At 36.7% G+C, this 144,179-nt stretch overlaps 4 protein-coding genes across 5 annotated transcripts; 2 read left to right on the plus strand and 2 right to left on the minus strand.

The window, feature by feature from the left end:
- The first annotated feature begins 12,442 nt into the window (after positions 1 to 12,442).
- ace (angiotensin I converting enzyme (peptidyl-dipeptidase A) 1) lies at positions 12,443 to 43,955 on the plus strand. The gene is made up of 25 exons (XM_065242744.2): positions 12,443 to 12,798; positions 21,216 to 21,383; positions 21,460 to 21,547; positions 23,956 to 24,099; positions 24,188 to 24,379; positions 24,812 to 24,909; positions 24,994 to 25,166; positions 26,503 to 26,726; positions 26,806 to 26,950; positions 27,038 to 27,136; positions 27,353 to 27,475; positions 27,592 to 27,797; positions 28,346 to 28,482; positions 28,556 to 28,714; positions 29,321 to 29,408; positions 30,425 to 30,568; positions 30,711 to 30,902; positions 33,675 to 33,772; positions 34,275 to 34,447; positions 35,340 to 35,563; positions 35,755 to 35,899; positions 38,596 to 38,694; positions 39,431 to 39,553; positions 39,647 to 39,834; positions 43,371 to 43,955. Exons 1-25 carry the CDS (start codon positions 12,589 to 12,591, stop codon positions 43,568 to 43,570), a joined length of 3,840 nt encoding a protein of 1,279 aa, XP_065098816.1. The 5' UTR covers positions 12,443 to 12,588; the 3' UTR covers positions 43,571 to 43,955.
- A 3,192-nt stretch (positions 43,956 to 47,147) lies between these two features.
- itga3b (integrin, alpha 3b) lies at positions 47,148 to 92,568 on the minus strand. 2 transcript variants are annotated; one of them, XM_065242765.2, is made up of 26 exons: positions 92,247 to 92,566; positions 71,838 to 71,974; positions 68,382 to 68,458; positions 65,641 to 65,887; positions 65,341 to 65,445; positions 65,052 to 65,253; positions 64,357 to 64,550; positions 64,063 to 64,151; positions 63,392 to 63,528; positions 63,036 to 63,116; positions 62,877 to 62,944; positions 62,647 to 62,783; positions 62,072 to 62,218; positions 61,730 to 61,827; positions 61,184 to 61,340; positions 60,961 to 61,038; positions 60,723 to 60,802; positions 60,565 to 60,642; positions 52,250 to 52,352; positions 51,917 to 52,093; positions 51,730 to 51,837; positions 51,350 to 51,463; positions 51,166 to 51,264; positions 50,950 to 51,075; positions 49,400 to 49,544; positions 48,324 to 48,464 (listed from the first exon to the last, which is right to left on the minus strand). In XM_065242765.2, exons 1-25 carry the CDS (start codon positions 92,417 to 92,419, stop codon positions 49,434 to 49,436), a joined length of 3,123 nt encoding a protein of 1,040 aa, XP_065098837.1. In that variant the 5' UTR covers positions 92,420 to 92,566; the 3' UTR covers positions 48,324 to 48,464; positions 49,400 to 49,433. The 2 variants fall into 2 exon arrangements, with proteins under 2 accessions (XP_065098836.1, XP_065098837.1); XM_065242764.2 differs by lacking the exon at positions 49,400 to 49,544 and having other exon boundaries at positions 47,148 to 48,464; positions 92,247 to 92,568.
- Positions 92,569 to 117,854: 25,286 nt separating this feature from the next.
- Positions 117,855 to 120,668, plus strand: dlx3b (distal-less homeobox 3b). The gene is made up of 3 exons (XM_065242846.1): positions 117,855 to 118,350; positions 119,140 to 119,324; positions 119,774 to 120,668. Exons 1-3 carry the CDS (start codon positions 118,029 to 118,031, stop codon positions 120,077 to 120,079), a joined length of 813 nt encoding a protein of 270 aa, XP_065098918.1. The 5' UTR covers positions 117,855 to 118,028; the 3' UTR covers positions 120,080 to 120,668.
- A 6,637-nt stretch (positions 120,669 to 127,305) lies between these two features.
- On the minus strand, positions 127,306 to 133,529 carry dlx4b (distal-less homeobox 4b). The gene is made up of 3 exons (XM_065242847.1): positions 132,937 to 133,529; positions 131,584 to 131,777; positions 127,306 to 128,162 (listed from the first exon to the last, which is right to left on the minus strand). Exons 1-3 carry the CDS (start codon positions 133,253 to 133,255, stop codon positions 127,923 to 127,925), a joined length of 753 nt encoding a protein of 250 aa, XP_065098919.1. The 5' UTR covers positions 133,256 to 133,529; the 3' UTR covers positions 127,306 to 127,922.
- Between the last annotated feature and the right edge of the window lie 10,650 nt (positions 133,530 to 144,179).

The following is a 144,179-nucleotide window of genomic DNA, read 5'->3' on the forward strand; positions in this document are numbered from 1 at the left end:
AGTTTCATTACAGCTGGAGAATTGAATTACCCAGACTGAGACTGAAAGTCATTCTGTTCAAATGTCCATCTATTCTTCACTTCAGCTTTAATACCAAGTCACATAGATGGATGCATCAGTTTAGCACAATGCTAACAAGAACATAGACTCAAACAAACTCTATTCATAACTGACATATTTCAAAGTCTTGTCTTTGCCTGTTCACTGGTGGATTTATTTGGCACTGTTAACAGCATGTCAAAGTTCTATACAAATCAATTGGAAAATTACAGTTTTGTGATCATTTTATTACCAAATTGGCATTACTGTACATACAGTATCAGAATAACATGAACTTATTAAGTCGAGATATGTCACTGGTGATCAGTGTTGTATAAAGTACTAGAAAGCAATACTTGAGTAAAAGTAGAAGTATTGTACTAGAAAAAGACATTGGTAGAAGTGAAAGTTGTCTTTTAAAATATTACTTAAGTAAAAGTCTTAAAGTATCTGATATATACTGTACTTAAGTATCAAAAGTAGTTTTCTGATATTTAATGTACTTAAGTATTTGAAGTAAAAGTAAAAAGTTTTTTTTTTAAAGCAAGCGGTTAGAACTGTGATTGTGAACTTTATTGTGGCTTTCTTATAGTAAAGCATATTCAGGGTTCCCATTATCTTCTTAATCTCAATCATCAAATAAAAATCTGTTTTTTCCAGGACTTTTCAGGCACAATTCTCTTAAGTTCAAAGAGCAAACAGCATATTTTTAGAGCTGACATCAAATAAAAGAGCAGAAATGTCACTTTTGTATGAACTTCAGGTAAAAATGAAAAATAAATAATAACTTATTTCTTTCAAAACATGAGCATATTTTTGAAAAAAGTGGAGTGTCCCTTTAAGTTAGCTGCTCTACTAAGAAAAAATGCCAACTCGTTGTGTGGCAATGAAAGCACTGACTTTGATCAACAATGCAAGCGTACATTCACAATGTATAACATTAGCACAACATTATCCTATAATCACTGAGTTTTGAGTTAATTAACATAAAAGGAAATCTCAAGTTTGACAAAACGTAGGATGCTTTTGAAGACGTGAATACAGTCCTTAACAATTTCTTTCTAACCTGCCACTGATAGCAGTTTTTAAAAAATATTTCTCAATCTAAGATTAGCCTACCGGAGGGAATATTCGTCTGGCAGTTATGCTATAATGTAAACAGTTAAGTGTGTTTCAGTTGAGAGTTCTCTGTGAATTAAATAAATCCATGGGAAAATCAGCGGTGTAACGTTAACGTTGACGTTTATTAAACATGTGCGCCTTGCCATCACATTAGACAGATAATTATCTGATACGGCTTATGATAACTAATGTTGAATCACATTGACATTGTGGGTTTACTTAATAACTATTATTTTAATGTACCTTGATGTGATTCTTCAGGTTGGACGGGGAGTTTTTAAATGACAAAATGTAAGTGATTTTCGGTAGGCATAAGAGGCACTTTTCCAATGTACAAAAACATTTCTTACAAATACAGCCACGGGTGTATAACGTTAGCTTTCTCACCCTGTTCATCGTCGGGGGGGTCGATTACGATAACGGGAGGTCCTCCAGTAGGTGCTTTCATTGCAGTTACAGTTGTGCTTCCTCATCCTTTGGCAACACTACGCTATAATAGAGTGTGCATGAAATAGAGTGTGCGGAGCGTGCGTAATGCAATCTAGAAGCACTGATTCCCCAAAACCTCCCTTATTGAGGTCGCACACATTTCTTTTGAGTTATTTTGTAGTAACGAGTAACGAATATGCTTAGTGAAAATGTTTCGGAGTAAAAGTATACATTTTATCTAGAAAATGTAGTTGAGTAAAAGTGAAAGTTGACATAAATTTAAATAGCGAAGTAAAGTACAGATACGTGAAATTTCTACTTAAGTACAGTAACGAAGTATTTTTACTTTGTTACATTGCAACACTGCTGGTGATTTTGCAGTATATGCACAGAAAACCATGTATTTTTTAAGTTGTTAACCTCTTGAAAAGCACCCCCACTCTAGCCCAAACCATGAAAAGACCTACTTTCACTAAAAGTTGTTATTACTAAACCATTTAGAGTATACGCATAACTATGGTATCATTAGAAATGATTTTTCAGGTTTCAAAATTATTTTAAGTTAAAAATTTAAAAAGTTAGAGAGACTGAAATACATTGGAATACATTTTTTTTTGCATAACATCTTTTAACTAAGTCACAAGTCTAAAGAAGTTATGTTTCACGTTTGAGGTCAATAGGCCCAAAAATGACTAGTGCCTTTTCTAAGTGCCAGTCAGCCCCAAAATAAAAGTCTTTGTTTACAGCATACACATTCTTTCTTATTATTTATCCTCATGTTAGCATATAAAATGCAGTTTCCATACCAGAAAATACAACGTCACACAAAGATCATTGGTTTCGTAATCTAATTGGCTACACGTTCTGTCTATCATTATTTTCCATGAAGTCATTGGAGGAACGAGCGAGTCAGACGATGTAACGATATTTGACAGCACTGTTTGGATATTATGTATTATACTCCCGCCTACTTTTAGAAACAAAGTTTGAACGCGGGTTTATATGTTTACTAGAACCTAAAGTCTAATCTCATATACAGTGTTACGAAGTAAATAGTCCTTAGATTGTATATTATATTCTATTACAAGACCTTCATGCAAAATCTTATGTAAACAATAAACTATTTATCTATATTTCATGGATTATACACATTTGTGGACAAAAATGATCATTGGATGTATTCTATTAGATGGTTTAATGGTTTATTCACACATCTGAAACAGACTGGATTTGATTCGCGATTGTTATATCAACAAAAAGGTAAGAAGTCCCATTTATGTTTTGCATGTTGTCATCTAGACTTCTGTCACAAAATACTACATTTATGATGCTAAAGCATTTGTATCTCAAAACAGAGACCATACACTGATGCTAAACCCATAGACCTTTTAAACGATGTATTGTAAGGTTGATATTATAAATTTTTGTAGACAGTAGGCTATATAGATATTGTTAGCAGCGTTAAAAAAAGCTGACGTCATCCCGCCCATGAATTAGTGCTCGTCGAGAGGTTAAGTAAAGTAATGTAGAGTCATCAGGTTGTTATCGCAAAAATAAGCCCGACAATGTGATTTTGTATCAAACTGAAGGGGCTGACTATACATTATTCCACTTATTGCACAGCTATTTACCTCATAAGTATGAAAAGAAACATTAAATAAAAAAATATTTTTATATTTTATTTGCAAATTTTTAATGAATGCAGACTTTAAGATAAGACAGGACATTGAAATGTCATGAACACACTATTTGGTTTAATCATTTGTAAATATAATGTCATATACATTATTAAAAGACATATTTATATTTAATTTGCAGCATCTGGTTAGTTTCATCTTGAGATTAACATACATGGGAATGTTGCAACTATATGCCAGCACAGTTTATGCTGTTGGTAATGTTTTCTCGACAAAAGAAAGCAATGAGACCTGTTTTCCGATATGTTTATATGACGTGTGGCAAAATGCCTATTGAATCCCACTAATGCATTTCGAGGTATAAGACAATGAAAGAATGGAATGCTCTCCTTCAACTAAACAAAACATTGTTTTTACTGTACAATGATAGGAAATCCGTGATTCCCTAATGAGAAATGTTGTGCTTCTATACATTTGAGAGAGAGAGAGAGAGAGAGAGAGAGAGAGAGAGAGAGAGAGAGAGAGAGAGAGAGAGAGAGAGAGAGAGAGAGAGAGAGAGCACTTTGTTTTGGAGAGTTTGTAAGGATGTAATCTCTAATACTTTCCTGTAGGATAAAATTTATCCTTGTGATTTATTGCTCATAAACACTTGTCAGATTAATGTGTGAGATGTTATTTCAGACGTCATGAGCTCAACAGTACTTCTGTCCTTCTACACTACTGATAAGATGCGATTAATGAGATTTTAAATTAATTTATGAGTTCATGAGAGCAAGAGCCACTGTTGTTTGACATGTTATCTATTTACCTATATCAGCTTCACCATTTATTTGTTTATGACAGGGGTGAACAAACTTTTTTGACTCAATGACCCCATCATGTTTTGAAACACAGGTGAAGGGCTGCATATGTAATGTAAAATTGAAGCCTTATTTATTTATTTACAACACTTAATTACTACTGAACATGGGTGGACATGCAGTTCCTTACCATCTTTACCCTGCTTTTATAAACACATTTTCATATACAGTGTATTTAACTGCATTTCAACTCTTATGCATATTACTGTATATATGTTAATATGTTCAGTTACAGTAATAAACAGTTCTGAAATAAACATTTTAATATTACATCTATTATAGTCAGCCATATTTACACGTATCACTATTCATCATTACTAGGAAAATAAACGATGGATTTATTAGTGAAGTAACCAATTAATTACCATTTTTATTACTGTAGTTTTACTACAAATATAATGGTTATTGTGGTGAGACGTAAAGAAGTGGTAACTACAAATAAATCCCAAAAATCTATGTTTAATATAGGTAAACCCTAAATCATTTTTAAAAAAGCAAATAATCTTCAAATCCTAACAAAAAAATACAACACTTTGTTCTTCTAAGTCCTGCCTCCATACGAGTACGTTGTTGTTGGCCTGAAAACATCTGACGTCAGACAGAAATGTGGCGCTCCTTACAATATTTGGAAGATAGATTTGGAAGACTGTTGCCTACAATTCGTGTGTTTTTGTAGTCCAAAAAAACATATTTACATTGGAAAGGTTAACTCGTGTCATCATTTCCTGTTGCATATAGAACTAATTGATGAATATCATTCATGTGACCTTGTACGTCATTCCAGTTGCCTGCCGCCATCTTGAGCACCTACGGAGTACCAGTATGCTCTACTGACAAGCATTGGCTAGCTTGCTACGATTTACGGATTTCTTTTCTACGGATTTCTGTTCTACGGATCTTTTACTGTCAATGATTCTTACAGATACGGGAAATACGCTATCCATCTTTACTCTCCTCCCTCCTTACTTCGCCGGCAAGATGGCGGCAAGCGGACACCAAAACAACCAAAGTCAGTTTTTCAAAAAAATTTTTTTAGTAAACTCTGTGTATACAAACAATGTTCTCAATGCTCAGTTCATGTGTAGAGACACAGGTGATAGTTCGAGCAAAGTATCATGTTGTGTCGAGCATTATTAGTGTTGTAAAAATAGCGATTTTGATGCTCACAACATATTGAAGGCATAGCTTCTAGTTCTTTTGTGACCACTTCAGGTACTAAAAATGTGGAAGACAAGTGAGTGACGTCAGCTGATATTCATGAATACACACGTACACACAAAAGGAAATGTAAAAGTGTGAATCAGATAATAGGTGCTCTTTTATGTTTATAAACGGCTTCATGGTTTGTTCACCTGTGGTTTAGCAATGCTTATATTTGACTTTTTACAACAGTGTGCTTGAGCTATGATTGGAAGAGACATGTTTCACAGGTATTATTATCACCTGGCCTGTCAAATGTCTTAAAATAACCACCAGAGGCAGAGCAATGTTTGTGGTAACCGTGGTATAAGCAAAATAATTGAATTATTTGAAAATAATGTACACTTGCAGTGTAACGGCCTTCCGCTTCATGTCATGCCGTATTACCCCCTGTGTGTGCGTTATTTTAAAATAATTCAAAGGCCTGCCGTCAATTAGCCTTTTTACATAAAATTCTTCTAAAACATTTTAATAAATGTTTATGCTTATTTAGAGAAATCAGATGTTTGGAAAGACCCACCGAGAGAATCTAAAGATATCAAACTACACTATCATTCAGATTAAGTGGTCGTGCTGACATAATGTATGTGGGATGCACACCGCAGTTTGTTGTGTTTTTATGTTAAGGTTTATTTGTGGAGGTTGATATTAACAAAAATATTTCTTTAAATGTTTTCACTGCAGTGTATAGCTGTGCACCAAGCTGTGCCATCAATTTAGAGTCTTGAATTTACCGGCATATCATATTGTAGTACATACACAAGTTAAAGGAAAGGATTGAATGTTTTCTAAACATCTGAGCTATCTGGATGTTTTTGTTCATGCTGTTCAAACTAAATGAGGAGTGTAAGCAGATGTGGACAGTCTGTCACCTCTGGACATGATTTTGACACCATAAACCTCCTTCTCTAAAAAAATCCCACAGCACAACCAGGGCACATTCCAGAAGAATGATATGGTTTGCTCAAGGATTGAAGCTTCTCAAATATGCTCAGCTGGACAATCGATTACAGCATGAAGTTAAAACAGTTTGGTTTTGCAAGCCAATTCAATCTACAATTTTAAGTGTTGACTTAAAAAAATTGACATAACAGGTTGAAATTGTTTAACTTAATTTGTTAAGTTACATAAAATTTGTTGATTTGACAAAAATGCTTCATTTTTTTATGCAGCGTATGATTGTATTGAAGGCCGAGCTAATGTCCTCAAACAGGATCCTGGCACAGAACCCTGGTCTTACAAGATGAATATAATGCAGCCCCATGTTAACGGCATCATCCACTGATGTGTTTGCCCAATAAGCAAACTATAAAGGGTTTAGCAAGGGACCAGTGATGTTCTTGAGGTGGGCCAGCACCAGTCTCTTAAACGACTTTTATGACCACAGATGTCAGGGCAACAGATATGTCATCATTTAGCCCTGTGATCTTGGGTTTCCCTAACACAGGCACAGGGATGTTGGTAGAGCATTTGAGGCAGGAGGGGACAATGCACTGCTTCAGTAATGAATTAAAGATCTATGTGAAGATGGGTTTGACTCAAGTTGTCTTAGCATGAAATGAACATGCAAGCTCTACTCAGTTACTTTATGTAGACATAAGATGATTTACAAATAACTGTAATCCAGCACATGACATCAGATACAGGCCCTGTTTACACGTACATGGCTATTTTGAAAAAACTGAGACATTTCCCTTCATTTGCACCCTTCGTTTACACGCAAATGCAGGGGCGTTGAACAAGACCCCGGGCCCTATGCATAGGCAGTTCTGCCCCCAGGCCACACCCCCATAATATATTTCAGACTTTTTAAGGGCCCTCTCTTCCTTTGGGGCCCTGGTAATCAGATCTGGTTTTACCCCAAGTCCGACGCCCCTGCGCAAACGGAGAACTTGCCTCTGAAACCGATTCTTTCTAAAAACTCCGTCCAGAGTGGAGATTTGAAAATCTTCTGTTGCACGGTTGAATGGAAACTGAGACAAATGGATGTTCAGGCAGCCAATGTCACAGTATGTGCCAGAGCTCGCACCTACGCCAAAAGTGCCACCTTGTTCAAAAGAGGAACAGGAAGTGATTAATTGCTGTTTTCAGGATTCAGATTGGCTTATGTGGGCATGAGCTTCTCGCTACTCCACCACCTAGAGGTATGGCATGCTCTTAACGGCATATATACACGGTACGTGTCAATGAACACTTTTCTGAAAACTGACATGTTTGCACAAAGTTCTTCTTGAAACCGGAGAGTTGTCAAAATGTCCGTTTATGAAAATAGCCGCCCACGTGTAAACGTAGTCACAAATGGCATTGAATAGGGGAGAACTAAAATAGGGAGCGAGGACACACAGGTGAAGGGTGTAAACTAATACTGAATAATTAACAAGGAAACAAGGGGGCGGGGTCAAGACTTAAGACAGGAGATCACGAGGTACACAAAACATGAACACAGGCCACGTGACTCTCCACACAAAACAAGACAACAGGGCTGCGTTCAGCCCCGACAAAACGTTGCACAACGTTTATTAAACAAAAACGGTGATGTGTTGAACGCCCTGTTGTGATGACGCAAGAGTTGCAACTACGGTAGCTGAGAGGCCATTCTTTGTGTTCTTTTTTTAAATGTTTCTGAAGCCTCATGAAATCGTTATAAATGTGTGTTTAATACTGTAAAATACCCTCGATGTTACAGTCACTGACCTTGCCGTCCAGCATGGATGAGAACATTCCAACTTGAACCCATTGTGCGAGCTGTCTCTTTAGTACCGCGTGGTTTATTTACATGTTGCTGCTGATTGTACTGCAGTTCTGACACACCCACCAAACAAGAACGTATCTCAAACCCTGTTGCACATCGTGTTTCCAACCCGGAAACCGGAGCAAAATGTTGTGCACCGTTTTGATCTTGAAAGTGCCCCAGTAAGAGCTGCCATGACCTTGTCACATGAAACACATAAAAAGTCACACAGGGCTGACAGGATCATGTCAGCCCTGCTGAAAAAAAACAGCATCAAACCAGCATGGACCAACATGGAAATTATGCTGGTCTATTCTGGTTTAGCTGGTGGTCACCAGCATACCAACACCAAAACACAACATATGCTGGTCTTGCTGGTTTTTCAGGAAGTTCACCACTAGAACAACAAACTTGACTATAAGCTTAAGTCTGTAAATGTCTTAAAATTAGATCTTCTTAACTGTAAGTAAAGGTGTATCAAATGATGCAATGTTAAAATGGAATTGTGAAGGTGTTTAGTGCAAGATGCTTTCACTTCCATCACATCTTCATCTATCTTTATCAGCACTTTGAGATTTACTCAGTGAACTAAAAGAAATAATCTCAGTCTCTCTCTCTTTGACTGAACAGTAATTGAAGAGTTTCAGGTAGAGAAATCAAGCGTGTCCTCTTTTTGTCACATATCTAACTCTTACTTAATACAATATACAACAATGATGACAGGTAAACAGGATTCTTTATATATACACTTCTTCTTCTTTAGTTTTAGTTTTTATTGGCGGTTGACATCCAGCATTTATATATACTCTGCAACTTTATTCATATTTATTCATACATGAGGGGAGAATATAAATGGTTGTGATCAATCAAACACAGGTGTAAGAACTTAACTATAATCAAACACAGGTGTAACTAATAATGATGAAATGAGATATCAAGGAAAACTAAACAAGATGATTAACAATGAACTGAAACAAATGCAACAACAAACACAAATCCTGACAGTTTTATTTTGCAGGTAAAATCATTTCACAGATGTTGCTTTTTTCAAAGCCTGGGGATTTTCATTTACTGTATCCTTTGTTTAAAAATAATGTTTGTAATTTCTGCACAATTGGGAATACAACACAAGCTGCAAACATATTTCATGTAGTGAAAGATTTTGAAAATAACAATATTGAGCAATGCTATTGCTATGAATGAGGGACAATGCAGTCTTCCAGTTTAAATATGTAAAAGATATGGAGATACACATATACAGTACTGTGCAAAAGTCTTAGGCCACCATACCAGAATTAGATTTGTTGTTTTTGCAATGTTACAGTCAGTGTTGGGGAAAATTACTTTTAAAAGTAATGCATTACAATATTAAGTTACTCCCCAAAAACTAACTAATTGCGTTACTTTTCATGAAAAGATGTTGCAGGTTTTTTATGACTCAGGTCTGCATTCAGAAATTGCATATTTCCATCGCAAAAATGTCAATCTCCGTTTCTGACCCAAACTGTTCCCAATCAGGCACGCACGCATAGAGTGCAAATTCTACATGACTATGCTCAGTTTAATTCAGCACATGTTTATTTTTAATCAAATTAATTAAACTGAAAAGTAACTTGCATTGCTTTTTAAAAAAAGGTAAGTCAAATATTAATGGGTACATATATAAAGTTCTGTGTTACGTTACTCGTTACTTTAAAAAAAAGTAATATTATTACGAAATGCACGTTACTGTAATGCGTTACCCCCAACACTGGTTATAGTGATCATATATAATTGTTTATTAGTCTCTTTAATAAAATACATCCAGAAAATACAGGAAATGTGTATATAGTATTAAAAACTGTATAAAAATGTAAACTGATGTCAAGATTTAGGGTAAACTCCCCTTCCATTTGAGCAATAGCAGGAAACTGCAGGATCTCTAAAACCTAAATAAAATTAAATCCTAATTTCTTGTTTTAAACAAATTAGTCTTTTTTCTTCATTCTACTCAACAATGCTCAAGATGTGTTAAGTGCCAAGCAGGGACGTGCAGAGACAATTGGAGGGGCAGGTGCTCAAAAAATAAAAAGGGCACTTTGCTCGCTGACACGCAAGCACACAACTAAAACAAATAATAAAGTAATACAGAATAGAAAGATGATTTTAAGTCTAACGTTTTCCTTTATTTTCCTTGCAAATAGAGTGAGAGAGAAAATTCTATATAGACTGAGTTTTATATCTATATATTTATGCATTTGGCAGCCACTTTTATCCAAAACGACTTACAGTGCATTTCATTTTGTGTTTGTGTGTGTCAACAGTATATGCAGTTTTGAAATTATATGATATTATTGCATTGTGACATTAAGATATTATTACGTTTACAGGCTTGTGTTTTTTTTTGTCATATTTCAAATATAATTCTATTCTATTCTAATCCTGTTCGAAATTTGTATACAAAGAGAGTAGCCTATAGTTTTGAATCGTGTTTGTGTTGTGTTTTTGCACACTTTGATGCCTTGATGACACGGCAATAAAATAATGACATTCATCTCTTCTTTCATTCATTTTATGAAGCCTCTAGTACTTTCTTTATTTTCAGGTAAACTAAAACTGGTTGCAAAGCTGGAGAGTTTTTGACTGAGTTAATAATTTAGCACGAGTATGGCTATATTACCCAACATCAGCTCACATTGTCTTTTATCAAAGGCGAGTCCAGGAATCGTAAATTCAATATGATACAAAAATTAAACGAGTTTTTTTTACCGTATTCATCGGATCTTGCTCCTCCAACAAACTCCGCGTGACAGGTGGATGACATTAGAACAGCGCGAGCGATTTGAAATCAAACTCCTCCGTATGATTTCCCGAATATTTCTCGCGGTACTTTGATGTCATGTGCGTTTCGGTTCTTGCATTGCTGCGTGAAGTTGAGCACACCTAAAAACTCGAGACAGCTACCTGTATGAACTCCTGGCAGAGAACGCCCCTGCCTTTGCCTCATCCATTGTTTTTATATGGAAGAATGTTTTATTTTCAGCGTGAGAAATGCAAGGTGTGGCGTCACTGGCGTGTAAACTGGCTGAAGTGCGTGTGTCTCCCGCCGAATGCGTGAGACTTGAGAGCACTGTTTGCATCTAACGTTGTAGAGATGTTAATACACACAGACAGCAATAAACAAAAGCTGTGCATGCTCTCCTCACGTTGTTCTTGTAAAATAATAATAATATAACAAGCATATCGCTTCGGTTCAATGCCGGCTCGAGGGGGATCCTCCCTGTCCTGCGCACCGTGTCGTGCACGTGTGGGCGCTGCCAGCGCTGTGAGCTAGCTAGTGATGATCGTCCCTGATTGTCCAATGAAAGGTCAATACGTCATCATGTGACTAATTTTATTTGCGTCTAAATTATTTTTTATTAATTTTACTAATAATTAGATTGGGCAGGCCTTCACAAAAGGGCATTAAATTACAAAAAAATGCCTTGACAAAAAGGGCACTTTGGTCATCCAGGGGTAAAGGGGCAGGTGCTTGGGCACCCGCCGCCCCCCCCTCTGCACGTGCCTGGTGCCAAGAGAGGTCACACTAAACACTGACAATGCTTAAAGAAGACATTTAGTCCTAATTTTTCCCTGTATTTTCTGTTTTAACTTAATGAATAGATTGAAAAACAAATATGGATGGACATTAAAACTTCTAAAACAACTAGTCTGGTGGTGATGGCCTAAGACTTTTCCACAGTACTGTATATACGGCAATTGTCATGAAATAGCATGCAGTGTGAAAAGTTGCAATACGTAATCCAAATTCCATTTTTGCGTGCATATGATAGGCCAGTCCAGTCCTTCCCATTCACTTAATCGTTTTATGTATTGGTTTCTCTTTTTTTCAGTTTTTTTTTACCATTGTCGCTTGGGTTTGGGCTTAGAGCGACTTTTTTTTACATAAAATGTAACCCCAATTCTTAACCAACTCCAAGCGACAATGGTTTAAAAAACAAAAAACAAACATAACCGTGAAGTTAAAACAGTACTATTTGGATTTTAATGCTTAAAACAGTTTAAGAAAAATCCATGACCAACTTTTAAGTTCAGGCAACCGGCCACAAATCATTTGGTCTTTGAAGAATTTGTTGAAAACATTTGAGGTCACAATACATTTTTGGGCACAGTTTGAGACATTGTGGGAGAAAACAGAAAACACATGTGAGATTGCCATGGTTTTTATCCCCAGCATGAGATTTCTTAGTTTCCATTCTATTGAATCTTAATGCTGTGTAGGAGAAACAAGATTAAACAGACTGCAAGAAACTGAGTTACTAAGTCAGAAGAAACTCACAGGTAGCCAGAGAAGCTTGGAGAGAAAGGAGGCAGAAAAAAGAGAAAAGTGGGAGGAGAAGCCAGAATATATGTGTGTGTGTGTGTGTGTGTGGTTCAGGAGAATATGAGGGTTGGGTTCACTGTCACTTTAAAAGAGTCGGCTGTGATTGTGTGTGTGATTTGAAGAGGGAGGAGGAAGACAAGAAACGTCTGTATAGGAGCATCCAGCACTGAGTGTGTCATTCATTCTTCTGTACAGCTGGACTCCATCATGCAGCGGGCAGCAGTCCTGCTGGCTCTCATCAGCACGAGCGCAGCTCTCAGACCCGAATGGGTGCCGGTAAACTATCCTATGACAGAAACAGGGGCTCTGAGTTTTGTAAACGACTACAACTCAACAGCTGAAGATGTCTTTTACTTCAGCACAGAAGCCAGCTGGAACTACAACACCAACCTGACGGAGTACAATTCCCAGCAGCAGGTAGAGATCCATGCTTTCTACACACACCTGAGTGTGCTGGCAAGACACATGTTGCCATAGTTCACACTGCTTTGATTTTCTACACTACTTTTTAGTCATGCACTGTGCAAAGCTTGTGTGTAATATAATTCATGCATTTCCATGTGGTCCGACTGAATGTATGTTGGGAAATGTGAGCTCTTTATGGCTTTCAATAAGTTTTTGGGTTTGGTTTTAGTTTGTAGTTATGGGACTTGAGGAAAGTTTCCCAGCAAGCAATTTTGGCTAAATCAAGGCAAAATTTTGTCTAATAAGTGAAGGTCTAATAAACGTCTAACCATAGCCCATGAATAGATGATATGCATATACACATTTAAAAGAAATGAAAGCAAACACCTTGAACACCTGTTGACTTTGCTTACATGATGAAATATCATACATCTCCCATTTTTTTTTTTGGCAACAATGGCATGTAACCAAATTCAAGGTTATTTAGTTACTCACAGCTGGACTATATCAAGTCTATAGTTAGCCGTCATTTCACTGTCTTGGTTTTTGCTTGCTGGGAAAGAGATGAATCACGAGTGATCGTCACAGAGGAAAAGTTCAAGACACAAAATGATAAGCTCCAGAGACATGTGGGCTTACACATCTTGTTTTTAATCTCATTGCTATCTTAAAAGCTCATAAACTCTTGTTATGCAACATTGTCAGTTGTTGGTGAAAAAAAACTAGAATCATCCCAGCGTGTAGACGAGATGCTCACCACATCTGCTGTAAGCTCAGTATCAGAGTAGCAGCTGTCTCAACACTTTCGCAGCTGTTTCAACACTCAAAAACGCTCCTCGGCACAACTCACTGCACAACATCTGAGCAAAATCTCATTGAAAAGCTGTTCAGAACCCGAGCGATGCCTGCAGTGAAGTCTATTATTTCAGACACATCAAACGAGTTGATCAAAGCTCCTCGGCTGTTTCGGGCGTCTCCTTTGGAGGTGATGGCCGGTGCAGGGCTGGGACTTAACCTGACTGCATGTGATGACAAAGCAACATTGTTTTATAGCGACACACCATGATCGGTTTGTGTTAGCAGACCATACGCTACCATCCATATACCTGTTCAACTCATTGATGAATGCAAATATATTGTAATATATCCAGTTGTTTTTTTATTTATTAACATGAAGTTCAGAAATGACAATGTGCAGTAATGCTGTTTGTTATTACATCAAAATGATTTACATTTAAGCATTTAGTGAACACTTTTGTCCAAAGCAACTTAAAAAAATGACGAAAGAATAAAGCGCTTTGTCATAGGGAGGCAATAATAGAGGAAGTGCTTATTCCAAGTTACTAGTCTTCACAATTCAAACAATATCTGTTAAGAGAGAAAGAGAACTTTTTTTAGATAGAAGAGCAGTCAACATCTGATGATCATCATATAGTTTGAGGCGTGTCACTTTAAACATTAATAGAAATTTCCGCAACACAAACAAATGGCTTTTTGGCAAACATTTTCTTTTTCATAAGGCATTTGTTCCAGATGTCAGTTTAGTTGCTAGCCAAAATGATACACAAGCACAGGCAACGCGCATGTGTCCCATGAAACCATTTCTATGCACGACAGAATATTTGTTTGTGTATTTGATAGATAATAATAATAATAACTTTATTTTGTATAACGCCTTTAAAAGGTATTTCTCAAAGTGCACATGTAGCACTCTCAGCCAAATGCTACCCTAAAATAATTTTCAGAGATGCTGCATTTCTAATATCTGAAAGCAGAGAATTTCATTACTTAGGAGAAAGCCCTATCACCTATTGTTCTTAAGTGTGTTACTGCTACCCATTCTCACCAAAAAGCGTACAAATGACACGCAGTGTGATTATCGTGCAATAGATACGGCAACTTCCGATTTTGCGTGCATATGATACGCCAGTCCTTCCCATTCACTTATATGGCGAATCGTTTCGTGACGTTTTATTTATTGTTTTCTCATTTGTTTTCTGTTTTTTTACCATTTTCGCTTGGGTTTAGGGTTAGAACAACTTTTTGTTATATAAAAATGACATCCTAACCCAAACCCCAACTCTAACCCCAACTCCAAGCGACCATGGCTTAAATATAGATAAAAACTTGGAGAAATCTGTATATTAAATAACCTGCTTAAACAAATATGAAATCTAACCCTAAACCCAAGCGAAAATGGTTTAAAAAACAGAAAACAAATGAGAAAACAATAAATAAAACGTCACGAAACGATTCGCCATATAAGTGAATGGGAAGGACTGGCGTATCATATGCACGCAAAATCGGAATTTGGCGTATCTATTGCACGATAATCACACTGCATGTCATTTGTACGCATCTACCAGGAACAATTAAAAGACCAACATTGGCCGAGCGAAGGTTATGTGCTGGAATGTAGGGTATTACAAGCTCTGACAGATATTGAGGATTTAATGTTTTGTAGGTCAACATAAGAATTTTAAAATTGACACGAAATTTGATAGGGAACCAGTGCAAGGTCTCTAAAATAAGTGTTATATGATCTCTTGGTCTTGTCCTAGTCAAAATTCGCGCAGCAGAGTTTTGTACCCACTGTAGTTTATTTAGAGTAGTTTTAGATGCTCTCGCTAACAGAATATTTGTTTATGTATATGACAGATGACAGAATATTTGTTTATGTATATGATAGATGACATAATAGGTAACACTTTACTTGAAGGGATGTGCATAAGACTGACATGACACCTTCGTAATCATGACATGAAACGTGTCAAGAACATGAAGAAGATTTAATGCACGTTTATGACAACTGTCTTTATGTGTCATTTGATCAATTATGCCATTTTTAATGCAAATATGACATTGTTTAAGATGTCTTTGTTGTCTTTAACAACTTGATATTAACCAATACATCATAACTTGGCATGACAACTTGACATTATCAAGACAACATAACTGACCACTTTTTTCCCAGTAATACAAATTGAATTTGTCATTAAAAAGTCATTAAGTGTTAATAATCTGTTAAATTGTTTTAGCGTCATGAATATTTTTCTTGACCTCAACTACAGTGGTACAAATATTATTTGTCATTAAAATGTCATTTAGTGTTAATACTTTGTCAAATAATTTTATAATAGCGTCATAAATATTCTTCAGTTCATAATGGTTTTTTTTACGTTATAATAATAATAATAATTAAAATTTATAAAATAATATTTTTATATTTAAAATAAAACAGTACAATAATAAGATTAATTATTGTAAAAAGCAGTTAATTACATTAATTAATTAATTAATTCATTCATTTGTTAGATTTTTTATGTTATGATTATGTTAGAAATTTCAGAACCCTCTGTGTGAGGAATAACAAGTTTACTGTTAGTTGTCACATACATAAAATTAAATGTAATATTTTGATTGGTTGTTGGTGTTGGTTGCAGTTTGTTAAGGTATCTAAAATTATTTGACTTGGTATTATTTGACTTAGTATTAACAATGATTGACATTTTAATGAAAAGTTCAATTTGTACCACTGTAGTTGAGGTCAAGAAAAATATTCATGTTGCTGTTATAAAACTATTTGACAGAATATTAACACTTAATGACATTTTAATGACAGTTTATGTAATGTTAACCCACAAAGCTAGGTAATTTCTTAAGTTTGATAGTTATTCTGCTATGTCATGTTTATGACAGATTTATGACACATGAAAAAGGTAGAATTTGAACTTTTGTTGACTTGCACTGTATGATGCCAATAAAACATCACTTCCATCAATTGAGGATATTTTGGGAAGCTGACAGTGCCGAGAGAATTACTTTAAACGTCCAGTTAAAATGTTTTACTGAAAGAGGGTTTTGGTAATATTTTAATCATTCTGATGCATACAAAAAGTCAAATTAAAGCTACAATAAAAATTTAAGTATATGGGACATTATGGCACCAGAGTGGAACCGCTTCCCCCAGTGTTATTAAAGATAAAGCAATATGACTAGATTTTTTTATAATTTCATGAAATGACTGTTTAAAAGGACACCACAGAAAGTTTGAGTCAATTATCTTTTAGGTCCAGCCTTGAACCTTGTGCCCTATTACGACTTAAACGGTAATCATTTTAACATTGTTGCATCACAGCAGAACGAACAGGACCTTGGAAGAAGAGGTGACAAAATGTCTTTATCTTTGCTGTGTGTGCATGAAATGAAGGCAGCAGATCAAGAGTTTGTTAATCAGTGATAGTGTGAAACTAAAAGATGAGTTTAAACTCTCAAGCGTTCTGATGGGAGTCCTATGGTTATCATAACAGAGGAGCGATGCTGGTGTCAAAAGGCCACGACATGCAGGTCCCGTTCAACACCAGGATACAACTTTAGTGTGTAACTTTACATTTATTTGTTTATCTAACAGACCCTTTTATCCAACGCGATTTACAAATGAGAGAGAGCATAGTAGACAAAGCTATGTTTACAAAATGTACATATTGAAACACATGGGAAATATTACAAATGGCAATGCTGAAGCTAGGAGTGAACAGGATAAAAGAGAACTGTCAGTAATATTAAACAGTGGAGAGTTGAGGTTTGTGGGTTAGTTAAGTTTATGCAAAAGTTTTTTCATTTGTTTTTGTTTTTTTAAGAACTCTATGTTCACAGCTGTTTGGGTGGCGACTCATTTAACCAGAAAGGAACAGAATGGGTAAATGTTTTCGATTTTGTGCCTCGTTGTGAGGGAACAATCAGACGTTGCTCAATTGCTGATCGTAGATAAAACCTGTAGGACTGAGATCTAAAGAGCTACATCAGACGAGACCAAGTAGTTGTAGTTGCAATATGGGGTTGTGAGGTTCAGCTGGTCATAAACACCATTTCCAGGTTCCTAACAGATTCATGTTGAAGATCCAGCTTGAAGAGTAAAGTTGTGTACAGCTGATGGGTTGGCAGGGATTACCATGATGTCTAAGGCTAACAGAAATCAAAGGTGAGAGGTGAGCAAGTATGGATCCCTTAACCCGCAGTAGTCAGTTGATGTTATGTGGAAATCTCTCCTCTCCTTCCAGATCTTGCCTTCGAACAACAGATAGGATGGTAATCTCTACCAAATCAATAATCCAGATTGTTGACTGTCTAGTATAGTGTTAAGTGAGAGATAAGCAGATAGTTGGTTAAATACAAGTCTTTCTCAAATCTTTGAAAGGAATGGTAGGAGCAAGACTGGTCCATTACTGTTGACCTCTCAGGGGTCGAGTAACTGAGCCTGCATGAACAAGGTGGGATCGCTTCCTGTGGTGCAGGATGTGTTTATTATGTGAGTTCAGGCAGAGGTGATGGAGAGATAGCTTGCAGGAGATGGGAAAGAATAGGGTCAATTATGGATAGGGTCAATTATTATGCGAGATGAAAAGATCTTCTTGTTTTTCTCTTCTGTGAGTGGATGTCATCCATTTGGAGGTTAAACGAGAGCAAAAGAAAGGCTGGAAACGCCGCTGCTTGAGGTTTGCCTTGGTGAATGTCACCTAGAATTACCAATGAGTGAATTTTTGATGGACTAATGATGGTAATTGCATGATATTCAAATAATGTGGTTTTGCAACAAGAGGATAGAGGAGTGAATTTCCTGTGAAAGTAAAGTTGGTCAGTCAGCGGCAAATTGCTGAGGTTTGAATGACTGGCTATGACTGGGATGAAGTCTGCTTTGATTATTGCCAACTGGTGTTTTTATAGTCTAATAACAAGAGAGGATAACTGTTAAGGTCCACTACTGTAGGAGTATAAGTGTTAAAGCAACACTATGTAGTTTTTTTACATTTAAATAATGTCTCTAAAATTATTTCAGTGATAGAACAACTTTTAACTGGACAAATTGTACTGTTGCTGCAACCTTAGCAGCCTCCTAGCTGCTACAAGCACACTCTGAAAGTGGCGGTGGAGGGTAGGAAACACAGCCCCGCCCCTCGGGGCCTGCAGAAGAGTGTCTGATACCAGGCACTGTTGCGCTTCTCAACCAAATGGAGGAGCTGTAAGTAATTTTTACATGGAAACTACATAGTGTTGCTTTAATAAGACATGAAAGAGGGATCCCAACAAAGCATATAACGTCCCAATTAGCATGTACGTACAACACAGTCTCACACCCATGGCGTCAATATTTGACGACACTTGACCATGCGTCAATATGTTGACGCGGAGGGTATACCTTTCGCGTCACTTTTTGACGAACTGGGGACTTCAATACTATTAGGTACGCGAAATTAAACAGTTGTCAACTGACATTGGGGTTAGGGATAGGTTTGGGTAGGGATGTCATTATGTAAATCTAACCCTAAACCGACGCGAAAATGGTAGAAAATGGTAAGAAAATAGGAAAGAGAATTTCGCGTACCTGATAGTATTGAAGTCCCCAGTTCGTCAAAAAGTGACGCGAAAGGTATACCCTCCGCGTCAACATATTGACGCATGGTCAAGTGTCGTCAAATATTGACGCCATGGAGTGAGACTGGGTTGGTACGTACTGCAAAATGCTGGGTTATTTTTAAGCCCAGCAGTTGGGTTAAACTAACCAAGAAAATTCTTATATTTAACCCAACAATGGGATAAACCAACCCATAGGTTAACCCTGCTGAAAAAACCAGCATACCAGCAAGACCAGCATATGTTGTGTTTTGGTGCTGGTTTGCTAGTGAACACCAGCTAAACCAGCATCAAACCAGCATCAGCACCAGCATTAGCACCAGCTAAAGCAGCACCAAACCAGCATTAGCACCAGCTAAACCAGTATTAGCACCAGCATCCCATGCTGGTCATACCAGCATATGTTGGGGTTTTTTGCTGGTATGCTGTGACCACCAGCTAAACCAGCATAGACCAGCATAATTCCCATGCTTGTCCATGCTGGTTTGATGCTGTTTTTTTCAACAGGGAATTACTATAAATTACTGTCTGGGCTCGTCCCTTTTTTCCCCAAAGCTGGGTTGAAAATAACTTAGCATTTTTAGCGTGTACAGCAAAAATGCTTCCTTCAAATTTCTCAGCAAATTCCGAGCTCTCCTCTTTAAAGCCTCAAAGTGTCTAAAGTATTGACAAAAGATAAGAGTTCAGCAAAACTACAGCAACCGAAAGCTTACCTGAAGAAGTGCACTTCAAATGTTCCACTAGTTGAACACCAAGTAAAGACAGCAAGCACACTACAGATACAGCTCGCTCAGACAGAAAAAAAAAATGTATTCCCTTTACATCAATGATGTGAAACTTTAGATGGGAAAATGGTCAGTTTTAAATCAATATGCTGTAAAAACACAACTGAAGGCTCTGTCAAAAAATTTAAATGCGCAACATATTTTGGGTTCCCATTGCATTCTAAATAAAAGCCAGCTGGCTATTTAAATATGCTTGAGAGCCCACTTTCCTGCAGAATTTATTTCTAGTCCATTTCAGTTTCAAGATACATTCACAAATCAACATGATCTCACGGAAATCGTGTTATAGTCACGCAAAATGTGATCAATTTATTTGTGTCCATTGCACGAAATTCAGCTTTTTCCGTGCATTGAGCACAAATTTCTTTAAAGAATTTTTTGTGTCCGTGGCATGACTTTCTTTATTTGTGTCATTTTATGTATTGTTTTGTTATTTTTTCCCTCTAAAATCATTGTCACTTGGGGTTGGGGTTAGATTCAGGGTTTGGGTTAGGATGTACTTTTATGTATTGGTTTCTACATGTTTTTCTTCCGCTTTTAAAACTATTCTCACCTGGAGTTGGGGTTATAGTTGGGGTTTGGGTTAGGATGTTTTTAATAAAATGTAAGAAAAGTAATTCCCCAACCCCAAGCAACAATGGTAAGAAAATAGGAAAAAACTACAAGAAAACAATACATAAAATGAAACGAAAAAGAAAGTCGAAAAACTATTCATAGAAATTTGTGCGACTGACACGAAAAAGACAATCATGCTCAAGGTACGAAAAAGCTGAATTTCGTGCCATTTACATAAATATAACATGGCTTTTCATAAGATCAGTCTGTCACAAATCCACTTTGCCATGTTCACCGTTAAATTTGTTGACAATCAAAAAGCTTTTGATAAAATTTTGTCAGGAATGTCTTTAGATACCAAACTTTGACTTATATAAGACAAAGCTGTAGGAGTTTGAAAATGTAGGCTTTTTTCACAAAATTCAGAATGGTGGGAACATTTTTAAGACGGAAAATCATGTCATAGGGTACATCTGTATGTCATTCAGAAAGGATTCCTTTAAGGCTTGACCCTTCATGAGGTCATTAATGAAATCAATGATCACTTATTATATGTAATAACACAAAACCACAGAAATGGGGCAACTGAAGACAATGCAGGCAACTGTTGTCTATGAACTAATTCAGTCAGATTGATGTTCTTACAGCAGTAAATAATAAAGTTTTTTTCCTTCTCAGATATCTGCATCCTTAGAAGAGCAGGAATTCACAGAAGCATGGGGCAAAAAAGCAAAGGACACATTTTCTGATTCTTTCATTGTAACCTTAAATCCTGAACTTCAGAAAATTCTCAAGAAGATCAAAGTGCTGGGACCTGCCAACCTCCCAGCCTCAGATAGAGAGAAAGTGAGTTTTCATATCCCGTACCATTAAAACTGAGGAGATAAGAACTTATAACAGGTTGTAATCTTTGTTTTCTCAGTATAACACCATTCTGAGCCAGATGGATAAAATATACTCAACTGCAAAGGTTTGCCCCAGTAAAGAGGAATGCTGGTCCTTGGAGCCCGGTAAGAAAGCTTCCTTCATATGTGTCAAAACAAAGGCAAAAAGTTCAGGAATTCATTTTACACGGAACACCAAGACTTTATCAAATTAAGATGATGTTTGTTTCCTGAGGAAATACCAGGTTTCTCTAGTGCGGCGTGAATCTTGTCTTTAGGGCTTACAGTACATGTACATGCAAATCTCATGCCTTTTGTTCCCCCTTTGCCGCTACATATGATTTATTTATATACACAAATGAAATAACAAATCAGTTTTAGTTTAGTATACAGATGAAAACCAGCTGAGATTCAGTACTGCAGACATAATTTATGTCATGTTTCTTGTATTAAGCCGAGACATCAACCTGTGAAATTTGGAACCTCTATTGGTCATATAACTTTTAATGTTTTAATTTGCAGATGCCCACATGTATATTGAAACATTTACACATAAGAACTGAGCAACAATTTTGTTACAGTCAAGTAACAACATAACAAAATGCATTGACAGCATTACTCACAGAGAAGATTAGACGCTCTGTTCAAATTGTCTTCTGTTTTCACCAAAAGTTATGTTAATAAATGTAAATAAAAAACTTTACACACACATATTTAAAAAGTGGCCTAGCTTAAGTAACCGTTAATGTGAAAATGTAAACTATTTAAAACTTAAGTCTATTTATCCTACTGAAAAGACTCCCAGCCTGGTTTTAGCTGGTTAAGTTAGTGTAGCAGGCAGGTTTTAGAGGGCTTTAGGACACTTTTTTAGCTGGCAAGCGGATCTTAGCTGGTCAGTCCTACCAGTTTAACCAGCTTTGCCAGGTTAGGAAGACCAGCTTAAACCAGCTACTCCCTTATGAAAATTAACCATGTTTTTAAAGTGGTAAACCTTAAACCTGCAAAGACCAGCCAACCAGCTTAGCCAAGCTGGCCAAGCTTCCAGTTTCGTCAGTATGGCGGGTCAGCTGGTCTCCCAGCCAGACCAGCTAAGCTAATCTAAAAAGTGTCCAAAACCCCTTTAAACCAGCCTGCTACACCAGCTTAAACCAGGCTTAGGCTGGCTTTAGCTATTTTCAGTAGGGACAGCTAAACCACACACACCTCAGTTTTGTTTACATTACCGTGTCAGGTTTACATGAGAATTGGTCATTGCATTTGTAATGTTCAGCAATAAGCTTGATATTTTAAGAGTTGCCCTAATCACAATTAAAAACATTTAAAATTGACATCACGAAAAACGTGCACGCTGCTTGTTTAGATGAAGGCATACAGTAAGGGGCGGTTTCCCGGACAGGGCTTATCCTAGTCCCAGACTAAAATGCATGTTTGAGCTGCTTTAATTTAAAAACACCTTGTTCTGTTTAATTTTAACATATTTCATTGACATTGTTTTGCGTTAAGATGCACACCTGTAGTGTTTTTTGTAAGGTATGTTTGTAAAAACTTCTTAAATGACCTAATATTAAAGGTATAGCGAAAGATTTTCCTGATTTTTAAAAAAGAAATGCCCCCCTCCACTAAAAAAAAAAATGCACATGTGCAACACTCCACCTGCTCTAGAGAGGGAATGGCTATTAAACTTGTGCACGAGAGAGAGCATGCAGGAGCCTAGTTCTTCTCTTCGCTCTGTTTACAAGTTGCTATCGGCATGTTTACCGTGTCTGCACGGTTCGTGACTTGTGCCAGGGCTAGCATCGCTAATCATAGCTTACATTAACTTTTACTAGCAGTGATTTTAATCAAAATAGCATGCCAAACTTTACCTGTCGAGTAGAAACTTAACGTGGGAAGCCCAATCTGTGCTTTTAGCGCACACCAGCGTGTGAAATATTCTCCCAAAAACACTCTGGTCTTGTTTCTTTCTTCAGAGGCCTTTCTCTTCTTGTTATACATTTCGTAGACACTTTTTCTCTTGCGACCCTCAGACATTTTGAAAAAACATGGTGAGAATGCGAGCTTCAATGAATGGTTGAAACCGTAGACCACCACACATATACACCTGAAAGTGCGTATGTGCAGAAAGCAAACCTAGGGACGAGCATGTACGACCGACCGCCTTACGTCAACATATCACCAGATGATTGACAACTGGGATGACCGATAGTCTTGATTATCCACCCAGAAAAAGAAAATCTTCCGCTATACCTTTAATAAGGCCTAGTTAATGTTTTGCATGGTGTTGTTGTTTGGACTTGTTTACATCAGAAACAGATGTGTGTTGTTCTGTATACACATACATACAGCAGAAAATCTCTTTCTGCGACTGCGCTGAACACAGTTGGAACAAAAGTTGTAAAAAACAAGGCATTTGATCATCTGGGGCTTTGGACTCATTTGCTAAATTTAAACCACATCTCAAAAATCTTAGGAATTACGGTAGAGTTAGCTTGAGTTGTTTACAGTTCATTGAAGTTGTTTATTTGTCATCTCAGAGCTCACAGACATCATGGCTACCTCAAGAAGCTATAAAAGACTTCTGTATGCCTGGGAGGGTTGGCACAATGCCTCTGGAGTTCCTCTCAGGGAACACTATCCTGGGTTTGTGGAGCTCAGTAACAATGCGTCCAGGAGCGATGGTGAGCAAGTCATTCTTTTGGATGAATGAAAAGAGGAAAGAGATAACAAAAGGTTAGTCATTATCTGATTCTCACCTGTTCTCCCCAGGCTATAAAGACACAGGTGATTACTGGCGTTCTTGGTATGACTCTCCAACCTTTGAGCAAGATCTTGAGAACCTGTTCAAACAGCTGGAACCTCTTTACCAGAACCTGCACGCCTTCGTCCGCCGCAAGCTTTACAATTTCTACGGTCCTAAATACATCAACCTCAAGGGTCCAATCCCGGCACATCTCCTGGGTAAAGCCCATAACATTGTGAAAAATATCATTTCTGACATAAAGGCACATTTGTTGTATTAGTAATACTACGCATACATCAGAGTTTAAAAATTTTAAGGGGAAACACCCACATTTCTAAGAATTTGGTAAAAATTTTGTCACTAGGAGCAACTCTTTGCTCTAAGATTTTTCATGAATATGGGCCCTTTTAAATGTGACACCATTTCTCTCCTTTCCTCCAACTTTCCATCAAGCCATTCAGTTCAGACTGCAACATTTGACTGGCATTTGGCAGGTGCTTTTATTCAAAGTGACTTACGGTGCATTACAAGCTCCCTGGAGATCAAACCCACAGCCTTTGGACTGCTAATGCACTGCAATACCAATTGAGCTACAAGAACACTCAGCCTCTGTGAAAACAGTTGTAAATATGCTGTGTATTTGGTTTCAGGGAACATGTGGTCACAGACTTGGAACAACATCTACAGTATGATGATTCCTTTCCCTGGCAAGCCCAATGTAGATGTGACCGACTCCATGGTTGCTAAGGTAAGCTAACAAACCTAAATCTGAATTTCATAATACTATTCCTTAATGAGACCAGAGAGGGTTAAACATGCATCTTTCCTATAGGGCTACAACGCTACTCACATGTTCCGGGTGGCCGAGGAGTTCTTCACCTCTCTGGGATTAATTTCAATGCCGCCTGAGTTCTGGAAAATGTCCATGCTGGAAAAACCCACTGATGGAAGAGAGGTGGTCTGTCATGCGTCTGCATGGGACTTCTCCAACCGCAAGGACTTCAGGTACTCAAGTCTCGTATGCTAATGTGAGTCTTAGTGGGGCACAGAGCTGACTTTAGTTGGAGCATCTGATGTCTTTTCATTGATTTAACAAACAGGCTGTCCAGCCTCAAACGTACGCATTGGAATGAGTCCATGTTATAATGTGTGTCCAAACAACTGAAGTACTGTTTGGAGCCACTAGTATCCTGTAACAGATAGTTGGAGTCCATACTTGCATCGCCGGTTGAGAAAAAATTATGGGGGGCACATGTCCCTGACATGTGCCCCCCATAACTTTCTCTTATACTTTCTCTTAAAAGCATGATGATTGCAGAATTGTGCAGCCCAATGCTTGCTTAAAGCCGCATTCACATTAGCAGTGACTATCAGTAGCAGAGTGACGCGTTCTCATTGATTTCAAAGGAAGCTCAGCGGCTTCCAACGACACAAGTGACGTGACTCTTGGCGACTGGATGGGCATGTCCAGCCACGCGACAAAGTTGAGAGAAGCTTAACTTTATGCAAATGATGAGGAACTTTCTGGGGCGACTACCAATGAGAAGGAAGCAATGGAGTTCATGTCATCCGTCTCTCGTCAGTTACTGCAGTGGATGGTACTCATTGTTTTATGACAACAAGATTTAGAAACCCCTCTTTTGAAAGAGACGAGCGACACACTGTTATGGTGTGTAATAGGGAACCCAAGCGCAGACAGAGGTTTGGATAAACACAAACACTTTATTTAAATAAACAGAAAACAAAGGCCCACGAGGGAGCAAAACAACATAAACAGAATAACTAATATGACAGAATAAACACTCAACTGGAAACAGGACTAGACTAAGACACTAAACTGGTATACACTTAACAATAAACTGACTGAACACTAAATCTTCAAGACACTGAATATGACAAGACTTAACTATGACAGAGCATTCACAGGCATGAAACAATGCACAAGCACAGAACAACAAACACAAGGACCTTAAATAGGGGAGAACTAATGAGGACAACAGGTGGCATGGGTTAAACAATAAAGAGGAGGATGACAAGGGAGCAAAAACATCGTAACAAAAACATCCCAAAGACAATTCACAGCATTTTTAACTCTGCCTAAAGGCCGTGGGTCAGGGTTAGGGTGAATTGGGTCACTACTATGTTGCAATGCATACAAATTCAAGATTTTTGCTGGGGCACAACAGATTTACACTTGTGCCCTAGTGAAAGGGGTCTAGCGACACCCCTAGGTTGAGCTGACATTGCTGTCTTTAAAGGACTCAACCTACAATTTGTTTGCCATTTCCAAAACAATGTGATTATGTGATAGTAAAGCAGTCTGTGCATTTTTCATTGGCAGAATCAAACAGTGCACTATAGTGACCATGGAACAGCTGTTCACCGTACATCATGAAATGGGCCATATTGAATATTATCTCCAGTACAAAGACCAACCGGTGAGCTTCAGGGGAGGAGCAAATCCTGGCTTTCATGAGGCCATAGGTGATGTCCTGTCTCTTTCTGTCTCCACACCTAAACATTTGCACGCTATTGGACTTCTGGACCAACTGACCGAAGATAATGGTAGGTGAAAGACATTCAGGAAAAAATCAATCAAACTCTGAAAAAAACCCCAAATACTAATGCGATTGAAATTGTGTAGAAAGCGACATCAATTACCTGTTTAAGATGGCTTTGGAGAAGATTGCCTTCCTGCCTTTCGGATACCTTATCGATCAGTGGCGCTGGGGAGTTTTTAGCGGACAAACGCCGCCTGAACGTTACAACGCAGACTGGTGGCATCTCAGGTAAACTGCCAGCAGTTACTTTAGCTGATTCTTGTGGAAACCAATATAGTTTTTTCAAGAGACCATATCTGTTGTCCATTGTATCAGGACAAAGTATCAAGGAATCTGTCCTCCAGTCAGACGTACAGAGGAGCATTTTGATGCTGGAGCAAAATATCACATTCCTGGAAACACTCCTTACATCAGGTGGGAATCTTATTACTGGCTGTAAAGATGTGAAGCATACATTTACATGTACAGTACTGTATGCATTTGTCAGACACACAAATGTACAGTGCATTCGGTGTATATGATTGGCTTTTGGTGTTCTCACTAAGAATAAAACGTATGGTTTTAGCTGTGCTACAGTTTTGCTACAGAAACACAGAGAAGATAATTTTGTCCCTATGGTTTCTTTCGCAGATACTTTGTAAGCTTCATTCTTCAGTTCCAGTTCCATGAGAAATTGTGTCAAGAAGCCGGACATACTGGACCTCTCTACAAGTGTGATATCTACAGATCCACACAGGCCGGAGCTGTTTTAGAGTATGTGTTGAGCATTAAGACTAATAATCCTCATTATAAGATAAGGTCCATTTCTTGTATGTTGACATGAGGAAGGCTGTGTTTTTGGAACTAAATGTTCTAACTTTGTTTGGAAGGAAACTCCTGAAGGCCGGATCTTCAGAGGAATGGACGAAGGTGCTACAAGAGGCTGTGGGCACTAACAAAATGGACGCCAGTGCCTTAATGAAATATTTTGAACCCGTTATAAACTGGCTGCAAGAACAGAATAAGAATGAGACGTTGGGCTGGCCTGATTTTAATTGGGTACCACCAGTACCAGAAGGCTATCCTGAAGACATCGGTAAGCTCATCAACACAATCTTATGGTTTCATCTCAAGATTATACAACAGAAAACTGTCGTGTTGAACTAACACAGTCTCACCCCATGTCGTCATTTTTTGACGAACTGGGGACTTCAATACTATTACGTCCGTTGCATTCTCTTTCCTATTTTCTTACCATTTTCGCGTCGGTTTAGGGTTAGATTACGCAAAATTAAACAGTCTACGCGAAATTAAACAGTTGTCACCTGGCGTTGGGGTTAGAGTTAGGTACGCGAAATGAAACGGTTGTCACCTGGCGTTGGGGTTAGAGTTAGGTTTGGGTAGGGATGTCATTATGTAAATCTAACCCTAAACCGACGCGGAAATGGTAAGAAAATAGGAAAGAGAATGCAACGGACGTAATAGTATTGAAGTCCCCAGTTCGTCAAAAAATGACGCAAAAGGTATACCCTTCGCGTCAACATATGACGAATGGTCAAGTGTCGTCAAATATTGACGACATGGGGTGAGACTGGGTTGGTTGAACATAAAGCCTTCTCATTCTTTGTCTTTAAAACCCTTCAGGTAAGATAACGGATGAAATTCTGGCAAAAAAGTTTTTAGATGACTACAACAGCACGGCCGAGAAGGTTTGGAATGCTTACACTGAGGCTTCGTGGACCTACAACACTGACATCAATGAAGCCAACAAGCAGATCATGGTGAGACCCCAGACGTTCTGTACGTACAGCAAAACTTTCTCTCTGTGTCTCATGCTGACATTTCTGGTTTCAGCTGACGAAGAACTTGGAGATGGCCAATCACACAAATATCTATGGGCTAGAGGCCCGCAAGTTTGACACCAGCGATTTCCAGGATGAAAATGTGAAGAGAATCTTGACTGAATTGAGTGATCTTGAAAGAGCTGCTCTTCCTGAAGAAGAACTTAAAGAGGTAAGAAAGATAAACCCAAGCATCTCCAACCAGCCTAACACAGGCTGTTTTTTTCAACCAATAGCATGAGTTTGGGTTGGACTATGTATTTTGTATGACCAGTAGCAGATGGGAGAAGTGTAACATGAGTAGTGTAGAAATTCCACGTACTGTATTAGTTTGAATTCAAATTCAAATACAAAAATACTTTAATCAGCTTTATTTATTTGAAGTGTAAATTAAAACATTTAAGTGCTAATCCATGTTATTCCATATTATGCTTAATTTTTTATTGAAAACTTAACCCAAAATTGAATGTTCTGTCATTATTTACTCACCCTTATGTTGTTTTAAACCTATTCCTGTATGAGTACTTAACTAACGGTACCCATTAACTTCCATAATAGAAAAAACATATACTATTGAAGGCAAAGGGTACAGTCAACTGTGTGCTTACCATCCAAATAATCTTTTGTTGTGATCAACAGAATATAGAAACTTATAAAGGCTTTAAACAACATGAGGGAGGAGAAATGTTGACAGAGTTAAATTTTTTGGGTGAACTAAAGCAGATTATGGGAATTTTTTCTTTATGATCAAATATGTTCTTATGTTTATTATTCCTAGTACAACAATTTGCTAGCCTCCATGGAGACCTTATACAGTGTGGCAACAGTTTGCAAAAGTAAATCAGATTGTCTGTCTTTGGATCCAGGTGAGTTCACGTTGAACTTTTAATACAGCATGCTTGGCAGACACTTTAGGCAAAGATATTTAATATAACAAGATGCATCACTAGTATTGATATAAATAGGGGAAATCGCGTTTAAATGGTATTAAACCTGTGCATCAGATTTAAGATGTTAATACATTGAGGTGAACACATACAGTAAGCATAACACACACATTATCTGTAATACTACTTTATACTGTTGAATTCTTTATTCTGATTGGTTGATTATTTTTTGATAAACGCACACCTGACCTTTCAAATGTCTTAAAATACCACCAGAGCAATGTCTGTGGTATTCATGGTATAGGTGGAATCATTGACAACGGTCCTTTGAATTATTTGAAAATAATAAAATTATTTGAATAATTCAACGCCCTGCTCAAAAAAAAAAAAAAAAAAATCCTTACAGAAAATTCTAATGGTTTCCATTAAAATACCAATAGAAACCATTAGCTTGTACCATTAAACCACTACACTGTACTGTGTTTTGGGCCATATTCCATTAGAACCAATACATAAAGACCAACAAAAAACAATATACTGTAGTGTGTTTTGGGCCATATTCCATTAGAACCAATAAAATTCCCAATAAAACCATTTTAATTCTCTTTAATGGTTTTATTGTTTTTTTTCAGCAGGGCGGCCCGTTGTTAATTATTTCTTACATATTCATTCCACCTGCAGTAGCCTCATAGCACCATAAAACAAAATCCATACTATTAACATCCCAAAACTATTTACATCGTAAAACTCACTTTGAATAACAACATATTAAAATCACATTTTACAGTGTAAATACTCTTACTGCTCAGCTTCAAAAACACATTGAAAATATTACAGTACAGTATGTGTGGAGGTTAAACTGCTGTATATGAAGTAGATTTTTTAAAAAGTACTATCAAACTAACTGTAACTGATGATCTTTCACATTGTCTGATGATCAGAGGAATTCTGCCTCTCTTATGCTTGGCTCTTCTTGCATGTGTCTTGTGTTTCAGATCTGAATAAGATCATGGCAGAGTCCAGGGACTATGATGAACTGCTGTTTGCCTGGCAGGGTTGGCGTAACGCCTCGGGCAGAGAACTCCGCGGCAGCTACAAAAGATATGTTGAGCTTGCCAACTTAGCTGCACGGAGCAATGGTAAATGCCTCCATATACAGTAAAAGCACTTTTTGTATAAAGCCTGATGCAATACTGGAGGTGTGATCAAATCATTTTCTGTCTACTGACATTTTGTACTGTAAGTGCGCTAAAAGCTTTGAATGTTTTTCCATTGTTATAGGTCACACAGATAATGGGGCGTTCTGGCGTTCTTTGTATGAGACCCCCACATTAGAGCAAGATCTAGAAGCCTTGTGGAAAGATCTGGAACCGCTCTACCTCAATGTTCATGCTTACGTGCGTAGAGCCCTGTACAAGAAATATGGAGCAGAGCGCATCAATCTTAAAGGACCCATTCCTGCTCATCTTCTTGGTAAGAGTTGCAACATATATGAATACAATTTCTTCTGTTTGCCTTCGAAATATTCTTGATATGTGAAGCTTCAGTCATCCAGCTAATGTCTATACTTTTCTGATACTGTATGTGAAAAACATTTACAATGGCCATTTAATTATTTGAAAATAAGGCACACCTAAGGAGGTAATGCAGTCAGAATAAAGCATTCCACAGGCCCGTAGTAAATGCATTAGCTAACATCAACTTTTAGAAAAACAAGTTTACAGCATTTATTCAGTTCATGTTAATTTCTGTTAGTTGTAACTGTTAACATTAGTTAATGCACCATGAACTAATATGAATAACTTTATTGACATTAACTAACATTAACAAGAATTAATAAATGGTACAAAACTACAGTATATTTTTCATTGCTTCTAATGTGGTAAAGGGGTGGGGGGGGTTAAAAGACTGGCATGACACCTTCATAATCATGACATAACACGTGTCATGAACATGAAGGGGATTTTATGTACATTTATGACAACTGTCATTAAGTGTCATTTAACTATGTATTTTGAATGCAAAGATGATATTGTTTGAATTGTCTTTGTTATGACAACTTGACATAAACCAATGCATCATAACTTATGTCTCATAAATCTGTCATAAACATGACATAGCAGAATAATTATCCAACTTACCTAGCTTTATGGGTTAACATAACATTACACTGTCAAATAAATGTCAATACTGTCAAATAATTTTAAATATCTTAACAAAATGTAATAGACACGTCAAAATATTATACTTAATTTTATGGATGTGCACAATGCATAAAAACTGACAAATAACAGAACTTGTTCTTTTCACACAGAGGGTTCTGAAGTTTTCTGACATAGAAGAAAAAATTAACAAAACATTTAATCAATTTAAATCAATTAATTAACTTTGCAGCGATATGGACCCAACACTGCATCGCTTAACCTATTATTGTACTGTTTTCATTTAATTTTATGTGAATCAATCTCCAAATGCAATAAAATATAATTGTATCCATTTCAGTTATTATTATTGAATTATTTATTTTATTTGTTAAACACGTGAAGGAAACTTAAAAACATTATGAACTGAAGAATATTTATGATGATGTTATAAAACTATTTGTACAAGTATTAACACTTAATGACATTTTATTGACAAATTATATTTGTACCACTGTAGTTGAGGTCAAGAAAAATATTTATGACACTGTTATAAAACTATATGACAGAGTATTAAAACTTCATGACATTTTAATGACAAATGCAATTTGTATCACTTGTAAAAAGTGGTCAGTTAGGTTCTCTTGGTAATGTCAAGTTGTCATGACAAGTTATGATGTATTGGTTAAAGTCAAGTTTTCATAACAAAGACATCTCAAACATTGTCATCTTTGCATTAAAAATTACATAATTGAATGAATGACACTTAATGACACTTCATGTTCATAGCACGTGTGATTATGAATGTGTCATGAAAATGTTATGAATAACCCTTCAAGTAAAGTGTTCCCACTAAGGTTTACTAAAGTGTTACCGATTTTTCATCATTTATTTATATTTCTTTAAATCAAGTTTATTGCCACCAACACGATGAAATTTTAAAATAGAAATCATTCATTTTATTAAAATAGTTTATGCAGTATGTTGCATGCAGTGTTGGGTGTAACTAGTGTAATTAGTTACTGTAATTTAATTACTTTTCTCAAAAAAAAGAAAAGTAAGGGATTACTCTTATTTTTCCAGTAATTTAATAGCAGTTAATTTTGATGGAATTAAACTAAATACTGTGTATGGACTGTAGATCAATTATATATAATAGTGGATTTAACATCAACATTTTAAGTGTAAGGTTAAAATGCATGTTTGTTATGTATCCTTTGTACTTTTAATACTTTATTGAGTTAAAAATAAAAATACTTTACTAAGTATTAATTAGCAGTAGTTTGAGTATATTGAGGCAAAAGTAGTTAATTGTTAGTTAATAGTGAGAATTTGACCTTTAAAAAGTGTGACCAGAATAATGGATATACTTTTATGATTTTATCAAACCCTTTCGAGACGATCTTTGTATCATAATTGGATTTAGAAAGTAATAAGCAATAAGTAATTAAAAACTATTTGGAGAGAGTAATTTGTACCCTAATCTAATAACATGATTCAATATGTAATTAGAAACTAGTAATTAATTACTTTTTTGAGTAACTTACCCAACACTGGTTGCATGAAATCATAATGTATAAAATAGTACAGTACACAGCTGTTACTGTATATGAATTTCTCTGAACTACCATTTTAATTCTGCTTTGTTAAAGTCAAATGATATACATCTAAATCTGAATTCAGCTGTCCACAAACAATCCTTAAAATAAAGCTTAAAGTCACTGCTCACTGGACTGTGGCAATGTAACATAAACTAAATACATGATACAGTAAGATCAAAGCAAACTCCTATCATAGTTGAGAGGATTTCGGCTAAACACCAAAGTGTGAACTTCTTTTCTGCAGCAACTCCAAAGGAATCAACAGTATTGAATGTGCTTTCAAAATCATTACGCATGACTGAATATGTGATTGTAGGTGTATTAGTGTTCGGGGAAGCGCGTGTGGGAAACAGGGTGCTCTTCTGTTTGTGTTATATGAGATGATTCCACATGACTGGAGATTCAATGGCTTGGAATTTCAAGGCCAGTGGTTTTCTTCAGTGGTCAGAGAAACTAAACCACCTCTCACATTAGATAAGGTTTCATCTCTTCTGCTTTCTCAGGAAACATGTGGGCACAGACGTGGTCCAGTATTATGGATCTTGCCATTCCATACCCTGATGCTACACAAGTGGACGCCACACCGGCCATGATCGCTCAGGTAAGAACAACATGGAAAACACAAACACACTTTCCATCTACTACCAGATCCCACAGCAAGTCTGTCAAGTCTAAACATTCAGAACATGCATTTAAAAGTTAATATACTGTGACCTCTGACAAGCAAAAGTGATTAAAAGAAGTTGGTAATGTGGCACAACATGAAACAGTGTACCGTTACACCACGGGTGTGCATTGAGGACCAGTGTCAATTATTCAGTTTATACCATGGTTACCACAAGACATTTGACAGGTTTGCTGTGAGTTTATCGAAAAATAATGCATGACCGTGAAACATTTCTCAACCAATCAGAATAAAGCATTTAACAGCCCTGGGTTTGGAAATTCATTGAAGAGTTCATTCCTTTTCCCATCATGACCTTAAAATTATGTTAATATTATGGTAACAAGGTTAAACCTGAAAACAAAAATTCTTCTTTCATGTAAAATAAGTGTAAAATAAGGATGCACTTTAGCTGTGATGTGATCTTTTGTTCTTCAAGGGTTGGAACGCCAGGCGAATGTTCAACGAATCAGACCGGTTCTTTACCTCACTGGGTCTTCTGCCCATGCCGCCTGAGTTTTGGGAGAAGTCCATGTTGGAGAAACCCACAGACGGCCGTGAAGTGGTGTGTCACGCCTCCGCCTGGGACTTCTACAATCGCAAAGATTTCAGGTGCCCATCTGATATCACGTGAACTTACTTCATACTGAACGACAAACTGTACTGTTTAAATAAGAAATGCTGTGAAATCACTTGCAGCAACAAATGAATGGTTTTGGTAAATTCAAGAACTAATGTTAGATATCAAAAAATCTGTGCGCATGTCTGCTATCTATGTAGAGAATTTAAAATCTCTCATTATCTCACATAAGGTTCCACTTCACTTAGAAGGCAGCTGCCTACGGGTACATACAGTAAGCACTAGACCAGGGGTTTTCAAACTTTTTGTGTGTGTGGACCACTATTTGTAATCAAGAATTTTCGCGGACCACCTCATAATACTCATAATAAAATGTGTCTACACAAAGTCCTGAATTAATCTGCACCTCTAAAAATGCTTACTAGCACTAAAACTATAACTGGTCATCACATCAATACAACAGATTCTTAAAACATATTCTTTAAAAAATATATATTATTCTTATATATTGTAAAAATATTTTATATTTTATTTTGCCTTTACACGGACCACCTGCAGAACCCTCACGGACCACTAGTGGTCCGCGGACCACAGTTTGGGAATGGCCGCACTAGACAACAAAACAGCTCACTTTGTTATGGGATCAAGTCTCTTTGGCTTTACGAGGGCCTGCAGTGTTTAGTTCTTCCAGCAGATACGTAAACTGTCCAGGATTGGCTGCAAATCACAGGCAGGATGATGTTTGTCCTTAAACTATCATGAAATTGTCTGCCAAGCTAAACAAACCACAATCTCACATACTAGTGTCTATAAGATAAACAAAGAATGTTAGCACTAAAACAACAACTCCTGCTAACCTTTTCTTCCCATGTGTTATCTTGCACACCTTACCGTGAACCTTTTCCATCTTCCTGTCATCTCTAGGATCAAACAGTGCACGGTGGTAACCATGGATGACCTCATCACTGTTCATCATGAGATGGGCCACGTTCAATACTTCCTACAGTATAAAGATCAACCCATCTCCTTCCGTGATGGTGCTAACCCTGGATTCCATGAGGCCATTGGTGATGTATTGGCCCTGTCGGTGTCCACACCTAAACATCTGCAGAGCATTGGTTTGCTGGACAAGGTGGAGGACAACAAAGGTAAAATAATCCCTAACATACACTTGCATGTCAAAATTAACTAGTTGTAATAAGATCATTGTATATTACCTATATAACATTGTTAATACAAACATAAAACCAAGTCAAATGCTGTTTTCAAGGCATTCAAGAAACATGATTCTCTTGTGGATGAACACTGTGTTTAGTCATTGGTCTTTACTGATCTGTAGAGAGCACCATTAACTTCCTGATGAGCATTGCTTTGGATAAGATCGCCTTCCTGCCGTTCGGTTATCTGATGGACCAGTGGAGGTGGAAGGTGTTTGATGGCCGGGTCTCAAGCTCAGAATACAACAAAGAGTGGTGGAACCTCAGGTGACAGAAGACTTAAAGGAATATTCAATTTTCTTAAAGCAACACCAAATAGTTTTTTTTACCTTAAAATAATGCTTCCAAAACAGTTTCAGTCGTTCATCCACTCTAAACAGGGTGAACAGCACTTTCACATTCGCTTTGCAGCCCTCTATCGGCCAAAACCGCACTAAAGAAGTTTCCAACCGTCGGGTAGCGGTTTTGTAGTCCGAGTGAATACTACAAAAACTTGCTTTACGGCAGACCTACAATCCAATCAGAGCCAGCTATGCCTCAGTATTTATGACAGTGGGTAATGGACAATTACGCTTCTAACCTGTGCAAAGAGCAAAAACTCTGTTGCTTTAAAAGAAAAATCCCGATAATTTACTCACCACCATGTCATCCAATATGTTGATGTCTTTCTTTGTTCAGTCGAGAAGAAATTATGTTTTTTGAGGAAAACATTGCAGGATTTTTCTCATTTTAATTGAGAAACATTTAATACTTAACTCAACACTTAACAGTTTTTTTCAACAGAGTTTCAAAGGTCTATAAACGATCTCAAACGAGGCATAAGGGTCTTATCTAGCGATACGATTGTCATTTTTGACAAGAAAAATAACAAATATGCTCTTTTAAACCACAACTTCTCATCTAGGTCCGGTCCGGTCCAGCATGACCTAACGTAAATGCGTAGTGACGTAGGGAGGTCACGTGTTACATATATAAAACGCACATTTGCAGACCATTTTAAACAATAAACTGACACAAAGACAATAATTAGTATCAACAACGTCGGAACGGTCCTCCTCAACACACTTGTAAACACTGGGGCGGAGTTTCGCGTTCGTCCTCTGTGACCTCTTGACGTCATGACGTATTGCGTGGGGTCACGCTGACGTATCACGACCGGATCTAGATGAAAGTTGTGGTTTAAAAGAGCATATTTTTTATTTTTCATGTCAAAAATGACAATCATTTCGCTAGATAACACCCTTATGCCTTGTTTGGAATTGTTTATAGTCCGTTGAAACTCCGTTGAAAAAAACTGTTAAGTGTTGAGTTAAGTATTAAATGTTGGGCTCTATTATTATTATTCTATTATTAATAACCTGTTAAAGTCCATTAAAATGAGAAAAATCCTGCAATGTTTTCCTCAAAAAACATAATTTCTTCTCGACTGAACAAAGAAAGACATCAACATTTTGGATGACATGGTGGTGAGTAAATTATCTGGATTTTTCTTTTAAGAAAATTGACTATTCCTTTAACATGTTTAAACATAGGCCCTGTTTACACCTGATACACACCTGATGGTCAATCTGATCACAAGGGGACAACTCTATAAACAGGTGTAAATAGGGTTATGAAATGTTTTGAGCTTGTTTACTTTCAGTGTTGGGGAAAGTTACTTTAAAAAGTAATGCATTACAATATTAAGTTACTCCCCAAAAAAGTAACTAATTGCGTTACTTAGTTACTTTTCATGGAAAGTAATGCTTGCGTTATTTTTAAGTTACTTTTGCGTTACTTTTTCTTACTTGGCTGAGGCTTGATCTCTTTCAGGCCTTGCAGATGTTTTTTATGATGGCAAAAATGTCAAACTCAGGCCTGCCATCATCGTTTCTGACTCAAACTGTTTCCGCTCAGTCGCACAGAGTGCGTAATTCTACGTTAAAATGTTCGTTTTAATTCAGTACATTATTTTATTTTTAAATTGAATGAATTAAACTGAAAAGTAACTTGCATTACTTTTTTTTAAAAGTAACTCAAATATTAATGTGTACATTTATAAAGTAATGCGTTGCTTTACTCGTTACTTCAGAAAAGTAATATTATTACGTAATGCACGTTACTTGTAATGCGTTACCCCCCACACTGTTTACTATAGACCAGTGTTTCTCAACCCTGGTCCTCAAGGACCCCCTTCCAGAATGTTTTAGGGGCTGTCCACACGGAGACGCGTATCACTGTATACGTATAAATTTGTTATCGTATTGGCGTTTCATCCACACGGATCCGACGTTTTGGGAGACTGAATCCGCTATTTTTTGAAACCGGGTCCTAAAGTGGATAAATCTGAAACCGACACCCTTGCGGTTTCGTCTGTACAGCCAATCTGTATATTTGTGAAGCGAAAACGCATCACGTGTCGGAAGCATCACACGTAACAGCAACAACAATAACGGCGGACTACGTGATTGTGTTCGTGCTACAGAAGCTACTAAAGCCTACTAGCTTTATTACAGCAAAATCTATTGCTTCTATGCAATTGTGGTGACCAACAAGCGATAATGGACAACACCATACGTTGGTTATGCGCATGCTCAAAGTCTTCTTCTCCGTGTAGAGTGTATATCTGTGGCAGAATTACAGCGCCCCATACTGGTCCGGCATATATACTACACGGACTGAAAGGATAGGGAATGCACCGGCTTCGTGTGGACATAGCCTTAGATGTCGCCTTAATTAACACACCTGATTCAAATTATTAGCTTGATAGGGAGACATTCTGGAAGGAGGCTGATGAGATGGTTCAGGTGTTTTAAATAAGGATACATCTAAAACTTTCTGGAAGGGGGGTCCTTGAGGACCAGGGTTGAGAAACACTGCTATAGACCATGTTCTTACTTGAACTCTCACCCGTTTTGTTCTGATAAACCATTGATAATCAGTTGTGTTATAATAAACTGTGATATCTCTATTCGCTCTTTCAGAATGAAGTACCAGGGGTTGTGTCCACCTGTTCCCCGTACTGAGGAAGACTTTGACCCCGGTGCAAAGTTTCACATCCCAGCTAACGTGCCTTATGTCAGGTAGAGTACTAATGAATCGAATGATATCAGCCAATCTGATTTTTAAATTTTTTTTAAAGCGGACGTTTTTCCTGTGTTTTTTAATCTTTGATTGTGTGTACGGTGCACGTTATGTATACATTTTTCATGTGTAAAAAACGCTGTATTTTTCACACAATTTACTTATCTCTATAGTGCTGTTTTCACTGTACTAAAAATGGGCTGATGTCTTCCTTGTTCTATGAAGTCCCCCCTTCAGAAATAAGCAACAAGTTCTGATTGTGTAGCTTGTTTAGTGTGTTGTGATTCGACAGCAGCTTAGCTTGGCAAGAGCCGTTTGAGCTTAGCGGGCGACTGGTGTATTCCTGTGGGTGGAGTTTAGTCAAAAACTCATATATTGTTCAGGGGGCCAGATGAAGTGGAATGGAAGTAGAGGGCTGTAGTCCAAACTGGCCGTTCTCTGTAATCCTTGAAAGCGAATTACGTTAAAGAAAATATATTACCTGGCATTGAATTTTGAGCTTTATAATTTTGCAGGCATTATTTATGCTCTAACAGCAACATTACACACCGACTAAAGTTTGAAAAATGGGATCATGAAAAACGTCCGCACTAAAACATGCACAGTAGAAAATATATTTTTTTAAACGATTGAAAGTTGATAATCGATAGTTAAATAGTTGAAAGGGTTTGCTCCTCTATTGTTCCTGAATGTGTTCAAGTCTTCTAAATGGCTGTTGATTTGGTTTGGCTCCAGGTACTTTGTGAGCTTTGTAGTCCAGTTTCAGTTCCATAAGGCCCTGTGTGAAGCCGCGGGTCAGCCAGCTCCGCTCCACAACTGTGACATCTATCAGTCGAAAGAGGCAGGAAAACTGCTGGGGTGAGTGAATCATTCAGAGACTCTTTCTGTTTTTCACATGGACACAGACGAATGAAAGAGCAACGTTTGATGTTGTCTGTCTTCTGCCCCCAGTGATGTGATGAAGATGGGCTTCAGTAAACCCTGGCCAGAAGCCATGACTCTTATCACCGGCCAGCCCAAGATGTCCGTCCAGCCTCTGATGGAGTATTTCCAACCTCTTATTGAATGGCTGAAGGAAGAGAACCAGAAGAACGGAGAAGTCCTGGGATGGCCTGAATATGACTGGACACCGTACAAATGTAAATGAGTTCATGCATGTTGGTTTGCCACACAATTCCTGCTTGTTTGAAAAATCAATGCCCTGTGTAGAAAATCAGTCTGATGAATTGTAATAAAACTAGTTTTGAATCAAATGTGAATAAGATAATTCTTACTACAACTTAATTCTTAATTCTTACTAAACTAATAATTTAATGTTCAGAGTTAAATATTTGAGGAATAAAACAATGTTTCTACTTGCTACGAAATAGATTTGAGGGAACTTGCGCTGAGTCGCCTTTTGCTTGTTTGCATGTATACAAAATCAGTCCAATGTTGAGACAATATGTCATAGAAGTGTGACATAGGAACCAGGAAGCTATAAAATCGCACCCAGAAAATCCAGCTTCAGCTTTTTGGGCATTGTTAGGCTCAGATGGAATGAGGGGCTTAGCCACCTGAGAAATCCCCAAGGTCAATTTTTTGATTTTCTTTTTTCCCTCACTTCTGCCTGTCATTTCCTCTGTTATTTTTCTTGTTGATCAACCCTTGCTTTGTGTCTGTTTTTTGCATTTCAATTTTTTTATTCTGACATTTCTCAGTTGCATTTTCTCTAGAATGTGTTGTCAGGTTGATTATTTCAACCTGGAAAATATTACCTTGTAAAAAATTTTTAAAGCACTGCTCTAAATAACATACAGTAAGTGCATTTTTAGGTTATATTTCTCATAGACAATTCTATTCTGTTGTGTTAGACTTTATTTTGACAGACAGGGTCGTAAAAATTCCATCATAATGAATTTTATTATCTGTCATTTCATATTTTAATGATAATAATTAATCGCTTTTGTTTTCGTTCACATTTTTAATCATAAACTTTCAAGATGACCATATAGGTTACAATGTGTAAAGAACATATGAACAGAGACCGTGCATCACTTTACATGTTCAACATCACATGAAGCTGATGAATAAATGTTAGTTTTTTCTGTGGTGACAGAGGAGGCGGTTTAACACAAGACCTTTGTGCCTGAACAGGCAAATATGAATATTTGGTGGAAAAGTTGTTTATTTCTACCTAATAAAAGCTGATATCAAATAACTTTGTGTTGTCAACAGTGCCACCTGCAGGCCGGAACACATACAACAAGCCTCAAGGATGCTTTTAACTAAATAAATCAAGTGTAAAATAAGCGCTGATCTACTGCAAATAGTCTGAATTTGTGTACTAAGAAAACATAAAAAATAGTAAGAAGAAAATCAGTTGAATTTGTGAACTAAAACCTTTTTTAATCATCAAAAGATCACATGCTTTTGGCAATATGTAAAGGGCTTAAATCGCTAAAGCCCCCTCACAACGCCACTGTGCACGGTGAGCTTTTGAGGGGACTGTCTGTGTGCATTGTGTGAGGCTCCACTCCCGCAGTTCGGCCGTTGGTTCCCCTTGGCTCTGGACCCGCTGCTGATGAGGCAGAGCATAGGCTGAGATAGTGGGGATCACAAATGGACCTTGTCGGTCTGCTAACTCCACCACATATGGTGTTAATATTGTTGTCAATATTGGCTGTCAAATTGTTCAGGGTGCCAGATGAGATTTTAGCTGTAGATCAGACGCACTATAGAGAGGGGCTATAAAATTCAGTTTTGCTACTGCCTCAATTTAAAAGGTTTATTTTCACCACCGTGGGCCTTGAGCAGGCTCTGATAATGGAAAAATAAGTAAAAACTCCCTTGTGCTAGGAGGCCATAGAATCTTTTCCTTCTCATAACAGGGAGTCCGGCTTTTACAGTCATTATTTCATCGTTTCAAAGAAGGTTTGGGGTTATGTCCCAATCTGGATTTATGTCAACTTAATTGGTCTGTATTAAAATTCAGGAGGTTAACATCAGAGCAGATCTTTGCACAAATTAGGTCCGAGGACCGGACGTATTTTCACATCTTCATGCTTCCCCAACACAGGAAGTTCCTTAGGTTTGTTTTTTGGCAGCGTACCAAAAATCGGGTGCTTCTGTTTGGTCTTGCCCTCTCAACGCGCACTTTTACACAATGCGTGGATGCAGCTCTGGCTCTGTTATGACTCTAGGGTATCTGTGTTTTGATTTACATCAACAACTGGCTAATATTAGCCCAGCTGGAACAGATGGTGGCACAGCATCGATTCTGGGTGTTGTATGGGATTCAACGACCATGCAGGCTCGATTGTCTCCTGCTCATATAGAATCCACTCTTTTACCATGGGTAAAATGAGGCTAGGCCCAATGTGAAACAGTTTCAGAGTCTGGCTGCAGCATCCAATGTTACACTGGTGGCTAAAAAGCCAAAGTCACATGTATTATGCTCGTGCCGTAGTGTTATGGAAGAAACCATGGTTCCTTTTTCCAGTGTTGGGGTCTCAGTTTTGTTGAGTCACGCTCACAATGGATGCATCCCTCATGAGCTGGGGAGTGGTTATGGAATGCCATGTGTACATGCCCGGGTGTCTGAATCAGGGAGTGGAGGCTTGACCTTGAGGTGGTGGAGCTCATCTCGACGTGGTTTTACCAGGTGAAAGTGGATCTGTACTGCACAATTGGTCAAAATTTTCTGCAAGTTTATCTCCGTCTACGCTGAAGGTTTGTGATCTTGGCTTTGCTCTGGACGGTTTGTCCATGGCCGCGTTTGAGACACTCTGTATTTCTTTTGGCAATCACATCTCTGAGGAGAGTGGGTTACCTTTAAGCTCTTTTGGTTTCCCCAACGTGCCTTTAATTTGCACATGGGATGGTTAAGGCTTTTTTGTACCCGGTTATGTGCCTAAAGTACTGGCCAATGTGCAACGGCCTATTGTCTTGCAGGCTTTCCCTCCCTTCCTCTGTTTATGGATCAGAAACAGGAGAAGCTTAATTTGGTGTGTCTAGAGCTCATTCTACTTAGGGTATGGCAGCCTCTAGGGCAGGGTTCCTCAATAGGTGGCCAGCGGGCCACATCCAGCCCACAAGTGAAAAATGTTGGGCCCGCTAAACTCAAATATCAAATATCACGCCTTGCTTCTGCAATATTTAAGCTGAAGCCTGCTTTGCCAGATGTGCTTTTATAGCTTCCTGGATCCCACGTCATCTGCCTGTGACGTATCGTCTGATCATTGGACTGATTTCTCATACGTGTTTTAGACACAATCACGCAAAAGGCATAGCTTCGGCAATGCAGCGTCTCCTTCCATTCCATTCTATGGGAATCATGGTAACATGCGTTACCCAAGGCCTATTGTGTATTGTACCTTATTGTGCCTATTCTCCCTTTTTAAGTGTTGAATTTGCAAGGCATTCTCTATTTTGAGTGTGTCCTCTAGACAGATTTTTTATCTTCCCCTCTCTCATAAATGTATTACTCTATGTGTCATTGCTTGTATTTTGTTAATCTTTTGATTTTGAAAAATTCAAATTGATCTATTAATAAATTTAGGACCTATTCAGATTGTCCCTCAGACATGTGGAGGACATGCTTTAATACAGATGAAATGTGTTTATGTTTACATTTTCTTACACATTGACATTAATGAAGCTCTAGCTCTAACATACATTTATTTGTCATCTGCAGTGACTGTAGTGGAGGACAAGAAGCCGACAACTGTAGATTTTCTTGGTTTAAATGTGAGTGACGCAGGGGCGGCCGCCGGTCAGTGGATTCTTCTGGTTCTGTCTCTTGTCTTCCTGATCGGCATCATATTTCTGACTTATAAATACAGCAGATCTAAACGTTTACAGGATAAATCCATGTCTCAGATGGAACTTAAGTAAAGTCGCTGAATAATAGAAAATATTCGGTTCTTACCTTACAGTCATTAAATTAGTTAATTTTTTTGAAGGAAACAAATCTGACTCTTTTTGAATGTAATGTATATTTATTTTCTGGTCACATGTGACTATGCAATGAATGCTGTTGTAATTTATTTGTACAAATTTTAAATGTTTGCCAGGTGTTGAATATTTTCTGTTATTTCTATGGTTTTACTTTGTGCATTTATGACTAATTTTACTACTTTTGACTTTATAGAATATACAAATGTACAGACATTCTGGCTTTGCTTGTCATTTCGAGTTTCGAGACTTTTCACAAAAATAGTGGCCTTCACTGACCGTTTTCACAGTCAAATAAAAGGTTTAATAACAGTTCAAAATAAAACGGGACTTATGTCAAGTTTTTTCTCAATGTACACAACATGTGTTTGGCAATTTCAATGGTATATATTTTTATTTTTAAATCCTATTTTTTATTTTAACCTTGGTTTATCAACTCCATCATCTCCAGCACACTGAACAATCCCATGAAAACGTGGCATTATTTATACTTTAAAGGCCAATAATATATTCACTTTGATAATACATTTGTCACAATCATTGGTCACTTATCAGCCAAAAACAAAAATCATAGTACAGTATGTAGATTAAGGTACAGTTTGTCCAGTGTCGACTGTTCCAGTGAATTGTTTCCATTAATCTCATCATTTACTGTAATCTGCAATTAATATGATATAGAAAACAACAGACATTCACTTGCAAGTACACTAAAGGGTCAGTTATTGAATTTGTTTAAACAGTATTTCTTAAAAAAATTAAATCTACATTGTTTTGCATTACGACGCTGCACATGATGGGATGGTTTGTAAGGTTTGATCTACACCTCAGATCTTGTTGCCCAATTCTGATTGTTTTGATGACCCACTTACATCATTTAACAGCAACTCATATCCGATATATGCATTTACACGAAACACTTGGTGAAACAATTCTAGGTAGATTAAAACCCCATTCACACAGCACATTTCTGTAAAATTGTCAGAGAGCCTTCTGTGTGAACAAAAACACGTCCTGTAAATGTTCTGGGATCACTCCCGTAAAGAGAACCTTCAGTAGTAACTTTGCTGTAACATTCACGGAAATCATCAACGGAAAGCATTCTCTGTGAATAAGAGGCAGAAACTATGCCGTAAGGGGCGTGCTGTATGAGTACGCGCGTGTCATTGCAACAAGAAGTTATGGTTCAGCTCTTTGACACAAGAATTTAAACGCAGATTAACATTTACAATGAGAAATATTGTCAAACTGGACTGAAGCAGAAATCAGGGAGCTCATCACTATTAGTGCCGAAGCTGAGATCATTCACCAGCATGAAAGAACAGCGCATCACACGCTCCTTATGATCTTGTCATAAACTAAAATGCACACACGTGGTGTCTAGAGAGAAAAACTACAGATAATTAGCAAACTTTAGACGCTGTTTAAAAAACATACCAAGCGCAAGAATTTAAATGCGTCACATGTCTTCACAGGATCTTTACGGTATGTGTGTGAAAGCAGGCACAGATTCCGGAAAATCATTGGCAGTGTGCATGAACCAATAATTAAACGATCATGGACAAATCCTGGACGCATTTTCAATGTATTTTCCGTAATCTCTTAAACCACAGAATAGTAAAATGTCACGATATGCAATGAACACAGGCAAAATTATTATACAATATTTAAATACAAGATTATACAGCTTAAGCTTCTATTTTTATAAAGAAAACTTTTCTGGCTAACCAAAAACAAAACCTTGGAAAACAATGTTCTGGAAACCAGGAAATAACTCTGATTTGTACTTGTTTTTTAATGTTCAATGTATTTTCTTCAGTCCCAGTTCAATATGTACACATATAAACACATAAACTGTGGCTTAAGGTACACTCCACTTTAATATATATATATATATATATATATATATATATATATATATATATATATATATATATATATATATATATATATACTACAACCCCAAAACAGAAAAAGTTGGGACACAGTAGAAATTGTGAGTAAAAAAGGAATGGAATAATTTACAAATCTCATAAACTTATATTTTATTCACAGTAGAATATAGATAACAAATTAAATGTTGAAAGTGAGATATTTTGAAATGTCATGCCAAATATTGGCTCATTTTGGATTTCATGAGAGCTACACATTCCAAAAAAAGTTGGGACAGGTAGCAATAAGAGGCCAGAAAAGTTAAATGTACATATATAAGGAACAGCTGGAGGAGGACCAATGTTTAGGAATAGGAATGTTGTCCTATTCTTGTCTAATACAGACTTCTAGTTGCTTAACTGTCTTAGGTCTTCTTTGTCGCATCTTCCTCTTTATGATGCGCCGAATGTTTTCTATGGGTGAAAGATCTGGACTGCAGGCTGGTCATTTCAGTACTCAGATCTTCTACGCAGCCATGATGTTGTAATTGATGCAGTATGTGGTCTGGCATTGTCATGTTGGAAAATGCAAGGTCTTCCCTGAAAGAGACGACGTCTGAATTGGATCATATGTATCTAGAACTTGGATAAACCTTTCAGCATAGATGACACCTTTCCAGATGTGTAAGCTGCCCATGCCACATGCACTCATGCAACCTCATACCATCGGAGATGCAGGTTTCTGATCTGAGCGCTAATAACAACTTGGGTTGTCATTGTCCTCTTTAGTCTGGATGAAATGGCGTCTCATTTTTCCAAAAAGAGCTTCAAATTTTGATTCGTTGGACCACAGAACAGTTTTTCACTTTGCCAAAGTCCATAATAAATGAGCCTTGGCCCAGAGAAAACGCATGCCCTTCTGGATCATGTTTAGATATGGCTTCTTTTTTGACCTATAGAGTTTTAGCTGGCAACGGCGATTGACACGGTGAATTGTGTTCACTGACAATGTTTTCTGGAAGTATTCCTGAGCCCATGTTGTGATTTCCATTACAGTAGCATTCCTGTATGTGATGCAGTGTCGTCTAAGAGCCCGAAGATCACGGGCATCCAGTATGGTTTTCCGACCTTGACCCTTACGCACAGAGATTGTTGCAGATTCTCCAAACCTTTGGATGATATTATGCACTGTAGATGATGATAACTTCAATCTCATTGCCGTTTTTCTCTGAGAAACTCAGAAAACTTTTTTTCGCTGCAGCATTGGGGGAATTGATGAATCTCTGCCCATCTTGACCTCTGAGAGACACTGCCACTCTGAGAGGCTCTTTTTATACCCAATCATGTTGCCAATTGACCTAATAAGTTGCAAATTGGTCTTTCAACTGTTCCTTATATGTATATTTAAATTTTCTGGCCTCTTATTGCTACCTGTCCCAACTTTTTTTGGAATGTGTAGCTCTCATGAAATCCAAAATGAGCCAGTATTTGGCATGACATTTCAAAATATCTCACTTTCAACATTTGATATGTTATCTATATTCTACTGTGAATAAAATATAAGTTTATGAGATTTGTAAATTATTCCATTACTTTTTTACTCACAATTTCGACAGCATCCCAACTTTTTCTGTTTTGGGGTTGTAATTTCCAGCTCCCATAGAGTTAAACATTTGATTTTTACCATTTTGGAATCTATTCAGCCGATCTCCAGGTCTGGTGGTTCCACTTTTAGCATAGCTTAGCAAAATCCATTGAATCAGATTAGACCATTAGCATCACACTCAAAAATAACCAAAGAGTTTCAATATGTTTCCTATTTAAAACTTGACTCTTCTGTAGTTACATTGTGTACTAAGATCAACAGAAAAATAAAAGTTGCGATTTTCTATGCAGATATGGCTAGGAACTATACTCTTATTCTGGCGTAATCAAGGACTTTGCTGCTGTACTATGGCTGCAGGAGGCACAATGATATTATGCAGTGCCCGAAAGTAGTCCCCTTGTTAACTTTCAATAACAACTAGCATATTTAATAAATTAGCATATTTTCAAAAAAGGTGCAGTGTCCCTTTAATGTGTGTGTCAAATGGATGCTTGAATATCCCATGAGACCACGGGTACAGAAAGCTATACAATTCATTAAGATTAAAAAGTTCTTGAATTGTCTTGAGGGGTTTGGGGTTAAATATGGACCTTCACATGTTTAATGCTGATCACACAAAGGCATCACACTTCCTCCACAGGAGGACTGAATGGCAGTACAAACCGAAAAGCATAAGCATTACAGAAGACATTTTGCTTTAACAGAACCAAAAAGTACCGTATAGCTGTTTCCTCAATAGGGTCAGAACTGGTCTCAGATCATTTAAAACCACTTAAAAAATCTGTTTATCACCATCTGTATGTCAGTTAATTAATATAGCAGACATCTTCTGACTTCCACACACTGTAAGGTGCAAAGTTAGTTTCCTTGAGTCACCTTGATTTGATTTGGAAAAAAAGTTACTCTAAAAGAATGAGAAATCATGACACAACAAAGAAGCACACACTTAAAACTGTCCAAGGCTAAAAAATAATTACAAAATGTAGCAATATGAAAAGAAATGAATACATTAAAAGTAGATCAGGTTTGATGATCTGTCAAACAGAGGCGATATAGCACACAGGCCAAAAATGTATAAAAAAGCTCACTCTGACTGCAAAAGCCAACATCCAGTGTCTGTTTAAGGTAATTAAAAAGTCCTCCAATCAGCTCACGCCTCTGGCTCTGTGGGCGGAGCCTGCTGAAGAGTTCAGTAGTAATATTGATGCATTTCTGTCCAGTTGGTGACCCAGAGTTTCTTAACGAGTACTTGCTCAGGCTGTAAGGCCTTGTTTAACTCGTAGCGCTGTTCTCTGCGAACTTTCACAGCGTGGTACTTTGGCATTATCCTGTAGTAAACAGTCCTCTTAAAGAAACCACACTGCTCAAGAAAATAAAGAGAGACAACATTAAAATGATTTAGGACTTTACGTTCAGCAATATAATAAAACTTAACAGAATTGTCTACAAACGGTAATAAAGATCATAAAGCAAAATAATCTCCCCCAAAAATAAATTCTGTCATTACTGATCGACCATCATGATAATCTAAATCTGAATGCTTTTTAATTTTCTTCAATAATGACCACATCTGTTAAAAACAACATAAACAGCTTATGACTTATATTCTAGAGAGCCTTTTATGAAAACATACTGTATGTACAGTACAGTCAACATCCCAATGTTCAAAACAAATTTAAACCCTTACATAGATGTTAGACACTGCAGAAACATCTTTAGACACAAACTTATGTACATCTATCCAGTTGTTATTGAAAACAAAAAACTAAAACAAGAGTTGTGCTTTGTGCCCTAATCACCTTGTCTGGGTTTATTAATGTGATAATAACCATTTGGATGTATGTTATCTCTTCCTTAACATATCATATGTAGATGAATTTAACTTCTGGGTCATGCAGCTTAACAGATGTGGTCAATATTAAACTGTTGTTATATGACAGTGTTGCATAAAAACTCTTCTGATGTGTGTCAGAATTTTTATTTTTGGGTGAACTTTACTTTTAATAGAAACAGACATGACATTGCTCTAACATATTAATAAATGTAAAAAATGAAAACCAAGCAGATCAATATGATTGGAAACATGAAGATTCTGATCAGCACAGAGTTAATAGTATAGGAGTAAACAGGCTGGGATAAGTAAGTGTTACAGTAGATAAGTGAGAAATACATCCAGAGAATAGAGTACAGTAAAACACGGTATCTGTGAGAGAGGAAGTGTTCAGTTTATTAGGCATATCAAGAGAAAAAGTCAGAAGAGGGAACTAAAGAAGTCATCATTATGCAGTCATTTACCGATGGGCCATGCCCAAATATCCCAGCAGTAGTATCAGTATTCCTCCGTCAGCCTCTCTGTCTCAGAGGGCTGGATCTTTATTTCAGCCTTTTGGGATTTAGCCTCATACATCTCCCTCCTGCTGGCCCGTCTGAAGAAACCACACTGTGAAGCATGGGCGGAGCCCAATTATTACCGATTTACATAATAAGAGGCGGAGACATTGACATTAGAGGTGTGCGGGAGAAAGCTAATGGTTGCTGCAGTGACTGTCCTTGGTTAAGCTGCAGTTTATGGATATTCCTTCATTTGATTATAGCATTTAAAATAACCAACATAGTTTTTATATAAATAACCATAAGCTAATGCTTGGATAATCTAGAAAATGAAATCTGTTTAAAGTCATTTCATCATTTACTCTTTTTAAAGGGGTCACATGACATTGCAAAAAAAAAAAAATATTTGGTGTAATGCTAGGACTACTCGATTATGGGCATAATTGTGATTATTTACCACGATTACTCAGTGACTTTGAAAACATGCATTTATTTAACATTTTTCTTTAGAAAGTTGTACACATGTCAAAGCAGTGGTGCCATCGAAGTGCCTTACAAACACATCGGTCCAGAGGCACACAATGTATAGTATTTTAACTGTTTTACCTCCATTATCTTGTTTTTGTAATTGTTTGAATCAGAAATTTTAATTCTTTAAGTCACATTATTTTCCACATACCGTGCATTATTGTTGATCCTCTATGCCCCGCCTTTCTGAAAGTGTCAATTTTTTATTGTTCTGAAAAGCGCAGTGTGCTCTGATTGGCTATCTGGTGCATTGTGAGTGGCCGAATACCGTAAGCATGTGGAACAAAAATTACCCCCCTTTACCAAAACACAGCGTCTTCATGACATGGCAGTGGGAGCAACAATACTACATCTTTTTTTTTAGTATACATTTGGAGGATGTTATGCAAATCTTCCCACACAGTGATGTAGATAAGTGGGGTCTGTTTGAATGAGGGGTTTCTATTTTTAGAAAGAATATTTCTTTGGGTTTGAGACTTTATGGATCTTCAATATGCACAAACAGCTTTAAAGGAAAACATGATGTCATATCATATGACCCCTTTAATTGGAATCTAAAAGACTGATAATAATTACAAACAAATAAGTTTAGCATTAGTGCAAGTTTAAATTTTGAAACACTTGAATAAAAATAAAAGTTAATATGAAAGGACTATTTTGTATGCAAGTTCATATGAAGCACATCAGTTGAATTCTGTATCAAAAACAGCTTGAGGGCATAAACCAATCAAGACTCTTTTAAACTAACCCTTCTATATTTATCTGTGTGAATATACAATATGTATAAACAGCATAAGTGAACGTGCAAAACTAAGGGGTAGGGGTAAAGGGAAGGGGTAAGAAAGAGAAATGGAATTGGGCCCATATCACAATCTCTAGCACACAGTATAAACCCTGATAACACTTAATCCTAGTGTGCTCTGGTTCGTCAGAAAATAATAATTCAGGGGATTTTGAGGGAACGTTGAGCAGATGGGCACATTTACCTTCCACAGAATGAAACTGATGATGCCTAATAATACGATTCCAGCGACTGCTGCCACAATGAAGATCCACAGCGGAACTTCATACGGCGTCTCTTCTCCCAGAACCGGATCAATGTTTACTAAAAACTACAGGGTGAGAATTTAAAACAGCTTTTAGCCATCAGCACCTAAATGTACAGTAATTGCACTAAACATGTTAAGATGAAGAATGCTGACCTCTCGGGTCTGGCTGTCCATGTCAATGGTGGGTTTATCAGTCATGAGTCTCAGTGTCGCCTGTCCCCTTACTTGCACTCGTAAAGCATTGCTAAAATCCTGACAGTCAGATACAGAGATTCAAGTATGTGAGCAACATGTCACAGGTTAAATGAAAATTATTTAAATATGATCACCTGATCACCTCTAGCATGGTGCTGTTCCACACACGGGATCTGACTTTGATCTCTGCCTGGGTGGACATGTTCCTCAGTGGGCAAGAGAACGTCACACAGCGAGCGGTTTGCTTTGAGCACTCCTGAACAGATCGAGATTAAAGCCCATTGGACATTTGACAGACACAGCAGTGGTTTGTTTTAAAAACTGCTGAAGAAAAAAATCACTTCTCACTAGGGTTGTAAAATTATGGAAATTTTCAAGGTTGGAAGCTTTTTGTACATGATATAGATAATATTAATTTCTCAAAATTTTCCAATTTGTTTCCAATTTGGAATATTTCCCATAGAAATTTACCGGAAACGTTCAGCCCCTTTGCAACCCTATTTCTCACGCAGCAAACCTCACCAGTAAATGAGTCACTTTACGAGGCGTCAAAACTTTAATGGCAGCTTCTGCATAAGGAAAATCGCCATCCACGTCTCTTCTGAATCGCTTCGTGATCTGATCTGACAGCTGGAATAAGAAGATATAGTGCAGTAAGGGATTGGGTTCAGATGAATTACTGTAGGCTGCTGTATGTTCTTGCACTTACTGTATAGTTGCGTGAGTTGACAATGCTGCCCGGTGGGATACAGCGTGATTCAGACGTTCCTTTGATTAGAATTTCTGTCAGATACAGCAGCCATTTCCCATTGGTTACCTCGTATGGCCATTCAAAGTCAATCATTAGAGTTCCCATATTTCCCAGCGGTTCTCCCAACACACGGACCTGAAACATGTGTGATGTTACATTTTCAGCATGAATATTCACAAAAATGTAATGGTACAAAACTGCGCTTTCAGCTTGATATATGAATGTATAATGTGATTGAGGTCAGGCGGGTGAGTAGGGGGATTAAATTTGTGAGTGGTGATGAAAACTCACACGTAACACAAACTCCACTGGACTTCCTACATCATTGGTGTTTGTTATGGCAGATTCACCAATCACAGTTCCACTGAAGGATGTGTCCACCACTGACTTCTCTCTGCACAACACAACAAAGAGGGTTTAAAAGATGTTAAAATACAAGACTTGACTTTTGAAGGGGTCATGAACAGGGGAATTAAATTTCCCTTGATCTGATGATATAAAAGATGTCTTCATTAACACATCCTGGAAAAACACAAATGTAAGATGACTGTAACAAGCTAGTGTTAGAAACACGCTGGTATTTCATTGAGGATTATCAGAGCTCATAGTTGGTGGCAGTAAGTGCATTATTTAGGGTCCAAATCTCAGTTTAAAGGGTCATTCAAATTATAACTATAAAAAATATAGTTTTTAAAAACATTTTATTTTAAAGAGAATAGCAAAGTTCACATGATAAACATACAATAAACAAATAAAATTGTTTGGATCACTTGCTAAACGTTTTTTTCCAACTGATGATTGAAAAACCAATGACAGCCAATCAAATCTATATGAATCTTAAGTGCATGTGCATTTGAAATGACAGGAAACAGATATTGTCCCGTGTTGTGTACACTAATATAGATGACGTTAACATTATAGTTATCATTAGAAAGTGAACAGCCCTTAAAAATGTAAAAACATTGCTGTGTTTGTACACACTAGCTGAGAACGATCTGTCTGTGTTCGCCAGTGATTGATTTCTATGTTTCTTTTAGTGGTGAAAACTTTTATCATTGCACCTTATGATATTGTTTGGGTATCGGTGATATGAATAAACACACAATGCACTTAAAAAGACAAATTGCAGTTATTCAATAGCATCAATGTAAAAAATTGATGTAATTATGCAGCTAGTTGCCAGTAACTTACTGTAGAAGATAAAGACTGAACATGTTTCATGTTCATTTAACTTTAAACAAACTATTGCCAGTAAATAACATAATTGTAAAATCTACAGTAAGTTACTGGCAGCTAGTTGCCAGTAACACTGTATTTTCTCACCTTAATGCCATCCTAGGCGTATATACGTTTTTTCAACATTTCGAGTTATGTTAAAAAAAATAAGCCTGACCGCTAAATACACTCAAAATACAAATAATTTTTACTTCAAAAGACATATATTTAGAAAATTCTCATGATTCAATGGCTTCAAACAACTGGCAACTATTCAATGCTATCAGGGGCAATTCTAGGATTTTCATTTTAGGGGGGCTTAGACCTTGAATGTGATGATCAAGGTTACAGGGTCCATGAAACAAAACAAAGTGCAACCTGTATCAAAAAATCATGAATGAATCTCATGATTGCTGATTTCTTCACATTACCCCACATTATATAAATACTCCTATAGGCTACTGCATTACTGACAGTAGACCCCGAAGCCGTTTGTTTTGAGAATAATGGCTGGCTGATTAAGTTATTGGCTGGCTAGCCGGCTCAGCCGAAACCTAAATGGCTGCTGCAGCCGCCAAACTTTTCATAGCTGCAAATGGCTGAAGCTGCCACATGTCTACAGATGTCTACGTTATACTGATTAACAGTGTTGGGAAAATTACTTACAAAGTGTAATACATTACATATTACAAATTACTGTAATTTCAAAGTAATTAGTCACATTACAATATTACTGTCTCTGAACTGTAATGAGTAACATTACTTTTGAGTTACTTTCATCAAAATAACAGAAGTATGACTAGGCATTAAAAAATGTTAAAATGTAGTTTATCGATGCTTATAAATCTAGAAGTTATGTGTTTGCCCTCGAGCTTTGAATAGGCACAGTGAAGACTTATGGCAAAATACAATAACTGTCAGAATTATAAACGTAGACAAATGATCTGGTAAAAGTATGGTAAATTATGGTACACATAACCAAACACAATAGAGCTAGAGCCCACTATAATGCTACCTATAGACTAATAACATGGCAAAACATGCAACCTCTTTTAATTTCTATTCTTTAATTCACTTTTAATTCAGAGCCACAGCACAAACCTGGCATGCACTGGGTTGAATGAATGAATGAATATAGGTTCCCATACAAAGGCTGGTAAAAACTTTTAACATTGATGTTTAAAAGTCTACACTAATTTTACGTTGTAGTTTTGGTTGCTGTTTGTAATAAAACTGTAGATAGCATAGCAATAGCCTAGCAATCTATGTATCTGGACTGTAACCATAGCAACGTTAGCTTACCTTGTCATTGCTGGTGTGATATGGATTTTACTGGCAAGCTTTTTAAAAGTCTCTTTACTTCTGGGGTTCAAGCAGCACAGGAGACCGATAGAAACTTTCTGTTGGTTTTACTTAGTGCTCTCATTCGCAGAATTATGCGTGTGCTGCGCTACCGGACCTGATTGCGACCACTTTAGTCAATGTTATGCCGCGCGCGGACTTCCCAGAAGCGGCTCTTATAAGAAACGCGTCTATATTTGACTTCACCGATTCCAAATCGCAGTTCCAATACAAAATTAAAGTAAAAATGAACATACTGCATACAGCACCCGGAAACAGACATACAAACGTTATTTTACCCGCAGCTTTTTCCTGTGTGGATGCTGGTCGCGCGCATTGGTCAAAAATAAAAATAACACGGTCTATTTTTGAAATGCATTGTTGTGACGCGCACGTTACTAATGCTTCGCTTCTTCTGTACGGAAAACGGGCAATTTTAATTTCCCAATCTGAAGACTGCAGCCTCCGGAGGTCGCATTTTTACGCTGCCTACGTCATCAACACTGTCTTATTTCAAAATATCAACAATTATAAAGTTTATTCTTATTATAAGTTAATCGTAAATTGTTTTAATATGCGTATGGCTTGCGAATGTAATGCTCAGTTAACTTAAATAAACCAGGCTTGATGACGTATGCAGCCTGCATATGAGACCTCCACAGGTTGCAAGTTGCAACCCCTCTGTGTATTGTAGCAACGAGCGAGCACAAGACTGTGCTGTTATGAAACCAATCGGAAAATGGATCTCGTGTATTGTTTATATATTTCGTGTGTGTATGTCTCTATGTGATAGAATTATTATTTGATTGCAAATAATTCTAGACGGCTCAGCCAAACTTTATCAGCTGGCGGCTCAATTTGGCTTAGGAAATTATTGGCTGATGGCGGCTGAACTTCTAAATGGCGCAAATGGCGGCGCCTGGCGGCGGCTTCGGGGTCTAACTGACACAGATGTAACATAATGTAAGGCTGATTTTTTTTCTCACATCTAATTTACTGTCTTTAGAGATCTAGGGCTCTATCTTGCACCCAGCGCAATTGACTTTGTCTGTGACGCATGTATCATTCGTATTTTGCCCCGGCGCACAGCGGGTTTTTCCCGTCACAGAAGCACGTCACAGAAGCAGGCAAACTAGGGAATGAACTTGCGCTCCCTGGGTGGTTCAGCGCAAAAAAAGAGGCGTGTTCCGGCGCAAACCATCCCTGATGCTATTTTGCAGTTTCAAAAAACAATTGCGCCACTGACCAGAAAAAAAAAGTTTAAAGTCAGTGGCGCGTTGCGCGTTGTTCATTATGCTATTTTAAGGGCGCATGCTTGACCATAATGTATAGGGTGCACAACGCGCATACACTTTGCTTATCTAATCTACACAGATGCAACAGTTATTTTTGCAAATCATAAATTGTTACACTTAAAAATATTAATACACGAGATAAGGGGAATCATAGTGGTGAGCATTGTGGTGATAGTTTTTATTTATTCTCATGCAAATAACGATTAAAAAATTTTCATAACTTTGTTGTGTGGCTGTATTACGTTTATTTTATGTAAATAATAATTAAAATGTTTTCATAAGAAACCTTAATGTATATGAACTTGATTTGTAAGAGTACTTTGGGGTTGGACCTTGCTTGCGTTTCTTGGGTCCGATTTCAAAGCCCCCAAACCCTTTCAGCGGTGAGGGTGGACGCAGCGATGTCCTCTGCTGGCGTCAAGTCCTGAGGCAGATCCACCTCCCGTTACACGGCGTGCCCGATTTATGCTGGCAAGCGTGGGATTCCCCCGTACAAGGACGCCGGTCTCCTCGGCTGTGAACCGCTCCTGGCGTGCGCCTGGTAAATCCGTCATAATAATAGCAACCCGCCATGGAACTTGCGCCCTTGCGTTTAAAGGGAATGTTGGCTAGCGTTCTGATTGGTTTATTTGACGTTACGCCCAAACCACACCTATGAATAATGAACCTACTTCAGACCAACCCCTTATTGATTTGCGCCCGGTGCAAGAGTTATTTCTCACGCCGGGAAAATAGCAACAGCGCCCAAGATCCGCCCACAAACTCACTTGCGCATTGCGCTTCGCACTTGCGTTTCAGATCGTTAAAATAGGGCCCCTAATGTCAACTGCAGTAACTATCGTAAAGTTGATCAGGAAATCTAAACTCTATGATAAACCTTAAACTTAACACTAAGGATATTTGCCCGATTTAGCATATTTCAAATAAATATTGATTAATCTTTGTTACAAAGTTTCAGTTAGCCTATAATACTGAAGCAGTGAGTGATTTTCTCTTCTTTTTTTCTTATTTAGTCATTTAGTTTAATTGTTGGGTAGGAAGCACATGCTGTGCATCACATTTTCAAGTTCAAGGAGGCAGTGCAGTCCAACACTATACACTAAAAAGATCAGTTCAAGAAAAAAAAACAGAGCATTGGTTTCTGTTTAGAAAGCTATAAGCATAGAATTTATTCAGTCCACAGAAAGACAAATACTATGCACCTTCTTCCAGCCTATGCTGAAATCATTATGTAAGATTTGCAACGCATGTTAATATTTTCTTAATATTTGTTTTTAACAATGTGCTGATGCGCTGCAGAATTAAACATGTCATGGCGAAATAAACACATTGATTAATGGAAACAAATGTATTGGACGGAGTGAATGTAGCGCATTAAATTTGGACATCCCAGACACCCCTCTAGCTCCGCCACATTATTGGAGTATAACACTGTAGTGCATAAATGGGCTGAACGTGCTGAAAGTCGCAGAGGGGAAAGAGCCGATGTCTGCCCTGCTGCCGTTTTCATATGAAATTTAGGGGACTGAAGCGATCCCCTAAATGTATCTCCATAACCGGTACATGGAGGTACATACAAAATTTAGAAGAATATAGAAAATTTTTGGCTAAAGTCCCAAAAAAATGACTTGATGACGCCAACGAATGCCGTTCCAAACTAGGAAGAGTCAGTATATTACTCCTTATAACTTTAAGTTTCGGCTGAAGAAAGAAATTCGTATATAAACCTATGGCATTAAGGTGAGTAAATTATGTAAGTTTGCGGTGTATAGAGAAATCCGTCGCACTTTATTTTACAGTGTACTTACCTTGTACATATATGGTAAATAAGTTGTACTTACCGACAAATGTGTGGTACTTACTTTTAGGTAATTGATTGGTATCATTACTGTACTTACCAGTGGTACATACTTGGTAGTTATTATGCAACTCTAGATAAGTACTGGGTAATAACAGATACATACTTATAGTGTAGGTATACTGTAACTAACAAGAAACATTACTGTACTTACAAATAAATGTACAATATAAGTATTTAGTATTTACAGGCCAATTAGGGTAAATGACAGGTATTTATAGTGTACATATACGATAACTAATATCAAACACTACTGTATTACAAATTGTATATACACAATATGTGTTTACTAGTGAATGTACCCAGTAGTTAATGCATATCAATGGTTGGGTTTGCCTCACAGTGACATGTATATGATGTTATATCCTAGGTGGTAGGTCCTATGTAATAACTGTGTAAAAAGCAACACTTTATTTTACAGTCCTGTTTCCATGCAGTTACCATAGACGTACTAGTGAATGTACCCAGTAGTTAATGCGTATGATAGTCAATGGTTGGTTTTGCCTCACAGTGACATGTATATGATGCTATATCTTAGGTGGTAGGTCCTATGTAATAACTGTGTAAAAAGCAACACTTTATTTTACAATCCTGTTTCCACACAGTTACCATAGACGTACTATTGAATGTACCCAGTAGTTAATGCATACGGTAATTTAATGCTTGGTTTAAAGGACAAAGATACTGAGTACATAAATGGCACATCAGTAATGTTTGTTCTTAGTTATCATATACGTATGGTATAAGTATAACTTACACTTGCCTGGAGGTACCACACACTTATCGTGTATATACAATTTGTAAGAACAATAGTGTTTCTCGTTAGTTAAAGTATACATACACCATATGTGCCGGTCATTAACTTACACTGGCCTACAGGTACCATACACTTATTGTGTATATACAATTTGTAAGTACAGTGGTGTTTCTTGTTAGTTACAGTATACATACACCATATGTGCCTTTCATTAACTTACACTGGCCTACACACTTATCATGTAAATACAATTTGTAATACAGTAGTGTTTGATATTAGTTATCATATATGTACACTATAAATACCAACATGATCTCACAAAGTTCCGTGGGATAGTCACGGAATTTTGTGCTCATTTTTCCGTGGCATTCTCACGGATCTCCGCATTTTTCCGTGGCCCTTCTACGGACTGTCTTTTTCCGTGGCATTCTCACGGATTGGTTACTCAACTGCTTTTTCCTAATTTCAAACCATTTTCGCTTCGGTTTAGGGTTAGATTTGGTGTTTGCGTTAATATGTCACTTTAACTATTGGTTTATACTATTTTTTCTGATTTATTATTTTATATTTTCTAAACTTTAAACAATTGTCGCCTGGCATTGGGGTTAGAGTTGGGTTTGGGTAGGGATGTCATTTCATGTAAATCTAACCCTAAACCGAAGGGAAAATGGTAAGAAAATAGGACAAAACAGTTGAGTAACCAATCCGTGAGAATGTCACGGAAAAAGACAGTCCGTAGCAGGGCCACGGAAAAATGCGGAGATCCGTGAGAATGCCACGGAAAAATGAGCACAAAATTCCGTGACTATGCCACGGAAATTCGTGAGATCAGGTTGATAAATACCTGTCATTTACCCTAATTGGCCTGTAAATACTAAATACTTATATTGTACATTTATTTGTAAGTACAGTAATGTTTCTTGTTAGTTACAGTATACCTACACTATAAGTATGTATCTGTTATTACCCAGTACTTATCTAGAGTTACATAATAACTACCAAGTATGTACCACTGGTAAGTACAGTAATGATACCAATTAATTACCATGTAGATACCTAAAAGTAAGTACCACACATTTGTTGGTAAGTACAACTTATTTACCATATATGTACAAGGTAAGTACACGTACTGTAAAATAAAGTGCTACTGAGAAATCTTATATTATCCCAAAGGTCAACAAGTGTCTTTTGTACGTCATTTCACTTCAGTAATGTATGTGTTGAGTAAAACTCAGGATATTCACTGATAAAGAGATGTTGGGTGGGACTTTTAAATGGAGTCAGACTGACTAAAACAGTGTCTGAAAGCTATTTGAGCACTTCATTCAACATCTCTAAAAACAGGCCTGACCAAGGTGATAAAAGACATTTCCTGGAGGAAAATTATTTTTATTATTATTTTTTAGACAAGAGTGTTTTGGAGTGTTTTGTTTTCTATTTCTAAGTTGGGTGTGTAAGTCAAATCCAAAATATTCTTTTAAACACTTTGTTGTTACCTAAAACATTACACCATTTTGAATGTCAGCAACTCCTCGTAACTGATGCTGGGATTGAAAATATTTGTACACAGCGGGGTTAGTTGTCACTCAGTGTTACAATTAAGCCTCAGGTATACAATGATAATGAAAACAATGTAAATACTATTAATCTAAATGATAACTGTTAATACAATATCAGGGGAAATAACTCACAATTATGATTTTTTTGTCTTCCCTTTAAAAAAATCTATTTATATTCATTGATTAATAATACAACGATGGTTAGATGAAGGATCATGGATGGATGAATGTGTCGATATCTATCTATTATAGGCAGATATATAAACAATATCCACCTTTAGTATGTAAACAGAATAGTATTAAATTATTTGTGTTTAAAGAAACTTTTTTAGCAGGTGTTACAACAAACCATCTGCTTGTTACAATAAACCCCCCATTGTATTGGGTAAGTTGTAACGTTTGCACTCCTGTCACTTTCAGTGTAATTGTAGGATAAAACTTTAAGTGTTCATTTGTAGCAGAGATGTGTGTTGATTGTATAAAAAAATATGAATCTAACTTAAATATTTTTGGAATGTGTGCCCCGTTCTCCCGTACTGTTTTAGATAAATATAACACAATATATCCAAGTAAATACTTACAAGGAGAATGAAGTGAGGATTGTGTTCTTCACTTTAAGGCTCACGGGAACAGGATGAAGATCTTTCTGCTCACTAATACTGTACACAAAGACACAATGTTCAGTCAACAACCATAACTGTATGAACAATGGGATGTCAGTAGAGAGCATTGGGCTTACGTGGAGAGCTGAAGCTGAGATTCAATGAGCTCGGTGTAAAGTGTGATACCAGACGTTTCAAAGATGATTATCAGTGAAATCTGCGAGAGGAAAATAAAGTGATTCAAGCCTGGGATCTGATTAGTTGAGTTGACTCAAATTTTGACTTTTCCAAAGTTTTCTTCATTTACATGCAAATCTTTTTTGGTACTGTAGAAAAGGTCACACGCGTGTTTTCAGTAAGAATATAGTCTGTTACCTTCTGATTGCTTTTAAATGGGTTTCCCAGATCACAAATAATAACTTCATCTGCAGTGCACTCAATGTCAAAACCAGACTGTAATGAAGAACACAAATGAGTATTATATGTTGTAAACAGTAATATTATCAGGATAAAGACTTTGCTTCCAGATGTAGAAAAATAAGAATAGGCACAAACATGAGACTGTGCGAAGTGAAACAGCGCCCACACATGGTCTTACCGGAGTTCGCACCCCCGAGTACCTCAGTGCAGTGGGTATGGTGACGTTGAGCATCGCCTGATGGGCGTCTTCAGCCTCTCTGTCTAATTCTGGCATGTTTGTGACCTCCACCATCATCACCACCTTCTTTATGTTACTGTTAAACTCCATCGTGTCACTGTGAACAAACCAGCACATCCCATAAGTGTGTATTTACCTGGTATTTACTCTACAGTATCCATTGATAAAATCTCTAAACTTGCTTGTCCTCTCTCAACAGATTATTCAGATTAGGAAAATAATCTTGTTTTAAAATATGTGGAGTACTATTACCAGTTTAAGATATAGCTTTTATTATTAGTAATTATATAAAATAAATAAAAACAAGTGCTGTATTTGATTCTGAACCGCCTGTTGGAGGCACACAAGTGAGTGTTACATCCACTTATGAGAATATTCAAGTGTTTTTTGTTTAAGGGGCCCGTGTGAATGATTTACACATCTAAATATTCATTCATTTAGAGAGCCGTGCTGTTTGAACACATTTAACTCATGTATGACACTCACCCGGGGAAGGGAATATTTTTCTCATCAGTAAACACGGCCTTCAGCTGCAGGTTACTGCTACATCTGTTATCAGCACCACACTCTTTATGAAAGTTAATCTGAGAACAAACGCATCAGAATCACATCAATATAAACCTGTAATCATCAATGATGCTCCTTCTTCAGTGTTTTTGTGTGTGTGTGTGTATGTGTGTGTGTATGTATGTCTATGTCTGCGTGTGTATCTGCGTGTGTCTTTGCATGTGTCTGTGTTTCTGTCTGTTTGTGTATATGCGTGTATGTGTTTGCGTGTGTCTGCTTGTGTGTCTGTCTGCGTGTGTGTGTCTGCTCACTGGCTTGTACCTCAGTTTTGTCTGTCAAGGTCTGTAGGCCGCTCAACACTGGAAAAGCGTTCAGGTTCTGTACTGTTTGTTTTGCTGTTGTTTTCTCCTCATTAAGAGTCACATTGAGAGTGAAGACTACAGGCTGTAGTTTGTCCATTACAGGGCTCTGAAGAGAAGACAAGACACTTCAGCGATGGCAATGACATTCTTACATGCTACGCATACTATTTCTAAAGTATGTGTATAGTGTACTGTGCACTATTTCAGGCTTTTAATGCCAAGTATGCGTACACATTTGTTTAAAGAATTTGTTTTGTTTTGGTGAAACATCCACAGCGCAAACTGAACGACAGTGACACAAATAGACCTGATGAATATGTACAGGTATATTATATACAATGGAGGAAAATAAATATGGTGTGCTGACTACAATGTCATGTACGCATGAAACACCCAGATGATCTTTACCTGCTATATTTGTCAAAATGTAACTGTTAAAGCATGAAATTATCAGCAAAAATAACAAAACACAAAACTGGATTAAAGTCGGACTAAAGAAGTCAGTAGTGAGTTTGTGTGTGGTGGAGGTCTCACATTAACACTGAGTTCAAGCTCTTTACATGTAGGAGCAGAGAAAGAGAGAAGGTCCGTAAATGTGCTCTGCTTGTTGTCAAGGAAACGGACTCGGGCGACACGGCGATTATGGTCAGCATCCACTGTGTACCTCACAGCTGGAGAAAGAGAAAAACAACGGCACACAGTTAATCCAATAAAACGATCTCCCCCACACATTCATGAATATAACAGATGACCTGTGAACTTACTTATGTCCCTCTTGAAAGCTTTATTTCCATTGCTGAGATTGTAACTAAAACACACCTTCATCTTTATACTGTAAAAACAGATATTTGTTAGATACTGTAGGAAAACTGTAACTGATGTGTTGAAAAAGCTCCTTTGTATGGATGAAGATGTCCTCTTACCAGGCATTAACACACTGGCTTGGAGTCACAATCTTTGGCTCGACTGTGAAGTTTTTTGAGAGGTGGATGACCGGACGAGCCCTGAAAATCAAGAATAACACATTTAAAAAAAATCTCACACTGTTGTTCATCAGGACACTCTAGTCTTTGCCAATACAAGTTTAAAAACCATATAAAGGTTATTAAAAAACAATGAAATATCACAAATGAAAATAATAATAGTGTGGGCAAACATTTGTTAACATTTGATTTAGACAATATATATTCATTTAAAATCTGTATCAGCCTGTTGCTTCTATGTTAAAAAAAAGGAAATATAAAAAATCTTGAAAAATATGATTAGTTAAAAAATAAACCTCAAAAGAGCAACACGATCATCCAGAGAGCCCACAACAATGTCAGGATAATCATTTCCATCCATATCCATTCCTCCATTAAGAGAGTAACCAAACGTCTGGAAGCCGCCGGTTCCTAATGATTTTCCCTCTATCACCTAAGAAGAGTGACATCACAGATTACAGGGCAAATTCTAACAACCGGACACCGCAATTGATTTTTTTAAGGGAGAAGACAGATTTAATCCCTACTGAAAAACAACTAAAACCAGCATAAGCTGGTAAACTGGTTTAAGATGATCTCCCAGCTTGGCATTAGCTGGTTTTGCTGGTGTAGCAATGGTCTAGCTGTGTTTTGGTCACTTTTTAATCTGGTCTATCTGGATTTAGGGTTAGGAAAACCAGCTGACCCACCAGCTTTGCCAGGCTGGGAGGACCTGCTTAATCCAGCTACTATCACCTTAAACCAGCTACCAGCTTACGCTGGTCTTATCTGGATTTTTCAGTCGGGATCTGAACTGTTAAGATATATCATTCGGCAGTCTGGACATGGTCATGTTTTCATTGGCCATAAAATAACTTCTAGAGACCGAATATGTGGTCAGAAGTAGATGAATGGTGCATTCACAAAAAAATGTACACAAAAACGAATATGCAAAATGTTTAGAAAATCTTATGATGTTGTGTTGTACCTGGCTGGGGTCTTTAGAGATTCCTTTTATACCCCCCATCCAAATAAAAACTTTTCCAGAATCATGGAATGGAGCACCAACGGCAAAATCTGAAGGAGAAACCCAAGACACGAATAAATCTGATAAATCAGCCACAGCCTTTAGATGGCAGCACTGTGATACTAAATGAATCCTTTACACTCTGATAACAATTTCACATGTGTTGTTTTATAGCAGCACAAGTTATTCTCATATAAGATAACTACATTTTCCCGCATTATTCCAGTTGCATGTGTTTTTGTATGTCTGCTCCACCTTGAAATCCATCCTGATTGATGTCTCCGACTGCGGCAACAGCAAATCCAAACCCAGATCCTTTCTTTCCCTTCAGAACTATGTTGGCTTTTTCCCGGAAAGAACCGTTTTCATTCATGAAAATATAAACGGCCCCGCCCTCCTCCTTGTAGCGGTCGAAGTAGAACGGTGCACCGACAATCAGATCATTCCAGCTACATCACAACCAAACACAAACACAGCACATTGACATCCACGTACATTAACCTTGTTCTTTGCATAGCTTAAGAAAAGAATGAGCAACCTGCCATATCCATCTGTTTACATGCCAATAAAATATCTTATAACATATAAAGACCTTCTGTCAAACTCAGACACAAATCTATGGTGAAGTGGTTACCGTGACGATATCTCAGGGCTATCAGCCAATCAAAATAGAGAACCAGAAAGAACTGTATAATGTTTCATATACCTGTAAAGGTACAATAAGGAACCTCAGGGTACAACCACAGATCCAGAAAATATATAGTTGTGTACTTGTTTCTGACAATCGTATATGATCATACAAAAACCCCTGATCATATGTTTTTAATCAATTTAATAAATCCGGTAGTGGGAAAAAATAATTTAAACTGCCAATACAGATTATAGGTTGATACATTAATGTGTCCCTGGTATAAACACTCCCTTAAAGCAAGGTAAACACAGTGACCTACTCATCATTATTGAGATCTGTCACAGCCAGACAACTGCCGAAGTACGACCCGATTTGTTCCCCTGAAATGATGAGCGGGTTAAGAGTCAGGTCTTCTTTCTGTGCCAGAATGACTGAACCCTTAAAAGCGTCTCTGGGAGCTCCTGTAACCACAGTATACTCGGTGTGATGCAGTAGTTTTGTGTCCTCCAGCACTGAGTAACCTGAAAAACATCATAAGAAGTATTTAACCTGTGGCAATCAATGCTGATCTATGACTTGTGTTTCAAAACACAGTGTAAAAAACATACCTATGTAGATGTTCAGCCTATCCTCACCAAGCTTACCAAAGCTTTTGTCATCAGTGTCCCCTGCGAAATCTGAGTTGGGGTCTCTGCATTTCATATGAACATTACCTGGTAAAGAAAAGAAGACCACAGTCATATCACATAACCACACGGGTAACCGGGCCTGGCTCCAAATGGACTGTGGGAAATGCAACAATATGACCCTAGGGGTGATTTTTATATTTGATACAGCGTGTAGACACACCCAGTGCATTTTCCACCTGAACCATATTTCAGCCATCCCACAATACTTCTGGTCCTCACCCTGCCACACGAAGCTGCCCGGAGCACCGAAGTAAATGTCGTTTTCTGTCATTCCCGCCGAGATTCCCATGTTGCACATTCCCTCCAGATTCTGGTCGTAGTTAAAGTCGCACTGCTCGTAAGTGTCAGACTGCCAATAATCAGACGAGTCGTAGCTCAGGTCATTGCCCCGCACGTAACATTTACCCACCATACGCTGCTGTTCTTCTGCACCCAGAAGTATTTTGACATAACGATGACCACATGCCTATGACATGAAGAAAGAGAGAACAGGGGTGCAAGTCAAATAACATATACGGGCAGTTATGCGGACAGGGTTTAAAATTAATCCAAGACTAGGCTTTAGTTATTTTAGGACGTTTAAGTAATTTCATAAACACACAGGGTTTCCCGCAGCACTTTTCAGTTCGGGCGGCCCAGCTAAGCTGGGATACCCTACCACCTTAACTAGGTCGTCCAAAAAAAAAATTCCACCAAACGCCACATGGCCGAAATGAGAGAAAGACATGGTCCGTCACTGTCTAAAGGATAACTAGCCCGTTGATAAAAACATTTAATTCATTAATAATCTAGTATGTGTTCATTTTCTGTCATAGTTTCTTCAAAATTGAGTTTTATTTGAGTGTTTTAAATAAAAATATTTTTATCATGACGCATACGCCCCGACCCTTTGATTGCCACGCCCCCAGCCCGCCCACCTGCACAACCCTACCACCTTAACTAACAAATTTTATGCGGGAAACCCTGAACACACCTTTCAAAAACAATACTGGTGTGCATCTCTAGACAAAACTATGGCACTGATATATGTTAAGATGTGTCAGTGCAAGATCTTTTAAAATTAAGGCAGCTCAAACATGCAATTTAGTCTGGGACTAGGATAAGCCCTGTCCGGGAAACCACCCCATAGTCCAACTCTGACTGTCATTTTCATAAATAAAAAAATCCTGATAGTTTACTAACACCCATCTCATCCAAGATGTTTATGTCTTTCTTTGTTTCGTGAAGAAATTAAGGTTTTTGATTAAAACATTCCAGGATTTTTCTCCATATAGTGGACTTTATAGTGGACCTCAACAGTTTACCGTTTCAATGCAGCTTCAAAAGGCTCTAACAATCCCAACCAAGGAATAAGGGTCTTATCTAACAAAACCATCTTCATTTTCGCCAAAAAAAGTACTTTTTAACTTCTCGTCTTGCACTAGTTGTGTGACACGCTAGCGCGACCTTACGTAATAACATCGAAAGGTCAAGCATGACATATGTGAAACTACTGCTCCAGTGTTTACAAGTGTGAAGAAAGAGGACCGTTCAGATGATGTTGTATGTGGAATCATACAAATTAATGTCTTTGTGTCAGTTTATTGTTTAAAATGGTCCGCAAGTGTGCGTTTCACATATGTAACATTTGTAAATTGTAATACGTTAGGTCGCGCTAAAGCGTCACACGGCTAGTTCAAGACGAGAAGCTGTGGTTTAAAAGTACTTTTTTTTTTTAAATGCCGATGGTTTGGCTAAATAAGACCCTTATGCCTTGGTTGGGATTGTTTAAAGCCCTTTAAAGCTGCACTGAAACTGTAAACTGTTGAGGTCCACTAAAGTCCATTATATGGAAAAAAATCCTGGAATGATTTCTCAAAAAACTTAATTTCTTCTCAACTGACCAAAGAACATAACATAATCATCTTGATCCCATTTTTTACTTTAATTTAGTGTTTAATGTAGCAGTTACAGCATAAATATGATATATACCTGCAAAATGATTATGCTCAAAGTTCAATTCCAAGTGATATATTTTCTTTAACAGAACTGCTTTTCAAGGACTACAGAGAACAGCCGGTTTGGTCTACAGCTCTCTACTTCCTGCCAGTCGCCAGCTAAGCTAAGCTGCTGTCAAATCACAAAACACTTAACCAGCTACACAATCAGAACTCGTTACGTATTTTTGAAGCAGGGAAGACATCAGCCCATTTTAAGGATAGTGAAAACAGTGGTATAAAGATAAGACAATTGTTTGAAAAATACTGCGTTTTTTACACACGAAACATTAACACATTATATTGCGCACCGTAAACACAATCAAAGCTTCGAAACACAGGAAAAAATGTCCGCTTTAATATTATAATAATCTAGTGTATTCAAGGGTGTTCAGTGCACATGTATTTATTCATTTTTAAATAAAAGGTCTCACTCCTAAACATTTCCTAAAATTTTGTAAATTAAAATATACAAACATAAATAAATGGACCCTGTCTGTGAATCCAACTTATAGTCTTATTTTCAAGCATCCATTTTTGATTTTCCTCATTGGTTTCCATCTTTGACATGATCTCACTCAGTCAATATTAAAGATATCAAGATTATGTTTTTACAGAATGATCTTTCACATATGTCATTGTTGTGTCAGCATAATTGTGTTAAAATGTTGATGTTATGGCACAATATTTTTAGGATATTGTTAACAAAATGCCTTTTAAATAGACAGATATATTTTATCTTGGTTAGGGAGCACCTGTAGCAAGTGATATTGTTGTAATCCTGAATAACCTCTAACCACTGAGCCAAACACACCTGTCCTGAACATCAAGGTTATAGGGAGGTGTGTTAAAGCAGAGCTGAGATGAAACTATGGCAGACATTTACATCTCTTCACCTGCTCATGGAGTTCAGAAGAACGACCATAACACAAGTCATTGGATTAATGTAAGATGATAAAGAATAAAAGATGTGTTTTATCTCACCAGCACTCGTCCTCCAATCCTCTGACTAGCTACAGTAACTCCAAGCCACATGCCCTCTACCATCTCTGTGGACTGAGCTATAGGAGAAAAAACGCAGAACACAATCAGATATATCTGCTGTCTTATACTTCACTATTAACATTAAGAGCTTGTGTACCCATACAGCAATTAAAATATATATATATATATATATATATATATATATATATATATATATATATATATATTTCAACAAATTAAAGGGCACCTATTTCATTGCTAAAACAACATTATTTGGTATAATACAAGGTTTTCGCCTGGTTTATGGTTCAAAAAACAACTTTTTTCCACATACGGTACATTTTTGTAGATCCAGTAATCCCTGCCTTCCTCAAACGTTCTGATTTTGTACAAAGCTCATCGATCCGATCTGTACATTGTGATTGGCCTGAATATATCTGACGTCAGCCGGAAATGCGACGCTCCTGATCATGTTTGAAAGATTAACTTACAATGCAATGATAACAGGAGTTAACTTACAGGCTGTGAGTCAGAAGCCGGTGGAATTATGATAATGTCGGTCTTCTCTACATCACCAATCCCAGGAGGTAAACTGTTGCCTACAATCCGTGGGTTTGTTGTAGTCCAAGAAAGGAGATTTACGTTGGAAACGATAACTCACATCATCATTTACTTTGGTGTTTGTGTTTTAAAGCATTTATATTTTTTGTCGCACAGGAAAAAACGTAACAGTTCTAAAAAGGTTCAAATTAAATTTATACATACATATACATTTTATTCACACCATTCCTACGCCCCATGACGCTTTGCTCGAATTATTGGCGCGACTTCCGGTGCGTACTGTCACTGAACCGGAACCGGCGTTTTCCATGATGATTACGGTCATAATTTCATGTATGAGCCAAGTGTGAAGATGAAATTAAGAAGTGTCCTGATAAATCATATGAAGATATATTCAATCGTTTCATGTTGTTCCTCGGGGGTTAAGGGTCTTCAATGCGCAAATATTAAAGCACAGAGACATACCAGTATCTCTACAGTGGGACAGTCAGTTGAGTGTTTAATACATGGAAAATACCGAGACTTCTTGTTTTTAACCTTTTCAGGTGATGGTTTAAAATGTCACAACTGTCCCTCTGGTGTGAGTTTTTTTCGACTTGTTTGAGTTTTAATGGCGACACATCAAGCTTCACGTAATCCAACAGCAGCAGTAACTTATGCTTCTCATTCAACACATTGTAAGTTATTTAAAGGTAGGGTAACACATTTTGAAAAATGCTAACGGTAGCCGCCTAGCAATGAAATCCCGATCCCACCCTCAAGTCAAATCGCCATCCAAAGTCACGCCTCTTTCATAAAACATGAACACGCACAGATCAGACGGTCACATCTCATGTCTCATTCAGCAGTAAGAAAACTTTGCAGTACAAAGTGAATAACACTTCCAAAATAACCAACATAAACAACTGGTTTACATCAGAATTAGTTTAAGCACACGTTCGGTTGTGTAAACGTAGAAACTATATCGTTATGCTAATCCGTAAACGAACACAAATTTCATAAGCAACACAATGTTTCATCAAAGTAGAATATCTGAATCCATCTCAATACAAACATATCGCGTACCTACCTTACCAAAATAAACAGTGCAACAACCCTTTCAAAACCCTTTGCCTTCTGCAGCTGTTTTCATCTCGTGGTAAAGCAGTAAATTTACCGATGTTAATTTGAGTTTTTGCTCTTGCTGATCCAGGCAGTTTTTGCTGTTGTTGTTATAAAAGATGCCTTTAGTTTTGTGGCTCCTGTGTAGGTTGTCAATTCAGCAGAAAAGTTTGCCATTCTCGCTGTTTACAGACAGGAGATGAGCGCACGTGAACGCGCCGATGACGTATGGTGTCTGCGTGGACTCGCTGCGCAGTGGGCATTCAAATTACGCTTACGTATGAGGGACAAAAAAGGAAACGTCCGTTCGGACCGAAATCTATGATTTGTTGAACATTTTTTGGTCTTATGCCTTTCACAGATGACATACATTTCTACAAATACATTTAAACAACTTAACACAGTGATTGCTATCAGGATGTGAGGAGACTTTTAACCAGCATAACTAAAAATGTTTCAAGATCAAATCTGTTACCCTACCTTTAAACAAACCATAATAAACATGTTAAACTACTATTACAGTATTGTTTTCGTTTTATGGAAATATTATAATGCAGTAGATAAGACATGAGCTTATGAAATGATTTGCTTATTTAAAAAAATAATTTAAAACATAACAAAAGTAACGTTACGCGCAAACACATCACAAACTATTTAACATTAACGTATAAGCAGTTAATGTCGTAGGCTATATATTCTGTACTGTAATCTCATTTTGTAATAATATATAGTAGCAGAATAAATAAACCAGCTAAATAAGCATATTTGTATCAGCATAATATTAATTGTTTTTGAATAATTATTGTATTTATTGTTCACTGTCAGTTTCTATGAAAGGTTTTACTGGATGGATGTGTGGATACAGTTAATAGATGCACATGCGCAACACAAACACATTCAGTTTTTGTGTGTATTATGGTTAAAACAAATGTTTTGTAGAGATTTACTGCGTTTGTATCAGCTATTATGACAACCCCTAACTGCACAAGTTATGCCGGTCTTCCTGGATTTCATAATAAGCATTAAAATGCCAGTCAAAATGTCAGACTCGTATCCCTGGCAATAGGACTTCCATTAGCTGAAGTGGCTCAACGGAAGTTTTACCCATATGAGCTACTGTAAAAGATGGCGTCGCCCGCATTTACGTCAAGAATAAGGTGATACAAACTTATATATTTTGGCCAGGATATTTTTTGCCATAGCCTATTTGTTGCCATTTTTAAATGTAAAAGTCTTCTGACACACCAAAAGAGAACCAGGACCAATGATAAAATTCAGTCAGTTCAGATATTACTTGAAATTTAACCAGATCTGTAATACCAAGTGACATCTACAATCATCTTACTATATTATTATGAGTGAAGAATCTATGAGGAAAATTTTCTTCATTTTTACACTAATTGTAGTATAAAGTTTTTAAAGAAATGAAAGATGAAGAGGTCGTTTCAGAGGAGCTCATCCACGGTACTGTATGTGCTGAATATCTCAAAAAATATTAACACAGAATTAATGATAGATAGTGCACCTGAACAGACGGCATTCAAACAGATGGATTTCATCAATGATATAATGGGACATATTTTAACATCACCTTTTGGCTAAAATGGTAGCAGGGAATTTGGGGAAACATACAGCAGCTGCTGAACCGTCCACAGGCTTATTATAAAAAGAGTGATAAACAGTTAATTTATCAAAAACTTCACACGTAATTGACAGACTCAAAAGCTGACCCTGCATCTTGAATGAATGACCTACAGTATGTTTCTGTATTATTATGATGAGATAAATGCTTACGTGGAGAAATGAGATCTATGGTCCTGCAGTCATTTGGGTCACCAGTGATGGGACAGTAATAAACCCCTCCTGTTTGATTAATCTTCAGCTTCATGAGAGAGGGCTGTGCATTGTCTTGTGGAGCTCCGACCAACAGCCTACAGATAAAAAACAGACACACAGTTCACTTTGATGAAGATGATATTATTAAGATACTACCCAGAGAGGATACTCATCACTGACAGTGAAATGACGCATATATTCATAGTTTATTCATGGGCTACGGTTACACGTCTATTAGACTTTCACTCTCTAACTTCCAAAATTTTAACTTGTTTTAGCTGGGTAAATACAGCAGACATATTAGTTCTGTTACAGAACTAGGTCAACATAAAAAAAACACATTATATATTTAGCAGAATAAGACCTGCATTAAGTATATAAATAATGAAAATATAGATCATGTCATATTTACTTAAACTAGTATGTAGAGAATAACTGACTCCAATCCATTCAATTATTTCCTAAGTTTCTCTCAAGAGTAAATTTTTGTCCCATCAAAATGGCAATCTTTTGTGTCATTGTTCATGAATAAGACAGTCACAATGTTTGGCCATGTTGTGAAAATAACAAAAGTAAACATTTATATGTGCAGTATTTTCTGATGTGAAGTTTATGGCTAGGGCCATACAAATGATCTAATTAAGCAATATCGCTCGAGTACAGTAGGAGTGGCATATATCATCTATATCATTCTCGACTGAACTAATCTTAAAACTACACTTTGTGACCAAGAAACGGTTATTAAGAAATGGCTATTCTGTCTGATTGCCTACGGCCTCGTGCCTCTGGCCCAATCACAGCCGTGATGATACAGAATTATATCACATTACTCTGAGAGCGATATTGTTTTATACAACAGTTCGATTGGCACTCGTTTGAAAAAAAAAACTAGAAAACAACAACAGAGTTATTTTAAAAGCCTCTTTGTGTCAGGATCCTGAATGTCATTGTATGTGTTTGTTGATGTCATTGTCGGGAGCCTTTTAGTTTTGTCATGTTTGCTATTATTTCAGTCTTGCCTTGTTTACCCCCTCGAGGGATTTTTGTTTTATTAATAAAAGTCTTTTGAGTTGAGAGCTGTCTGCACTTGGGTTCATCCACCACCATCCCTGACACTTTGTTTGGGAACTACTTTCTTCTGCCACGGATTTGAAGGACAGAATGACAGGTAACCCTTTGGGCTGTTTTGAATCTCATAACTCAATAGACGGAATAGTTGTTCTTAATATTACTGTTTCTTGGTCACAAAGTGTAGTTTTAAGATTAGTTCAGTCAAGAATATATCTATATCTATATCTATAATATCCAAATCTGCAGTCGATTAGTAAAGATAGCGCCTATTTGAACATTTGCATAGAAATAAGGGTGTGCCGGTTTCAGAATGGGTGATGACGGTTATGACGCGAGTCAAATGTGACGGTTCGTAACATAACCGTCCGTTGCGTGCTGCGACGTTCGTCTGTTAGGAACGAGCAGACACTGATTATCTACTTGCTCTACGTTTAAACTAACAGCAAAGACATTTAGCGGTGAATGTGCTTTTCCCTCTATCACCGAACGACCCCCACTTCTAACCCATCGTTTTAAACAAATGACCCTTCGCAGGGAGCTAGATTGACAGGTGATCTGACCAATCATACTTTTTCGCCATCCAATGCAGTCAGGAGAGTTATTAACGTTACATTAACATGAGAGGATTTGAACTTGAAAAGCGGAGTGTACTGATTAAAAACAACAATCCTTCTTATGGTCATTCACGTTTATTTGATGCTATAAATTAACTAGAAGGAAGAGATTAATTGAAAAGTGAGACTTTGTTTTATATGTTTAATATCAAAAGTAACCTGGTCTGTCATGTCTGTCAGCGCTTGTCCGTGTCCTCTCTGCTCCGCGATGTATTTTGCATGAGAACATGGTGGGGCGTGAGAGCGGCGTATCTTGTCAGACATAGCGACAGTAACTAAGGGGGAAGGGTCTTTGTGAACGGTCAATTGACCAGAAATATTCTTTATGTTCATGAGTCATCTCTCACTTATGGTGTTTTTCAAAGAATAAAATACAGTTGGAAACGATGTAGACCATTAAAGCAACACTATGTAGTTTTTTACCTTTAAATAATGTCTCTAAAATTATTTCAGTGATAGAACAACTTTTAACTGGACAAATTGTACTGTTGCTTCAACCTGAGCAGCCTCCTAGCTGCTACAAGCACACTCTGAAAGTGGCGGTGGAGGGTAGAGCACACAGCCCTGCCCCTCCCCCTGCCTACAGAAGAGTGTCTGATTCCAGGCACTGTTGAGCTTTTCAACCACATGGGGGAGCTGTAAGTCATTTTTACCTGGAAACTACATAGTGTTGCTTTAATAATACAGACTCTTAACCTCTTGAAAAGCACCCCCATTCTGGCCCGAAACCATGAAAATACCTACTTTCACTAAAAGGGCTGTTTTTACTAAACCATTTATAGTATAAGCATAACTGTGGTATCATTAGATAGAAGACACTTTGAGCTTCGTTTTCCATGTTTCAAAATTATTTTAAGATAAAAAAAAAGTTTGAGAGGCTGAAGTACATTTTAATACATTTTTTTTTGCATAACATCTTTTTTAACACTAAAAATCTTAATCATAAATATATGTGTGAAACCTAGAAATGCAATGAGGCCAAAGCCACAAGTCTAAAGAAGTTATATTTCACGTTTGAAGTCAATAGACCCAAAAATGAGGTTCTTGCTAGAGTTTTTGTTAGACTAGTGCCTTTTCTAAGTGCCAGTCAGCCACAAAATATAAGTCTTTTGTTTACATGCATACACGTTCGTTCTTTTTATTGTTTATCCTTATATAAGCGTATAAAATGCCGTATCCACACCAGGAAATAAAGCTTCACACAAAGATCGTTGAATTCGTGTTCTAATTGGCTACACGTTCTGTCTATCAATATTTTCCATGAAGTCATTGGAGGAACGCGCGAGTCAGATGACGTCACGATATTTGACAGCGCTGTTTGGATATTATGTATTATACTCCCGCCTACTTGTACAATCAAGTTTGAGCGCTGGTTTTGAACGCGAGTGTGCTCTCATATACAAGTGTTACGATGTAAATAGTCCTCAGATTGTATATTATAATCTATTACAAGACGTGCATCTGAAATCTGATGTAAACAATGGAAAATATATCCATATTTCACGGATTATACGCATTTGTGGACAACAGTGGTCATTGGATGTACTTTGTTGGAGAGTTTTTATGGGTTATTCACACATCTGAAACAGACTGGATTCGATTCGCGTTCCTTATACCAGCACAAAGGTAAGGAGTCAGTTTATATTATGCATGTTGTTATCTGGACTTCTGTTATAAAATACTATATTTATGATACTAGAGCAATTTAATCTCAAAACGGACACCATACACTGATGCTAAACCCTTAGACCTTTTAAACGATGTATAGTAGTGTTATTATTATTCTTGTTTGTACACAGTAGGCTATATATATATTGTTAGCAGCATAAAAAAAAACTGACGTCCTTCCGTCCGCGAGCAAGTGCGCGTCGAGAGGTTAACTAATTGTTTTTAATCAGTATTTAAATATTCTCAGTGATTAAAAATGTTTTATTTTTTTAATAACATGGTTTTAGCTGTTATAGTGAGAGTTCTAATGACAGTGTTCAACTATAACCGTCGGTCTCACAATTATATAATCACAGTCACAATTCACATAGAAAGATTCGGACAAGACCCAAACGCACCAACAGACGTCAGTGTTCACACAGCCTGATCTGGGCTACATCTCTGACAGGAATTCCCTGGCTCTGATGTAGGCCTATCTGTGTGTGATGGTCAAAAATGAGATCAAACCAGCAGTATTTGGTGCCATGAAACTATTCCTTGTTTTTTTATTCATATTTAGTGTCTTTTGTGTTGGTATTGATTTGGCATTGAGTTATCTCATCAATTAAGAGAAAATGTTCCCCTGCCAATGACAAGTTTTTATGGCAATATATATTTCCACTATTATCCACCAGGTGGCGCTCTTACCCAACTTTTAACAAACAGAAGCATCCACTGATTCAAAATAGTAAAAACTCTGTGTATGTTTTGATCATCGGTCTGAATCTGATCTTTGGTAAAGTTCTTTACCAAAATGCAATTGTCTACCCATATTGGAGAGGTGATGAAAAGAGAACAAATGAGGATATTATGATTTTTTTTTTGAAAGCAGAGGGTCTGTTCTTTCGTTTGATATTCTATGTTTATATATTTAAAGAAGAACATTTTCTGGAAGGCATTCAACTTTTGTGGAAACCATAAAAAATGCTGGTGCTGGCTGGCAACTTTTCTTTTTAAAACACTGGCGGAGAGTTAAAAGCAAGCACAACGACAAATTTACACAAGAATATCATAAAGACTTGCCGGTGGGCTGTAATTATAGCTCAGTAGTAGTGCATTGCGTTAGCAGCGCAAAGGATCATGGGTTCAAACCCATTGAACACACAAGCACTATTCGGACGGGATTAGTTTTCCAAACAACGTTTGAGTTTCAACGTGTCCCCCAGGACGTCTGTGATTTTATGTACCGATAGGATTAAAATGATGCAGGCTATTCCAGAGATGGGAGTGTCTGTTTCATGCATTTGGGCATTGCAGAAGAGCACGTGCTCTGGATACGCGTGTTTGTAATGTTTAATATTTTGCTTTAAATGTAAAATTATGAAAGAACATGTAATTTATTAATTTAATTTTAACAAATCAAAATAAAATATACAAATCCTACTAAAGTAACGTTAGCCTACGTGTTTTATATAACTGTCTGCTTATAATAAACCCAAAGAAATGAAGAAATAATGATTAATAACAATTTATTATCTTTATTAATTAACATTACCATTCCGGAGTTGAAGAACTTTGAACGGAGTTTCTTATAACGTTACTGATATTACAGTGGCCAGTCTTAACTGTGTTTGATATTCAGCTCGTCTTGATTTAATTATTTTATTTTGCCGAATGCGAAAAAACATCCATATCTGAATGAATGGGACTCAGAAAATACAATATACGCGCATTAGTAAGACCTTACGGCAGATCACGTTGGCCAAAACACGAAATGAACCGCGTTTTCAAAAGATATTGCGGGCAAACACAGACATTTGCATCCGGACGGGATTACATTTCTCAGAGGACCTCTGAGTTCGGCGAAAAACAGTAGGTAAATTGCTCTGGAATTCTTACGGAGGTCCTCAGAGAAAAACACAGACATGGCCGATTCGGACGGGATTAAAAACACAGAGGACCTCTGAGAAGCACAATTTTCTCAGAGGTCCCCCTGTAAAACTAATCCCGTCCGAATAGGGCTTAATACAGAGAATGTACAGTATACCTCCAATGTAAATTGCTTTGGTCTCTTCCACATGCATTAATGTACACTTAACCCATTCTGTAACACCCTAACAACCACACACACAGTTAGTAATCTTACGTTTCACCTTCTGTGCCGTAGACTACAACATATTTGCCCTAGAAGTGCAGAATTCCAGCTCTTAAGAGCGTGTGAATGATGTCACGACTCGAGACAGGCGAGCTATTTCTGAGCCCTGAGGATACTCTCTATCACCAGGTGTTGACACACAGTGAGCTTAACAAGAAGAGTCTGAACTAGTAGTTGTAAACGCTCAAATCTCACAGCTCACTGAGAGTAAAAGATAAACTGAAAGCAGTCAGGCTACAATGCTTTTCTTAGACAAGCTTCCATCTATGGTAAGGTACCTGTCTGTCTCACAGAGAGTCTTATTGGAAGACATTTCAATCTGAGTATCAGTGGCCACCAGAAAGCTGTCGGTGATCAGGCACTCTTATCTCATGTTCAGACAAGAGCACCCCAGTAAAATGGCATGACTGGAATGTTTTGCAGGTGAGAGAGACTGTATTAAGCCAAACGACTTACTGTATATTTGGCTGTGTTTTTTCCTGAAAATGCTGGAATTCATGTACTGTACCTGACTCACGCTTGTACAAGTACACTACACATGGCAGAAGTGTTTACATGTGAAAGATACGGGAGGACATCATTCAATATAACAAATGCAGAAAAGCTCTCAGTCTGATTTATTACATGAGTAAATAGCAGGCAGCAAAGAAAGTTATTTCTGCTGTAACAACTGGTTATAGGCAAGCTAAACACAAGATACTTGTAATAAATCAATCAACCTGAGTATATTAAAGACCATATAAAATCAGATCAGGAGGTTTATGGTTTTAGTTTATGTTTGTAAGTCTATTCAAGTGTGTTTAGCCAGCCTGGTCTCACTGTTAATACGTAGTAATACGTAACTTTCAAAAAACAAGAAACATATTTTTGTACATTTAATAGATGCTGAAGCATACAATGTAGAAATATGCGCAAGATTTAATCGTAGCATTATTATGTGATGATAACTACAAAATGTAAAACATCTATAAATCTTACTAGAAAGATTGCTGTAATTTCACTTTAATAATTTTATCGATAACACTAACCCTACCCCAAACCTTACCCTAAACCCAAACCCTTTTGATAACTTTTTTAAATATATGTATTCTATTTATTTTATGCAATGTAATGCACAGAAATGTGTAGGAAAATTTTTGTAACAATATAACCAGGGTGCGATTTTAGAAAAAAACAGAGGGGGGATGTTTTCATAAGCGTCTATTTCGGTGACATTTCGTCACTTTGTACCCACCACTTTTAACTTCCGTCCATAATAATTTTGACTGTTTTCAGTGGTTATGAGGAGCATGAGAGAGAAAATATATTTCTAATTAAAATATGTTTTATATTCAGACATGTGCTCTCAGCTCACGAGCTCTGATCGGAACAAATCCGAACATCACTGTCTGCTGAACTTGCGCAGAAACATCAAAATACAAACAGCTTTTTAAAATGGTTTTAAAACTAAAAAATTTTTTATAATTCTTGACAAAATTAGAATATAGTAAAAGTTGTTTTTTTTTGGAAAAAAAAGTTTTAGGTGGGCCTGTTGAAAAGTGGGGCTGTGCCTGAGCTACAGGACATCGTCTTTCCAAACATAACCTGCGCGAATGAATGCATCTCTGTCCACAGCACATTTTAATTCATAAAAATAAATCATGAGAACATGAACTTCATAACCGCATTTGCAGGAATTGTAAAATCTTTTTTCTTATTAACTCATGAAGCAGCCTAACGCAATATTTTTACTCTAATAGCTTATCTTTCACCACACATATAAACTGTGATCGTGCACAACGGCAAAACACGCAAGAATTAAATCTTGAATGGAAAAACTATATGGCACAATTAGTGTCAACTTAAACATAAATATGAACAATGGATTGGTTGCAAAGTTAAACCATTACAGTAGAAACAGTTTTACTGCTGCTTTGAAAGTAATAACGTTAACTTTAAGTTACACCGGGATGCTGAGCTACAGTAAAATTATAGAAAAGACAGATGCATTACGTTAATCACAAACTGGACGCGCCCACGCCTCGCTAAACGCCTCATTGGCGTTTATCATATGGGTAACCTCGGCCATTCTTAGTGGTTTGACTGGGACACTCACTCTGCTTGTCATCATAAACAGATATCAGATTGTGATGTTTATTCCTGCTTTATTTATATGCTGAATAAATATGCTGCTGAATATGCTGCCTTCCTTCGTTTCGACACACAGCTCCAAAACCATCTCGCAAGTGTTGATAGGCCATTACTCGTGAGTTGTAACCGGGTGTGTAACCAATCAGATAGCGCCGTGGGCGGGACATTGAGCAAGTCTTCAGAGTGGTGAATACAGAGAGGCTGCGCAGCAGCTATATCAGAGCCAGCCAAAGTAGAGCATTTTAAAATAAAATTGACTTTAATCAATCCACGGATCCGTGATAAGTTTTGTGATGCGTCTCGCCACTTCTGTAGTAGCACTGATCACTTTGAGGGGGGGATAAATTTATCCCCACCGGGGATGAAAATAATTAAGCAGAGGCAGGGATACATTGACCAGAAAGGGGGAAATCCCACGCATCCCCCCTGGCAAATCGCACCCTGAATATAGCATTTAAAAGATATTTTATGCCACTTTTACAGTTCTACCCAAAACAGTTTATTAAAATCATGTACTGTTAGAAATAAAAAGCATAACAGACCGACAAGTGTAATCATAATGATTTATAAACATTTTCAAAAGCAGCACCAAAAGTAGTTAAAATAAAGATATGCTGCAACCGCGGTCCTCTCTGGAGAATATGAAGTACAGAGAAATATGTAAGGAATAATTGACGACGGGCCGTTGAATTATAAGAAAATAATGCACACCCAGAGTGGTTATGCATCACAACGCGAAGTGCAGTTACACCGCGGGGTGCATTATTTTCAAAATTCAAAGGACCGGAGTCAATTATTCTGCTTATACCACGGTTACCAAAACTATTACTCTGGTGTCATTTTGAAGATTAGGTGTGCGGTTACTGAAAAATAATCAACACCCATGGAACATTTCTCAGCCAATCAGGATAAAGCATTCAACAGCCCCGTAGTATAAAACGTGAATAATTAACATACAGTATTAATCCTGTCAATACATTTCAGTGTGCATGAAAATATGCACACTGTAAATGTACATGTGGTATAACTACACTTTACATAAAATACACCCGTATACTCACGTTGGTTTTAGCAGATATACACAAAAATAATTAATGGTATATATTTTTTAAAACTGACAGACTCTTTTTACTGTAATAAAAGCAAGTGTTTTTGCTTCTGCTTTGTGTCTTTTAATTTACAGAATTCCTAAAAAGTATGTTGTCTGCCAAAAACATCCATTCCATCCATAACGCATGAATATAGACTGATATTTTTCTCTATTTTCAGGGGTTAAGGAAAACATAAATAACAGATGGTCCAATATTGGTAATAAAATGCAATATTTGCCAAAACTCAAGTTTTCGAGTTTTGACAGCAAATGTCACATCCATAACCCTGGAATTGTTTAAACGAAATCTCTTTGTGCTATTTTGAAACACCATTTATTTCAATACACTTAATCTATTTAAGTATTACTGGTATTTACTTCTTCAGATGCAATGAATTATTATTACTACAGTAAACTTTACTTTTGGGTGGTGTGTTCACACCAAAGCTTTTAAACACAGCTGAAAACGCCATGTTGATGCCGACTGCCAGCTTTTTTCAGCTGAGCGCTTTGGTTGCTGTGATACTTTTGCTTTGTTTATAAGGGGTTGTGTACATCAAAACTTTTACGCCCGCGTCCCGCGCATGTTTTCAATTGTTTCCAATGGAAGCTCAGCGTTTTTCAAAGAAGATTAATTATCTTATTAACTTAAATTAACTTTGCGAGAAAAGCTCCGCTCGTCAATGTGAGTTCTCACACGGCCGCCCAATCACAGTGGAGGAGGGGCGGGACATTACCACAGCAACCAACCGGCTCGCAGCTGATGTATCACAGCTACCAAAGCGCTCAGCTGAAGAAAGCTGGCACTCAGCTGAAAAACAGCTGCCATTCGGCGTCCTCAAGGCGTTTTCAGCCGCGTTTAAAAGTTTTGGTGTGTCCAGCCCCTAAGTCGTTAAACGATGCGCCGGTTGGTTGTTGTGATTTTTATCCTGCCCTTCCTCCACTGTGATTGGACGCCAGAGTGAGAAGTGACATTGACGAGCTGAGCTTTTCACCCAAGGTTGAATATTTTTCAAGTATTGGCGCTCAGCGCGGAAAAACCAGAGCTTTGTATTTCAGAAATAAATCAGAGAAATCGCTAGGGTTACATTTAATTGCTAAAACACTATGTCTAAAGATGTTTTTTAAATAATGGGATCTGGCAACACTGCAATTCTTCACCTGCACCCGCTTGGCTTGAATCAATATCCGTCATTTTACATTAAACTATACAGTAACTTTTCCAAACTTAATTATATATGCATATGCCAATATGAGTTTGAAAAACAAATTAGTCATTCAGAGAACTTTAGAATTTTATTTTTAATATGAAAAATGTATTGCGGTCCGGAGCTCTGTGACCTCATAGCTGGCTTGTCACACTAATGTGTATATTATAAAAAAATACACAAATGGCTAAATAGCCCAATATTAATATGACGGTGACTTTAGGTTGAATCGTTTTTGTCAGCTCTTCTTCTGATGCAGTCTCTGTTCTAGAAACAGATGGATTAGATTATTGATGATTGGATTATTAGCTGAAGTTCCTTTCTCATTCTCAATACATCCCTATAAATTCAATACAAATACCGTAAACAGGGTAATACAACCATTCGGCTGGCATATTGAATCTGACAACACAAGTCTGTAATGTGTTTAGCATTGTGTAACTGGTATTATTACTTGCTGAACAGGAGAAATGAAACCTGATTATTGAGCATCAATAAGCATTATTGCCAAACAACTGTGTTTATATTCTTACTAGTAAAGAATAATTCCACCAAAATTAGACACTCAGAATTTCAACAGTTTCATCCATCAAAATTTTACTTGAGACACTGACAGATTGTAGAGGATATATCATAATTCACTGTCATGAAGATTTGTCACATGAATGCATATAATTCTCCCAACTAGAAAATAGCTTTGGTATGTCCCTTAGTTTTTAACACGTTATAAACAAACATTTCGGTAATACAACCACAAAAACTCCAGCTATAGTAAGCAACGTACAGAGCTCTGAACAATCTTCCTATATACAGTGGGTACGGAAAGTATTCAGATCCCTTTAAATGTGTCACTCTTTGTTTCATTGCAGCCATTTACTAAAATCAAAAAAGTTCATTTTATTTCTCATTAATGTACACTCAGCACCCCATCTTGTAAAAAAAACAGACATGTAGAAATTGCTAATTTATTAAAAAAGAAAAACTGAAATATCACATGGTCATAAGTATTAAGACGCTTTGCTGTGACACTCAAGACATATGAAAGCCTTGGAGTAATTCATGTGTTTTTTGGCAAAATCTATGTGGCTTTCATATGTGTTGCACTGAGGAGAGGCTTGTGGCAGGCCACTCAAAATTCAACTTTGCCTCATAGAGACCCCTCAACTAAAATATTCCTCTTTTAGCTTATTATTCACTCTAGGAAGACAAAACACTAGGCACATGTGATTTATAAATAGCATATTTTATCATTAAAATCCCATTCAACATTAAGGGTGATCTGAGGGGGTGCCAGTGAGGGAGTGATCCCGGTGGCGCCGACCCTGGCACAGTTTAAGCTGTTGTTGAATTAGCAGGGCTCAACGCAAATAATTTTTATACTGGCCCGGTCGGGCCAGTGGTTCAGTTTTTCACTTGCCCTGCCAAAATGTTCACAGGCCCCAATAACAAAAATGTCAGTGTCACATATTTAAAAGTAATAATTTAAAACTCAAATATAATTGTATACATATACAACATGTTCTAACGAAAAAAGGTTCCCAACTTTTCTGCATTACCTGTAAACTGACAGCAAACTGTGCAAAATATTGCATCGTTTAATTTGTCATATTTTACCTTAGTAAATGTCTGCTTCCAAGATGTTAAATGATATACATTGATGAAAATATATTTTAGTGACTGAGGGTGAAGCACTGGGCAAGTGACAATACTTTTTACAGGTCCTAACGTCTCTCACGCTTCCCCAGGGCCACCAGGCAGTCCTTTATGTTGAGCCCTGATTTGTTTTTGCTTCAGATTTGTATAAATTGGGTAAGAGTGCTATCTAGTAAATAATAGGATTTACAGGATTTATAGGAATTACAGATTACCATAAAAACTTATCAGGGAAAGCGTCATTGGCATGGAAATGTTCTCTCTTATGCCTAGCGTACACCAAAGGATTTTCACAGTCCCAGACTAAAGACCGGCAGTCTTTAGGAATCTAACTGGAGTCTCGGCGCGCTCCCGTCGTCTCGATCGTTAACTGTGAGGTGATAATCTGCAGTCGGCGACCCGATTTATGCCAGTCTTTCTTTAGTCTTTCATATCAAACATGTTTGATATTATCGCAAGTCCCAGCGTAGTCTCGTGACGTAAAACAATTAACAACCAATAAATTCGTTCTCCGGAAACAGGAAGCCATCAGTCACAACAAAGAAACATGTAGACGGACGTGGAAACAGAACGAGCGCCAAGTAGGCGAAAATGGACCGTGGATGAGAGGAGCGCATTGATGAGCGGTGGGCAGAGCAGCCGTGTCTTTTTGATGTAAACTGCCGTTCATACCACGACAGAGTGGAAAAAGAAAAGAAGTGGAGCGATATTGCAGAAAAGCGCGAGCAACGCGTAAGCGGCGCGTGTTTTTTCGGTGCCCTTGTTAACAAGCACGTACACCGCACGCGTGCGGCCATAAAACTGTGTTTCAAACAGTCATGACTTTGAGCAATTCAAAAGAAAGCAATTAAATATTTAAAAACACCAGAAGACTGCGCTGTCATTCACTCTCTGCCCAGCAAATGAGTCCTCATATAATAGTCTTCAGAGAAACAGATAACGTACATCTATAAATCTAAATCTTATGCTTAAACTGTTGAAGGGAAACACGATCGACTGCTTCATGCTGTCAATCACTGAGTGAATTTTTTATTTTATCGTAAAACTTAAGAGAAACAGATTTAATAATGTGCCATGGGCTTGTTATGTCTATAATTGTGTATTGTGTCTATATATGTCATTACACGAACCAGAACAGCACGAAAACAATGTGGGTTAAACAAATCACAGTTAAATAAATTACACTGACCGTCAAAAACCGTCTTGAAGAGGTTTTGCTCATTAATGCATATAAAATAAAGTAATGTGAACTTGAGATTTTTATACTGTTATTAAACTGCACAGTATGCGCTGCAAACGCTGTTGAAACCGGCGTACTAATGTTTGATATTGACATTACTGTACAAGAGCACGAATGAAAGACTGAATGAAAAAGAGAAAATCTAGCTTTGCACAAACTGGGAAAATGTAACTAATGCTACCCTATGTAGCCTATGTTCCATTTGCTGAGGTTAAAACACGCAGCATGTCTCTCAGGACACAGTTTGCTCAGACCTCTAAGTGGGAGTGGGGACAAGGCCCTCACTTCTTTTTTCTTTCACTGCAAATGACTGCAATGGCAAAAGCCACAGCTAACTGTAGCTGCTTCTCCTACATTTTACACTATACACTATATATTTTATATATATTATATATATTTTATTATACACTGCTGAGCCTGATGGGAGGAATTTGGTGGTAATAAAAAGCTAAAATAATCTTGTTGTAGTCTTGTAAAAAGTGTCACTACAAGATTCAGTGTTTGTAAAATCTTTTAGTCTGAGACTAAAAACTGTGAACCGAAGTCTTTAGATGTGAGCTGATAATCTTATAGAGTCTTTTCTAAATCTTTTCAAAGTCTTTAGGTGTACAGAAAGCATTAATTGACAAGATAACTCATCAATGGGGGGGAAAGAGTTAATTAACTTTAACATTAACTTTATGCTAACTGACTCGCGCAAATTATTTACCTTCAATGGCATTAACTAATATTGCAAATTTCCTTTACTAAAAATGCTTGTAATTGTTCAAGTGTCAATAAATGTATAAATTACTGTACAATTTCACATATTACACATAAAATAATTGTCTTGAATATAAAAGTGCTGAATGAGCTGAATTTACAACACATGTGCAGGTACATACTTTACAACATCAGATTTTTTCTGTCTGAGTATGATATGCAGCTTTTAGTCACATTAATGCTGTGACATGAATCAGATCTTTATTAATATTCAACAGTCTCTTACTACATTGAGATCACACTGACCTGAGCAAAACACATTTCATGGTGACGTAAACACTTTAAGCTTTAACTTTCTAATCCTTATGAATCAGAAGCTGCTATAGATGCCAAATGAGGAGTTTAACACCCCTCACAGCCCCTGTACATTTAAATATCTGAATCACATTTATATTGAATGCTAGGGGTTTGCTGATAAACTGGTAGAAATTTGTCAACCGGTAGAGACTATCGTCTCTATCTACCCAACGCGTGTTCAAGAAAACGTAACGTTTGTACACGTATTTACTGTAAGCAGATTCTAAGCCATTGAAACAAAAACAACAAAGCTAAATGTGCCCTGTTTCTGGAGATGGTCCTCTCTGCGGAACACAACATCCAGGGGGCGGGGTTGGATCTAGATCCAACTCCTCCCACTTTATATACTTTGTTCCGCCAAATGAACCAGTATATTTGCGTTGTTGCAGCCCGCAATTAGTTGCAACCTGTGGTCGCCAACGTTTGCTCTTATCAATTTAAGTGTACGTTTGATTAATAATATAGTTGAGAAAGATTCATAATTTAGAAAGTATCACAGTTAGGTGTAAGGGGAGGTAAGGACACGTTCCCGACAGTTTGATATCACTGAAGGGATTTATTTGTACATTATCACACTTATTACACAGCTATTCCTATACGAGTAAATATAAAAACTAATTTATTTGATATCTTTTATTAGCAAATTTAAAAAAAGTAAACCATCTACGAGGGAAAACTGTTTCCTAATGGCTGTAAGCAAAGACGCGTAAAAACAAGTTCAAAGTCCATATACATTTTAATAATTATGCATATTTATACTGTATCCATTAATAGGTCATAAACTGCATGTGGTAAGATTACTCATAGTAGGCTTACCCGAAATGTTTTACTCCAAAACATTATAGCAAAAAACTTACATTTCACCCTAAAGGCACTACTTTTATTGTAGTCATAAGTAAAGTTAGTTTTTATGTCAAAATAATAACTTAATTTAGTTACGACTTAATGCGGAAATGGTAACACAGCAACACGTGTATGACGTGTCTTGTGGTAAAACTGCCGACCAATGGGATCTCTGGATCGAGATCCAGCTCCGCCCCTGGATCTAAATCCAACCCCGCCCCCTGGATGTCGCGTTCTGCAGTGAGGCGCTACTGTGTTTCTGTGTGAGAGGAGATTGCAAGCCGCATTTCCACTGCTCATTAAGCTTGTTATATATAATATATAATTATTTAATTTATTATCCTTATTTCATCATTGACTGTTTATCTTCAATAAGCTTGAGTTTTGTTTGTTTTTTGTCTTCTTTTTATGCTTGTATAAGTTTTTGTGAGAATTATGACAATTCTATGGCATTAAAGATATTAAAAACCTTATTAAAAGAAAAAGAAAACTACCGTGATACATATCGTTATCATGATAGAAAATGAATCATATCATGACACAAGATGTTGGTCATATTGCCCACCCCTATTGAATGCAATGCATAATGGTGGTCTTGTTGATACAGCACTGGCAGCTCATGGCATCTGCTCACCAAGTGTTGTTTACCTGCTTGAAGTATCAACACATAATGATATGGATCTACTGTGACATTATCCAAGTTATAAGAACATCACATGACAGCAAACGTCTTAACAAACCATTATTATTATTATTATTATTATTATTATTATTATGATATTATATGACTCAAGTGGAACAAAATAAACTCATGGTCAGGGACTCTTGGGTTGTCTAATTTCTGTCCTCATGTACATGTGTGTGCTGGTGTCATGGCTGAATAATGATGAACAAGAAACCAGATTTGTATTCACATCTCCCTACATGATCATTTCCACATCTCACTGGGGTACATCTGAGCATTTGCAAATAATCTCCTCAGGATGAGAAAGAAAATTCCCTGATAGTGAGAAGATAGTGATGTTCACAGCAGGTGTTTTTTACGGTTGATGTCTCCTGACTCGCTTGAGCTGATTGGTAAAACAGATTTTAGCCCATAAAGTCTAAAGCTCTTTTTATTAGTGATGCTTGCTTTACTACAGTATTAAAAGTGCTCATACCCAGAGGGAGGATTTAAACAAATCCCTAAAATATTGGTTACATTTGTTTAAGGTCTAAACATGATTGATGAGAGATGTGCTATTGCATTTAAATCTAAATCATCAGATAATTTCCACTAAAGTGGGAGAAAAAGTTTATAGACTTCCACTGAAGCAGAGATCTGAGGCCTGTCTAGACAAGGCCTGTCTCCAAATCGTGGGGATAAAACTAAAACAAATAAACAGTAGCTGTGTTTCCATTACACTTCAAAATGTGCAAATTGACATTGCGAATTAATAATACAAAAAACTGCAATGGAAACAGTTTATACATATTTTAAGTTATAGCGAAAGAAAGTATTTTTGGTCAAAATTGAGGATTTCATAAAAATAACTACATTAACCCTTGTCTAGCTTTTGGTTTGAACCCTCAAATTCAAACACGTAGCTCTATCATGTTTTGTCAGATTCCAACAAATCATACAAAGTTTTGAAGTTTATTCATTTTGGAAAATTTGCTCATTCCAACTCAATTTTCACACATGGGTCACCTGATAAGTCACATAATCATTATTAGAAAAAGGACGCAGTAGGTATTAAAACCTCACAGAAACACATCATATGTGTCTGTTCCCAAGTATAATGGTATTTTCTTGGCATTAATGTTTGGATAACACTCCTACGTCTCCTTCGGTTAAAAATACTGGCTAGTGCGGTGGATGAGATAATAGTAAACCTGAACATCAGTCGACCTGATATTAGGAATGACGTATGTGAAAGGAAAAACTAAGTTTTAGTCGCATATTATTGGTTAGTAGAAACGCTGTCATTTAACAAAAGTTTTTTTATTGACATTTAGAAAATCATGTTTTGCACAAATCTGTAATGTAAACGCAGCGGATGTTTACATACAGCATATAATGTTGCCACCATCTCTTAGAAGACAAACATAATTCTATAGATATGAGCAAGATTAAAATGAAAAATCTTGACTTTTTGTTGTTTCATTCTATGAAAATCAGCAGCCAGAGCATTTTATCACCTTTTGAATTCCATGAAAGTCTCAACATTATAAGGGTGAAAAAATTATGACAGAATTCTTTTTTTTTTGGGTGCACTGTTCCTTTAAGAGCAGGTCCTCTTTGGTTAAGTGCAACCGAACGGTCTGTTTCTTTTTAAAAATTAAAAGTAAAAAGAAAATATTGTCTGGCAAATAGTAGCCCCTGTAATGTCTAATGTTATTATGACTATGTGCAAATCTCATGTATAATATCAGAATCTGTTTTATCAGACATAACTGAGGGTCTAGTCAAATCACCCAGCCGTGTCTTTGAAAGGCCCACACCTGAATCAAACAGTCTTAACTGCTGGCCTGAAACATGAGAATGGTGGAGGGTTGCCAGATCTCACCATTTCATGTCATTCATCAGCCATCCCTAAATAATACTAGTACGCACTGCAAAAAATACTTTCTTATCAGTAGTCTAGTCTTTAGACAAAAAAAATATACAATGTAAGTGAATAAATGTAATTATGCGTAACACAAGCAAAAAAATCTGCCAATGGGCTAAGCAAAAATCACTTACATTTTATATATTTTGTCTAGAAACTAGACTTTGTTTTTTCAGGTAATTTTGCAAATCAAGAAAATACATCTTGATTTAAGATTTTTAGATATCTGTGCTAAAAAACAGGACAAAAATACTAAGTAAGAAAGTCATTTTTTGTAGTGTGTGTGTCAACAGATTATTCTCTGCTTTTTCATGTAAGCCTTCCATAAGTCTTTTCTTGTTTAAATACAGAGACATCAAATATATCTTGGGAAAGTGTAAACATTCGCTCAGGAGGAGGTCATTAATTACTCGTATCTTATTGTACATCAACAGTAAGATTGAGGGAGGTACGACACTGAGGATTGTGGGAGTTGAGAATGAACAAACAGTAAAAGATGGATGAAACGGTTTATGTAGCGAGAGAAATGTTTGTAAAGAGAGCTGAAATGTTTTTGGGGGTTTTAACAATTTTATTATCAATAATTCAGAATACCATTTTCTTTTTATTGTCATAAAGAATTTTAAGAAGGAGAAGATCAAATGAAAGAAGCCACAATGCATTGCCTTGAGCAAACATGAACGCTCAGCAACTCATTCATCTCTTTAAATAAACGTGTGACTCAAGAAGAAATGGCTGAGATATGTTGATCTGTTCCTAAGCTTTATCCAAAACAAAAGCACAACTGCACTTTATAAACTTCTCCATCTGAGGCACAAAATGACTGTGCAGGTCTGGAAACAGAGTCTGATCCTCTGTCTGTTTGTGGGGTTCCTATCTCAGTCCTGTCCCAACCTGCAGGCTGGCAGGTCCGTTTGAGCCGGGAAAGATGAGGAATTCTCAGCATTCCACAGGGTCACAGCTCTGGAAGAACCAATCACAGAGCGGACGACAGCAGCAGCTGAATGAATGGCCCGTATGAGGTCTATACTGTACATTTGTTTTGTGCTTTAAGGTACTGCACCCTTAAAAAGGACTCAATCTGGGATATCAAAAGCTTTTTTAGTCGAATCTATTTGACTAAAGGTCTTTATAGAGTAAATTGCTGAATTACATTCACTTTTCACTGATAAACAGATAATATAAGATGAGCAGTAGAAATACTTCTCTCTTTTCACCTTACAAACCTAAGTGTGTCACTTGTGCAGCACTTTTCTCAGTTTTTTACAAAAACATGGCCTACAGTAAAGAAAAATGCCATTTGATTTCTTAAAATGTATAAGATCCAATGAAGCCAAACTTCCTTAGTATAGCTACTCGTACAGTAAAGAGACAAACATTTATTAAGATAAAACTGTACAAACTGTTTACTGTAGTCAATAAAAAACTCATCTCATGTTTAACATGTCATTACATTTATTTGAAATTTGTTTAATGTTGTTGTATTTTTATTTGCACTATCATAACTCGCTTGGGTTTGGGATTAGATTTGGGATTTGCTTTAGGATGTCATTAAAAAAAAAAAAGGTTTCTTCATGTTTTTGTCTTTTTTTAAACCATGGTCGCTTGGAGTTGGGGTTAGTATTGGGGTTTTGGGTTAGGATGTCCTTTAACAAAAAGCTGCTCTAATCCTAAACAAAGCCACAATGGTAAAAAAAAGGAAATATAATAATAAGCTTGCTGCTATGCATAATGTAATATTTTTTTGGGTGGATTTTTATTTTGGAGTGACATATGACAGTGACAGTTTCTGTGAGGTTCACAGTTAAACGTCATCAGCTCACAGATTGTGCAGTCAGTTTGTTTATACATGTAAAGCGTCTTATTAACCAACAGTGTGTTAAAATGAGCACAGCTGAGTCTGCTTACGTTCATCTATAGCCCTCTTGACAGATTTTCTAATGTTTTATATCTTTAAATACACCAGAGTCCCCATCTGCCTAAAAGTAATGGACACACTCACTATGCCATGTGGCCCTCTCTCGTGTTTCAGTGCCTGGACAATATCACAATTCCCGGAGGCAAAACATCGATCCAGTCCTTCAACGATAACAATGCATTAAGTGCTGAATTTATAACCGTCTAATGTACCGGAAAGATCAGAAAAGAAGTGATTACTATAAATACAGAGTCATTGACAAAAACATGCAGCCAATGAGATTCCAGAAGTTCCTTTAGTGACTAAAGATGAAACTGTATGATAGGCTAATGAGGGAAACTCCCTAGCACACTACATGAGTAGTCCACTTAAATTCAGTACAATTGATTTTCTCACTACAGCGAGTGCTGACCTGTACTTGTGTTGCTAATTCTAGCACACAGCAGCATGAAGGCAGAGGAGCTACGGACAACAGGTTATACCAGAAAGGCCAGGGGCTTGAAAATGCTCTGTACGAACCGTGCACTTCAGCTCAGAAAATATCTTAAACTATATCTTAATTAAAGAACCGAATATGTCAATGGCTTCCTTGAATAAAGCACATTAATTTATCAGTCCTGTAATCTGCATGACCTGAAGCTCCAGGAATTACTCAAAACAACCAGGATGATTAAAGAAACAATACTCTTGTTTTGACTAGTTCTGCTGTCTGTGTTGTGTTCTTCACTTAAATGACCTCAACAGAGAAACTGCAGAAATCAGATTCATTTAAACTAAACGGTTCGTTCAGCAGTAGGCTACTGTCCATTACTATTAATACAAATGAATATGCAGTACAGTATGTTATTTTAAACAGATATTGCTTACAATATTGTCACAGTTTTACTTCTAAACAAATTATTATCTTGCAGGTAAATGATGTTTAAGACACAACTGCTTTGCAAATCGGTTCCTCTGAATCGTTTAGAAAAGAATCGCTTGTCATGAATGATTTGAGATTCGAACACAGTTTTAGACTCCATTACTTCTTCACTGCAGGTGCGAAACATATTTTACTTTGATATATGAACATTGTTATAAATTTTATAAATAAATGAGATTAGCACCAAACATTGAGGTAAAAAACAGCAGGATTGTCGGGTACTTACAGGTTTTGTTTGGTGTTTTTGGTCTGTTTGTGTAAAGCCACTGAAAAGCCGAAGAAACTCCCTTTATTTTTTCCTTCTTTGATGATTGGAAACTGGACGTCAATGTTAAATCCGACGATCGATTCAATCGCATAAATCACAAATACACAAAAGCGTAACTTCTGTTCAGCCATACTTTAATCTCTCTCTCTCTCCCTCTCTCTCTCTCTCTCTCTCTCTTGCTAATATACAAATTTTGTCAATCACATGCCATAGAGACGCGATTTAGACTCAAGCTTCGAGCTCCACACACCGGACTGAGTACAGACATCTGATTAGAGAGATCTGAAATACAACAGAAGCCAGGGGTCTCCCACTCGCTCTCTTTTGCTCGCTCACTCTCTCTCGCGCGCGCACTCTCACAAGCACACACCTGTTGCTATGCTGCACATAACCCTTACGGCAAAAAATATATATAAATGTATGTGCTAAAATATATTTTGAAATGTTTTTAAACATTTATTTTTCACCAAAATATTGTAAATTTTTGTATATTTTGAAATATATATATATATATATATATATATATATATATATATATATATATATATATATATTTAATTAAGCTTTAGTTTTTTACAAAAAATATATATCTTTTTTTGCCAGATACATTTTTTAAAAAAGTTTTATTATTTATGTTTGCCATCAGCTGAGTTTATCGCTAGATATAAGATAATTAATAACTTTTTTTGCATATAGGTTACAACAGTAAGGTTATGCATAACTGTCATTTTATAAATGTAACAATAAAAACAAACCAAAAATTCATATGAACTATATTCAGTTTCTTACTATAATTTACAGGCATTTTGTTTGTTTAGAGTCTCATGGAAATCTGACTCTTGACTCCCTCAGATGAGCTGAAATTTACAGCACTGCCATCACACTGTCCTGATAAAAAGAGACAAATCTATCAGTTCATAAATACTGACTGACCTTAGACAGGGACAAACATTCACTCGTTCATTTATTAAGATAATATTTTTTCATTGCCCTTTTCAGAATAGTTTCACAGTATATTTGCCTGCTTGGGTATATGACTTTGTGAAGTCTTGGTTTCTTGTGTCATTAAATGTTAACTTTCACTCAGATGTTAAAACTTTGTTTCACCTCCCAGAAGGAGGTGCTGAAAGTTTGGAGGGAAAATTCAACATCTGAAATAAAAACAGCTTTGTAGATAAAAGATCAGAGGGAAATTATAGAGTGCCTCAGCTTCTGTGACGTGGAGGATGGATCCAGGTCATGTTGAAACCTTGAAGGAGATAAAAGATTAAAATATCTTTCACAGGAAGTGTTTGAAGCTAATTTTATATTCTACGCAGAAGAGTCTGCTTGAATTATGCTTTTAAAATCATCCTTTCAAGAAATACAAAACATAAATACAGCATGAAGTTAAAAAAAATTGGTTTTGTAAGTCAATTCAACTTACTATTTTAAGTTTGATCTGATAAGTTGACATAATATAACTTATAAAAACAAGCTGAAGTTTTAATTTTTTAAGTTAAAGTAGCATAACAAAATATTTTAATTTATTTTTTGAAAATGCTGCAATAGAAAATACAATAGAAAATGGAAACGTAGAGTTTTTTCTGGTGGAAGATTAATGCAAAAACATCTCATACACACCAACATTGAATGAGGAATCATCTGCTGGAACCACAATGTCTCAGGCATGAGCTCTTTTGACTGTAAAACTAACCTAACCTCCTAGCTACCACACAGAATACCCTAGCAACCCACAAAGTCCCAGCATTGTTGTGTCAACTTTTAATGGATAAAGAGAATCTAAAACTGTCTTCTAAGTTTTAATGACTGTTTCTCTGTAGACAGGATTTCCACAGGAATGATCTGCCGTAGCATTTCCTTTGTCTTTGTAAGTAAAGCATACAGGCTCAGAAAATGATCTCGAGTGTGGTTTAAATCACACCTGCCATAAGAGATGAAACACACGCACACACACACGCGCATACACACACAACATCTGAGTCTATTCAAGCAGTCAGATAAGGACACAAATATTATTTTGCCCATGACAAGAACAAATTTACATATGTATAAAGGAGCTGTGTGTGAATGTTACAAAGCAAAAACAATCTAGCAACACAAATTGTTGGCAGGGATGCAAAGTTGAAAAATTAATCAGAATATTTAAATTAGACCAACAACTCATTAAACAGGCCCTGAAGTCAGTGTGTGTACAATCCTGTGACAATAGAAGAAGTTGGTTGTGTTTATTTCCCAGGACCTGACCCTGAGTAAACCAACACCAGCCTGACTGTCGACAGAGAACAAAGACCTGTGGTGTCCTGGAGTTCAGAGAGAAATGAGACTTCAGTCCAACCACTCATGCATCTGCCAATAGCAACCCTTTAGGATTATTTACCATTTCCTCAAAGAGACATTTTTTTCTTAACTAAAATCCAACTCTAGAGTAGACCATTAAAAAAGAATAAAATTTGTCCATTTGACTCCATTTGCCAATTGTACTCTACATTAAAAGTCTTTTTGAGAGCTTTGTGTGAAGAATAATTACAATGTTAGTGTTTATTGGCTAAAACCCTTATTTCTACTGTACCTCTGAAATCACATTTTGTACATACATACACCCATTTCATTGCTGTTTCATTGCTAAAAAGCAACGTTATTTTGTGTGTTTGATATAATACAATGTATTTGCATGGTTTATGGTTAAAAAAAACATTATTTTCCACATACCTTACATTTTTGTAGCTCCAGATTTCACTCTCTTCCTGAAACACACGGATTTGAAAAGCTATGTGTCCCCGATTGGCCAGCTAATCTGTACGTGATTGGTCTGAATATCTCTGACATTAACCGGAAACGTGACACTTCTTTTAAAAGATTTGGTCACAATGCAATGCTAACATGAGGTAACTTAATTATGATAATGTCGGTCTTCTCTACATCACAAATCCCAAGAAGTAAACCTTTGCCCTACTATCCCTGTGTTTGTTGTAGTCCAAGAAAAGAGATTTATGCTGCGTTCCAGGCAACCTGTAACCCGTAACTCACGACTTCAAAACCACGACTCACGACTCTGAACTGGGAGTACATCGATCTAGTACGAGTTCACGGGTGGGAAGTCACGGGTTTGACTGCCGTTCCAGTGCACTTTCACCGGTAGAAGGTTGTAAAACAGGCTGCCTGGAACGCATAGGGTCGTGAGTCGTGGTTTTGAAGTCGTAACTCACGGGTTTAAAAACCTGCCTGGAACGCGCCATTACTTTGGAGATGATAACTCGCGTCATCGTTTACTTTGGGGTAGCGTATGTTTTGCATATTGTTAACGTGTACTAATACACACTTACACACCAGTCAGACAGGTGCTCTTTAAAAAAAGCAATGTGACGTATGTTTTTGTCCGTGACTGGAGTTTCGGTTCCTTGTCGCTGTCCTCCTGTTTGTTTGCTTACTTGGAGACTGCTGGCATTAGATTAGTTTAGCATTTTGTAAATTCTGCTAATTTAGCTTCTCTTGTAATGGCCCAGCTGCAATCTTCTATAAGGCGAATTAAGGCAAATAGCGTGTGTTTTTATGCAAACGCTCTGCGTCATTTGCATCACCCTGTGCATGTTTGCGTCCAGTGGCGGCCGGTGAGTGCTGTTCATGGTACTGTAACTCCTGCTCCGTTCCTTTAATTATTTGAAAATAATGCACACCCGTGGAGTAACTCGCCGTCGTGCCACATAACCACCTTGGGTGTGCATTATTGTTGAATAATTCAACGGCCCATTGTCAGTTTGTCCTTACATATTCTATTACTTTATACTATATAGTAATTAGTGATTTTCCCGTTTTCTGCAATTTTCTTCTTCTTTCATGTAAAGCCTAAAAAATAATGCACTGTAAAAAGTGCTATATTAATAAATTGGACTTCACTTCTTTAAAATTAGTCAAACTTTCCATTAAAATGTTGTACAAATACAGTAAGCTTTCATGGGATAAACATTATATAGGCTGAATGATAATGGCCAGACCTTTACCTTAAAGGCGTTTTTACAGTGAGATCACTTTATCCCATCTACCTCAACAGTGAAGATGAACCCTTCAGTAAGAAATCTGATCTCTGATCAGTATTTAAAGGGTTTGTTACAATGGATTTGCCCCCAGGGCTGAACTCTATGACCTCAGTCTGTGTCTTCAGGTCTTATATCACTTTGTCAGGTGACATCAACAGGGTCAGCAAACGTTGTTTAAATAAAACAGTTTAAATACTAACAAGAGCACACAAGAGTCTGCAGTTATTCAATGCCACAGTAAATAAGCAAACTAACAATGTAGAGTAAATGAAAGACAAATTGTGGTTTCTTCAAATGAATAGTAAAACAAACATTGTCTGGCCTAGCAAAAGTGAAAACAGAACTGAGAAATCCTGCTGATAAAATCTTTGTCACCTCATCTGTGTGTAGAAACTAATGATGAATATGTGTGATATCAGTGATCAGGTCTGCCCGCACATACTGTACTGTAGATGACAAGGCCTGCTGTTGTCATGGAAACCATGGTTGCTAATGTGTGCAGTGCTGTCTGAATGTGTGTCAGACACTGAGTTCTTTTAAATCCCTGCCAAGTTTTACAGCTCTGACCTTTAGTGATTCTCTCTGCTCGACTTCAGCTCACAAAACTTAACTTATGCCTGATCATTATAACTCTGCATATATGATAACCCAGCCTGGTCTCATTATTAACATGTAACTTTCAAAAACACAACTTACTTTTTTGTACGTTTAAATAGATGCTAAGGCGTACAATGTAGACGTATTTGCAACATTAATCGTAGCATTATTATGTTTTTCCAGCTCCAAAACATATTTACACTGTAAAAAAATTCCGTAGAAATTTGCAGCTGGGTTGCCGGTAATTTACCGTAGATTTAAATTTATGTTATTTACTGGCAACATTTTGTTTAAATAAACATTAAACATTTACAAGTCTTTGTCTTTACAGAATAAAACTAGAAAAATAGCATCAAGCAAAACATTCTGAGAAACAAAACCTGAAGCAAAAAACAGAAAAAGGTTGATGATGATTTCTGGTTCCCAGAATGCTTTGCATGAGGCTGTTATTGTATAGTTTTATTCTGTAAAGATTAAGACTTGATAATATTTAAAATTTATTTAACTTTGAACAAACTATTGCCAGTAAATAACATAAATTTAAATCTACGGTAATTTACCGGCAACCCAGCTGCAATACCATTGTAATTACTACGGATTTTGTTTACAGTGTACAAATCTTTCATATCATAAAGATTGCTGTATAATTTCCCTTTAACCATTTTATCAATAATGTTACCACCCTAACCCTACCCCAAACCTTAACGTTACCCTAAACCCAAACACAGCTTCATAAAAGGTCACATGATTTAAAGGAAAGGGAAAATATGGACAATCGGTGCCCACTGGTTTTTGCGTTGCATTGTGGGAATTTTTAGGTGCACTGGAAGGATACTGTGATTGAGGCAATCCTTAAAATGGACGACTCTGAGATCAGTGCCCAGACTACTGAACAAGGGAGATGACTATGACACTGTCTCCTGTGTGTTTGTGCACCTCTAACCCTCAATCAATGTTAGAGCAAGTGTCTTTTTTAAAGTTTCTGCTAATATGACAGCTAACAGCAAAAGAGTTCACGCTTCAATATTTGATTGACAGGACAGCTGCCTCGGTGGATGCCTAGCAATATAAAAAGCTGCCGTCACCTTTTTTTTAAGTGACCAAAAACAAAAAAACGGCACAATAAAGGGTATGCAAGTGACAGTTACTCCCATAGCGAGATTTGACGTTTACAATCACTGATGAGATATGGGATCAAGATATCTGGGTAAAGAACTGCATTTGCATCTGTTTCTCACAATTGTATGAATTTTAAAGATGTGGATTACAGCGAATGAATAAAATCTTTTGTGAATTTATGTTGTGTTTTGGTGTAATTATTGTATTGTATAACAGAAAACACCTTTTGTGTGTAATGACCAGCAAACTAAATATTTCAAAATGGTTAAACGAATACAGAAATGTTACTAATTTTAAGGTTTAAAAGTGTAGTCTTTCAGAAAATTTGACTGAAAATATGTCATTAATATGAGTAAGAAACGCTAACGCACACAATTGTAATATTTATGAATAAAATCTGTACATCTGTAAAGCTGCTAATACACTCTTAAAATGTCTGGGTTATTTTTGACCATAATTGGTAAATATTGGACAGAACACACAGCTGGGTTAAAAATGACCCAACTGCTGGGTTATTATACCCCATGGTAGCATAACAACAACCCAATATTGGGTCATTATGAACCTAGCATGTGTTATGTCCAATATTTACCCATTATAGGTCAAAATTAACCCAGTAATTTTTAGATTATACATAAATAATTATAAGTTTCAGTGTGTATGAAAATTTAAGTAAATGTATGTGTGATACATCCGCACTTTATGTAAAAATACACACATATTCTCATGAGATCACGCTGGATAATCTACTGTATGTTTTGTGTCCTGAATGATTTATGTTATGGGTGGTGCTGAGAAGTGTTATTGTTAAAGGTCATTGTTATTAAGGATAATACAAAAAGCCTCTCTGTCACTGACATTAACTTTGCATTGTGCTATTTAGGTCAGTAGGTGCTGAGGTGAGTATAGACATATCTTTAATTCTCTATGAAACAGGGTTGAGGATATTCAAGTGCTAAAGCATTTTTTTTTTACTAATTTGATAGGTGAAGCTAAGGGAAATCAAAAACAAGTTTGGGATAAACTGTAAACACTAACCAGGAAATGGCATTATAATTCTACAAATAGAGATTACAAAGGCACCCTGATTAAAGGGGCAATGCAACCTTTAAAATTCTTATTGTGTGAATTCTATAAAGATGATTACAAATTAAATTAGTATTTTGGGTCCTCCACCGATCTATATTTCTCAACAAGTTCTGTTTCTAATGGAGGTTTTGGAATTTACAGTGAATACATATCTAAATTCTCTTAAAACATCTAATTTAAAAGACATATTTGGACAAGACTCTTTTATTTTTAAAAGGCATGTGAATTAATTTTTTGGTCCAATAACAAAGTTAATCAACGCCTCAATTAAAGACGGGAAGGTTCCAAAGGATTGGAAGTCAGCTGTTTTTGTTCCGGTTTATAAATCAGGAGACTCAACTGAAGTAAGAAATTACAGGCCTATCAGCATTTTATCTGTCATTGGGTGCTTTGTTGCAATCTCTAGCACGCAGGCTGTAGACTCAGAATGTTGGGGTTTGTCCTGTTACAAACTCTAGGGAGACTCAGACATTGAGGTTTTTGGGTTGTCCTGTTACAATCCCGGGGGGAGACTTAGAACTTGGGTGCTCAGTTTCATTCTCTGGGGGAGACTCAGAACTAGGGATGTACTTTTAATACTTTTCAGATAAGGAGCAGTTTACATATTGGCACTTTCATGATGCAGAGCCGTGATTGCCTGTTAATGAAAAGGAGCCCACAGAAAGAGGCCTACACTGTGAAGAACTCATTTACATAGCATAAAGTTCTTTCCTGGCTTCGGATGAGGGTGAAGGATGATAAGGTGAAATAGTGTGGACCAATCAAAACGTCCTCTTCTTCTCAGCTTTGGCACTGAGGCCATAAAAGATGTCTGTCAGTTGTTCGAGCAGCCTTGTCTGATGGAACTGGACTTTTGTTTGTGTTAACCCACCAAAATCCAGTCCCAATGTAGGCCACCCTCCTCCAAGGCAGTTGGGGGGGGGGATTAAAATACTTGTTATCTGCTGTTGTGAGAGTATCCTGGCCAAGACAGCATAGCATAAACATGTGGTTTTAACAATAACATAAAACATTTAAATACAAACAGATTAAAACAATACTTCCAAAAACAATCAATGATTAAAGGCATGTAGACAAGCAATTACATCCAGTTGCCATCTTACAGGCAGAGTTCAGTGTATAAGGGTGGGTAGTAAAACTTCAACCCTTTAGTGCAATGAAATAGGTGTGCCTCAGGGATCCATCTTGGGACCTCTCTTGTTTAGCTAATATATAAACGACTTTACATCAGTATGCACAGGGTGTGATGTTCAGATGCAGATGATGCTGTACTGTAATTTATGTCAATGCAAGGAACAAAGAACAAGCAGTTCTATACCTAGTTTCATAATAAATGTAAATGAGAAGTAAGCCATTTAAATACACACTCTGTAACTAACTGTGATCCTAAAGTCTGTGTGTCTGGAGAGATCATTTAAGTAGTCTCTCATGTTAAATATCTTGGTATTATTCTGGATTCCACTTTATCCTTCAAAATACAAGTGAATAAAGTGTTGCAAATAGCCAAATACAATCTAGCTAATTTTAGGTACATAAGAAGTTGTTTAACAACTACAGCAGTAAACTTTTACAGTATATAAATTCAAAGATTATCCCCCATTTAACATATTGTATGATGATCTGGTCTCAAGCTAAAGTTAAAGTATTGAAGCCTACTTTTCTTTATACAAGTAGGCTTACAAAGTGTTTGATAGAAAACCTACTATTTACAATCTGTTAAGGTCTGATGCTGGCTAGTGAGACGAGGAAGAAGAGAATATGAATAAACAATAATTTTAATGATAATATGATGAAGACAGGCATAACAGTAGCAAAGACATTCACTTTGATATTTACAATTGTAATACGGATTTCAATCCGACTATAAATCTTGAACTAAGCACCATCATGCGTATGTTTCAGTGATTTTAAATGCAAAAGTTTTGTCACAGTTTTTAATGCAGACGCGGTGTGGTGTCATTTGCCTGTCGAATTAGCGCTTTAGCAATAACAAATATGAACAGCTTGAAACAGATATCCAGGTTCAGAAATATAGATGAGAACACTGCTGATTCTAAAATAACATTCGGAAAGAAAGACAAACGTGCCTATATGATTTACATGTCTGATGATGCTTTTTATGTCGCTACTGCTGCTTCCTGAGTGGGTGCTAAGTTTTTAGATATTATGTTTTTGTCCGCAGGCTAAAATTGCACTGAACGCGCGCCTTCAATGGAGGGTATGCATTGACGTCATTTTTCAACGTGACCATGCCGGAGCACGCCCTGTTAAGTGGCAAAACATTTAGCAAAATGGCTGGCTGTTCTAGCGGCGGCCGCTAAAAAACTGACAATTATCAGCAAAAATTTTATTTAGTTGGAATTGATAGTGACCGTAGCAACTTGTCAACCCACCTGTGGTCAGTGGACGTTGGCATGGACTATCCATTTACTTTTTTTCTGGCAGTCCGTAAAACTATATCTCTTAATGCTTGATAAATCTGTTAGTACAGTCTATCGCACAACAACTTTTTCCCATTTAGACGCCTTTTCCACATGTTTTCGATGATTTCACAATGTAAACAAATTCTGCCACTCTCTCTTTTGCCACCCAGTGGACGTATCTGCAGTCACTTTTCGCCAAAGGTGAAATCACGTGCATACCCTCTAAAAGCCTATACGTGCTTGCACGTACGAACTTAAAAGCAACACGTAACGTTTTGTACACATGTTTTACATTTTTATCAACAAATAGTGTGTGATTAAACATCATTTGGCGGACCCCCTGCAGTTCCATTGTGGACCCCCTGTGGGCCGCGGACCCCAGGTTGAAGACTAATGGTTTAGAGCCCTTTGAAGGTGCATTGAAACTGCAATTTTAAACTGCATTAAAACTGTAAACTGTTGAAGTTACTCCACTCTAGCCGGTCGAATGCTTTCTCTACATTCAATAAGAGAATAGACTAGTGATGCACCGATGTATCGGCCGCAGATATTTATCGGCCGATTTTTGATGAATTTGAAACCATCGGCATATCGGCAATAGCACGAGAAAGGCCGATACCGATTGTTTATTTATTAACTGCATAAAGAAATCCATTATATGCAAAAAATGAATTAATGTTGTTAATAAAATAAATGCTGAATAGCACAAACCACCTTTGAAGGTTGTCATGCTGTCTTATTATATTTGTTTTAGCTTAATTTGTGCCTCTCTTATTATGTTGGTCAGTTGAATGTTAATCAGATCCAATCCATGTTCAGTAAAAATAATTTGATGCAGAAATAAACTAGCTAATAGACCAACTGTATAGTATTGTATACAAGTGTTTAATATCGGTATTGGCCAGAAGTTGTCTGTTTAAATCGGTATCGGCTCAAAAAAATTTATATCGGTGCATCCCTAGAATAGACCACAGATTTTTATCCAGATTAGGTGTATAAATAATATTTAGAATGCGGTGTAAATCGTCTGATACAAAACTTCCCTTAAGACGACTGGCAAGAACTTTTTGTTTTCAAAATCAGGGAGATAAGAGCGGTATTCTGATCCTTGTAAAAACAACCTGAATCTATAGGAAAATTTAGAAAGTAAAGAAGGAGGGGACCAATTAGATCCTACAGCACCAAATACAACTCTGGAGGTAAACCATCAAGACCTGGGGCCTTGTCCCTATTCATCGATTCTAGTGCCCCCTTTAATTCTTCCAATTCTATTGCAGAATCAAGAAAAGTTTCACACCAAGGGTTTTTTGTGTGTTAATGTCCCCCTTATAGTTGATAATGTTAACAGTTAAAACTCATCTTTGAGCAAATGTGACAGTAATTTCTTTATGCTTTAAAACTTGAATGTACAGTCTTGTTCAAAATAATAGCAGTACAATGTGACTAACCAGAATAATCAAGGTTTTTAGTATATTTTTTATTGCTACGTGGCAAACAAGTTACCAGTAGGTTCAGTAGATTCTCAGAAAACAAATGAGACCCAGCATTCATGATATGCACGCTCTTAAGGCTGTGCAATTGGGCAAGTAGTTGAATTAGTTGAAAGGGGTGTGTTCAAAAAAATAGCAGTGTGGCATTCAATAACTGAGGTCATCAATTTTGTGAAGAAACAGGTGTGAATCAGGTGGCCCCTATTTAAGGATGAAGCCAAAACTTGTTGAACATGCATTTGAAAGCTGAGGAAAATGGGTCGTTCAAGACATTGTTCAGAAGAACAGCATACTTTGATTAAAAAGTTGATTGGAGAGGGGAAAACCTATAAAGAGGTGCAAAAAATGATAGGCTGTTCAGCTAAAATGATCTCCAATGCCTTAAAATGGAGAGCAAAACCAGAGAGACGTGGAAGAAAACGGAAGACAACCATCAAAATGGATAGAAGAATAACCAGAATGGCAAAGGATCAGCCAATGATCACCTCCAGGATGATCAAAGACAGTCTGGAGTTACCTGTAAGTATTGTGACAGTTAGAAGACGTCTGTGTGAAGCTAATCTAAAAAAAAGGCATGTGCAGAAGAGGTTACAATTTGCCAAAGAACACATCAACTGGCCTAAAGAGAAATGGAGGAACATTTTGTGGACTGATGAGAGTAAAATTGTTCTTTTTGGGTCCAAGGGCCACAGGCAGTTTGTGAGACGACCCCCAAACTCTGAATTCAAGCCACAGTACACAGTGAAGACAGTGAAGCATGGAGCATGATATGGGCATGTTTCTCCTACTATGGTGTTGGGCCTATTTATCGCATACCAGGGATCATTGATCAGTTTGCATATGTTAAAATACTTGAAGAGGTCATGTTGCCCTATGCTGAAGAGGACAAGCCCTTGAAATGGTTGTTTCAACAAGACAATGACCCAAAACACACTAGTAAACGGGCAAAGTCTTGGTTCCAAACCAACAAAATTAATGTTATGGAGTGGCCAGCCCAATCTCCAGACCTTAATCCAATTGAGAACTTGTGGGGTGATATCAAAAATGCTGTTTCTGAAGCAAAACCAAGAAATGTGAATGATTTGTGGAATGTTGTTAAAGAATCATGGAGTGGAATAACAGCTGAGAGGTGCCACAAGTTGGTTGACTCCATGCCACACAGATGTCAAGCAGTTTTAAAAAACTGTGGTCATACAACTAAATATTAGTTTAGTGATTCACAGGATTGCTAAATCCCAGAAAAAAAAAATGTTTGTACAAAATAGTTTTGAGTTTGTACAGTCAAAGGTAGACACTGCTATTTTTTTGAACACACCCCTTTCAACTAATTGCCCAATTGCACAGCCTTAAGAGCGTGCATATCATGAATGCTGGGTCTCGTTTGTTTTCTGAGAATCTACTGAACCTACTGGTAACTTGTTTGCCACGTAGCAATAAAAAATATACTAAAAACCTTGATTATTCTGGTTAGTCACATTGTACTGCTATTATTTTGAACAAGACTGTATCTCTATACCCTTGCCTCATTTAGTATACGCAGATCTATGAATATGTAAATAAGTCCCCACCTCCACTCTTCCGAAAGTATTTCAGTATAACTGACTTTATAAAGGACTTTGCTAGTGTTTAACTCTTTCACCGCCAGCATTTTTTTAAAAAGTTGCCAGCCAGCGCCAGCGTTTTTCATGATTTTCACCAAAGTTTAATGCCTTCCAGAAAATGTTCTTCTTTAAATATATAAACATACAATATACCAAATGAAAGAACAGACCCTCTGCTTTCAAACAAAAAAAACTGTTTCATCCTACCTTCAGTGGTTCTTTTGTAATCAACTTTTGAATATGGGTAGGTTTCTGCAAAAACTCCACATTTTGAGCAAAAAGCAGAGATAATTCAATTTTTGTGACGGACTTTTCATAGAGATCCCATTCAGAGCGATCTTTAAAACAGACACGGACATGTAGTCGCTTGCCATAGGGCAATACTTCCGGGTTTAAAAAGTTGCAACCTGGTGGATAATAGCGGTATTGCGGAAAGACGGAAAATCTCGTCATTGGCGTGGAAGCGTTTTTGTCATGACTCACGGAGAGGAACGGGACCCAAGTGCAGGGAATGTAAACTCAAAAGGGTTTATTAACAAAAGAGCCCACGTGGGGTTAAAAGACAAAACATTCACAAGACTAAGACTAGATGACACACTAAGACCAAACTTCACAGGACAGACTTGACTTGAATTGACTATGTCAAAGACACCAAACATCCAAAAGATACAAAACGATTCAGCACAGGACAAGAAACACTGGGGCCTTAAATAGGGAAAACTAAACAAGATAACGAGGGAAGTTCAGGTGCGGGGAGTTAACCAATAATGAATAACTAACAAGGAAACAAGGGGGCGGGGCCAGAGACAAGACACTGCAGCACACTACACAAAAGGCCATGTGCTACAACACAAAACATGGGTACCGCCACGATCCTGCCACATGACCATGAATAACTATGACAGACAGGCAGGATCATGACAGTAGCCTCCCCTTAAAGGGACGCCTCCAGGCGTTCCTCAAGAAGGTACACAAGACAATGGACAAGACAGGGACACAGACTATGACAAAATGACAACAGATTAATAAAATAAACTAGAAAAACAAAGTCCAATGGTGATGCTTAATAAACTAAACACAGGAAATTAAAGTCCATAAGGGTAAACATGACTAAGGGTCCGGAGAAAAGTCCAAGGAGGCTTGGGCAAAGGCCTACACTGGAGCAGTGGCTGTAGTGGCTGCGGCTGCGCAGACGGCTGTAGTGGCTGCTGCGTAAAAGGCTGCTGCGGCTGTGCAGACGGCTGTAGTGGCTGCTGGTGCGCAGACGGCTGTAGTGGCTGCTGGTGCGCAGACGGCTGTAGTGGCTTCGGCAGCTGCAGGAGCTGTGGTGGGGCAAACTGCTGTGGCTGAGCAAACTGCAGGGGCTGAAGCTGTGCAGACTGCTGTAGCTGTGCAGACTGCAGGGGCTGTGCCTGTTCAGACTGCTGTAGATGTGGCTGTTTAGACTGCTGTAGATGTGGCTGAACAGACGGCTGAGGCAGCACAGACGGCTGCAGGCGCCATGGAGCTCTGGCCCTCCTTAGCAGCTGGTCCATCATGGTCCGATCGAAGCCCGACAAACCCTGCTGGGTCCCTGACTGGCTGAATCGTTCTGTCATGACTCACGGAGAGGAACGGGACCCAAGTGCAGGGAATGTGAACTCAAAAGTGTTTATTAACAAAAGAGCCCACGTGGGGGCAAAAGACAAAACATTCACAAGACTAAGACTAGATGACACACTAAGACCAAACTTCACAGGACAGACTTGACTTGAATTGAATTGACTATGTCAAAGACACCAAACATCCAAAAGATACAAACGATTCAGCACAGGACAAGAAACACTGGGGCCTTAAATAGGGAAAACTAAACAAGATAACGAGGGAAGTTCAGGTGCGGGGAGTTAACCAATAATGAATAACTAACAAGGAAACAAGGGGGCGGGGCCAGAGACAAGACACTGCAGCACACTACACAAAAGGCCATGTGCTACAACACAAAACATGGGTACCGCCACGATCCTGCCACATGACCATGAATAACTATGACAGACAGGCAGGATCATGACAGTTTTCTCTTAATTGACGAGATATCTCGTCAATGGCGGTGAAAGAGTTAATATTCTGTAAATGGATGGAGACACTGTTTTATGTCTGATAGACATTGATGAGAGAAATGACAATCGAGTGTCAACAACTTTATTCAAATCAGTTTGTTTTGGCTCATGTCTTCTGTTTAAATTCATGCATTTATTTGTGAATAAAAACACAGCAATGTAGACAAGTTTTACTAACTGTTCCTGGACAACCTGACTGTGTGAAAACAATTATCCCTCTGGGGACAATAAAGAATCTAATCTAAGTTTTGAAATCCACACCAAGAAATGCTCTACTCTTACTGCGATTTACAATAGTGTTAAAAAAAACTAAGCTTACATGATGTAAAACAAACTGATTATGTAGTCTTGAAAAAAAATTCAAGATTGAACTTTCAATGTGTGATTTGTTGGATTTATATCTGAAATTAACTGCTCTCCTCCCCCACCTCTGGATGTGTGTTACATATGTTAAACATATCAGATATTGAAGTGTTATATGATATATCTGTTCTAAGAAGTGTGTGTGGTCAGTGTGTATGTGTGCGTATGTGCAGCGTGTCTGCGGTCAGTGTGTAGCAGGAAACTATAAGAGCCGTAAAAGACATGATGTCACACATATTTCAGTATAATTTTCTGATGTGATCTGCTAAAGCTTCAAAGACCAAGAAAGAATAGATTTCCTTCACATTTCATATTTCCCTTGCATTGTGCAGTTTTACTGGTTTATGGTGAGGGCTTGACAATCTATTTAACATCTATCTTAATTGTCTTTATTCCCCTGTGTCTTTATTCCCCTGTCTCAACAGTTGTGTAAAACATACAGTAAGTGCTTTACAAAAAGAAAATAAGAGAGAGACAGATGAATGGATGAGCAGGTCTTTGTTCTGTTAGAATGAGAATAACAATGCTGAACAAACCTACATGTTTCCCTTTAAGATCATTAAATGTTCATTCATTACCACAGAGAACACACACAGACATAAGGAAGTGGTGGTGGTGGAGTCTGAGAGGTCAGAATTTACACACAGCCAGCAAATAACGCAGCTACTACTTCAGCAAAGAGAGATTTCTTTATAACACACAGTCAGTTTTGTAGGGAGGGATGTAAAAATAGTAAGTGACTCCTAACCACTGAAGACGAATGTTGGCCTGTTCTGTGGAAGAAATGAGGAGTTATTGTGACATACGGTAGAGACCCCTACAACAAAATATATTTTGAAATATACAAAAAATAAATACAATTTATTTACTGAAATTTTTTTTGAAATATGTTTACAAATGTATTTTCACCATTTTTTTTGTCTTTTATATATTTTAAAAATAAATATATTTTAAAGCATTAATATCTATGTTGCATTCAAAGATAAGCGTAATGGTTTTGAAAATATAAAAAATTAATATATATTCAACTGCAGAAATATATATTTATTATTTTATACTTACTTTAATATTTTGGCCCGAAAAATATAATTTTTGTTGAATGGGTTGTTTTCCACAAAAAAATTTTTTGTCATATGGGGAGTTATGTTGAGTCCTGTCTGATCTTATTCTCTATCGGTACGTCTAGATATAGCTCTCTGGTACCTTCTTTTTTTGGTAAGGATTAAACCCTCTGTCCATGTCAAGCCAATCAGTGTAATGATACTAATGCTCCGCATTCAAATTTAACAAGATCACCAAATAATAAAATTAATCTAAGAAATGAACATATTTTAAAACATTTCTTGCATAATTTTTTGAGCTATGGCAGATAGCAATAGATTTTTGGTGTAAGGTATTGTCAAAACATGATGCCACAGCAGGATCACTAAAAAAATGACTCATTCAATTTCCTCACTTTAAAGGTAAGTGGTTGCAATCAATTTATTTAATTTTTTTAAACAAAAGTTTTTTATTTCTATTTTTTTAATGTAGCTTAAATAAATTGATTGCAAACACTTACCTTCAAAAAATTTGTAAACTGAATGAATAATTTTTTTAAGTTTATGCGCAGATAAAGTCTTTAATAAATCCTAAATGTAAACAAAAGATTCCTGAGAACTAAAGATGAGGAAAAACCAAAACAAGAACCATGAAGAAACCCCTAAGCTGGAACATAAAAAACACGTAATAACTGCAATAACTGACCTCGGACAATGGAAGACACTGAGGTATATATAAACCAAACAAAGGTAACAAGACACACCTGGTCACAATTTGGGCAGGGTTAAATAAAGACTACAATTACCATGACACAAGGACTACAAAATGACTTAAAAGACGATAAAAGACATGAACATAAAACAACAAAACACAAATAACCTTTACACAAGCAGGGTGGATTTCCATTTGAGGTGAAGTGGAATTGCCCCTCCAGAGCGAATCTGCCCCGGAGTCTATTGCTATCTGGGATAAACTGTAAAAAGTGAAAAGTTGGGAAAACATTGTTTAGGTGTTACCAATTGAAGTAGCCTATTTAAAAAAAAGTTGATTCAACATTTCACTTTTCACAGTGTAGTTTTAACTTTGATTTGTCTCAAAACAAAGTTTCAGAAACTTTGTGTGATGCACAAATCCATCAATAAATCACTAGAAAGACACGTGTTGTTATGGACAAATGTGTTTATCTTTTCACATCTTGTCCCTGTTTATTGAATCTTGAAAATGTAATTAACCTCACAGTTCATATTCCACTAGAATTAGTCATAAATCATTATTATAAAACTTGTTGTTCCACAGTTTTTTTATAACCTTAAACCAGTGAATGTGAAATCCTGGTGTGGTCCTGTGACTGTATAATCCTATAATGTAATCATCAATAATCTGGTAATTGTGAAATCATGCTAAATCATTCAGTTATAAAAGAACTCTGAACACAGCAATCTTCACCATAGCAGCCTGAGAGAAGCTAAAGAATGAGATGAGATTAAATGCAATGATGAAGTTCATTATAAAAAGACTAGAGATCCTCTTCTGTCCAGCTCCTCCCACAGTTCTTCAGCTCTTTCCAGAAGAAATGAACACATTCCAGTGAAGAAAGCCTCTGTTTCCCAGAGTAACCAGCTGTGTCATACAGTCAGTACCAGAGGATAAAATACATGCTGCACACCATAAAGTGCCTTAAATGAACGACAGACCAAACAGATTTCAGCCGATTTGAGATTTAGTCATTATTAAAGAAAGAGCGTATGCTTGAGAAAGCATTTCTGTGGTGACCAAATAAGATCTGCTCTAATCTATCCAACAACTTGTTTCTTTCTTAGACAGCATTGAGAGCAAAGATTTGCTCTGGCTTTACACATGAACTGCCTTTAAAGTTCAACTGACATACAAAGGGGTGGTTTCCTGGACAGGGTTTAGATTAGGATTAGTCCTTAGTTATACTGTATCTTTGTAATATTGAGACAAAACAATGGCACTGATATATTTTAAGATATGTCAGTGCAAGCTGTTTTCAGTTAAGACAACGCAAACATTTTAATCTGGGACCTAAATCCTGTCTGGGAAACTGCCCCCAGTAAAATTAAAAGTTATGTTAACAATTGAAGAGTTTGGTTCCAAAACGTGATTTAAGCCTTCATAACTTAAAAAAATACAACCAAGCAGCACAATAAAACACAGTAATAACATGATAACATAATAATAAACATGTTTTGACAAAAAAATTAAATACACAGTTATCTCGTTTTGAAACCAAACTCTTCAATTATTATTGTATGTTTGGTAAGTTACTCAAAAAATTAATTATTACTAGTTACTATTTATATTCATGTAATTAGATTATTATACAAATTTCTCTCCCCAAAAAGTAATGCATTACTTATTACTAATTACTTTTTAAATCCTACTTAGTAAATGAAACAAAGCTTGAAAGGTCCTAACGAATAAATCATATAAATTACATTATTCTTGTCCCACTTTAGGGTCCAATTCTCACTATTAACTAATTATTAACTACTTTTACCTATTACCATATACTCCAACTTATTAATACTTTAGGAGGTGGTTTCCTAAAGAGATTAAAGGCAGAGATTATTTTAAACCAGGATTAGGCCTTAATTTTATTTGGAAATATAACTATTTTTAACAAACATGCCTGATTAAAAACATTAATGGTGTGCATTTTGAGGCAAAACAAATGGCACTGATGTATTTAAAGATATATCATTGCAAGTTGTTTTCAGTTTGGACAGCTCTTACATTGATTTTAGTCTAGGTCTAGTCTAATCCCTGTTCGGGAAACCATCCCTAGATGTTAAAGTTGATGGTAAGTTTAAGTATTGGTAGGAATTGGGTAGGATTAAAGATGTAGAATACGGTTTTGCAGAATCAGGCATTAATATTTGTTTTTAAGTATTAATAAACAGCCAATATCTCTGTAATATTAATGCTAATAACCAACCAGTTAATAGTGAGAATTGTAAACTACACTAGAGAGTTACCATTATTCTTATTAACTCACAAAAGTATGTAAAGTGAGAAGGATACATAAAAATATGCATTTCTTTAAATTTTGATGCTAAATCCACTATTGTATTATATATCATTGATCTACACACCATACACAGTATTTAGTTAAAAAACATCAGAAGTAACTGTAATTTAATTATTAGAAAAATAAGAGTAATCCCTTACCTTACTTGTTTAAGGGGAAAGTAATTAAATTACAGTAACTGATTACTTAATAACTAATTAAAACAAACACTGTGTGAGACACAGTTTCTATTTCATTTAAATAAGAGCATCAATGAGTCTGAAGAGCAATAACTGAGCAATCAATTTCCCTCTGGGCTGCTGGTTAATTTCACAATGAACCCAAAGTCCTGATGTAAACAAATGTTTTGTTCTGAGAGAATTCAATGTTTGTATAAATGTGTGGACAGTGAGGTGCACCTGTTGTGAACTAAGATCCTCTGGAGGGGAGAACACACGGCTGAGGTTAAAGTTCAGACCGGCTGCACTTCTGAATGGGGCATAAAGTCACGGACACATCCAATCACGATTCACCAGCACAAAATGATCACTTACAGATGTCGGCATATTGTGCATGTGTGTTTGAGAGTAAAATAGTGTTTAGAAATGATAGGGAGTCAATGTTGAATCTTTATTTATCTGGGATTCATTAACTCCTGTGACATCTGAAGGCTTCACCTCCCTGTTCCTGTAACAGCCAGAGCTCATAACCTTCTGTTGGTCAGGAGTCTCAGTTAACTCAAGATTTCAGTAAACACTTTAAGTGTGTGGGCCTGTCTAGTTTTACAAGCCATTGGAAACATAGGCTAGATTATATATTTTTACATTGAAATGTGCCCAAATTTCTGTGTGATTAAGTGTTTTCCTCCAGGCCAACATCAGTCTCCAGCCTATTTGGGAGCAAGGGCTACCACAATGGATAAAACAGTGTGGATGTCTACTTTTTTATATACTCTCCTCAAAACTGTTTTCTTTTACTTGTTTATTTAATTGTACTTGTTGATATGTTTTGTCAGTGTTTAAAATGTTAACATATAAAATATGTAATAAATAAATAAATATTAAAATTTATCCTATTAATAGAATGTGCTTTGGCAGTCAACACACACACACTTTGTGTGGGCAACCTGTTGGAGACCACTGAGCTAAACAAAGCCGATGATCTGAGAAATGATTTATACACATGCAGAGTGAGTATATTCTTATCATTAAAATATGTCCAATGCATAATTAAAACTTGGAAGCGATTATCTGAAAGTGAAAGATGTTCCCCTAATGGGGTCATCTATTGTTCATTCTGTTACACTAAAGCAGCAGTCTGGAGGACCTTGAGCTTCATTATCTGAAAGCTCTCTGATGTTTTTGTAAATGCAACTGAATTGAATTAGTTTGAGTCCACCAAACCATGAGTAGGAGGACCATTGTGTCCAGCCTGCTCTCCAACCTTAATTAAATTCCTCACGTCCTCCCTCCACCTGTGTCAGTGGGTGTCTCTATCTCTTTCTTTCTCTCTCTGTATGTGTGTTTGTGTGTGTGGGTTGGTCTATGTGGTTTACGAGGACATGAATAGTGTATAATGACATGTTTATTATGCTATAAAGGTGGTTTACGGGGACACAGACAGTGTCCCCATAAACGGAAAAGCTAAAAAAACATAATAAATGGTAGTTTTTCATAGATTAAAAACTGGCAACAGGTTTTTGTGACATTGGGGTTAGGGATTGGGGTAGGTAAGGGGAATAGAATATAGCAGTTTGGACAGTATAAAATGCATTGCGTCTATGGAGATGTCCCTGTAAACCACATACACCAACATGTGCGTGTCTGTATCTGTGTGTGTTCAACTAATTTAAACATTTAAGCATAAGCCATTTATTTAAAAACATATGAATGAATGTGTATGAATTAGATATTTTAATATATCATGACTGTACACACGTACAGCCGATGCATTAAACACAACACAATCAGTGTTAGTAAAGAATACACACGTTTTGTGTTAATTTTATTTTGATACAAAATCAACACAAAATGACAAATAATGTTTTAAATAGAATAACACAAAAATCCTTTCTTAGAGTGTTTTAGATCTTATATGTGTACTGACGTAATCTATGGAAGTATTAAGAACTTCTTCAGGCAAAGTTACAAAGTTTCAATCGCAACATCAGTGTTTAACCTCATCAATAATTGAACACCCATTACAACAAACAGTTCAGTGTTCTGAACACAGCTGTGGGTATTTTCCGCTGGATTTGGGAGCTTAATGGAAATGATGCACTTTAAGGAAAGACGGAAGCAGAATGATCACAACAGAAGACTGTGTTTAACCTGCAGACCAATTCAACTCTACACTTGTCCTGTAATTGCAGGCTTGCACGAAAACTTCAATGTCTTGGCCAAGACTCTAAATAAGAGGTTTAAACTCTTAGGACATCAAACAAAAGAGCTTTAGCTAACAAAGATGTTCTATTAAAACACAATTCAGAAGAATCTGTACCATTTCTGCTATATAATGTGTCACATAAATGCTTAGAGGTTTTGTCCTGAGAACGTGTGAATAATGAATCTTTAATCCTCTGCTCATTTACATGTATCATATTATGTTAAATATTTATTATATATATTCAGAAATGAACATTCAGAATTTTTATAAACAGGAGCTTTAATGTTGCCAGATTAAGAAATGTTGCATTATTTATAAATGTTGCTACATTTATTCACTTTTATCCAAATAAATATGAGTACATTTTGCCTATTTAAATTGCAGGAAAAAACTAAGCATCATTTATTATTACAATCAATTGTAATTTATAAATTAGATCTGAATGTAATTATAAGACCACAAAACAGATATGAAAGTTCAGGTCACAGTGGAGAAAACTGTTGTGCTGGCGCCACCTGTTGTAAGACCATTAAATCACGTTTTTAAAGAAATAGTTCACCCTAACATGAAAATTAGCCTATGATTTGGCTGCCACTTTTTTATTTATTTATTTTTAATTGGGAACGTGGTCACTACGTAGTACATTACAAATCGAGGAAGAATTTTATAAATAAACTCTGATTGTGTTCAGTTGAAAAAAGAAAGGTATGTAAATGCGAGATGGGATAAAGGTGAGTACATTTATTTTATTTATTTTTGGGTGATCTATTCCTTAAAAAAAAAAACAATTCAGACAACAAACACCATATGTAAAACCTGTCATTATTTACATAATTTAAACATTTAATTTGGAACAAATAGTCCTCATCATTATATTATTATTGTCATTGTTGCTGCCCGAACCCTAAAAACTATTATCTGTCTTATCATACACAGTTATAACAATGGCATGTATGGTCTCAGAAAATGACTAATGAGTCTTGGGACATTATTCTTGCATTTATGTCTGCCTTGCTGTCAAATCTCGGTCACTGTTCAGTTGTATCAGGGGGGTCTACAGCAATATCAGTGGGCCACCAGGTCAAATATTTCCCACCTAAACATAAAAAGGTTCCAGTCTGTTTCCACAATGTTACCTCATCTGTTTAATTTTATTGGTACATGTACATGTTAATGTCTGCAAAAAAAAAAAACACATTAAAAGTGCTGGGACAAATCAGGTAATAAGCATTTCATTTGAAGTGTTTCTGTATTTTTTATTAAATACAATATTTAATTTATACAAATAAGCCTAATTTATAAAGAAAATGCAATTTAATGTGTTGACCTATGAGGTAGATTAAATGAGCCACCTATGTTTATCTAATATGGGCCCTTTTTCCAATGTGACACTTAATGCATTTTATTTTAGCTCATCTTATAACCAATATTTTATATTTCTTACTACTTATTACCAATATATATATATATAAAAAACTTTATGCCACATACTTCTTGCCATGCCTATGTTATATGGTAGCACTGTCAGAAAAATGTGTACAGATCAGTTAAATTTTGATGTGAAAATGATGTTCAGTTTCAGCTGCACAAAATCCATCAAGCGGGTTTACTTGAAATGTCAGCAGCTAGTAATCTGATCTTCTATAATGATTTAGTTGAATAACTTTTAAAATTATGATTATATTTTTATATTGTTTAAATGTTAAATGGAATAACTCTAAATTATTATTTTTTCTTAGATTATTTTTAGGCTTTTTTAGATCATAATTGCCCTCCAAAAAGATTTAACAAATTAACTAATGTGGAACAATATCTTTTTTTATAATATATTACATTTATAGAGTTAAGCCATTATAGAAATTAACCATAAAGATTGACATAAAAAATTATTTGCTGCCTTACATTTGTAAGGTAAATCAACTCTTGTATCAGGTCATTTCAACTACTAAATTTATCTTGACAAGAGATGAGTTGCTATAACATGTAGCCTATGCCACTGTAAAAAAATATGCAGGATTTTTGTCAAATCAACATTTTTATGTTACTTTAACTTAGTTAAAATTAAGTTAAACCATTTCGACTTGATTTTATAAGTTATGTCAAGTTTTCACAAGCCAAAACTTAAAATAGTAAAAATAAAGTAGATTGAACTAACTTGTAAATCCAAGTTGTTTTAACTTAATGCTGCATTTTTACAGTGTATTTGTCAGATGCTTTTATACAAAACGACTTACAGTGCATTCAAGCTACACATTTTATCAAACCCACATTTTTTGTACTGTTAACGAATATTCTGAGTATTGAGCAACGGAAACACATTTTTACGTCCGGAACTCTAATTATGCAAGTTCAAGTTATCCCCTCTATAAGATGGGTCAAACAAAATAAAAGTCCTGAAATGAAATAGCTACAAATTACAAAATAAAACACAACTATTAATATTTATCCTACCAAAATCTGTTTCACATTGTTAATATCACGCAGTCATAAAAATAACCAAGTGAACTCGATAAAAAACAAATAAATTACAGTTCTTAGGATTTTTAAAACCAAGGTTTGGATTGTGACACATGCATTGAAACTATTATACAAATATACAAATACAGCTTCAAAAGAACAGTATTTGTTGGCAAATTATTTGATATTAAATAGGACTTACATTTTTTTCAGGTATAGGCAACGTTGGCCTATACCTGTAGCATCTCAAACAACTTGATACATTATTTAGCCACATGGTGGCAGTATTACACAAGAAAAAATCTTCCATGAACCAGAATGCTGCAACTAAAAATAATATAAAGGTCACTGGTAAAATTACTTTTCTTTTAATAGTAAATAGGCTATAAAATACTTTATATGCGTAGCTTCTGTGTTTGCTTTCATAAATGTTATAGCAATTATGGCTTTTTATCAAGTAGGCTAAGCTGTCACTGCCATAAGCTTAAAATAGACATATTAAATAATGTTGATACCATATTAATTATTATTTAATGGAAAGGTGTAATAAAACTGTTTAACATTGGACGAAATGTTCAAACCTCTAGACGGGTTTTCATGTCTTTCAAAAAACTGCATGGAATTTGACTGCATGCTGTGACTGCGCACATCAGGTATGTGACAACTCGTGTCTTGGGGCTCAGACTGTACAGGCAATAGCGTTCATGTGCATTAAACAAATCGTTTAAACATTAGCAGCAATTCCATAATGTTATGTTCTTCTACGTGTAGGTCTGTGTAAATGTTGGGTGCTAAAGTTTAAGAGGCATTGTGGTGCCACGCCCTATTATAATAAAGAGGGTGCAGAAGTGAGCGCCCGGGGGCCGATCAGCGGGTCAGATAAAGCGCTTCAGTGTCAAACATCACAACCAGGAAAGACACACAGCACATTTGTTTAAAATGTGTCCAATGTTTTAGTGATTGTTGAAAAAACTGTCAAACATGCACTATTGTGAGGCAAATATGCTAATAAATAACTATGCAATTTGTGAAACAGTGAAACAGACAGGACGTTTGACCTTCCGCAGGCCTGTTTGTAAAGCTGTTAGATATAAATATGGGTTTAGATGAACATTTAATTAGCTTAATTTGTAAAGTAATACAAAATATTATTTATAATTAGCCTACACTGTAAAAAACCTTTTGCACTTTTTTTTGATTAAACAACTAGCATTTACAAATCAGTAATAAGTTGCTGTAACTTATCAGGTTGAACTTATTACATTGCTTGAGTTTAGTCAACTTTATTTTAAGTTAGAGAAAGTGTTAGTTGAAATTAATTGTAAATCCTACTTGATTAAACTTTAAGTGCAAAAATATTTTTACAGTGCACAGAATTAATCAGACTACACTTACTGTAAACTATAACTTTTAAGAGCCCGATCTCAGAAAATAGCTTCAGATTTTCATTTTTACGGCGTAGAACATGCAGGGCTTAAAAATTCCGGTAAAATTGCTTTAAAAATAAGAAATATTAGATTCCTTAATAGTTGTTGTAGGCTTTTATAAGATGTCTTTGTCTTAGTCGCTATATGGAAATATATGTCTTTGAAGTGGTGTTTTTGGTTTTGTTTGGTTCTTGCAAACACAATAAGAAGAACAGGGATTATGTCATGTACATGTGCCAGTAGTAACTGTGCTGATAGGTAACCCTCACGTCTATCATTACAACTTTAAAAATCCTAAAATGCTAAAGGTTCGGCACGTAGTCGCAAGGCGGAGATCTTCTCACACAAGAGCCTCAGGGCTGGAGAGACGAGCCAATAGGAGCTCCGCGTCCAGCCCTATAATTTAAGCTTTCCCATACTGATCTCTACCATTGCCTTCAGTTGTTCAGTCGAGGAAGTTAGAGAAGACAGCCCTTGGTGGATTTTCACCCTGAACTTCGTGTGCATGATTTTTTCAATTCTGCCCTGGAAATAGCAGTGGACGATCGTCTGTTTTTTTCTTCTAAAAGGGACACGACCCCACGATGAGTGGACCGACATATGACAGGAAGATATCCGGTATTTCAACCGATCTTTCGGGCTCTATGAGCTGCCACCCGACTTCTAAAGACTCTCCGACTCTTCCAGAGTCCACGGCTACAGATATGGGTTATTACAGCAGTCATCACGAATATTATCAGAGTCCTCCGTACCCTCAGCAGATGAATTCATATCATCAGTTTAATCTGTCTGGGATGGGGAGCTCAGCAGGACCTTACCCCACCAAGACAGAGTACCCTTACGGCAATACTTACAGACAATACGGACATTACAGCAGAGACCTGCAGACGCCACCCCAAACTGCAGGTAAGATATTTCATTATTAACTAAAAACAAACTTTTCTTTATTTCTGTAGAAATTTATAAAGTGGGAGCTGTTGCATTTATAACGTGATAGTAATTGTATTATGCGATCTGTTGAAAATAGACTTAGATAAAATAAATAGATAAAATAAATAAACATATGCTTGTGCTTCAAAATGGGATTGGAAAGTATAATAGTTTAAAAAAACAACAGCAACAACACGACAATTGTTCTATTTATTTATACTGTTATTTTCAAGAGATTTTACTGTGTAATAACCAATAAGTCATAAATAAGTTCAACACAGACTGGACAAAATATACGAAGCACAAGCTCAACATAGCCTACTTGCGGTTCCTGTAAAACGATTAGGCCATTTTAATTGCGACTATAACACTATTAATAACTAGACTGTTACTCACTCGATTTCACGATGTCAAGTAAACATCCTAAAAGACACGATACGGTAATTAAGACCAACGCAACGCTTTATTAATATAGCCTACTCTGGTCGTAGCACTATATTCGAAATCTTTTGGTTTCAGAATATCTCTTTTTGCGCTTGCTACTCGAACTGACATGGGCCTACATTTATAATTTAAAGTAGGCCTTTTGCCCCTTTTTAATTTAATTTTACATTTGATCCCATAGATAAATTGCATTACATTTTATAAAGAAGCTTTCTCTCATAAATTTTTACAAAATAAAAAAGCATGATTTTTTATTAACAGCACCATGGATGTTCTAGAATATTTTTGACTAAACTTGATCTGTTATGTTATTCTTTCCAGTCAAAGAAGAACCAGAGACGGAGGTTCGGATGGTAAATGGAAAACCGAAAAAGATCCGAAAGCCGCGCACCATTTACTCAAGTTATCAGCTCGCCGCGCTGCAGCGCCGCTTCCAGAAGGCGCAATACCTGGCGCTCCCGGAGCGCGCAGAACTCGCGGCACAACTCGGCCTCACACAGACACAGGTAAAACTAATTTACTGTAAATATAAATAATTAAATGCTTGAAGTAGTAACAGTCTGATATATATATATATATATATATATATATATATATATATATATAATTATACCCTATATACAAATACATATCTAAAATGTAGCAGTCGTTTTATTATTATATATATAGTGCTACATTTTTTATTTGTATTTGTGTTATTTTATAGCTTGTATTTTATCATTATGATTACGTAAATATTTTTTAGTTTGCAGTGTTTTTAATTAAGATATAGGATACTCATAGTGATAGTTTGTAGCCTAATACACGTGTTTGGATTTTATTTAATTAACATTACATTAATATTACAAATTAATATTAAGAAATTGTCAAATAGGAGTAGAAAAATGTATCCCAAATATTTCAGCAGTTTAAATCTGCTATATCTAACATGCCCCTTATGTTCTGGTTCCGACAGGTCAAAATCTGGTTCCAGAACCGGAGATCCAAGTTCAAGAAACTTTACAAAAACGGCGAGGTTCCCTTGGACCACAGCCCGAACGCAAGCGACTCAATGGCCTGCAACTCTCCTCCATCACCGGCTGTTTGGGACAATAACGCGCACTCGAGCCAGGTCAACCGGGGCCAGATCCCCCAGCCGCCCCTCAGTTCTACACCCCCCTACATGGAAGATTACAGTAATCACTGGTATCCGCAGGGGTCACATTTACAGCATCCAGTGCACCACCCGGGACCACCACAGAGCGTGGGGGCCGTGTATTAACAGACACTGATGGAAGAGTGGCAAAAGACAATACAGACGCCGCATAAACAAGCTGGGAGAGACTTCGGCAGAATCTGGAGCGAGACAGCACACTTGTGTTGCCATTTTATTGACTCTTTAAACGCATGTTGAGCGCGTATCTGTCGATGTTAAATGTGTTAAATGTTTCAATGTGTCCCGGCTACTCAGACCTATTTCACATACTCGTAGGTTCGACAATGTCAAGGAAGTTTGCGTGCTTTTAAATTATTTTATTTCCTTTATTATTCATGTTTGCTTCTTCATTGAAAGGCGAATATTAAAATGTTTTTATTAAAGAGCGAGTGAAGCCCAAAGTTTTAGCTGCAGCCCACGCGTCGTGCTACAGATGTGGGCTGCTGGTGTGGCGCGCGTCACAGACTCAGGATATAGGCTAAGTTATATAGACTTGTACAAAATGTTGAAAGCTGTAAATATGTGTTTAAATAAAACAGAACCACTAAATTCGTGTTCTTTTGAAAGATAAAGACTGCACGGTGGTGCTAGAATCCTTTTATATTCATGTAAGTAGTTATTGTTATTCTGTCAAATAAAAAATTGCGAATTGAAAGTTGTTTCACCATGTGTTTGATTTATGCGCAAACGAGTCGCTGAGACACGGAGAAAGTCCCATGTATGCTTAGAAAACAGTATTTAAAAAAAAAGTGTTTATAAGTATTTACAAAGAATGTTTCGTGCTTTCAGTTATGTATACAGTGCAGATGCAGTGCCTTGCAGTTTCGTCTCATAGGAAAGGGTTAAATCAGACAGATGTGATGTTGGTAGGGCTGCGTGCAAACAGGGCTGCAGGAGGCGACAGGCGAGCAGACATGTTGGAGTCACTGGATTTTATTAGTATTCTTTTGGCAGATAACAAGATAGACTACAGCGAAGGAGGAGAACTGACTACTGAAATGCAGCCTGGAGCTTTAGGGAGAGTCGGGCACTATACAAGCATAGACACAGCAAACAAAAGCTTTAGATGTAAGCCTAGAAAAGACCCAAAAGGTTAACAAGTATAGTCTATGCAAATCAGCCTGACGGTACTTCAAAGCGTGATTTAACCTGTTCATTGCCACATGCTGTTTTTGGTTTATTTTTCCTTATGATAAACATGCTTTAATTGACAGGTTTATCACATGAAACGCTCAACAGATTTACAGGCGCTATACATTGAAAATCTATTATTAGGCTATCCACATATATCAGTTAAATTCAGTAACATTGTGCCTCAACCGATAATATTTTGTGCATGCTATGTTTGGGTTGATGAATTTGATTAATGTATTTTATCATATGTAGCCTACAAACATACATTTTAGCGTTGTAAAAGCGTCCATACACGTGTCCTTGATTTTCATCTTTATTTTACAACATGCAAGGTTCAGGCAATCTCAGGTAGTCTGCTCTGTTGGTATTAGTGGTGGTCTAGAGTTTAGCAGCATCAGATGTTTTCTGGAAGAATTTATTTCCTTTAGCTTCTACTGAAAACATGTGTTGATGTTTATTCAAGGAAATTGGCGCGAAACAGTCCAGTCATTGCCAAAACATCATGCAGAAATTAGGTGTGAAAAAAATGATATCATCTATCATGGGGCTAAAGAACACTGGCTTTCCTGCCAGAAATCTAACGGAACATTAGAATTAAAACATTACGTTGATTAAAATAGTCCAAGTGCTTTATAATTATGGGCCAAAACGTATAATAGGAGAAAACTGACAAATTACAAAACATTACCAGCATTAAAATTACAAACATTGCATAATGCACAGCAGTGCCTCTTTCCCAAAAGCAACTTAAGCCAAAGTATTTTGTAAAAAATTATCGTAAAACACCTTAGACTCATTGTGTCCCAAATGCAACGTAATTCAAGTAGTAAATCGACACATGATTGTGTTTTGGACCAATCTCAGATAGGCAATAAGGGCATTGTAAAAATACAAGATTCGATAATTCTGCAGAAGCAACAAATATTACAATTAATAAGGTTCATTTTAAAATGTTTCTATTTCATCCAACTTACAATGTGATTTAATATCGGAATATTTTATATATTAATCACTTATACAAATAATTTTGCATAATAAAGAAATCATTGCATCGAAAATAATTAAAATATTGAATATGGCTAAACTGTTTAAAGAAGCAGTGATTGTGGGCAAGTATGCTATATTCTACACAAATTAAATGCAAAATAACATTGATTTATAAAAGTTTGAATTATAGTTTTCTTATTATGTTGTAGCCTAATATAACTCAGTATTTAAGAATATATATATATATATATATATATATATATATATATATATATATATACATATATATATATATATATATACATATATATATATATATATATACATATATATATATATATATATATATACATATATATATATATATATATATACATATATATATATATATATATATATATATATATATATATATATATATATATATATATATATATATATATATATATATACAAACATATATATATACAAACATATATACAAACTACAAACATATATATATATATGTTTATAATCTGGTAGGTGTCTTTAAAGTTATGCAAAAGCCAGCCATTTAAACAAGTTATTAAAACTTATAAATCTTACGCTCGTTAAAATGCTACATCTACAAGCTTATAATGTTATCGTGAAACGGAGTCCACGGATCAACAAATCGTGTACGTTTAGAATATGAATGAAAATGTATAAATAATGTATAATTATTTTAATGTACATGTTACAATTTGTTGGGCATTATATGATGTTGTTAATGTAGCAATTGTTAAAGTTTGGAAACAGAGGCCCTATGACAGGACTGTCAATTCAATTCAGTTTATTTTACCAAAGATTTCCAAACAATTCAGTTCAGTTCCAAACAATTCAGTTTATTTTACCAAAGATTGGGATAAATTCTGATGTTGATTGTCTCTGTCATAAGAAAGATTAATTTCCTGTTAATTTCCTGGCAGTGGGCCATTAACGTGTCGTATTATTGAACTTTTAATGCGAGTCAATTTGTTTACTTTTAGCATGTTGTGTTTTTAATGACTAATGTGAATTAAAAATAATTACACATGGACACTTCGCATCGCAGACCTTCTGCGAATTGTAATTGTTAGGTGTTGTCTGATGGTCTGGAACGCCGTGTGCTATGACAAGTTAAAAATTATTAACCAAAACTGCCAATTCACAATTTAAACAGGACGGTCTGAGGGCTTATTGTATCACCCGTGTAAAAAGCAGACATACTTAACTCGAGCAGTTTGTAAAGTTATGTATCAAGCCCTCTGGTTTTAAGTGGAATGGGCGCAAAACCATAATTTGAACCACAGAGACCATAAATAATCTGGTTTCCTGCAGAAATCATAGGACTAACCGCTAATGTTGAGGTTTCACGTCATCGTTCAGACCCCATACAGAATGTGACTAGAGAAATGTACATGTTAAAACTTTTAAGAAAACTGGACAAAACAGAATGTTTTCAGGCTTAGGTGTCCTAGACCAACATTTGAATGTTTGGGCCAATGTTAAATATTAGGCTATTAATTCAATTTTTAGCCTACGTTTGTAATTAATGCATAATCTAAACAACCTTTTCTTGTCTTTGAGCATTTCGATTATCCATCATAATGAGGGATTTAATATCAAGGTATCCATTATTCTCTTTGGAATATGGATATAAACAGGTAATTTGTGGCCAATCACATGGGGCCTTAATGGAAAACATGTTTCACTGGAACAAAATATTGGGAGAAACAAAAAAGCTTAGGTAATTCTAGGACTTTGGAAAAAATTAACATTACCAAATTTGTAACAAAAACAAGTTATGTCCTTATGTAGAATTTGACAAGCTTTTGTCAAATAAATTCTCAAAACATTTCCATTTGTTAGCAATATTGTCAGACATCGTAGATGCATCATAAATCCATGGTGTCCTACAAAATCTGTGATCTGCCTGCGTGACAGAAAGTCACATTAATGGCGTGATAGACAGAGGAGTTGTAGATGGTTGGTTGGTCAACTGTGAGTCATTTCTGGGCATCTCATAGTTATGGAATTAGTCATGAAGATCTTATAATAACCGCCTTGCTGTTGTATTGAATTACTCTCCCACCTCCAGAAGAGAAGAAAAAGAGTCACATTCACACCTCAAACCTGTCAGGCCACTTAGCTCTCCTTAAAACTTGATCATCTAATCATATGTAGCCTACTGGTCAACGCTTAAATCATAAGATATTTTATCCCCTCTAATGTGTTTACTGCTTTCATCTAATGTAGTTATGCCATAGGGTCTATAAGATCCACAACGCCTGCTCTCTGTTTGATATAATATTTGCAGTTGTAGTTAAGCCATATGCAAGATATCTGTTTTCTGTTTGGCTTGTTCATGGTGTGTGGCCTTCAATTATAGGGTATGATCTAGGCCGCGTCGTCTTGGGACGCATTGCTCACTCAAAGAAGCTGGTACACCAGCAAGGCCAGAGCTGGGTGTGTGGCCTAACAAGGTCAGGTTGGAGAGAGGCACACAGCCGTGTGCATGCAAAACCCTGAGCGACCCATCCAGGCATGAACTGTTGAACTTGAATACGATACTAAGATACGATGCACGGCGACACCCTAAATAAAGTTAGGCAAGGCCAATCTTGTAGTGTTTGATGAGAAATGATATCCCCAAAAAAACCTGCAGGCCTCTGGGGTGGCAAATGAGGGTTGAGCAGGAGGTCAGCAGCAGCGGGGACATGCACATGTTGCCATGCAAAGATGGGGGGCAGCTGGCGGGCCCTCGCTCAAAGCCCGTGGGGCAGAGCGCACTGCCCATGAGCGGACTTCACTCATCAGTTTCGTTCGGCTGGAAATGTAAATAAGATCAAATGAGAGAGGCATTCTTGACAGCTGTGAACCGATGAACTTTCGCTCACCCTGAAGCTCTGCAAGTTTTTGGGAACCAGTTTCATCCCGATAAGAGCTCTTTGTCCTTCATATTGTCAGTCTTTTTTTGGCCTCAGAATCCATCCTGTTGCTAAAGGCAGACACTTCGCTTCACAGTCAACGCTTGGTGGAGTGATCAGTTCTTTGAATGTATTAAAGACTTTTTATCAATGGCTATCTTCAGCTAATGTTCCATCATTTTATTCCCATAAACTCACATCACTCTTTAGTGTTCTCCCAAACCAGCATCTCATGTAATTGCCCCATTTGAAAGGCTCTTTCTCTGCTTGTCCAAGTTGAGCACCCATTATTCTAATCTTAAGATGTAAAATTGCCCATAATTTCCCTTGTGAGGTCTCACGACTTCATCCAAAACACTTGCCTTCTCTTCCCATGACTGTCTTCTGAACAGAGCAACACAAACTCAACAAATCAAACTTGGGGACAGGGAGTATATAAAGAAGTGCATGTGGGTGTTAAAATGAAACCGTCTTTTTGGAACATTAGCTAAAGAGAGACAAATGGCACTTTCAAAAGTGTGCTGAATCTCTCTCTATGGTTTCTTTGGTGACTTTAATGGAGACTCCAGTAGGTAAGTGACTTCACGTTAATGGTTTTAGCTAATGTGTTTAGTGTTGTGTGTGGATGAGCATATTATGTATGTATATTAATAGGAAAATTAATGATTGTGGGACTATGGAACAGATCTCCAACACATGTTGCAGAAGCTCATAAATCTGCATTATTAAAGGAAATTAATGCAATAAAAGACTTAAAAGATTTATTTTCATTGCTGCTTGTTTATGAGATCAACTATTTGCATGATGACTGCATGCGGCAGAGATTACTTTAATTTTCATATTATTCTTCATGTTCAGGTTCATTTTATTGCCCAACTATAAATGATTCTCGCAATAATTAAATCTTTCTGATGCTGGATGGGATGGGAATGAATGAAAACAGAACTGGTTCACATCAAACTGAATCTCGTTGACTCGCGGAAAAGCTCACAATGAGAGATGCTTTGTAATACTTGTGTTTAGACAAGACTGTGTTGAGTGAGTTGGGTCAAAGTCAGGTCAAGTGGACTCAGCGTCCCTCCAGGTGGCATTGGACCATAGCTGAAGCTTTTCATTTTTACCCCGATACGCTTTGATTGCGTTTTGCTCACACAGCTTAATTTTAATCGATGTGGTTTGTAGGAGGTTTAAATATAACCTAAACATATCTTTAATAAATGTAAGAAAACATTTTCTTTCGATTCAGCTTTCGATTTTTTTATTTGGAAATGTAAAATGCTCTTCGACGAATGGGTTAAATACATACAAACTTCTTGCTAGTGTTTCCACTCTGAAAAAAAGAGAAATCTTTAAATTAGATTTCTCACCTTGATATTCATGAATTTCATTGAATTATGTGATCATTTATCATAATGACATCAATTAATCAACCTCTGCATTTAAAATCATTGGGATCATTGGTCCTATTCTTCTTAAATAAATGAATGAATCAGACAAAACTTTTAGGCTATGCTATAATTTAACACAAAGAGATCTTGGATCTTGTGCATATGACCATGAAGAAATCTTTCCTGTAACCAGTGTCCGCGAAACTAAATCTTTCACTAAAGTTGTAACTTATTACAAATTTTTATTAAAAATTGGGATAAATTGGTCTGTGCGTCCAGAAAGGCCCTGTTGTTTTTGTGGTTAAAAGTAAATAAATCTAGTGATCCTGAAAACATTCACATTAATAACTTTCATTTAAAACCGCAGAATTTTTTTTTTATTAAAAAGAGTGCAGCACATGAATCAGATGTTTCGGGGCTTCATGGGGCAAGATTTTTTAAAAGAAAATGCTTTTTTAAGCAGCCCAATAAAATAGCTAACTTTGACACACGCTCAAGTGTAAAAAACCCAGTCTCCAAATAAAAACGAAATATTTTTAAATGAAATTATTTACATGTTGGTGTAAACAATTAGGCTAATTCAGTCAAAATGCACCTGAGCGTAAAGTGTATCATTTTAATGTAAAAACAGCTGCTGGACAAACAAGTGAGCAGAAGAAATGAAACAAACACAGACAAGGGTGAAAATAAAGGTAGTTTTTAACCGAGAACCGAGGTCTGCAGCGTACATTTCATATTGTCATCTGCTTTTTTAACATTCTAAATTACTTACTGATATGTAGGCTATTTCTCAAAAAAAAAAAAAAAAATTAAAACATAAATATATTTTTTAATAAAGTTATAAGGTTTATTAATACATTTTTAACTATAACTCTTATTTAAAACTATATTTTCTAATTCTTTCTTTGCTTCAATATCAGACCTAAATTCAATCAAAGTTCATTTAAAGAAAACAGCCGGTAGTTGTCACAACTAAATAAATTCATTTAAAAATCAATGAAGTTTATATTTTTCTTGGGCAATAGCAATAGAAATATTCAAGTTTATTTTTACCGATTTACTGTAAAAGTGTGACAACAAGCTCGGGTACAGTTTCAACATTCGCCATCCGTTTTGGTGTAAGTAGGCCTACAAAACATAATAACAAGTGTTTAAATTAAAATGATAATTCATTCATTTTGTTATGTGACATGTTATTTTAAATAACGCCAAAACATTGGAAGATTTTTATCGTTATCCTTTATTTAAAGCAAATATTAAGATCTTTGGAAACTTTGAAAAACTACTGCAGTAACGAAGTCATGGGCACCTGATTGCATAGAGCGTAAACACAATCCTTTCAGACACACAAAGCAATACAACACAACACAACACAACACTGTAAGACAAACACCTTCCATGTAAGTGTATAATATACACTTTAACACGTGTCAAAACCGAATGGAGTCTCTGCCTCTCTTTCTCCGATTTTGATCACATCATCTGAGATCTGGGCACATGGTCCTGGTGGTACCAGTGTCCAGTGTTCATATAACTGCTGGGATGTACAGGTGGGACCCTGTTGACCATGGAGATCTCCCAGAGCTGCGACAGACCCGGAGAACAAGGAGAGGCGGAGGAAGAAGTCTGAAGCAGTTCCCCTTCAGGTCCGCTTGACCCATGCTTCATTATCTTCTTATATTTCGAGCGCTTGTTTTGAAACCATATTTTAACCTTTAATGAAAAGAGCAGAAACATGCGCATTAAAATGAAGCCTTAACGGGTACAATAAAAACAAAATCTGGATGCAAGATTCGTTAGTTATGAAAGTTGTCAATTATTATGTGCTTTGATTTCCTTATTCGTTATAAAGTTATCAACCAGACAGTTTGGGGAATTTTCTAATGTGACATGCACAGGCGCACGTCGTTTTAATAAAAAACGTCGCGTCTCAGACTGCAAGAATTAAACCATAAAATAATTCAGCTGACATGACTGAATGTCAGCGAGCTCGTTTGCATGAAATATTGCAAAAATAACTTTAATAAGAAAACGATGTCGTTAATCAACAGTAGTGACATTAATAATATAGTCACTCACTTGTGTAGATCATGTTATTTTAATGCAAGTACATCTGCTTAAGAATACATGAGTGGTTTGCCCACAGAATGTACACAACATGTGCACTTGATTTGGAATCAACATCTTTGAGAACGCAATGTAAAATTACTCGTTCAGAAGAATTCGGATGACGAAACAAAACTTAAACAAAAGCAGTCACCAATTCCCTTCTTAACCTCACACAGTTTCCATAACCTCACACTATCAAAATCTATGCTATACCTTTTATTTATTGTAATTAGTTTGGCATATTAACAGATCACATAACAATTTTCAATTTTATTTCCAAAGCTTGCGTTGCCAAACAGCTTTTATGGTTCCAGGGCAATGATTTGGAATTGAGTTGGTTGTGTGTATGTGTGTGTTTATGAATGATATGATCTGAACTGGATGCTATCCTCTGAATGTCACCAATTCAGTATCAATTACATTTAATTCAGAAATAACAGCTTTAAGTGTAGGTAATGGGTGTGAGCACTGTCTCAATGAGGTACAGTATGTGTGAGGCGTGGCATTCCTTAGCAGATTATTTGAACACTTTGATGAAGCCGAAGTGTAATCAGACTGGAAAACCAGACTAAACTCAAACTGAAAAGCAACCTGTCACAAGCCGGGTGGCAAGTGTGTAAGAGAAAGAGGGCATTAAACGAGATGGAATTATGTTCTTGTAAGTGTGTGTGTGTGTACCTGGTAATTATCACGTTGTGGGGACCAATTGTCCATACAAAGATAGGAATACCAGTATTTTTGTGACCTTGTGGGGACATTTTGAGGTCCCCATGAGGAAACAAGCTTATAAATCAAACAAAATTATGTTTCTTGAAAATGTGAAGTAGGAGGAGGGTTTCTGTGATGGTTGGGGTTAGGGAATGGGGTAGGTAAGTGGAATAGAATATACAGTTTGTACAGTATAAAATGCTTTACGTCTATGGAATGTCCCCACAACACATGGAAACCACAGTGTGTGTGTGTGTGTGTGTGTGTGTGTGTGTGTGTGTGTGTGTGTGTGTGTGTGTTTGAGTGAGTTTATAAAAAGAAATAGATTTCAATAACATTACTTCAAAATATTAATAAATTAGTCTTGCCAAAAAAATGGATTTAATGAAAAAAAAATATTATAATAAAGGATTAAAAATATCAAAAATAATAAGAAAGAAATAATTGGACAGCATATGTGGGAGGCAAGAAATTATGCACTTTAACATATTTTCCCTGGCCCAGAACAACCCAGTTCTATTAGTATTAATATGTCATAATAAACATGCAGCTAAATGAATGAAGACATTTGAAATCATCATTTAATCACTGGGGAAAAATTGGGGAAAAAATTGACACTAAAGACAGTAAACACAAAAACTGTAGTGAGCTAACTGAGAAAGAAAGAAATGGATCAAGCTGAATCCTCACTTTGACAATAGAGAACATAAGCTTACATGTGTTTACATGTGGTTACATAAATGAAGTACATACATGCTGATGCATTATAGTCTGCCCTGAATGTTTTACATGTTTATCTACATATTAAGGTACCATGTAGATAAACTCAGCATATGACTTTAGATGTGTGGCTCCAAAACATATTTGACCTAAAAATACCTTCATGTCAATGAATTAGAAAATGCAAAATCTGAGACTGACTTTACTGTTTTACTTCACTTTTACTTTAACCAATTAAACCTAATGTCTTTATAGTGAATGTGAGATGCAGCTGTCAGTGTGTTCTAGTAGAATAACCAATGATGAACTACACCACACAAACATTTTACACTATCATTTGACAATCATTAAGTGTTTTAAAAATTCGAAAGAATTGTGTTTTTTTATTCTTTAGACACTTGTTTGGATATTCTGTTATAGAATGATATTTTTACATAATTATTTTGTTATATAATGATATTCATGATTTATAAATACGTCTTAATAACGTTTGAAGTCGCTATATGCAACAGAACGACTTTTTAATAACTTTATATACAGTTTTTTCTCCATGAGGTCATTGACGATATAGCCCCATTGATAGTTTTCAGTCACGTGACCCATCAGTGGTGTTGAAGGGCAATAAAGGTCAATTTCCGATCAATTTTCCGTCTGTTTCAAGTCACGAATATTACCTCTCAATTATAAGAAAAATTAAGAAAACAAACTACACTACACGTTTTGGGCACTTGCGTTAGCTACACAGCACTCGATTTCGTATTTTATTGTCACTAAAACCGCCAGATCCCTGCCAGACATCATATCATATTGTATTGTATTAAAATGCATATTAATGAAAATAATAATAATAATAATAATAATAATAAAGTTCACAACAAATGATCAAATAAATGTGCAAAAGGATTTGTAAACATCTCTTTTGCATTTTCACATTACAACTATTTAGCTAACATTAGCAGTTATTGCAACTAATCCCTGTATTGGTTACTTTTGTACGCGACAACAATTTGGGTAAGAAAATTACGCAATTATATGATTTATGGCTGAACGTTTTTACGTGTGGTTACCTTTGATGAAGGGAGCTGTAAATGTGTATATTGTGTATATGGTTTCCATTGTTTTCCCTTAACTGGGAACTGATGAACATACATTTATGGCTCACTTCACAAATTTCTCCTTTATGGATTTTCGTCTCTGACTGCATTCTATAGAAGCATAGCCCAGGCTTGTCTCCTCGTCGGTTAAGTGCATTTTATTGCACAACATATAGCCTATTCAGTATTAAGTCCAAACTAAATAAAACACTCTTTTCAACCCGCGGTCAGATAACGCTTTCTTGCCCACCAGAGTTCCCTAAGTGCGTGACGTCACGTACAACTATCACTAGACAAATGTTATAAAGATGACGTCATGTTACGTTGCAAAAAGCTCAGCAGGCTCACCAGTAATTCACATCTCATCATGTTACAGGCAGGCCTTCCGTATCATTTATTGGCTCATGTCATCCTAACGACAAGACCAAATAGGCCAGGCCTACTGATAATTCAGAATTGTTTTTATATGATTAATAATGGTAAAAGAAAGTATAAACATGTACCTGCGTCTGCGTCAGTCCCAGTTTGGCCGCTAGATCTGCGCGCTCGGGCAGCGCGAGGTACTGGGTCTGTTGGAAACGCTGGTGCAGCGCCTGCAGCTGTAGACTGGAGTAAATGGTTCGCGGTTTGCGGATCTTCTTCCCTTTGCCATTAAGTCGAATTTCACCGTTCTCAATGACCGTTGCCTTTTCGTGGTCTTCACACATGCAGACGATAATACAACGACATTGTTATGACATAGTAAATGCTAAATGTGCATTTAACACGTTTGTAAATGATGACGCACTATAACTGTCTGTCTGCTGGATTGATAGCAGCACTACGGGAACTCATTTTAAAGATCTGAAATATAGGCCTAATTGCAAGCATTAACTTAAAAATAATCAGATTTTTAGGCCTAGACTCAGCCTAAAACTTGCACATAGGCAAAAACAATTTAGCATAAAACATTAGGAAATGCAGGGTTGTTATTACATGTCATTTAGTCGGATTGTAATACATTGGAAAAGGGCTCTTGACACATTTTCTGCAAAATACAATTTATATATAATTTATGCATATAAGCAATATAACCTGACTGAAATATTTTACTGTGGTTTACTCTTTTAGTAAATACAGTAGGCCCGTAGGTTGTTATTTTCTCTACTGTAACTAATTGACTAACAATTTGTAGCATATATAAGCATTTTATGGTCGGTATTAATGACAATTGAGTGTCTCGTGATACGAAATTAAATGAAGTTCTTAAAAGTAGGCTACCTTTAATCAACCACCATTTAATATTTAACGGTAGGTTTAATACATTTTACCTTAGCTAAACTAGGCCTACATGTTTGACGCGTTTTACATTTTGCCTTTACAACAAAAGTTTAAAATTTTGAACTTTAAATTAAAAATTATGATCTTTCATTATATTCAGCGAAGACTGAAATGCACGAATTGGCATAAAGATAAAAACACATTTGGAATAAATAATTTTATAATTTGCGATTCATTTACCCTGAGTGCTGACCCAAAAATCCCAAGGACTTTAACATTATTTGGCTATATGTTCCCTTTATAACAAAATGCGGAATTTATTTAAAAAAAAAACACTGTTCATTAAATAAGCTACGAACACACATTCGATAAAAGACCTTTTAGGTATACGTCAGAAATTAATCAAGCATTTCATTATTTAAAAAAAAATGCATGGTCTTAATTTTTATTAAAATATTGCAAGCGCAGCCGAAGATCCTTATAATCCCCGTCCTAATAAACGTGTCAAAACTGCCGCATGTAAACCACCAACCACAGTATAAAAAAACTCAAGGTGTAAAAAAACATTTGGACGTTTCTTTATTTAGGATACTTACTCGTCTCTTCAGCCCTTGTGTTGTGACCCAAAGTACCGGTGATGTTGCTGTTCTGTGGGTACGGCATGTAGGGACTCGGCGCGGGAGCGTTCACCGGCGCCGGGTAGGCGTATCCCAGCGGCCGGCTGTAATGAGACGCGGCCGGAGGGTAGGGACCATCGTGCCCGCTGGAGTGCAGTCCATGTACTGAGTAAATATTGTGCGGGAATCCGGCTAAATGCTGCTGGTTGGTTGGAAGTCCGTGGCCAAACTCTAAAAACGCTGATTTTGAAGGATCTGAACTGTTCAGAGTGTCAGACATGAAACTCATAGACATCATTAACAGTCAAGTCCATAAAGCCCGATGAGGGTCCGAGTACAGCATTGAACGTTCACTGTGCACGAGAGACACCTTGAATAGGATCCATCCCAGGAAAAACAACCACGAATTCCAACACTCGCGTGTATTTCCAAATATTACCCAAAAGATTCTTATTAGTAAATAAGAGCGTATCTTTGATAAATCATGAGTGAAGCGCGTCTCGCGGTACCGCGCGCTTCTCACACTGAGCCACGCTCAACGTGCGCGCGAGCTGATTGGTGTGTCACGCGACACCAGGGAGAGTTAAATTAAGTTTGAGCATTTGTGATCAAGTGGTGCTGAGGTCCCATCATAAACAAATCAACTCACTGGCACGAGCTGGACTGAAATAATGTGCGTAAAGGCAAGGAGAGCTGCAAAAAATATATGCGAAATAAACATGAAACAAGTTTTACTTTAATATCAACTACAGTCTTTGATGCAATGCAGGTTTGCAGAATGATGTAATGTTAAGGAGAGCGGGGCGCTTGTTGTCTCAGAGTGCTTCTTTCATACATTGAAGGTATTCGACATCCCACATTGGCATTTGAATCAAAGTGAGCCCCACACTTGGCTTAATATAATTAATTTAAGCATGAATTGATGCGTTAAATATAACCTACATAAAAATGCAGAAAGGGCAAAATTCAAAAATATAACGTAATTGTTTTGGACAACAACGAATATTGCGATTATTAAATCATGTAAAATTATTACCTTAAAGAAACATATATAGCCTACACTAGTTTTATAGTAGCGTATTATGTTTGTGTGGTTTTCTTAGTCTAGTAGGAAAAATACAAATGGACAGGAAGCCCTGCAGCACTGTATTCATTAATTCATTCATTAATTCATTCAAGCATCCATTAATTAATCCTTTAATTCATCCATTCATTCATTCGTTTATTCAAAAAAAAAAAAAAAAAAAATCTGTAAAATCATTCCAATATCTACATTCGTCAGCCATTTTTTGTTTTAACATTAACCTTTTTTCCAGGACGCCACATTCTCCATCATCACTACCCCAACAACAAAACAATGAATTAAATCACTAAAGAAAATGCAATAAAGTACGAAACCACACAAATGATAATTGATTGTTTATAATAACAGTCCAATTTTTCAGCCTTAATGTTTTAACCTTATTACAAATAAGAATAAGTCAAATAGATTGATTCAACTTCAAATGTATGAATGTATAAGGGATGAAGTCACTTTCAGAAACAGCCTTTAAAAATATATTTTTACTGAAGCTATATAGAACTTCAAAATGTCGATTTGTTATAATGTATAATTGATTAAAATCTAATATTATTAATATATTAATGCGTATTAACTGTAAAGGATAAAAGGGTCTTATGTGATCTGACATGTTATAATTATAATAAGTGATGTTTATTAAACCTCTTAAACATCAGCGCGATAACAACACGCAAAATATTTTAGTTGACTGCTATTTGATGTATTAGGATTATAAAATATATTATTTTTGTGAGAAGGAATATTTCTTCTTACGTTTGGAAATTTCGGCTCAGTTATTTATTGAGTAAATTGTGTATTTCAGATATCATTATTTTAACGAAAAATGTTATAAATGGTCCTAAATTTACAGTACACTTAATCCGCGGAATATAGCTTCGCAAAAGCCATATTTAAGTGAAAATAACTCCACATTAATATATTGCAGTTACACACTCACAACTGGCTTTAACCCAGCAAACACTCCTCACTAACAACACAATTATACAGTTAGCCAATATTTCACCCGTTAGTCAGGCCTAGACTATTCATGCAGAAATATTAAAAGCTCAGATCTGTTTGTGTGCACCATATCTTAGCCTATATTGTAAAAACATAATGTTGGCAGGTTAATTCTTTCCTGCATCCAAGTAAGACATTTACAGGTTTTTGCATAAAATGGCTGCAGAATTTCAAATTAGATTATTGCATCACCCAGAATGAACCTGCAATACAAGTGACTTTCAATCACACCCTGAAAAACCCCAGCCATCATAACCAACCTGCTGTACGATGATACCTCACTCTTTATACACAGTTGTGAAGCTCAGAATGTGATGGTGCAAGTTGCTGTGTCAGATGTGCAGGGCCATTAGGCTGAGACCTAACCTGAGGTCTCCAAGGCCAATGGGCCAAAACATAACCACAAATTGTTGTCATGGCTAAACAACATTTGCAATGTGCCAGGTTTATTGTGGGAAGAGTCTTGATCTTTAACAATCAAAACAAGAACAGTTAAAACAGAAACTTTTGTGAAATGCTTGGTTTAAAAAGTCTGCAAGTGTTTTGGTTAAAATAAACTGGTTTGCCAACTGGTTCGATACTTTGTTATCCAAAGATGGAGCTTAAGGTGTGGCATTTAGGATCACTTTAAAGGTCAGGTAGAGGAGTTTATTTTATATAACAGGCTTTAATACAATGCAACAAAGTAAACATAAGAACAGAGTTGATGTCCCCAGTGTTGAAGCAGCAGATCCTTGTGTATAGCTGTTGTTAAAGTGTGGGGTAGTGAGTGAAGAGGGTGAGAAGGAAAGCTAGACGCTCTTTAAGGTTGTAATTATGCCTGCGTTACCAAGAAGAACAAAGCCGAGCCCTGGAGTCACAGAGCAGGGATGTGTCCTCACCGTGCCTTAATACACGCGAGACAGAGCGTTAATAACAATACACCAGAACGTGGCCCAGACTGCCTGGCGTCTGTCATCCTGCACACGTATGCCTTTGTGAATGTGCAAGTGTTAGACACAAGAAGAGATTCATGTTCATAGGTAAGTGTGTGAAAATCTTCGTAGGTGTGTGTTTGTGTTTTTTGGACAGTGTTTGGACAAGTCCTGTTAACACTATCAGTGTCCGGCTACGTGGAGTTATAACATTTTTTTTTATTCAGATCAACTTTGTATTGGCTCCCAGGGATGATCTTTCAGGCCATGAAAACTCTATGGAATATTGTTCAGTTGGTAACTTTATTTGATTAACAATAACTGGTCATCTGATAAAATCATATAATGTAAAGTTTTGTTATTCTAAAGTTTTACACTTTAGGATTTGGACTGTGTGGAGGCACAACGCTCTGTAGAGATCCATTCAAACTAAACAACATTTCATATGCATAAATGTTAACAAACGTGGGCTAATCTTCACATGTGATCTGTTCAACAAGTGCTTTAGTTAAATGCACTCAAAAACTTTTACACACCTTTGTCACTGTCATAAACTTGAGATTGTTTACCAGCGGGTTTTTTTTTTCATTCCATTATCTGTGCTTCTGAGTTTCCAGTGGCTGTCTGCGTGCACGACTCTTGCAAACATCAATGTTTACAACAGGATTTGTCTTTTTTCACTTATGTTGTGGCCCGAGGAGGATTGGGTCAGAGGAAGAGGCTGGCGCTCTGTCAGATAAAGATGGTTAATCTGTGCTCCAGGCTACTGGAAGATCTGGAGACTACTTTCCACAGTCCACCTCATTCCTCTTGTGTAGACAGTTTAAATACCTCACACTTTCATCCTAAAGGTCATTGGCGGCCTGTGCACATGTTTGTATGATGTCACAAACCTGCATGTGCATGCTGTTTGTATCTACAAGTAGACCTTAAATATCGTGGAAAAAACATGTTTTAATATAGTGGTGTGAGATATTAGAGGTTTCAGTTAACACAACTCCTTCTGTAAAATATTCCTTAAAAATAATGACTGCAAATCATTAAATTGTCCGCCGCTCCCATCATACAGAAGCAGCATAACTCAACACTAACCTGTATGACAGAGTAACTAAACACAAATTAAAAGCTGTGATGAGAATTATAATTAAACACTTGTAAAGATGGAATCACCTCTGAGATGTTCATAAGGCGAGGTAAATAAAAGCAAAAATGAACATTTTATATTAGCATATTTTTCTATAAAGATAACAACATGCGCAGAAGGCAGATATTATTGGCAGATATTATTAACATTTTAATTGACATAATTGACTCGAGTGCCAAATTCATTCTTAAAAAGTAAAAAAAAAATATATTTTCATTTTGTTCATATACACAAAATATTCTGTAAAAACCAAAAACAAATAATAAAGCTTTTCAGTGATGGTAAAATGAAAGTCCCATTACATGTTGTTATAACATCTATGTAACATCTACATGTAGATAAGATAAAAGAAGTGTTTGAAGAATTGATACAGTATCAGATTTATATATTAGTTAAACCATGGATTCAGAGGAGATAGTAAAGCATATTCAAATAAAGAAAAGACAATGGACATCTGCAGAAGTAAATTTAACATTAACACATAAAGCATCCATATTATAGGTTCTCTTTTCTATTGTGTGAATTGCAAAAGTGTGTTGCTTGTGTGTGTGTGTGTGTGTGTGTGTGTGTGTGTGTGTGTGTGTGTGTGTGTGTGTGCGTGTGTGTGCGTGTGTTTGTGTGTGTGTGTGTGTGTGTGTGTGTGTGTGTGTGTGTCTGTTTTTTGGCTTGAGCTCTGAATTCATCAGCAGAGTAATTGTTGCCAGACAGAAATGTGAAGTAAGGCGCTAGAATCTGTCTGACAAACAGGTTAAATGTGTGGGTGTGTGTGTCTGAGTGTGTCCGAGTATGTGTGTGTGTGTGAGCGTGCGAGCGCGTGCACACATGTGTGTGCGTAATCAATTATAACTTCAACATATATTAAGTACAAAAATAAGTTTTTACTTTGTATTATAATTTCAGTAGTAAATGAAAAAAAAAAGTTTTGATTCCTCAAAATGTGCTGTTGTTATAATTACAAAAATACTTCAAAGCACAGAATACAATTTTTGTCAGCACAAAATGAAGAACCAAATGAAGACAAAAAGTGAAAAGTAGAGAGAAGAAATAAAGAGAAGATTAAGAGATTAATTTAATTCAACACTCTAAACCTTAAAAGTTAAAGAGACATTCAACAACATAACATTGTTGTAGGGACCACTAGAATTTCACTGTAAAATCAGCATCACAGAAAAGATAAACACTCAGAAATGAGTTAAGAGTTGTGTCAGATACTGCAGTTCATATGAGGTCACAGAAAAAAGGACAGCCAGGACATTGTGTTGTATAAAAGGTACAATTCTTGAGAAAATATAGCTTCATTAAGTAAATGTTACTTGTCCCATTAATTAACATTAACCATCAGGAAAAAAACATTGGAATACAATATAATAGAAGACATAAGTAAGGAATAATTGACAACAGGCCGTTGAATTATAAGAAAATAATGCACACCCAAGGTGTTTATGCGACGCGACGCGAAGCGGAGTGCATTATTACACCGCGGGTGTGCATTATTTTCAAATAAGACTGGATTCAATTATTCCGCTTATACCACGGTTACCAAAAATATTGCTCTGGTGCCTATTTTTAAGACATTTTCAAGGTTAGGTATGCAGTTATTGACAAATAATCAACACCCATGGAACATTTCTCAATCAATCAGAATAAAGCATTCAACAGCCCTGTGGTATAATATAATATAATATAATATAATATAATATAATATAATATAATATAATATAATATAATATAATATAAAATAATATAATATAAAATAATATAATAGAATAGAATAGAATAGAATAGAATAGAATAGAATAGAATAGAATAGAATATATACATTATTCTAGTTAGGCAAACATACACACAGTTACATTTCACATAAAAAGTTAACAAAGATCTCGCAGAAAAGCTTTTTCTCAGAGAAAGACCTCATCGGTTTAGACCTGTGCACTGTCCAATAGCAGCAGACGGGCCGAAATGGTCCTGCCTTCTGTCTGAGGTTTTCCCCAAGGAGTGACCAGGAGCACATGCACAGCCAATCAACAAACAAAGCCAAAGGCCTGGGGTTGCCAGGTATTGACAGGGACTTTCTAAAGACCGGTTTACCAGGTCCAGAGATTATCCTTCTGAGGTTACCTAACCCCTTCAGTAATGCGACCTCCCCTTGCCCATGGTATTGTGGTCTACTGAATCCGCTGAGCATTATTATTAACCATCTCGACCGAGTCCATCTGTACGACCAGATTCAGAGGACGTGACATCTGTCTGAGCAAAACAACAGAACTTCCTTCTCCAGAAACATGAGAAAGACATTCACACTTCTTTGAGTTTCAGCATGGACACCCCTCTCTCTCTCTCTCTCTCTCTCTCTCTCTCTCTCTCTCTCTCTCTCTCTCTCTCTCTCTCTCTCTCTTTCTCTCCCTCTCTCTGAAACTTTAGACATCTCCACATACTCTGTGCTCTACCCATGTAATCAGAAAATATGATTTTTTCCTTGTACTCCCCTGTATAAAATATTAAGAAACTGCCCGCCCCAAGGTCAAATCTCTCTGCTTAGAGCTCCTCAATAGAAACAAACCATCAGGATCATGTTTAGCTGCTGTTCTGTCAAGTGTTAAGTTCCATTGTGACCTACAATGACACACAATGGTCCTGACAGCATCGGGCTGTCCCTGCTTCCTGCTGAATAACACAGGAGCCATCAATGTGAACATGGCACAGGTTATCAGATGTCCTACTGTAAATCACTGAATCTTGACATATGTCCCAACACTTTGAACTGCAATGACGTTTGAAAACCGTAACACTTTTAACACAAACTTCTCTTTCAAATTCATGATATTACATCATCACTCACTACCCTTACTGTAAACATATCAAACATTAATCATTTGAAGTCTCCACAGAGATGATCTGATGGTTTGCACCTCAGATAAAGATTTGCATTGTGTTGTGTAAAATTTCATTGAAATGTATTTTTCAGTCATCTGATGACAGTCTGGTGGTTAGTGTTAAACAAGTGTACACAGACTCTTGTGATTCGTTTAGAAAAAAACATAAATAGAGCCAGTCAGACCACATCTTGTTCGCAGTGTAAACAATAATGGCAGTAAAGCGCCGCCTACTCACTCTCAATTAATTGAAAAAATAAACTTTATCAGTTAGCTTTCAAGCAACACTGTGTAACACTGACTCACGCTTCTCCCATGTGGCTGATAAGCGCCATTGTCTGTTACCAATGTCGTAAATGCTGCTGTATAAGCCTCCCTATGGGCAGGGCAATACACATGAATTTACTGACTAAGCTGATGGAACCGTTGAAAGCAGAAACGTAATTTGCAGGTGTTAAATAGCATTAAAAGTGGTTCACTAGTGGTTATTTTTTTTACCCAGAATTGGTCCGTCCATTGGGTTAAATTTAACTAGAAAATGGTTATATTAGACCCAACGAGGGTTAAAACAACCAAGCATTTTGGGTTAAAACAACCCATATTACAACCCAAGGGGCCAGGCTCGTCCTTTTTGACCCAACATTGGGTTGAAAATAACCCAGCATTTTTTTGAATGTAGGGGAACCATTTTTAGTGCTATACTGCACCAATGTAGAACCTGTGTAGTACCTGTGTTGAATCATATTTTAGCATCACTTACTGCTGCTGCAAAAGAAGATATTTCGATAAATTATGGAAAGCACAGAGTTGACAGTACCCACTGACTTCCATAGTATTTGTTTTGCCTACTATGGAAGTCAATGGGTAGCATCAGTTGTGTGCTTAAATATATTTATTAGAAACCTTCTTTTGTGCTCAACTCCAAGAGGTTAAGAACAACATGAGCGTAAAGAAATTATGACAGAATTTTCATTTTTGAATGAATTGTTTCTTTATGACAAGAACTTTACTAAAATTAAAGGGAATTCTGCTCTGAATGAAATTCAATTCTTTTTCAAATTTGAAGAAACATGCTACCTATGAACTTAAGTGTCACTTTACTGCAGATAAATATGCTGATGTGTCTTACCTGAACATTTGGGATTTGTGATCTTGTGTTACCTTCACAATGAGGCACTAAATCACGTTTCATGCTCATTTTCCTTTACTTCTCCCATGGTGGAATGATCTTCCTATAGCAATCTGGTCAGCCACATCTCTTGCACCATTCAAAAAACAGTTAAAAACCCATATCCTTCAAAAATACTTGACATAGATATTGGCCACATTTTCATCTCTTCTATCTTTAATTTAAAAATCTTGTATATTTACTAAATGTATTGTGTCAGAATAGTAAAAAGTTGTATCTTGGTATAAGTGTCATTTATACTATTGCCTCCCATGACAAATTACTTTGGATAAACACGTCTGCTAAATGCCTAAAATAAAGTGATCAGATTACAGTAGATGGATGTTAACAGGGTCATAACGAAAGCTGATTTTGTCTTATATACTTATAACAGACACATATGACTGTGAAAACACAGCTAAAGTACTTTTTTGTGATTTACTGTTTACAACATAAAATCATCCTACATAATGTAAAGAACATTCTGTAAAAAATATAATTTTATTTAATTGACTGAGTAAGATCATATCAAAGAGTAAAATCAAACTTTGATGCTCCAAATCAAATTTTAGATTATGAGATATTATTCTGGGTTTCACAGGCAAGGTCAGATGTGTCTATTATTTTATCCTTATTGAGAAACAGGCAAAGACAATGTTGTTAAAAAATGAACAGCTTGCACTCAAATGCAGATGATGGCCTGATATCTAAACAATTTTTTCACCTCATGTATCCTGTTTGGTACAAGTATTTAAAAATAAATGTACTGTGTTTTGTTCCATTTACCTTAAAGTAAGCAAAAAAAAGCAAAAAAATGACTCCACATTTAACCAATCTGTTAATATCAAATTCAACAGTGGCACAGCAATAATGTGGGAAAATGTGCACAGTAATCGGAAAGGCAAAAATATTCTTTCTTGTAAAGAAAAATGATAATAAATTATGGTGTCTTGCATGACCCAGAGACGGCTTTGTGTTGGATCGCCCTGAGCATTGAGCCTGTCATATTTGAAAGCTTGTTGTCGAGCCCTGGGCAGAAGAAGGAAAGGTAAGAAAAAGAGGTGCTGCCCTCCTCCCCTTTCTTCTGTTTCTATGTCTGCTAAGCGTCAGATTGTCTGCCGTTTGAGGGACGACGTTGACTTCAAAGGATTCACATTTTCGCTGCTATCATATTTGACCATCATGACACAAGCTTGAGACATAAGTCTCTTAAAACTTTAAAAACTGTAGAATTAGCTAAATTCTGGACAAATTTAAGACATCCTAAGGTCCTCCAAAGGGCATAATATCATGTAAAGACAGCACTGCATGTATCCTTTATTATAAACCCATAATGCACTGCTCTGTCACTTATGAGCTCAGCTCATTATTAAACAGAACACCTCACTAAGTTTTGGCACGCAGCCGGAGTGTTTTGTTTGTTGCGAAAACAGTCCGAGTACAATCTTTCCTTAGACGGTCCAGGGCAGATGATCTGATCTGAGATGCTGTGATCTGCATGGCTCCACACAGTCACATTTTAATGTGTCCCCACAAAGAAGTGAGCTATTGTTTAAGTAAAAGACAGCGCCCTCTACAGTGGGTCACAGGAAGATTGATGTGCATGGATCAGTGACCTTTGAAGAAGATCAAAGCCACATGGGTTACGTAGGTCTAGCTGTTTAACTCTTTCATCTATCTGAAACAGCACCAGTCATGACCCGAGTCCATTTAATCAGCCGTACGGCCTACTGCTGGACATCTGACAGACGCACCTGCAAGCTTTCTTTAATGGCAATGTCAAGGAAACAGGTTTTGCATTGGACCCAATCAACCTATGTGAACATAATTTAATGCCAAGTTATCAGCAAATATTACCAAACTGAAATAAACAAAAGAACAGAGCAGGTCAAAAGACAATGGCTACATAACAAGAGAAGGGGTTGGCTCTGAAATGTGCAAAGATTTTGCCTCATGGGTGAGTAACAAAGAGCCGCTGCATTCCAGCAGTGAGAGTGAGGTCAATTAAGCCATTTCCCCTCCAATTTATCTCCCTACAGCACCTACATCAACCGGACCGCAGCTGCAAAGACCATGTGTGTCTGGGAAAATGAGAAGATTGAGGTAAACCTCGCCTGGCCCCTAGGAGAAAGACTGGCGAGATTGTCTTCATACCGGTTTCAAATGAATGGGGGTTTAAGTCTGCTGTCTTAAGGGTGTGTATATTAGGAAGGTGGAGGTTGATACAGTATAGTATTCCTATATTGTTTTGTTAAATCCCAGACTGATATTATTGTAAACATCAAAGGAAAGACATTAAAATGTGTCTGCATTAAGCTTGTAACTGCGCTCAATTCGCTCTTTGAGAACAAAAAATTATGCTGACAAAAGGAAACACCTTCTTAAACACAAGAGGCCATTGAATTGAAGTTTAAGAGTAATGCAGAAATGCTTAACATGAGCCACTGCAACAATGACATATGAATGAAAGTCAGTTTTACAAAGCTTAAGGCTTTCATAAACAATTAACATCATTTGTGTTGGAATTCAGCAAGCTGCATGAGGAGTTACGTTAATAGTAATAATGGATGAAGATAAGGTTGTTGTCTGTATATGTTATGACACCATCACAAAAGTAAATACTGTATGTTGAGAAAAAAAGCTGTGATTTCTGAAGCTCATGTTTCTCGTGGTATCTCGTGTGGTGTACGCGGTGACCGAAGCCATCTGGAGCATTTCCCCAAAGGCACTCCGGCCTTCCACTCCAGACCCAATTAGCCAAATCACATTTCAAAAGTGCTTGAGTTTACCTGCCAATGGTCAAATCCTTCAGGTGTCAAAAAGAAGGCTTAGACCTGGAGGACAGAATCAGTGAAAAGAATGAAGTGGGATTAGTGTTAACAAAAGGGCCAAAGATATCCTCCAACACCTGTGCAGGTACTGTGGCCACTGGAGTGTCTGCTAATGGGAAAAGCCTTTGGTCCAATTTGCAGGTGCTCAGAACCTAATCTCCCATCTCTTAGCATAGGCCGGGTATCTGTTTACAACTGTACTGCGTCTCTTC

The sequence above is a fragment of the Paramisgurnus dabryanus genome, chromosome 1 (assembly GCF_030506205.2).
Source record: "Paramisgurnus dabryanus chromosome 1, PD_genome_1.1, whole genome shotgun sequence".
NCBI classification, from domain to species: Eukaryota; Metazoa; Chordata; class Actinopteri; order Cypriniformes; family Cobitidae; genus Paramisgurnus; species Paramisgurnus dabryanus.

Bases quoted from the DNA above. Each gene is read 5' to 3' on its own strand.
- ace (XM_065242744.2), top strand. From the start codon at position 12,589: ATGCAGCGGGCAGCAGTCCTGCTGGCTCTCATCAGCACGAGCGCAGCT. The intron at 26,951-27,037 runs GTAAACTGCCAG...CCATTGTATCAG, and splicing joins GCAGACTGGTGGCATCTCAG to GACAAAGTATCAAGGAATCT. The intron at 28,715-29,320 runs GTAAGAAAGATA...TATTATTCCTAG, and splicing joins CTGAAGAAGAACTTAAAGAG to TACAACAATTTGCTAGCCTC.
- itga3b (XM_065242764.2), bottom strand. From the start codon at position 92,419: ATGGCTGAACAGAAGTTACGCTTTTGTGTATTTGTGATTTATGCGATT. The intron at 65,254-65,340 runs GTATGTTTTTTA...GATGTTTTTCAG, and splicing joins TAGGCTGAACATCTACATAG to GTTACTCAGTGCTGGAGGAC. The intron at 48,465-50,949 runs GTAAATGTGCCC...TTTCTTGAGCAG, and splicing joins TCAGTTTCATTCTGTGGAAG to TGTGGTTTCTTTAAGAGGAC.
- dlx3b (XM_065242846.1), top strand. From the start codon at position 118,029: ATGAGTGGACCGACATATGACAGGAAGATATCCGGTATTTCAACCGAT. The intron at 118,351-119,139 runs GTAAGATATTTC...TATTCTTTCCAG, and splicing joins GACGCCACCCCAAACTGCAG to TCAAAGAAGAACCAGAGACG. The intron at 119,325-119,773 runs GTAAAACTAATT...TGGTTCCGACAG, and splicing joins TCGGCCTCACACAGACACAG to GTCAAAATCTGGTTCCAGAA.
- dlx4b (XM_065242847.1), bottom strand. From the start codon at position 133,255: ATGATGTCTATGAGTTTCATGTCTGACACTCTGAACAGTTCAGATCCT. The intron at 131,778-132,936 runs GTAAGTATCCTA...GCATGTGTGAAG, and splicing joins CACAAGGGCTGAAGAGACGA to ACCACGAAAAGGCAACGGTC. The intron at 128,163-131,583 runs GTACATGTTTAT...TTTTCATTAAAG, and splicing joins TGGGACTGACGCAGACGCAG to GTTAAAATATGGTTTCAAAA.